The sequence below is a fragment of the Vulpes lagopus genome, chromosome X (genome assembly GCF_018345385.1).
Source record: "Vulpes lagopus strain Blue_001 chromosome X, ASM1834538v1, whole genome shotgun sequence".
NCBI classification, from domain to species: Eukaryota; Metazoa; Chordata; class Mammalia; order Carnivora; family Canidae; genus Vulpes; species Vulpes lagopus.
In genome coordinates, this window is record NC_054848.1 from 37,778,801 (window position 1) to 37,904,668 (window position 125,868).

General features: G+C 42.5%; 1 protein-coding gene and 1 long non-coding RNA gene across 3 annotated transcripts; one reads left to right on the top strand and one right to left on the bottom strand.

The window, feature by feature from the left end:
- Positions 1–41,787: 41,787 nt before the first annotated feature.
- On the top strand, positions 41,788–110,342 carry MAOA (monoamine oxidase A). The gene is made up of 15 exons (XM_041741091.1): positions 41,788–42,292; positions 61,030–61,124; positions 72,542–72,679; positions 88,395–88,499; positions 89,264–89,355; positions 94,524–94,665; positions 95,322–95,471; positions 95,756–95,915; positions 96,833–96,929; positions 99,993–100,046; positions 104,093–104,150; positions 105,253–105,350; positions 107,017–107,128; positions 107,334–107,396; positions 107,590–110,342. The coding sequence occupies exons 1-15, from the start codon at positions 41,917–41,919 to the stop codon at positions 107,734–107,736; spliced, it is 1,887 nt and encodes a 628-aa protein (XP_041597025.1). The 5' UTR covers positions 41,788–41,916; the 3' UTR covers positions 107,737–110,342.
- A 6,520-nt stretch (positions 110,343–116,862) lies between these two features.
- Positions 116,863–119,646, bottom strand: LOC121483193. 2 transcript variants are annotated; one of them, XR_005985700.1, is made up of 4 exons: positions 119,096–119,646; positions 118,079–118,195; positions 117,364–117,542; positions 116,863–117,077 (listed from the first exon to the last, which is right to left on the bottom strand). It is a non-coding gene; the product is annotated as an uncharacterized LOC121483193 (long non-coding RNA). The 2 variants fall into 2 exon arrangements; XR_005985699.1 differs by having other exon boundaries at positions 117,364–117,619.
- Between the last annotated feature and the right edge of the window lie 6,222 nt (positions 119,647–125,868).

The following is a 125,868-nucleotide window of genomic DNA, read 5'->3' on the forward strand; positions in this document are numbered from 1 at the left end:
CTGCATGGAGGCTGCTTCTCCCTCTGCCTGCGTCTCTGCCTGTGTGTGTGTGTGTGTGTGTGTGTGTGTGTCTCCCATGAATAAATAAAATCTTGAAAATATACTTTTTTAAGATTTTATTTAGGGACGCCTGGGTGGCTCAGTGGCTGAGCGTCTACCTTTGGCTCTGGTCATGATCCTAGGGTCCTGGGATCAAGTCCCGCATCAGGCTCCCCGCACAAAGCCTGCTTCTCCCTCTGCGTATCTCTCTGCCTCTCTCTCTGTGTCTCTCATGAATAAATTAATGAAATCCTTTTTTAAAAAAGATTTTATTTATTTATTTTATCAGAGAGAGAACACATGAGCATGAATGGGGAGGAGGGCAGAGAGAGAGAGAATTTCAAGTAGACTCCACACTAACCATGGAGCCCAACTCAGGGCTCAATCCCACGACCCACGAGATCATGACCTGAGCCAAAACCAGCATTGGACACTCAACCAATTGAGCCACCCAGGTGCCCTGAAAAAAAAACCCCAAAATATAAATAAATAAAACCATAATAGACAGCCACCAGCAGGTTTCATCACTGAAACAAGTAGATGATTTACTTTCATTCTGCAAATATTCTAGGGCTTGAACACCTGCAACTTGCTATAGTGAGAGATTTTGCTTAGTGGTAGCCATAGCAACCAATTATATTCTGGCAAGACTAGTTTTCTGCCAACTATGCAATAAAAAATTCTTTAACAACATATACAATATTCCCTTTTTGCTTTAAAAAAATCCTGACTTTTGCTCCCTTAGTGGGACACTATATAGGTTACTACCCAAATCTCTGTAACTCGAATTGCAATTCTTTGATCCCAAATAAACATTCTTGATAAATTATAGCCTCCTGACAACTTTAGATTGATAAGTTCATGCACTCATGAACCTTACATTGTACAGAAGGATATAGGTAATTAAATAAATGGCTGTATCAAATCGTGTGCATGCCATTACTGAAAAAAAATTAAAGAAATACATGGTAGGGAGATCTAAACTAGAAAAGACAATCAAGGAAGGCTTCTTGAAGGAAGTGATTTTTCAGCCTGGTAAAAGATGCTGTAGATCAAGATAATAAAGGAGAAGGGGCAGTTATGGTGGGGGAAAAAAGGACAATTTTATTCTAGACCTCTTCAGTGAACTTCTAGGACCTACACATAAGTGATAACATTTTGGTGACAATCGGATGACTCTTGTCTGGAGAGCACATAGAAAGATCTGAACTTGGGAGTCTTCACCCTGTGTTTGGTAAAGGAAGCCAGATGAGAAAATCAGCTCATGCACTCAGAGGACACATAGTAAGAATAAAAGATGCCAAGAGCAATCTCATGAAAGATAAGAAACAGCCAGAAACAGGTAGAAGAAAAGGAGTCAGAAAGAGAGCTGCCAGAAAAGCAGGTAGAAATCCAAGAGTGTGGTGCCCCAGAAGCAAAAGGGAGACAGGCAACAATGACTGCTGTTGAAAGCCACAGAAAATGAGAGAACAAGGAAATGGGAAAGAAATGAATAAGCAAGAGGTGAAGCAGGACAAGACTAAAAGAGTTTTTTTTTTTTTTTTTGCTATTGCTTTGGTCACCACAAAATGAACAAACCTCTTAGGATCTCTAAAACTAACAGAGTTTTATTGGAGCCTAAGTTAGGACAGCTGCTCAGGAAGCATGCTGCTGCGGAGATGGAACAGTTACAGGCTTACATGCTTTTTTTCATCTCGTAAAAGCTCGGGAGACTATAGATTGACATACGGGCAGGACTCAGAGGAGTTTTTAACATCATGGAATGCGGAGAGTAGGGGCATTGATGGATATCTCAAGGACAAGATGGTTTTCCTTAGGCTATTCAGTCACAAAGCTGGTGCGCAAGGTATGCGTGGTGGGCCATATATCAGGCTTTTGGTTTAAACAAATTTTATGTACAGTCATGCTGACTTAGATCTATGGGCCACCTGGGTGGCTCAGTGGGTTAAGCGCCTGCCTGGGCTCAGGTCATGATACAGGCAGGGGTCCTGGGACAGCATCAGGCTCCCTGCTCAGCGGGGAATCTGCTTCTCCCTCTCCCTCTGCCCCTCCTCCTATTCCTGCTTTCTTTCTCTCTCTCTCATATAAATGAATAAAACCTTTAAAAAAGAAAAAGAAGGAAATCTAAAATGGCTTCCCTCCTATCTCAGGCCATCAGTTTTTTTTTCCGCATTCATTCTTTAACAGGAGAACCTCTTGCCTCACTCTTTGACGGGAGAAATTTTGATGGAGAGCATTAAAAGGAGTTAAAAATACTGGGGAGGGAATGCAGAAATGGAGAGGAAGAGAATAAAAATACCCAGAAATAATAGTAATTTAAAAAGAAACACGCCTAACCTGGACCGATTAAAAAAAAAAAAAAAAAGTCATTTGCCTCCCAAGACAGCAAACCAAGACTGTATTTCAGCTTTAACCTCTCCCAAGAATGACACCTTGTGACAGTGGATCTGAAATTCCCAGATCAGCACTAGGGAGGTATAATCTGCCAGTTAAAACCCGGTTTCCTTAAAAAAAAAAAAACTGTTTCCTGCCCCATCCCATCCCCACCCCCAAAAGCAGCCGCCCAGGACTGAAACAATCCTTTCTTTTCTTTTGCTAATAACTTCCTTGTCTCGCCCTCCAGCCTATAAAAACCTTCCATTCTGTACACCTCCTCAGAGCATATTTCCACTTGTAGGATGGGGTGCTGCCAGAGTTCTGAACAGTTTAATAAAGCCAAGTCAATCTCCCAGGTTTATTTGGTTGAGTTTTATTGTTCCACAATACTAAAGGAGATAGGATCCAGGCTACAGGTTCTACTAGAACAAGAAGGAAGGAGGGGTGCCTGGCTGGCTCAGATGGGAGAGCATGTAACTCTTGATCTTGGAGTTATGAGTTTGAGTGCCACATGGGGCATAAAGATTACTTAAAAATGAAACTTAAAAGAAAGAAAAAACCACAGGTGCCTGGGTGGCTCAGTTGCCTAAGCATCTGCCTTTGGCTCAAGGCATTCAGGGTCCTGGGATAGAGCCCCCTCCCCCCAATCAGGTTCTCTGCTCAGCAGGGAATCTGCTTCTCCCTCTCTCTCAAATAAATAAATAAGATATTTTAAGAGAAAAAAAAAGAACGAACGAACTGGAAGGAATGAGAAGACTGGAGGAATGCTGATAAAGATTTGTAGATTTAATCACAGGGAGTTGACAGGACTTGTTACCTCAGTCCAGGCCTCACAAGATTAAAAACAAGAAATTTGAAAGTGTGGACTTTGGGGCAAGTTCACTGACTGTAAAAGTAACAGTGAACCTTAGGGGATGCCTGGCTGGCTCGGTCTGAGGAGTGTGCAATCCTTGATCTCAAAGTGTGAGTTCGAGTCCAACCTTGGGTGTAGAGATTACTTAAAAATAAATAAACTTTTTAAAAAGAATATTTGTTTATTTATTCATTAAAGACACACAGAGAGGGGCAAAGACATAGGCAGAGGGAAAAGTAGACTCCTCACTGAGCTGCACTCAATCCCAGGACCCTGGGATCACACCCTGAGCCAAAGGCAGACGCTCAACCACTGAGCCACCCAGGCATTCTAAATAAATAAGTTTTTTAAAGAAAGTAACAGTAGATCTTAGATGATCTTCAATTGATTTATTTAACAAACATTCACCTAGTACTAGAGTAGCTTTTATGAGGATACGTCAGTGAAAAACATACTGCCTTAATCTTATGAACAAATGAAAAAAAAAAGAGCTTCTCCCCTCTTCAGTAAATGGTAGCTCTACTGTTCCACCATTGATCTAGTTGCTCCTAGGAGAAACCAGGAGCCAACCTGAACTCCTGCCTTTCCCTCAGCTAGCCTCTGCCTCCTGCCTCCCCTCTGCGTGCACATATGCACCTGTGCACCTGTGCACGTAGACACACGAATACACACACGCACACCACAGCCAACTCACTGGGAAGGGCTGTCAATTCTAATTCCAAAACAAGTCTGGAATGTGCTATTTCCAACTCCACTGCCTCAACCTTGATCCCAGCCATTAGCACTTTCCTTTTTTTTTTTTTTTTCCATTAGCACTTTCCACATGCACTACAGCCATAGCCTCTGTTAAAGAATTTATTTTTTTTTAAGATTTTATTTATTTATTCCTGAGAGACACACAGAGAGAGGCAGAGACACAGGCAGAGGGAGAAGCAGGCTCCATGTAGGAAGCCCAATATGGGACTCGATCCAGGGGCTCCAGGATCACGCCCTGAGCCAAAGGCAGCCGCTCAACCGTTGAGCCACCCAGACATTCCTCAGTTAAAGAATTTCAAAAAAAAAAAAAAATCAACTGAGTAAATGTTAAAGGACTTATTGGCTTTATGCAGCTATTCATGAATCAGGCAGCATCCAGTCTAGATAACAGAAAGTTCTAAAGAACTCTACAGGCAAGAGATTTTACAAGCAGAAGGAGCAGGAACAAGGAAATTATACTAGGCAAAAGTCAGATTGGTTATTGAAAGACTACTTTCCTTACAGGGGATGGTAGGGATTTATCAAGCTGATTACCTAACTCATGTTGGTCAGGCAATTCCTGGTTAGCTGGTCTAAGATTCCATCTCGGGGACAGGAAAAACTCTCCGTTTCAGTTTGGTGACACAGGGTTTAAGAATGAGCAACTCCATTCCTGCTGTGTAGTCTTTAACATCCCCTAACTTGTCTTCTCTTCATATGCGTTCCTAGCTCTTTCCATCCGCTCTCCACACAGGGACTAGAACATAGATCACATCACTTTTATGACCCTACATACAATTTTGTAATCGCTTCCAACTGCTCAGAAAATAAAATCCAAAATCCTCACCATGCCCTGAAAGACTCAACATGACTCTTCTGTTCACCTTTCCAAATTCATCTTAGTACATTTTTCCCTTCTTCAAAACATCTCCTCCACATGGGCCCCGTCTAAGTTTCTAGAATATGCTAAACTCTATATCAACTCCGAGCCTCTGAGCTTCCTGTTCCTCTGCATAGAGCATATTTCCCCTGGCTTTTTGCCTGACTGCCTCTTATTTAATTTCTGACTCCTGAAAAACACGTTTGTGCGACTCCATCAACAGTGTCTCACTTTGGGGCCACTGGGTGGCTCAGTGGTTGAGCATCTGCTTTTGGCTCAGGGCATGATCCCGGGGTCCTGGGATGGCTCAGGGTGTGATCCTGGGGTCCTAGGATCGAGTCTGGAACCAGAATCCCTGCAGGGAGCCTGCTTCTCCCTCTGCGTGTGTCTCTGCCTCTCTCTCTCTGTGTATCTCATTAATAAATGAGTAAAATCTTAAAAAAAAAAAAGTCTCACTTTACTCCTTAGGGGCACCTGACTGGTAGAGTATGCAACTCTTGATCTGGGGATTGTGAGTTTGAGCCCCATGTTGGGTGTAGAGATGACTTAAACATTTTTTAAAGATTTAGGAGTGCCTAGCTGGCTCAGTAGGAGGAACATGCAACTCTTGATCTCAGGGTCGTGAGTTTGAGCCCCATGTGGGATGTAAAGATTATTTAAATAAATAAAACTTTTAAAAAGTAAAATTGAAAAATAAATTTAACTGTCTCACTTTAATCCCTCTCTTCATTTTAAAGATTCCTATCCTAAACCCTAGGACAATCTGTAGTACTTTCATGTGTTTACTTTTGTTGTCTGTCTTCCCCATGTAAATTCCATGAGGGCAAGTACTATATGTGTCTTGTCCTCAGTTCTTAGAACAGTGCCTGGAATACAGCAAGTACTAAAAAAATGTAGCTTGAATAAATGAATTGATGAAAAACAATTAGCCAATGAACAGAGCAGGGTCAAAATGGACTGAATTATGTAAAAGTTGTGAGAGAGTAAGAAGAGATAATAAATTCTCCTTGTCAAATAAAAATAATTATGGGGCGCCTTGGTGGTTCAGTCAATTAACCGTCTGCCTTTGGCTCAGGTCATGATCTAGGGGTCCTGGGATCAAGCCCCACATCAGGCTCCCTGCTCAGCAGGGAGTCTGCTTCTCCCTCTCCCTTTGCCCTTCTCCCTGCTTGTGGTTCCTCTCTTTTTCTCTCAAATAAATAAAATCTTAAAAAATAATAATAAATAATTATAATGAGGTAACATTTAAGGCAAAACTCATCTATGTTACCAGAAGTCAGGATGATGGTTTCTCTTAGGGGAGGGTATGTAATGACTATAAGGGAGCATGAGTCAGCCTTCTGGAGTGATGTTAATGTCTGTTTCTTTATTTGAACACACCTGGTTGTGTTCAGTTTGTGCAATTTTCTGGATGCACAGTGTATTTCAACAGAAAGTTAAAATGGAGAAAAAACACAGTTTATATGGAGCACATGATATCAAAGTACAATGGTGGATATTCACAATGGTGCCTAAGTCACCAAAAAGATTGTTTATTGTGAACTACTTTCAAAAACTTCCATGTATTATGTATCGTGTACAATAAAATGTATAATGTAGTTTCTAAAAGATTTCCACTCAAAATAGGTTACATTAGGCAATATAGTAGATGGTTCTGTTACCTGAAAAACTGACTCAAGTGGAACACCTTGTGCTTTAATGATATTCAAGAACTAAGATATTAAAAAAAAACTAAGATATTAATACACTGAAACCATTAGAACAATCGCAAGAACCAGGCTAGGATACTGCTCCCATTTTACAGAAGAAAACACTAAGGTTCAAGGACATTACCTGATTTCTTTACAGTTGCACATGGAAAAAGTCCAGTCAAGTTCCTCCAACTCCAGGAGCAATGCAGTATGCTTCTTACTATTCTTGGTGTGAGTCCATGGAATTCTGGAAGAGAAGAGGTAGAGTCAGTAGGGTTGGGCCATCTCAGGGAGAAAGGTCTGTTAAGATGCTTTGTAGGTGGCCCTCATCTTCAACACTTGCCTTAACATCTTCCATGACTCCAACTCCCACTTACCTCCTATGAGTGGCACTTGGCATACTTTTGAACAATAAATAGGATCCTTCAACAGGCATTCACTGAGTCTTACCATAGATAGAGCTAAGCTCTCAGAAGAACCATCTTTTATTTCTAGGAACCTCTGGTATATCTATCTGTTCCCTGGTTGTAAATAGTAACAAATACAAACAGAAAGGACCTTGCAAAATGACTACCTTCTGTTGGGGCCTAGAAATTTCACCCAAAGCTGACAGAAACATTTAAGCCAATGCTTGGGTAGCAACTCCTTCAAATTCCAAGTCCAAGACTGATAGATTTATGATCTGATCAAAAACTATCAGGTCTAGGTTAAGGGAAGATGTGGGATGTCAGAGGAAAAGGAAGATGTGAGGCCCACTTTGGTATATAGAGGTCCTGGGAAGATCAGTTTTCCCAGGATCCTATCAGATCTGGATGGCTTCGGGATCCCTGGGTGGCGCAGCGGTTTGGCGCCTGTCTTTGGCCCAGGGCGCGATCCTGGAGACCCGGGATCGAATCCCACATCGGGCTCCCGGTGCATGGAGCCTGCTTCTCCCTCTGCCTGTGTCTCTGCCTCTCTCTCTCTCTCTCTCTGTGACTATCATAAATTTAAAAAAAAAAAAAAAAAGGGAAAAAAAAAAACACACATCCTATTAAAAAAAAAAAAAAGATCTGGATGGCTTGGTGCAGACCTCTTCTCGGGGCAATGAGATGGGTATGTATAGTTCACATAAAACATAGCCACAGAATCTCAACATGAGCTTCAGAAATTGTGATCCTAAGTCCCAGGAAGAACCTGAACTCCATCCAAAGTTCTAAGGTAAAGCACTGGATAGGACCCAGAATGCAAAGAAGACCTGAGAGCAGATTAGGTTTAACAAAGCCACAGTCCACCCCTCTCAGGCCTGTGGAAGACCATATACTGCAGAGAAGAAGTTCCTTGTTCCTCCCCAAAACTGTGAGTCTCGCCAGCGTTTTCAAGCCTGTTATGATCCATCATCCCAGATTCCACCTTGAGGACTGAGACATTTATTATCCCAGCTTCCAGGAACATTGGTGGCTGGTATATCTCAGTTGAGGTCTGCCCAGGAGTTGCCAAAAGCCAAAAAGAATCAACTGCCTCAAGGTCATGCTCCTTTTCTTGGAGTGGACCTCAACCACTGACTGGACAAGGTTAGAGTGGAAAGCCTGGTCCCCTCATCTCAGGGTCAGTAGCAGCTCCAAAGGGACATTCCAGCTTCAGAGCTCCCTGGGGGATGAGCTGAGTCCTTTGCTCTTTCTCTAGCACAGTTCACCTCCACCAAGCCTTCCTCCTTCACTTCCTCAGATGTGGATCCCAAGAACGATCCTGAATACACTTCATATACACTAAGACATACACTAAGCTCTGGCTCAGGATCAACTTTCTGGGGACAGGGCTTCTGACCTCACACAAGCCCTTACAAAATGTAAAAAGTATTTTAAGTTGGGGGAACAGAAAGGGCATGGGTGCAAATAGCTAAAATATGAATGCAGTAAGGGCACCTGGGTGGATCAGTGGTTGAACGTGTGCCTTTGGCTCAGGGTGTGATCCGGGGATCCTGGGATCAAGTCCCGCATTGGGCTCCTTGCACGGAGCCTGCTTCTCCCTCTGCCTATGTCTCTGCCTCTCTCTCTCTGTGTCTCATGGATAAATTTAAAAAATGTTCTTAAAAAAATGAATGCAGCAGAAGGTATCTTCCTTAGAACATTGTTTTTAGGAGTGGTAATGTGAGAAACTGAAAAGTGGTCAATAGGATGCTGCAATTTACAAAATAATGTAGCTTCAACTTAGTTTTAGTTTTAGGTTTGTTTCAGCCTAGGGTTATTTTAGAACTGGAGTCCCAGGCAGAAGTGCTGAGTTTCCATTTGTGGCAAATTTTTCATGGGTAGACCAAGGGTTGATATTTTTAATGTCTAAGAAGCTCATATACATCAATAAATAAAAGCATGGATACTTCAAAAGATATAAATGTTTAATGGCATGAGTAGATAACTCAAAAGCAAGCAAATATTAAGAATGAATCACCTCGGGATGCCTGGGTGGCTCAGGAGCTGAGTGTCTGCTTTTGGCTTAAGGCGTGATCCCAAAATCCGGGGATCGAGTCCCACATCCAGTTCCCTGCAAGAAGCCTGCTTCTCCCTCTATGTCTCTGTGTCTCTCATGAATAAATAAAATCTTTAAAAAAAAAAAGACTGAATCACCTCTAGTAATATAAAATGCAATTAAAACAAAACAATGGGGATGCCTGAGTGGCTCAGCAGTTGAGTGTCTGCCTTCGTCTCAGGGTGTGATCCCGGGATCTGGGATTGAGTCCCGCATCAGGATCCCTGCAAGGAGCCTGCTTTTTCCCTCTGCCTATGTCCCTGCCGATCTCTCTCTCTCTCTCTCTCTCTCTCTCTCTCATGAATAAATAAATCTCTAAAAATAAAAAATAATAAATAAAACAATGTTTTATCTATTAAACTAGCATATGTGAAAAAATTATAAAACACCTAACCCTAGTGAGGTTTCAATGCAACACATTCTTACCATCAGTGTGGTACAAATTGGCACAGTTTTTTTGGACGAGTACTATAACATTGGATACTATTAAAACTAAGAGATTGATATCCTTTATGTTAAGGTAATTCCGTTTTTTGGAATCACTCTTAAAAAGAAACAATTCCAAATACTAGAATAGGTTTGGTCTACACATTGTTTCATTACAACATTAATTCAAATTGCAAAGACATGAAAACAAATGTGAAACATGTAAAATAAGTCAATATATGCATCTGATGGGCTGTTATGCAATCACAAAGTGATTACGAAGAACTCACAAAATATGATTAAATCTTCTCTAACTTCATGCTAAGCAAAAGAACAAAGATACATTCTGTATTTCCTTTCTGTTATTGAGTATAAAAGATCTCTTCCACCTAAAATCACTTTTAAACAATTATATACTGCATTTAAAGTATTTTTCTTCCAGCAATGCCTGGCTTGTTCAGTTGATGGAGTGTGTGACTCTTTTATCTCAGGGTGGTGAGTTTGAGCCCACATTGGATATAGAGATGACTTAAAAAAAAAATCTCTAATTTTTTTTTCTGAAGCACTTGGGTGGCTCAGTCAGTTAGGCATCCAACTCTTGAATTCTGCTCAGGTCAAGATCTTGGAGTCAAGAGATCAAGCCCCATGTGGGGCTTCATGCTCAGCAGGGAGTCTGCTTATCCCTCTCCCTCTGCTCCTCCCCCCACACGTTCACTCACTTTCTCTCTCAAGTAAATAAATAAAATCTTTAAAAAATATTCTTCTCACAATAAGGTAAAATACTGAAAAGATTTTTTTGTCTATATTGTTTTTTCTTAATTTTAAGATGTTGCATATCATGTTGGGCATGATCCATTCACATCAGAGTTCTGTAAGGAACTGGGCTGAAGGGTTTATTGAAACTGGAACATAGTACAATAGAGGAGTCAGACACTATCCCACTGTTGAATGACATCCAAGACTTTTAGGGCTTTTAAACAGCCCAAAGCCCTGGAAGGTCATAAGGTCATTGTCCTAACTCTACTTGCTCTAGCAAATGCAGTAAAAAGACTTTATTTACTGACCTACCAAAGAGATTTTGTCTCAAGATTACTCGACCTGGAAAGCCATCAACAGTAAAGCCCAAGAACCCAAGGACATTCTGGAAGGGAGACTGGTGTTAGCTACATTTCATCATTCATCAGTTAGCCCTCATGTTATCTGAGCAACATACAACCGGATGTGAAGGTGCTAGCTTTGTTTTGTACAAACGTTCCAAGGTAAAATCCACAGTGAGGTACCAGAGACACAGAAATGCTTCTGCTATATTTCTCTGTACTTTCTGAACAATGATCCTAGAGCAAAGAAATGCTCATGAAATAGCTTGGTCTGTGACTTATTTCCTTAGCCTCACTGCCCCAGGTGAGTTTGACACATAGAAAAGTCTGTTTCCTTTTCTCCAAAGAAGACATACACATGGCCAACAAGCACATGAAAAAATGCTCCACATCACTTGCCATCAGGAAAATACAAATCAAAATCACAATGAGATACCACCTCACACCAGTGAGAATGGCTGTAATTAACAAGACAGGAAACAACAAATATTGGAAAAGATGTGGAGAAAGGGAAACCCTCTTGCACTGTTGGTGGAAGTGCAAACTGGTACAGCCACTCTGGAAAGCTGTGTGGAGGTTCCTCAAAGAGTTAAAAATAGAGCGACCCTACAACTCAGCAATTGCACTACTGGGTATTTACTCCAAAGATACAGATGTAGTGAAACACTGGGACCCCTGCACCCCAATGTTCATAGCAGCAACGTCCACAATAGCCAAACTGTGGAAGGAGCCATGATGTCCTTCAACAGATGAATGGATAAAGAAGATATGGTGTAGATATGTGTATATATATATACACACACACACACACACACACACACACACACACACAATGGAATATTACACAGCCATCAGAAAAGACGAATACCTACCATTTGCTTCAATGTGGATGGAACTGGAAGGTATTATGCTGAGTGAGGTAAGTCAATTGGAGAAGCACAATCATCATATGGTTTCACTCATATGTGGAATATAAGAAATAGTGAAAGGGACCATAAAGGAAAGGAGGGAAACTGAGTGGGGGAAAATTAGAGAGGGAGACAAACCATGAGAGACTCTAAACTCTGGGAAACAAACAAAGAGTTGCAGAAGGGGAGGTGGGTAGGGATAGGGTACATGTGTGACGGGCACTAAGGAGGGCACTTGATGAGTTGAGCACTGGGTGTTATATGTTTATTCATTTTTACATTTCAAACCAAAAACTGTGGTGATAAATTTACCATCTTATCTGTCCTCTTGTCAGGCAAGTCTTCAAAAATCATTCCTAATATGTGTTAAAATACCTTAGCTATTTAAATATGAAATGAAAGGTTTCATTTTCTTTCTTTCTTTTTAAGGTAATTTATACCCCCAATACAGGGCTCAAAACCACATCCCCAAGATCGAGCATCTATCAACTGAGCCAGCCAGGTGCCCTGATGGTTTCATCTTTTACACTCGAACTTTACCGTCTTATTTTATTTCAATGTGGGATATGGTTTTCTTTAAAGCGTAAGAGGAATTTGGATTTTAAGAACAGGTAACATTTGTTAGAACATTATTATTTGTCTCAAACACACATGTACTATAGTACTCCTATACAAAAAAAAAAAAAAGCTTTCTCTTTATTATAGTAATCACACCAAGGACATTTTGCCAAGATTGACACTCTTAATATTCAATAGAATATATGTTTTAAGATTTTTATGTATTTATTCATGAGAGACACAGCAAGAGAGAGAGGCAGAGACACAGGCCGAGGGAGAAGCAGGCTCCCTGCAAGGAGCCTGATGTGGGACTCGATCCTGGATCCTGGGATCACGCCCTGGGCCAAAGGCAGACACTCAACCACTGAGCCACTCAGGTGTCCCAATAGAATATTACAAAAATATGGAAGCACTAGAGCCCTTGTATATTGCTGGCAGGATGTAGAATAGTACTACCACTTGGAAAAAAGTTTGACAGTTTCTTAAAGAACTGAAACATGGAACGCCAGGGTGGCTCAGTGGGTTAGGCATCTGCCTTCGGCTCAGGTCATGGTCGTGGGGTTCTGGGATCGAGCCCCACATAGGTTCCCTGCTCATCAGGAAGTCTGCTTCTCCCTCTCCCTCTTCCTGCTGCTCCCCCTGCTTGTCATCTCTCTCTCTCTCTGCCAAATAAATAAATAAAATCTTAAAAAAAAAAAAAGAGTTGAAACATACCACAACTGTAAGATCCAGGTATTCCACTTGCAAACATTACTCAAGAGAAATGAAAGCACAAGTCCATACAAAGACTTGTATGCAGATGTTCACAGCAGCTCTGTTTGTAATAATCAAAGCTATAATCAACCCACAATTCAAAAGCTGAATGGATAAACAAATTGTAGATCTATAATTGCCCAATATCAACAAATACCCAACATCAGTAATAAAATGGAATAAGGGATGCCTAGGTGGCTCAGTCGGCTGAGCATCTGCCTTTGGCTCAGATCATGATCTCAAGGTCCTGGGATGAGCCCCCATCAGGCTCCCTGCTGAGCAGGGGAGCCTTCTTCTCCCTCTTGCCTCAGTCCCTCCCTCCTGCTCATGCTCTCTCTCTTTCTCTCAAATAAATAAATAAAATCTTTTCTAAAAATACAAAAATAAACAGAATCAGCTGAGATACATACAACAACATGTATGAACTTCAAAATAATAAGCTGAGAAAAGAAGCCAGATTAAGAAAAAACAATATATTCTGTTTGAAGTCAGTGTATACAACATTCTAAAAAAAGCAAACCAATTTAGAGTGACAGAAAGCAATATCAGTGGCTGCCTGGGAGTTACATGTGGGAGGGATGATGAAGCCCATCAAGGAAACTTTGGAGCTGATGGAGATGTTCATTTTCTTAACCATGGTGATGATTTTTGCATGCATACATATGCTAGAACACATCAAATTATACTCTTGGTTGTGTGTGTTTTATGTCAATTACACCTCAATAAATCCCTTAAAATCAATAAATATAAATAAGATAGAAGGAATAACATTCCATAGAATGTGGTCATAAAAAAGTAAGAGATTGGGGCACCCAGATGGTTCAGTTGGTAGAGCACACAATTCTCGATCTCGGAGTTGTATGTTGGAGCCCCACGTTGGGTGTAGACATTACTAAAAAATAAAAATCTTCAGGGGCATCTGGGTGGCTCAGCAGTTGAGCATCTGCCTTCAGCTCAGGGCATGATCCCGGGGTCCTGGGATCGAGTCTCACATTGGGCTCCCCGCTGAGAGCCTGCTTCTCCTTCTGCCTACATCTCTGCCTCTCTCTGTGTCTTTCATGAATAAATACATAAAATCTTTAAAAAAAATCTTCAAGAACATAAAAGAGATGGGAGGGAGACATATGAAACAGGTGATGGGGATTAAGGAGTATACTTGTGGTGACACCTGGGTGGTTCAGCGATTGAACGCCTGCCTTCACCCAAGGATGTGATCCCGGAGTGCCGGGATCAAGTCCTCCATCGGGCTCCCTGCATGGAGCCTGCTTCTCCCTCTGCCTGTGTCTCTGCCTCTCCCTCTTTCTGTGTCCCTCATGAATAAATAAATAAAATATTTTTTAAAAGGGAGTTCTAAAAAGAGCTTTATACATCCTAAATTTTCAAGAAGTGCTTGGGGAGCTACATAAGGAATAGTGATAGAGATGAAGAATCCTGTGGAAGGGACAGTCACTAAGTGACTTTCTATTCACTAGGTCACCAGCTCCGTAATGCCCCTGGGAGAGACCAAGGCTGTTGAAATTTCAACCACGACACAATAATCAAAGGACACAATGATCTAAAATTTGGGAAGAGCCAAGTAAAATACCAAGCACATATGATCCTGCTTCAAATATAATCTAAAGTTCATCCATCCAAGAGAGAGGCATATGAAAAATCAAGAGGCTCCTAGACAACCTAGTGGGAAGTCATCTGACAAATCACGGCCTATTATGTAGGCAAGGAAAGGTGGCGAGGAAGTACATGTGAGGGCCCATAACATCCTGTGGAATCTGTCCTTTTAATGTAACCACACCTGTGGACAATTTTCCCAAGCATCCATTAATATTTTAAACTTAAACCTAATTGAAAGATTTTTAGTGTTTCACTTTGGTACAAGCCAAGGAGAGTGAGCAAGAAAGAGAGAGAGAGAGAGATAGCAAAGAAATGTGAGAGGCCTGGGGGCATGCTGTCTCTGATTCAATGCACCAGTCACGGAAGCAGATAGCCTAAACTAGTTAGGAAGATTGGATCTGCCTCCCTCCTCAATGCAAAGGATTAATCCTACTCAATGTATCCTCCTTCTGAGGCTGCTCTGAAACTGCTGTTTCACATCTTCTCTGGATGCTCTTGGCAAATGGCTTGGAGATGACATAATGAAAATAAGCTTTGGGACGCCTGGATGGCTCAGTGGTTGAGCATCTGCCTTTGGCTCAGGGCATTGATCCCGGGGTCCTGGGATCAGGTTCTGTATGGGGTTCCCTGCAGGGAGCCTGCTTCTCCCTCTGCCTATGTCTCTGCCTCTCTCTGTGTCTCTCATGAATGAATAAACAAAATCTTTTTAAAAAAAGAAAATGAGCTTTGGGTCTTGTTAAATGATGTTCACACACACAGGAAGAATAGGCTCACATCTGTAAATTCTGACTCAGCCAGTGGCAAATGTGAGAAGTAACACAATTGTGCAACAGGCAAGATGAGAAGGGTGAAGGGGACAAGAAGAGAGGAGAGAAGACCTTTATTTGAGCGTAGGAGAAGGAAAGGAAACTGGATGGCCTATAATGGCAGACCCTTAAAACAACTGGGACCCTGCATTTATTGGAAGATATAGCTTCATAAGGAGATAATGATTAATTTAGCCTAGATTAATAGAGACCATCCAGGCAGAAGTTCATATAGAGAATTAAGCCTAGCCTGCAGCACAAATAAAGGGATGACCTCATGAACGTGCACAGAGGCAGCAGGCAGGAGGGCAGGCAGAGAGGGCCAAGCCAGGAAACTGACATTGGATATACAATTAAACTAGACTACAGCTCTGTTACTCAGATTTTTTTTGACGATTTTATTTTTGTATTCAGGAGAGACACAGATAGAGAGGCAGAGACACAGGCAGAGGGAGAAACAGGCTCCCTGCGGGGAAGCCCAATGTGGGACTTGATCCTAGGATTCCAGGATCATGACCTGAGCCGAAGGCAGACACTCAACCACCAAGCCACCTAGGCATTCCTCTGTTACTCAGGTTTTACCAAATAATGATGCTTTAAAATTGAAGTGTTAGGGATGCCTGGGTGGCTCAGTCAGTTATGCATCTGCCTTCGGCTCAGGTCATGATCCTGGGGTCCTGGGATGGAGCCCTACTTCAGGCTCCCTGCTCAGTGGGGAGCCTGCTTCTCCCCCTCCCTCTGCCTGTGGCTTCCCCTGCTTGTACTTTCTCTCCCTCTGCCAAATAAATAAATAAAATCTTTTTAAAAAATAAAATTGAAGTGTTAGCATTTCTTTTTTTCTTTTTTTAAAGATTTATCTATTTATTTTAGAAAGAAGAGTGAGGAGAAGCAGAGAAAGAGAGAGAGCAAGAGAGAAGTGGAGTCCCTGCTGAGCATGGTGCATGACACAGGCTCAATCTTACAACCCTGAGATCACAACCTGAGCCAAAATCAAGAGTTGGACACTCAACTCACTGAGCCATCCAGACATCCCTGAAGTGTTAGCATTTCAGGAGTGTTATGTGTATATAAGTATGACTACCAATGAGGCTTCTGTAGACCATCCTTCAGAAATAATGCAGTGGTGCTGGTGAACATGTACCAACCTACAACATAAGAACATTTCCTGGTATAAGATACAGATAGCGCCTGTGACATAGAAGTTTGCAATCAAATTGGGAAGCTGAACAATGTAAATAGAGATGAATAAAGTTGTTAATGTAAGTTCAAGGCAGAAGTCATCTTGTTGGAACAACTGGACACTTGCCTGCAGTGGTAACTCTGTGTAACCCAAAAATAATAGGGCAGGGAAATATTAGCCGAAGTGTTGGAAGGGCTATCTATGCCATTTCTGCTGGGACAGCAAGTATTTATAAGCAAACCATGACTATTAAATATAGCAGTTTTGTCCTTTGCTCCTCAATTGTGAGCAAGAGAGGCTTCCAAAATGGTGTAGAAGAACCAATTTTTTCCTCTACCCATCTTGGGTTCTCAACAAGTGAAAAACAAGCAGAAGTATGTTAACATATGCATCATGCATACACCTGGGAGAACTCAGTGACAAGTAACTCAAAAAAGTTGTTAGAACTTGGGCTTAAGCAGCATCTTCACAAAGAGCAATCTATTCATAGAGATGTGAAAAGATGAAAGAAAAGGATTTTAAGCTTCCAAGCAGAGCAAACTGGGAAGGTCAATAGATGGTGAAAATTAATGGAAGGTTCTCTGTGGAGGTCCATTTTGGTGCTGACTTTCCATCTTCGTGGCCATAAATCCTACCTAGGGGAAGGGATTTATAGCAGTCCTCATTCCCAGAAGTTTCTGCTTTACTCAGATAAGGAAAGCTCCAGGAAGACTTCATTTTGCACCTATGAATTCTCATTTGCCTCTAGCTCAAAATAATCTCATACCAATATGGCATATTTTGATTGCAGCATATTCTGCTGACTTTCAGTGGAAACAGGAAAAGTAATGGAGAATGGACTCCTCTCTCTGTCCCTGGGGGACAGTGTTCCTAGGAAGACTTTCCATGGTAGGTACTCTCTCCTGGACTCAACAGAAGCCAAATATCTATTCCAATCATTCAAGATGTAATGACTGTGGGGACCTGAGTGGCTCGGTTGGTTGAGACTCCAGCTCTTGGTTTCGCCTCAGGTCATGATCTGGGTGTCAGGCTCTGCGTTCAGTGGGGAGTCAACTTGAGACTCTCTCCTTCTCCCTCTGTCCCTCCCCACTCTCTTGCTCGGAAATGCACTTTCATGCTCTTGCGCTCTCTCAAATAAATCAATCTTTAAAAGCTAATGACTGAAGTTGTCATTGAGACCTAGAAATCAATGGACTAGAAAACTTTCAATGATTTTCTAAGTCAGAGCTGGTTGTCTAAGGGCAGATCTTTGTGCCATGGACCCTTCTGAAGTCTGGATAATACTGTTTCTAAATTAATAAAGGAAAAGACCTAAGATTACAAAGGAAACAACTACATTGAAACACAGTTACCAGAGTATTAAAATTTTATAATACAATAATATGTGTGATTCTTCTTTTTGAGATTCTTTATTAGTGTATTAAATAGCAAGATCTAGCAGAGCTTTATGACTAATTTTGAATTACTGTGATGAGTATAAAGAACTTTTGAGATAGCTACAAAAAGTGTGTAATAGAACAATGCATGCCTATGATTCTTATTGGTGACAAAGTCCCAGGAACTGCTACTACTACCGTGGTTTGTTACCTACTTGCATAATTCAAGGAAATGCTAATCTTAGCTAGAGGTTAGTAAAAATGCAAATGAACGTTTTTTTTCCCTTTTTGAGATCACAGATCCTCCTGAACTCTATGAGTTGACCTTAAGTTAAGAACCCTTAGTCTTGGGACCCCTGGGTGGCTCAACGGTTGAGCATCTGCCTTCCACTCAGGCCAGGACATGATGCTGGAGTTCTGGGATGGAGTCTTGCCTTGGGCTCCTGCATGGAGCCTGCTTCTCCTCCCTTTGCCTATGTCTCTGCCTCTCTCTTTCTTTGTCTTTCATGAATAAATAAATAAAATCTTTTTTTTAAAAAAAAGAACCCTTAATCTAAAAACCTGTGGTCTTAATATACACACAAACACACACACACACTGGGTCTGTTGGTGTGTCCTGAGAAAGTACCCATTATATACCAAACTACACTCTCAGAGACAATAGCCAGTCTTTCTAGACTTCTTCCCTCCTCAAATCATGGAGAACGGCTCAAGAGACAATGCAATGCCTGGCAATCCTGCTACCTGCACTGTAGGTCTATTCATGTCTATTCATGTCTTTTTATCTATAACTCTCTCTGCTTGCCCTGTGTCCAACACCTTCAGATTATTCTCATCTTTTCAAAAAAAAATTTATTGCAGAAACACTTGGCTGGCTTACTTGGTAGAGTATGCAACTCTCTCTCTCTCTCTCTCTCTCTCTCTCTCTCTCTCTTTTTTAAACTAATCTCTGCCCCCAAAATGGGGCTCGAACTCATGACCTAGAGATCAAGAGTCAGAGGCTCTACCAATTGAACCAGACATGTGCCCCATGCATGGGACTCTTGATCTTGGGATAGTGAGTTAAAGCCTCAAGCTGGGCATAAAGCTTACTTAAAATAATTTTTTTGCAATAATCATTTCAGATTTTAGTTCCCTCTGGGGAAATCTTTAATCGTAATATATCAGCTATAAACTAGAAGGATTTTTGCAAACACAGGTTCTCTACACTTAAACCAAGAGCTGTGAACTCCAAGTTTTTTATTCAGAACATGAAGCAATTGAAAATAATGAGGCTGACTCATGCTCACACCTACCAATCTAAACTTCTAAAGAACTTTCACCTTCACGCAAAAGATCATGGTGACTGATAAGAGAAATCAAGTCACTTCTTTTTAAACATTCTTTCTCCAGCTGAGCTGATTTAGAATGGCATATTTACTGTGCATATATACTGTGATTACTGCCTCATTTTTTGAAATATTTTTTTAAGTTGTATGTGGAGCCCAATGCAGGGCTTAAATTAAGGATCCTGAGGTCTGAGATCAAGAGTCAGACACTTAACCGACTGAGCCATACAGGTGCCCCATCACTTTTGAAGTATTTTTAAGGGACTCGTTTTTAAAAAATATTTTATTTATTTATTTGACAGAGAGAGAGAGCAGGGGCAGGAGGAGCAGTAAAGGGAGATGCAGGCTCCCCACTAAGAAGGGAGCTGGATATGAGGCTCGATCCCAGGACCCTGAGATCATGACCTGAGCCCAAGGCAGACACTTAACCACCTGAGCTACCCAGGCGCCCCGGGACTCATTTAAAAATAGAACACAGAGGGACCCCTGGCGGGCTCAGTCCATAGGGCATGTGATTCTTGATTTGGGGGTTATAAGTCTGAGCCCCACCTTGAGTGTAGAGATTATTTTTAAATATTTTTTAAAAATTAAGAATCAAAAATAAAGGGCTGCCTGGGTGGTTAAGTCAGTGAAGCATCTGCCACTGGCTCACATCATGATCCCAGGGTCCAGGGATCCAGTCTTGCCTCGGGCTGCCTGCTCTGAGGGGAATCTGCCTCTCCCACACACATTCTCTTTCTCCATCTCTCTCACTCGCTGGCTCTCTCAAATAAACAGAGAAAATATTAAAAAAAAAAAAAGAATCAAAAATAAAAATTAGGGACTCCTGGGTGGCTCAGCAGTTGAGCGTCAGCCTTCGGCTCAGGGTGTGATCCTAGATTCTGGGATCGAGTCCCACATCGGGATCCCTGCATGGAGCCTGCTTCTCCGTCTGCCTGTGTCTCTGCCTCTCTCTTTCTGCGTCTCTCATGAATAAATAAATAAAATCTTTAAAAAAAATAAATAAAAATTAGACTGTGGAAAGTAAACACAGCTCCAAAGTCTTTCCCTATCAGCAGTTGACCATTAATCAGGGTCCTGATAAGAAACAGGACAAACTCAGTTGGCATCCTTAAATGGACTTTTTCAGAAGGGAGTGTTTGCAAAGGCATGTGCTGGGTTAAGGAAACCGACAAGGGATGCTGGAGCCTTCAAAGAGACTCGCAGGGTGGGAAGCCGGCCATTGCTCAGGGAGGATATGGTGTTAAGGGAACCCGACGGAGAGCTGGAGCAGCAGCACAGAAGGAGAGAAGTGATTATGACCATGACCTCATCTAAGTGGAGGATGGGAAGAAATAGTGATGCTGATGGTGATGCAATGCACCCCGACCTTTCTCACCAGCCCCTTGACCTCTTGCTAACCCCCACCCCTAATGGCCCAACCCAAGCAGAAGCTAAAAGGTAGGGTGTCCAGGCCATGCCTTCCAGGGGGGTTAGAGCAGGGCAGAGTTAAGTGGAAAATCAGTGTGCAAGAGGGAGAAAGGCAGAGGAGCCAGCACATGCACTCAGCCCTTTTCAAGTGTTTATACAAAAACAATTTGAGAAAATTAATGGCAGTTATCTGGTTTATAATTCAAGTCCCTCTTGAGATGATGCTTTTAAGGAAGGTCTTGTTTGCCTGGCGTTCCAGTTCCATATTGATCAAATTGTGTAGATAATTGTTTGTTTACCTGACCATTTCACTTGGCCTCCCTGGTCCCAGTCAGTGGGAATGCCTGGAGCTGCATTTCTTAAGTGATGTCCATTTGAGCTTAATTGTTTATCCACTCGAAAGGGAGCCCTGGCTGGGTGGGTTGTTGTTTTTTGCTTTTTTTTTTTTTTTTAATCACTCTTGTTCAAATTCTGTCTCGAAATATTGAAAGTTAAAGGGATGATTTAAGGAAGAGCCTGGACTTTCCATTGCCTACAGCCACATGATTCAGAGGGTTCTTCCAACTATTGTCTATTTAGGCGAAAGAAAGAGTAAACACGTTTATAAATGTCAGACGTGGCCCCCGTAGGGGCGATTGATGCAGACAGCCAGAGCCAGCATTTAAAAAATTATCCAGAGGGCTTGATTCAATATCATGGCTGGCCAGAAGTCTGGCAAAGAACTGATCCTGATGTGCTTGGAAAGCCTTACCTTTCCCCGATCCCCTGTCACAGGGCATAAGAATCTTTAAAGGAACCAGCAGCTCTGGTGGTCTGAGTAGCGAAACTTCAGTGTCAACCATGGAGCAGCTGGGAAAATGTGATTCCCACCATCCTGCTCTACCACCCAGGGCCTCACTCTGAACTGAAGTCACCTGTCACGTTTTAAGAAACTCATTCACATACCTTTACATTTCTTCTCGTATCTGGGAGACTACTCCGAGACTTTTGTTAAGTCTACATAGAGCCTATCTCAGGGATAGCCCCATGGTCACCAGTGTGGCTCCTTCCCAGAACAGGGCTGTGTTTCAAAATATTATTTCTAGTTGTAATCTGTTTTTTTCCTGTACCTCTGTACTCCCATGGGTGCTCTAAGGGCTGATTCCACTCTTCCAGTCTACACTGAAGGTGAAGTTAAGGTACATATTAAAAACCATCAAAGAAACTTCTAACTTGGGATGCCTGGGTGGCTCAGTGGTTGAGCATCTGCCTTCAGCTCAGGTAGTGATCCTGGGGTCCTGGGATCGAGTCCCACATCGGCCTCCCGCCATGGAGACTATTTCTCCTCCCTCTGCCTGTGTTTCTGCCTCTCTCTCTCTCTCTCTCATGAATAAATAAATAAAATCTTTTTTAAAAAATTTAAAAATAAAAATGTTTTTTAAAAAATTGAAAGAAGTCTTTCATGTTGCAAACCACCTCAGAACTCCTCTCTACTAGATGGGGTGTTGCCTGAATCATGAGTTATTTAATAAAACCAATAAGATTTTCAAGTTTACTTGGATGGATTTTGTCTTTTGAGCACACATGAACATCAGCTGGGGCATTTCTCCGATACTCAGGCTTAGTCCTTTCCAAGCAGCCTCAATTTTGATGACAGCAACTTTAGAAGGTAAGAGAGCTGCAGTAAGAAGATTGTTTACCTGTTGGCCTTTTTTGATTGTGATCCCAGAGGACATACAACATTTTAGAATAGTAACTCGAATTACAGTGATGACATTCTACCAGGATGTATCAGATTTTGAGGAGTTTCATGTAATTTCTAGAACAGGTATATACCTATACAAATACAACATACAGCTTAGTATTACTTCTATTTTGACAATGCTTCCCATGTAATTTAACATATCAAATAAGCCTAAGTGTTGCCAGAAAGGTCTGGAAAAATGCTGAAGTTTCTTCCTGGCCAAAAAGGCTTCATTTAGAATTTGCCTTGGGAAGAGGCAACCTGGGTGGCTCAGGTGGTAAAGCATGTGACTCTTGGTCTCAGGGTCATGAGTTCAAGCCCCACCTTGGGCGTGGAGCTTGCTTTCAAGAAAAGGTTGGGTGGATTTGCTTTGGGAATATTTGTCAAAAATACCAAAAAAGCTTTTAAAGCCATTATCTAAATGGGATCACAGATTATTATAAAACTTAATAATAATTACCTATTAACAAAACGTCACTCTCTTAATGTTAAGACTCGGTTTTCCTAAGTATTCAAAGATCTGATAAGGAGAGCAAACATAGGAAATTATTTTGATAAAATGCAGAATCTTTGTTTTCTAGGAAGAGCACTGTAAAAGTAAAGGAACTTTCACAATCTGTTATCAAAAGTAGGCCAAAAGCCAAAAACAATTTATCCTTTTAACAGAGAAAACCAAATTCTAATTTTGCACCAGCTTACTTTTGCAGCCAGGGCCTAGTGGTGTAAGAGCATCTGGCTCCTGGGATCCCAAACAGAACAGGTTCAGCCACTGGCCGCTCACAAAACCTGAAGGCAGAGAAAGGAGTGGAAGTCAAATAAGAAAGTAATTTATTTTGGTGAGGTCACCACAGGGCAGACAGCAGACTACTGACTCAAAATACTGTCTCCAAAGTGCTGAAACTTCTCAGTTTCTGTAAGGAAAAAGCGGCACAAAGGTCAGGGGTACGTGCAGGTGGCCAGCGCATCATTATCACAGGTGGAGTCTTGTTGGCTCAAGATGGTCCTTATTGCTTGTAAGAGACAAGGTTCTGGGTAGTTCCTGTTCCCATCAGGGGGGTACTTTGCCCATAGGGTCTTATACCTGAGTTAAGAGATAGGCTGGAAGGAACTTAATTAGAAAGTTTGAGGTCAAAATGGAGGTAGTTGAAGTCCTCTTTCACTTTTGATATTAAAATATATTCAAATAAAAGATAAATAAATATATGGGAGGCCTGGGTGGCTCACTGGTTGAGCTTCTGCCTTTGGCTCAGGGCATGATACCAGGGGTCCTGGAATCGAGTCCCACACTGGGCTCCTTGTGGGGAGCCTGCTTCTCCCTCTGCCTATATCTCTGCCTCTCTGTGTCTCTCATCAATAAATAAATAAAATCATAAATAAATAAATAAATAAATAAATAAATAAATAAATCTTCATTTCAACCTTAGTCCTGAACCCACATAAAATTCCTTTCCAAAGATTCCTTCTTCACAAACTTTCCACTTTCTTTTTCCTCATAAAATGCATCTCCATTCTGCATATCTTCTTTTCCCGAAAATATAGCTTATTTCCTTTGCATTTCAAGATTCTCCCCTTATTATTTCTAGTAGCTTTAATTACATATATGAATGAGAATTCTTAAGCCTTAGAAACCTTAATTTCTAGTGAAAAGTAAGAAGTAAATGATTATGAATGATATTAGCATTCTGTGGTTTGACAGACTCATAAATACTTTTTATAATTTCTGGAAGCATATGCTTTCTCATGGTAAATGTCTCAGTGTGGCACAAAGTGTGTTTACTAACAGACAAAAAAATCTTTAGCTTCTCTGTAATATGCTAAATGTGGATAAACCTATGTTCAGTAATGAATTTCTCCATATTTTATACTTAATTTGGAAACGATCTAAATATTCAATAAATTTCCATCACTTAATTTAACTTCACAAAACTGAAATTTCAAGCTACCAAAGAGATTTAAGAAGCTATTTCTAAGTACATATACCATAAAATATATTATTCCTAAAGATTTGATCTATAAGCTCTTTTTCCCCTTACATGGAAATCATTTTCTTCCAACAATTACATTTAAATTACCCATGAAAAACATCGTAAGACATTAGACAAAAATCAACCATCATTCTAAGTTCTTTCTGCTGCCAATTTTCCAAAAGGGATAACATAAATTAAACTAGTAAACTCAGGTAGAATAAAAGCTGTTTACTTGCATTGTATTCAATGTTGATAATAATACTAAAGAAATGTCTGCTTCTATTCCATCAACAAACTTAAACTAGCTTTTATTTACTGGAGATGATCCCCAGATCACGTGAACTGGAAAATCATTTGGGTTAGTTTCTATCTTTCCGAGAGTTTTATAATGTCCAATCCTTACAAGCACTTGCCTTCAAACCAACTGAATAGGGAGGACTCTTTTACAAATTATTTTTAGCAATACCATCCAGAGGTAGAAAAATATCTCGCATTTTAACACATATACAGTAAACACAAACAAACCCAAAGATCTTATAGCTCTTGCCTTTACCAGTTATTTGTGGAGATGTCATAAAAGGCCCAATTTCAAAATACCAGTCTCTTTTTTTTCCTTCCTGAGAAACTTCTCCCTAACGTTTACATTTCAAAGAACGGCCCAGGTCCTTGAGAAAATGGGAATACAAAATTTCACAAAGGGACACATTAAGTGCAGGACGATTCCATTTCCAATGTCCTGATTTTTTCCAGCAGTTTCAGAATAAGGTTTGGGGAAATTGGCAAAAGGCTAAGTGAATTTCTGAACTAGAGCCATACCTTTGGCTCTGTAAAGAGTCACAAGACAAAGACAGTTGTGTACAATTCTCCAAAGAATTAGGTTGTGACTTGCTTTAGGTACTTTCTAGCTCTTTGTTGTTAAGACTTTTGCAATGAATCACCCAATGAAGCTATTTTGGAACCTGGAATCCTGTTAGAGCCTTCAGCACACTAATTAAAATAGGCAAGAAAACAAAGACAAAACAAAACAAAAACTAGGCATCCCATTCTGTTTCATTTGGAAGCCCTTGCTTTTATTTTTTATTTGGGGTTGGTGATCCCTTGCTTTTCAAGTACACTTTTACTTATTTTTTTCTTAAGTACACTTTTAAAATGATCTTATCTAGGGGTGCCTGGCTGGCTTAGTCAGTAAAGCATACAACTCTTGATCTTGGGGTTGTGAGTTAAAACCCTACCTTAGATGGAGAGATTACTTAAAAAATACAATCTTTAGGGACACCTGGGTGGCTCAGTGGTTGAGCGTCGGCCTTTGCTCAGGTCTGCCTTTGGCTCAGGTTGTGATCCTGGGGTCCTGGGATCCAGTCCTGCCTATGGCTCCACGCAGGGAGCCTGCCTCTCCCTCTGCCTTGTCTCTGCTCTCTCTCTCTGTTGTCTCTCATAAATAAAATCTTTAATAATAAAATAAAATAAACCAAAAGCCTGATTTATGGCCCGCCACACATACCTTTGCACACCTGCTTTGTGACTGAGTAGCCTAATAGAAAACCATCTTGTCCTTGAGATATCCATCAATGCCCCTACTCCCTGCATTCCTTGATGTTAAAAACTCCTGAGTCCTGCCTATATGCCAACCTATAATCTCCCGAGCTTTTACAATATATAAAAAAGTGAATAAGCCTGTTACTGTTCTCCAGAGCACCTTCTTCCCTGTGAAAAGTGTGCTTCCCGGGCAGCTGGACTGGAATAACACTCAAATCAAACCCTCTTTACTTTTAGAGATGCCAAAAGGTTTGTTCATTTTCTGTCAACAGGACAAACCAAAGGGCCAGGGTTTCTTTCTGGCTTCCGTGATACACACGTAGCATTAACTTTATCTACACAAATCAAGACAAACACATTCACCTTCACATATCAGCAGTAACTAAGAGAGCTGCCTCCTGGCCCCAAGAAGGCCCCCTGTGCACAGCCACCAATGCCATGGAATATCAGATTGGGGGAAGGCCTGGACCAGCAGAGCCCAAGGAAAGAAGACTGCAGACCAATTCCAAACAAATGTGCAACTGCAAGCTAAATCATCAGCAGTTGCCAACATGGAATCCAGAAATGGAGCGAGGGCATCGGGTTTTCCACCCGGGGAATTGCAGTCTGAAAGGCTAGAGGCTTGGCTCCACGCAGACCCACCCGGCAGCCAATTGGGCTCCTACTGGAAATGTCTGCCAGGTCAAGCTGACCTGCCCTTTTTAAAGAAAGCCAATTAGATCTGAGCCTGAATGCAAAAAAAAAAAAAAGCCTAGTTGACCAAGAGGCACTTACCATGGCCCTCGGCCTCATTCAAGACAGTGAACCCAAGAGTTCGGGGGGCGCCACGCACGATTCTCCTTGTCCCCAGATGCCAACAGAGGCTAGTTTCTAATCCCGTTGCTGACACCATAGTCGTTAGAAAGCAAAATTCAGCCAAGTAAACTTGAAGATTTCATTGGCATTATTCAGTCATGAAATTCAGAGCAGCACTCCAGCTAGCAAGTAGAGGAATTAAACAAAATGGAAGCCTCTTACAGGAAAAGAGGGAGGGTATGGCAACAAAGTTTAATAACTTTTTAATAACTTTTTTAAAAATAACTTTTCCTTAATAGGAAAGAGAACAAAGGGTTACTTCATCTTTGTGGGAGGAAGACACCCCCCCCACACCCCTGCAGGGTTTCTAACCAATGCAGATTACTTTACTAGAGCCAATCAGAGAATTTCAGCTTGACTGTTTCAAGGTCACATTCCTGGGAGAGTTGACCCTGTAATTAAGTCTTTGGTTTGCCGTGGTGGAGGGCAAATGACTCCATTTTGTGCTTCTTCTTTCTTTTTGAACAATTGAATAGACAATATCCAAGCAAAAATTCGTATAGAGGGAGAATTTAGGTCAAGAAGCAGCACAGTATAAAAAGTAATGAAACATTTGTGTGGCTCTTGCGTAGAACGTGTGTGTGTGTTGGGGAGCTGGGGATGTGGAGTGCAATTAGGAAATTGACAATGCAATTAACTAGATGACAACTCTTACTTGGATTTGACCAAATAGCAAAATTTTATAAATTTAAGTGTTGGTATTTCAACAATGATATGTACATACATGAAGTATATTTGCTAATGGCTTATATGGACTATTATCCAGAAATAACTTCAGTGATGCTGGTGAGCATAGGTAAGTACATTTCCTGGTCTTGATATTGTACTATGGTTTTATAAGTTGTTATTGTTGGGGGAAGCTAGGTGAAGGGTACATGGCACCTTTCTGTGCTGTTTTTGCAACTTTCTGTTACAAAAATCTTAAATTTTTGTATTAATGTTTCAGTGACTCTTTATCCTATATATTCTGCTTTACATAACTGAGAGCACACCCCAGTTAAATTTTTATCATACTTTTTCATTCAATCTTATATCATAATTTTCTCATGCCATGAAAAAAGTCCTTGTAAACATAATTTTGTTTGGCTGCATGATCTTCAATATTTGTAACATATTCCTATCCATTTCCTTATTGTTGCATGTTAAGTTATTCTGAGCTGTAGGTGTTCTTTTTTGGAAAGGGTTATTATAATAAAAATTATTGAAATAAAGTCTTTATACATAAATCTTTTCTCTGTGTTTATATTTTTATGAACAATTCACAGAAGTAGAACAGTTCAATCAGTAGGAGTGAATATTATTAAGGCTTTTGATACATATCAGGAAATTGTTTTTCTAATAAGTTTGTACCAATCCACTTTCCCAAGAGTTAGTTGTGAAAAAACTTTTGGTCACAGCTAGACCCCAAGACCCAAAATTTCTGCTCACCTGCTTGTACCCATAGAACTTTGTCCCATATTTTTCCTTAAGCCCTTCTTTCCAGCTCATCTCTTCAACTAGGGGAAAAGACCCAAGGGGCATAGCATCCCTTGATGGGAATCATACTACCACTCAAGTGACAACAGCTGCCTCTAGGAAGGGCTTTTCTGGCCCAGAACACCCTGACTAGTTTTAGTTAAACTCTCAACTCATGCCTGCTCTGACCCATGGAGTGACTGGCAGTTATCTTTAACTTATTATAATACTAAATCTTGCCCAAGGAGGAACGCAAGCCTCATTTACATCCTACACAAGGTATGGATAAGCATGTTTTTTAAGGAGCATGTGTGACTTTAAGCCAGCCTCTACAGACCATGACAAAGCTCCCCTTTCTAAATATTCATCCTAACCCTAAGTAAAAGGAACCCATCCACCCTTGCTTGGGGAGTCACAGCTTTGGATGTCCTTATTTGCTGCAAATAAAGTTTTCCTTTGTGCAACAACTCCACCTGGTGTAGTTTCTATCTGCGACTTACCAAGGAGCGAACTCATGTGAGTTTGGTTACACTTTCTCCACACTCAAATTGCCATTTCTGAAAGAACACATCAAGTAACACTTCAGGCAGCAGATTCCTGAGACTTTGCTGACCTCCAGTTCTAGAAGACACCACTTGAACACATCTCAAAATTTTTATTTTGCCAACTAAGCCTGTTTAGAGTGGATGAATGGCAAACAAAGACTAGGGTTACTTGCAAGTTAAAATATATTTTTTAAAAGAGCCATAAGGGGAACCTGGCTGGCTCAGTCGGTAGAGCACATGACTCTTGATTTTGGGGTTTTAAATTCAAGCCCCATACTGGGTGTAGAGATTACTTAAAAATCAAATCTTAGGGATCCCTGGGTGGCTCAGCTGTTGAGTGTCTGCCTTCCGCCCAGGGCGTGATCCTGGAGTCCTAGAATCGAGTCCCACATAGGGCTCCCTGCATGGAGCCTGCTTCTCTCTCTGTCTGTGTGTGTCTCTGCCTCTCTCTGTGTGTCTCTCATGAATAATTAAATAAATAAATCTTTTAAAAAATCAAGTTTTAAAACACATTCAATCCTTAAAATGACTTTATAAAATTTTTTTTAACTAAAAGAACCATAAATTTTGTAAACCTGAAACTAATGTAATGCTGTGTGCTAACTATACTTCAATTTAAAAAAAAAAGGCATATACTCTGCATACTAGGCCTTAAAGTGACAAAGATGATGTTTTGTTGTGAAAAAGAAGATATCTCATTCATAGTATTGGTTTCATTGAAGGCTATCTGCGCTGAATACCTTCCGGTTACCCCTCAAGATCTACTTTCCTCTCTTCCACACCACTTTCTGCATTGAAAGCTGTCTCCTTTTCCCACATGCTCTGGCTTCTTGTTGAGTTCATCCAATGGATAGATTATAGAAAAGGGTAAGTTTGGGTTATTTATCCCATCACTCCTTCCCTGTGAGCTCTTCAGGGGCTACTTGTGTACCTCAACCAGTGCTCACTGCTCCTCCTGGGGTAATCCTCTCCCTATGACTTCTTCCTTCCAGATTCCATGTCTTTCTGGCCCTTCCCAGTGGTGATAACAGCTCTGCTATCACTTCCTCAGGGGTACCTCACTGTCCTTCGCAGTCTTCCTATACCCTGCCCACACGTTGGTAAATATTCTAGTTACTAAATCTTCTTCAAATTATCTCTTAATTTGTGCGTGCCTTCTTTTCCAGGTGGGGTCCTCCTTGAAAGAATGACTAGCTGTGGTGGTCTAAGGGAGTGAGGGTACCCTATTACTTTCAGAGATGTGGTGGGTGCTGTGACTGTGGGTGCTGTGCTTCTGTTGGGAGGTATAAGTACCAGCTGGATGACAGTGGGCAGGTGCAAGTCTCTGAGGTAGATTTGACATCTGTCAACCTTGTGCTCAATGTTTTAGGCAGGTAACTACCTCTACAAAAGGACACAAAGATACTGAGTTTGCAAGCCATCAGCTTCCAAATGGTTCTTTTTTTTAATTATTTATTTATTTATTAATGATAGAGAGAGAGAGAGGCAGAGACACAGGAGGAGGGAGAAGCAGGCTCCATGCTGGGACCCCAATGCAGGACTTGATCCCAGGACTCCAGGATTGCACCCTGGGCCAAAGGCAGGCACCAAACCGCTGAACCACCCAGGGATCCCTTCCAAATGGTTCTTATGTCTCATGTAAACACTATGGATAACAGGGGGAGGATCAGTGGAGAAATCTAAGAAGACTGTCCCATGGACCCCAGTGACCTGAACAGAGTGACCCATATGCATCTTCTACTTGCTGAGATGAGCAAAACAATGAACAGCATATGGGGAACACCCTGGAGCAGTGTTGTGCCTAGCAAAAGGAAAACTCAGAATTACTAATCCTGTCTTTATTTAAAATTTGGATATTTTGTTCATGGTTAATTTTGACATTCACAATTATTTAAAAAAAAAACTACACTAAAATACTTATCTTGATTACTCAGTATTTGGCGCCCCCCTAAACTTTGCACCAGAAGAAAGTGCCTCATCTTCCTCACCCTAGTTTGCTAGCCCAGCTATAAGGAGTTAGCTTTGACTCTTCTCTTCCCCCTCAGAGCCTGTACTTGGCTCTCCTTTCCAAATACTTCCAGAATCTGATCACATCTGGCCACCTCCACGTCTACCACCCAGGTGCAAGCCACTGTCATCCTTCACATGGTATTCTGCTTACTATTCATGCATCACACATTACCCCCCAAAAGGTACTAGTATACAATAACCACTTAATTTTGCTCACGGTTTTGTGGGTCAGGACTTCAGGAAGGGCTCAGCCAGGCAGCTCTTGCTTGGAGTTCATTATGCTGTTGTAGCCAGGTGTCAAACTAGGGCTGTAGTCATCTGAAGGCTCAACTGGGTTGGCTGTCCAAGATGGCTCACTCATGGACCTAACAGCTGATGGTGGCTGCCAACTGTGAGAGCTCATCTTGGACTGTTGAATGAGGCACCTAACACACAACCTCTCCAGCATGGGGGTCTCTTAGATGGGGGCCAACTTCCACTGGGGCAAGCATCCTGAGAGAATCAAGGGGAAACTTCATGACATTTTACGACCTAGCCTCAAAGTCACATGTCATCACTTCCACCAAACTCTATTCCTTGAAGTAGTCTTAAGATCACTCAGATTCCAGAACAAGGGCCCTAATTGTCTATCCATCACAAAGTAGCCAGAATTATCCTTCTAAAATGGAAGTCCAATTATTTGACTCTTCTGCTCAAAACTTTGAATGGCTTCCCATCACACAGGAAAAATAACCCAAAATCTTTAGCATAGAGGCACCTTACTGGCTCCATCACCAGAGCATGCAATTCTTGATCTTGGGGTTGTAAGTTCAAGCCCCATGTCAGGTGTAGAGATTACTTAAAAATAAAAAAAAATGTAAAGATTTTATTTATTTGTTCATGAGAGACACAGAGAGAGAGAGAGGCAGAGATATAGGCAGAGGGAGAGGCAGGCTCCCTGTGGGGAGTCCAATGTGGGACTCAATCCCAGGACCCCAGGATCATGACCTGAGCCAAAGGCAGACGTTCTACCACTGAGCCACCCACGTGCCCAAATAAAGTATTTTTTTAAAAAACTCCTTAGCAAAAAAAATTTTTTAATTAAAATTAAAAAACACTCCTTAGCATAGTCTACAAGGTCCTATAAGATCTGTTACCCTTACACCACACAATCTTCCACTATTCCCTGCATTGCACACTCCACTCCAACATTCCTAGTCTCCTAACTGTTCCTCAAACAAGATAAGCATATTTCTAGACTTAGATATTTGTACTTGCTGTTCTTCTGCCTGGAGTGCTCTTTCTCAGATATCTTCTTAGCTTTGCCTCTTAATTTGTTGTCATGGTTAGTTAAACGTCACCAGATGGAAGAATACCTTCCCTGTCCACCTTACACAAAATATTAAACCCTCCCCTATTACTCTCCTTGTCCTTGCTGTGTCTGATTTTTCTTCAGAGCACCTTTACCACCTGCCATCCTATATAGCTAGTTATTTATTTGTTTATTATATCCTCTTCTTTTCCCTTTCTAGCCTCGTTAGAATCTAAGCTCTATGAGGGCAGAGACATTATCTGTTTTGTCCCGATGTGTCCATACCATCTAGACCAGTTCCTAGCACATAACGAGTGCTTGATAAATATTCTTTTTAAAATATTTTATTTATTTATTTATGTGTGTGAGAGAGAGCATGTATGAGCGAGTGGGGGAGTGGCAGAGGGAGAGGGAGAGAAAGAATCCCAAGCAGAATCTCCGATGAGTGTGGAGCCCACCACGAGGCTCCATCCCACCACCCTGAGACCATGACCTGAGCCAAAATCAAGTCAGATGCTTAACAGAGTCACCCAAGTGCCCCAATAAATATTTCTTAATGAATTAATGAAAGGACATAGCTGTGATTACTCCTGAATGGAATAGACTTCATTATCATTAATGGTTATAATCGTCCATTTTATAATCATCCAATTATTTCCTTAGGATAATTCTCTCAAGTAGAATTACTAAATGAGGGATCCCTAGGTGGCGCAGCGGTTTGGCGCCTGCCTTTGGCCCAGGGCGCGATCCTGGAGACCCGGGATCGAATCCCACGTCGGGCTCCCGGTGCATGGAGCCTGCTTCTCCCTCTGCCTGTGTCTCTGCCTCTCTCTCTCTCTCTCTGTGACTATCATAAATAAATAAAAATTTAAAAAAAAAGAATTACTAAGTGAAAGATTATCCAAATTTTTAAGGTTTTTAATACATATTATCCTCAAATATACTGCTGAGATTCACAATTCTATCAGCAGTATACAGGAGTGCTTTTTTCCCACAATCCCCCACAATCCCAGCTCAAGGCACTATTTCTTCATTTGTCTACTTCTGACATTGTATATTGACTTCCCTGTATTTTATTTTTTTTTTTTTGACTTCCCTGTATTTTAGGTGTGAATTTAATTCAGTTACACCACTCCCACATTCTATCCTCACTCTCATTATTGCTTGTTGGCTCATTAAATTAGTTTCTCCTTATATCTTTGAATAAAATACTTAAACCTTTATTTCAGTTTCTACCAATTTTCTATAGTATCTTTTGACACTTGATAAGTATTGTGACACTTCTACACTTTTCTCTACTCCTTTCTTCCCATCATCTGTCAGCTGTTCCTTTATTTTTTATTATCAAGATCGGTAGCATGTTATTTTTTGCCACTGTAACTAAGTGTTCTAAAAGTAGAATAACCAATAAAAGTCTTATAGAATAACATAGTCAATTGTAGAGCTGAATTATGTGGCATAATTATATAGTGTTTTCTTCTCTCTAGTTCCATGGTCATGATCCTCATGTCAAACAAAGGAGAATTTGCATCATGTCAAGATCAAATGGATTTGCTTTTTTAAAATGCAACAAATTGCTCACTAATGCCACCTTTTTGTTTGTTTCTTTGTCTTTCCTTAATTGAGAGGATAATAAAAGGTTTTCATTACAATACTCCTAATATGTTCCAATTTATTCATTTCATATCTCCTTTGAGACTATAGTCTTCTTAGAGCTCACTGAATTCTTATTTGGTCCATTTGCTTTCTAGACTACCAACCTACGGTCACTGATATTTAACTGGATTTCCAGTTGGTTCCTTGCCATTGGATAGCCCTCTTTCTTCGTTTTCAGCCTTATTTTTCTGGAGTACACACTAAAAAAATGTACTTTCAGAAAGAGAGGTAAACTTTTTTTTGCTTATTTGATGAATTTCTTCTGCCTTCATAATGATTAATAACTTACCTCAGTAAAGAATTTTGGGCTCAAAATAATTTTTCTTCAAAACGATTTTCTTCCCAACACTTAATATTGAAAAATTTTCAAACTTACATAAAATTTAAAAGAATATTTTCATCAACAGGGTGCCTGGGTGACCCAGTCAAACATCATACTCACTTTTGGCTCTAGTCATGTCCTCAGAGTCCTGAGATGAAGCTCTGCCTCGGGATCTGTGGAGCCTGCTTAAGATTCTCTCACACCCTATCCTTCTGACCTCCCCTCCGCTTGTGGGAACACACTCTGTGTGCGCTATCTCTCTCTAATAAAAAAAAAAAGAATATTTTAATCAACACTAATACATGCTTCACTAGATCCACCAATTGTTGTGCATATCACCACACTTTAACACATTTTCAGTAGTTTTTTCTAAATTATTTGAAAAGAAATTGAAACACTCATAATATTCACCTCGAAGAACTTCTGCCTGCATCTCCTAAGAGTAAGAAAGTTCTAGAAAACCACAGTACCATGATCACATCCAAGACCACACTAATGAATAACATCATCAAATAGCCTATATTTGAATCTTCTCAATTGTCACCATGTCTATAGATTTTTTATTTTCCTATACAGAATCCAATCAGATTTCTCACAGTGTTCAGTCTTTGTCTTTTTATTCTCTTCGTCTTCAATAGTGCAATACTTTCTTTTAGTTTCTAACAAAGACTTTTAAAAAATATTTTATTTATTTATTCCTGAGAGACACACAGAGAGAGGCAGAGAAACAGGCAGAAAGAGAAGCAGGCTCCATACAAGGAGCCCGATGCGGGACTCAGTCCCGGGACTCCAGGATCACGCCCTGAGTCAAGGGCAGATACTCAAGGAGTCCTGTAACAAAGACTTTAAAAAAAAAAAAAGATCCAGGCCAGTTGTTTTGTAAAATATCCTTTGTCTGGATTTGTGTTATTGTTTCTTCATGATTGGATTCAAGTTAGACATTTTTGGTAAGAATATTGCACATATGATGGGGCACCCGGGTGGCTCAGTGATTGAGTCCTGGGGTCCTGGGGTCGAGTCCCGCATCAGGCTCCCCCCTGCAGGGAGCCTGTTTCCCTCTCTGCCTCTCTCTGTGTGTCTCTCAAGAATAAATAAATAAATAAAATCTTTTTTAAAAGGAATATTGTGCATATGAGATTGTGTACTTACTATATCACATCAAAGGACATTTTCTATTAGATTCTTTTTTGAGTGAGTGAGCTCTACACCCAATGTGGGGCTGAAACTCATGACCCTGGGATCAAGAGTTGCATGCCTTGGGGTGCCTGGGTAGCTCAACGGTTGAGTGTCTGCCTTCAGTTCAGGTCATGATCCCAGGGTTCTGGGATCGAGTACTACATCAGGCTCCCCACAGGGAGCCTGCTTCTCTCCCTGTCTATGTCTCTGCCTTTCGCTCTGTGTCTCTCATGAATAAATAAATAAAATCTTTAAAAAAAAAGAGTAGCATGCCTTACTGACTGAGCCAGCCAGGCACCCCTATATTAGATTATAACTGGTGATTTTAGGTTTGATCACTTGGTTAAGGTGATAACTACTGGATCTCTTAACCACAAAATAATGTTTTTCCTTTAGAGTTAATAAAATAATCTGTGGAATACTACTTGGAAACCATGTAAATATACTCTTTCCTAATAATCTTTCACTCAAGATTTTTAACATCTGCTGAGATCCTTGCTTGAACCAATTATCACAAGAGTTGAAATGGTGTTATTACAAATAAATATTTTCTGGATTTACAGCCTGATAGTTTCTTTAAAGAGTAACTTTACTTTTTAAAACTTCTTTCTCCCAATATTTTATTAATTTATGTTGTCATAATGCAATGGACTAATGCATTTTGATTAATCTTTTATTAACATCAAAGTACTTTTGATGTTCTAACTGTTCCAGTTTGATTAGGCAACATTACTTATGGCAAAGCTAAGTGCCCTCTGGTCAGTAAATAGCATGGGGACTGATAGAAACTATGAATGAACTCTAAATACTGGATGTAAATACCATAATTTGGGGTTTCCCTAAATGTGGTGACTGTTGCAGTTGGGTATGTCCCATGTGAGGAACCCTGGATATTATGCCTGTGAGTGAGTAAGTTATTGGCTCCTATGGGGCTTAAGGCTGTTACTCCAGGCTAGGTTCTGTACTGGAACTGGAGGGGTATCATTAGGGTGAATTCCTAGAAATAAGAATTCAGTGTCAAAGGGTAAATACATACATGATTTTGTTAGGCATCATCAAATTCCTCTCTCTCCACAGGAGTTGTAGTATTTTGTGCATGAGCTAGCAATAATTGAGAGTGCACTTGTAGTCTGCAAAGAAGAGCATTTTCAGACTCAGTTGATGTTGTCTTCAGACAACGCATAAAACTAGGTCTCTGTGAAATAAAATTAGGAAGTCCTAAGAAGATACAATGAGGGCTGCCTGGGTGGCTCAGTGGTTGAGCATCTGCCTTTGGCTCAGGTTGTGATTCGAGCGTCCTAGGATCGAGTCCCACATCAGGCTCCGAGGAGGGAACCTGCTTCTCCCTCTGCCTGTGGTCTCTGCCTCTCTGTGTGTTTCTCATGAATAAATAAATAAAATCTTTAAACAAAGAAGATAAATACAAGCACAAAAACTTTAAATTTCTGCTTATCTAAAATGCCATAAATAATACCAAAATATACATTGGAATAAACTATCAGCAGTGAAAATACCAAACACAAGGTTAATATTTTAAGATACAAATCACTTACAGAAACCAACTACAAAAAGGCATGAACTAATCATTCACAGCAGAAGAAATTGAAATGGATAATAAATATCTGAAGAAAGCATTTGATCAGTAATCAAAGAAATGCCATTGCAAATAGCAATGCCATGCTGATTTTTCTCCTTTCAAGTTAAGAAAGGTTAACAATGGCTTAATGTGAGAAAGGGGGCGGTGAGAACCTAGGCACTTTTCTTTTTTTTTTTTTTTTTTTTGTGAAGGAGCATTGAGAGCTTTGTTCAGACTCCAGGAAACTAGACAGCCATTCTTAGACATTATTGATGAAGTATAAATTTGTAGGATCTCTTGGGCAAGTGATTTGGCAACTTCAAAGAGCTTCAGGGATGCCTGGGTGGCTCAGTGGTTGAGCGTCCGCCTTCAGCTCATGGTGCATCCCGGGGTCCTGGGATTAAGTCCCACATTGGGCTCCAGAGGGATCCTGCTTCTCCCTCTATGTCTCTGCCTCTCTCTCTGCTTCTCATGAATAAATAAATGAAATATTTTTTAAGAGCTTTAGAAAAGCTCCTATTCTTACACCATACTTTTAATTTTAGGACTCGATCTCAAGGAAATTCTTAAAAAGTATGTACAACATGTCATGCACAAAAAGATCCATCCCTTGGGACACCGGGGTAGCTCAGCGGTTGAGCGTCTGCCTTTGGCTCAGGGTGTGATCCCGGGGTCCTGGGATGGAGCCCCATATCGGGATCCCTGCATGGAGCCTGCTTCTCCCTCTGCCTGTGTCTCTGCCTCTCTCTGTCTCTCATGAATAAATAAATAAAATCTTTAAAAAACAATCTCTTTTAAAAAAATCCATCCCCATGCTATCTATTATATTTAAAAATTAGAAAGTATTACATGCATAATGTTAGAGGATACCAGTTCAGTACAGTCCATGACATGAATATAACATAGCTTTTAGAAATTAAAATGTGAGTATGTATTGAGTAGTTATCTAAGTATTTTGCATTTGCTCACTGAATTCTCGCTATAAGGATACTGTATATATCCTCCTTTGGCGCTTCCAGTGCACCCACCACTCTTCTCTAGCTTCTAACTGGTAAGGGCTGCATCAACAGGATCCCTTGCCTTCAAGCTTCTGGTTGGGATAGGTCAATGGAGAGGTGGGGACGTAGGCAAGGAAGCTTGGGTATTATTTGTTCTGGCTCCCTCTCTCGGAGTTTCCTGTGGGCTGAAAGCCTCCTTGAACTAAATGCTGAGACTTGTGTCAGGCAGCCCCTACCAAACACCACTGTCATCAAGTTCTGATAACTGCTCTCTCCCTTTACCTCTTCACAGTCATGCCTTCTTGCTGTCACCAGCCTGGAGGTACTGCATGATTCCTTGTGTTTTCTCTTCATCTTGCCCACATCTCTTAAAAAATTTCCTTTATGATAATCTCTTCAAATGATCTAATTAGTTTGCTGTTTCCTAGTGGAACCCTGACAGATACAATGCCTTGGGAGATTCTGTATTTGAGGAGACAGGCACAGAGAAGTTAAGTAATTTGCCCAAGGTCACACAAGGGAGGAAATAATAATTTGTACATAATACAAACAAATAAAATGAAGAAAATACCCGTATTTCCACTCATCTAACCCATCCATTATTTATTTAATAAGACTCCCACATTTTTTTGGCCAGCCAAACTCCTACTTCTGATCTTGGGCTTTATGTTCAATTGTCTCCTCTATAAACTTCATCTGGATGTCTCAAAGGCACATGAAACTGAATATGTCCAAAAATAGGCTCATGACCTTCCAAATTCTAGCCACAACCAAGTTCTGTCAATTTTACATGTAAATGTCTCTCATGTGTCCACAGCTCTCCAGCTGCCTTAGTCCAAGGCACCATTGCCTTCTTTCTTTGAAGAATTCCAAGCTTTGGTCTCCCTGTACCTATCTACTCTTGTGTCCTTCAACCCATTATTTATGCAGCAGGCAGACAGAAGGTTTCAAAACGCAATCTAGTTGTATTGCCCCTTGCTTAAAATCTTGCAGTGGCTCCCACTGCTTCAGAATACAGACCAAGAGTTTTCCTTTGGCTCAGCTAACCTCAGCAGTTTTGCCTCCCCATGCTCTTTTCCTTCTCTTGCTTAACTCCACTGTCTCTGGCTTTCACCTTCGCCAAGGAACCACCCTTCTCTCTAACACAGGGCCTTTGCCTACATTGTTCCCTCTTGCTGGGACAGTTTTACACACCTTCTCAAAGTTAACCTCCGGAGTGGTCAAAACACCGAAACACTTTCTTATCACTAGGAACTTTCCAACCTAACATTTATCAGAGCTTACTCGAACACCTCAAGAATGTGGTTGCCAATCTCCTTTACTAGCTCCTCTAGCAGACCATACAATGAAGGTCTTTGGCTGTCTTGTGTTGTCTGCACATCCCTAGTACTTTGCTCTGTGTCCAACACATAATATGAAATCAAATATTTGAATGAAAAGAAATAAATGCAACAGGGATAAGGAAAAGTTGGAGGAATCATATTAGAAAGGTCTGACTTCTTTATATCTATTATTTCCTCTTTCTTTGCTTCAAAGTCTTACAAGATAAAAATGATACTGATTTAGTCATAAGTCTCAACTACTTTTCTAGAAAGTAAAAGTTACTAAAACTGGATAAAGAAGGGTACTTGTGTAGTTCAGTGGGCTAAGCATCTGCCTTCAGTTCAGGACAAGATCTCAGGGTCCTGGGATAGAGCCTGCCTGGGCTCCCTGCTCAGTGGGGGAGCCTGCTTCTCCCTCTCCCTCTGCACCCCTCCCCACAAGCTCTCTCTCAAATAAATTATTTAAAAAACTTTAGAACTGAATAAAGAAAATACTCTATTCCCTTAGTTTCTTTTTTTTTAAAGAGATTTTATTTATTTATTCAGTTAAGACACAGAGAGGCAGATACAGAGGCAGAGGGAGGAGAGCAGGCTCCATGCAACCCTTATAGTTTCAACAAGATTGTTTGATACAGAATTGGGGGGGGGGTGCCGGGAGAAATCTTTATAGGTGGGCATGGGTTCTTTTATTTCTTTATTTATTTGAGAGAGAGAGAATACAAACAGGGAGGAGGGGCAGAGGGCCAGGGAGAAGCAGACCACCGCCCCCCCAACAGAGAGAGCTGAGAAAGGGGAACAATGTGGCTAGACCCCAAGAGCCAGCAAACATGACCTTAGCCGGAGGCACTTAACTGAGCTGCTCAGGTGGCACAGATTCTACTTAACTTCCTGCAGGTCTCATCACTTACTCTAGATGTTATATCTATTTTGAGGGCTCTAGTGATGACAAAAACAGCTCTAGGAAGACAAAGTGGAAACGTAAAGGGATAAAGCTAGTAAAAGGCTGGTTACACAGTAAGATATGTACACTAAATATCTCCCTTTTTGGTAGGGTGGGGAAACACGGTTTTTTTCTTTTGTTTCTGTACCTTCACCCTCACTTTTCAAGTGCAGGTCCCACTTAATCCGTGATAACTGAGAAGTTTTTTCGTTTTTTTCTTTTTTGTTTTTAAGATTTTATTTGAGAGAGAGAGCACGAACGGGGAGAGACAGAAGGCGGGAGAAGCAGGCTGAGCACGGACCCTGACGAGGGGAGCTGGGTCCCAAGCCCTGAGGATCCTGAACAGAGCCCAAGGCAGAAGCTTAACCCACTGAGGGGCCCAGGAGCCCCTAATATCTGAGTTCTTGATTTTCTCGCCTACTTGCTGCGTTTGGGTCAAGCACCTCAGCTCGGACAACCCCACAGAGGATCAATAATGGCCAAGTAGGCCCCAAGTGGCGGTCCCCACTTCACCCCGCCCCCTCCCCAGGGAGGGGGTCCGCGGCTGCGCAGACCTCTCCCGGCCCCTCGTGACGTCACAAAGGAGCCTACCGTTGTGTGTGGCGTGGCCCTGTGACCCTGCCGGCCGGTCCCTTCAATACCCGCTTCCTAGGCCACCTGGCTCAGTCCTCCGTTAGTTAAGGCATGGGCACGAAAGCCCTGGGCTGAAACCCCCACGCGGCCGCCACTCGGGGTAGGCGAAGTAGGCGGAGCCAGGCTGCGGTCAGCCGGGGCTCCCGGGGGCGGTTGGGAGCGCGCTGGGCCCCGACCCGGTGAGGCTGGCGAAGCGCGCGCCGCTGGGGGAGGGGCGGACGTAGGACGTCACCTGACGCCCCCCGCGCTGGAGAACTATGAGCTCACACAGCTCGGCCCCCGCCCCGGGCAGTGGCCGCGGGAAGGGCGGCGAGGCGGAGCTTGCCCCTGGAGCTGGGGGCACAGCTTCCCGGATCTCGGACCCGCACTCCAACTTGGGCGCGGCCACATTCTCCGCGTCCGGGTCCAGCATCCATTCAGAGTGGCGCACCTTGTCCAGTCCGTTTTCCAGCTTCCAGTCAAATGCATCCGTAGAGGACTCGGAACACCAGAAGAGCTCCAGCGTGCCGGCCCAACTCGGCTACATTCCCGACCCAAGGACTAACACAGACTCTAAGATCGGCCTTTGGGGCTTTGGCGCCCCACCTGGCCTGAACCACCAGATCTCCATGTCTGCCACCCGCCCGCCCACCGCGGAGGGGGCCGCTCCAGCCTCCAACCCGGACGCCGACCTCCCCGGGGTCCCGGTACAAGGATCTGTCCCACCCTCAGGCTCCCCCCGAGTGTCGACAGCTGACTCCACCCCATCCGCAGGGCTCGAGTACCCCCGAGTATCAGTACCAGGACGTCCTACAACCACCAACTCTTCCGGAGAGTCAGCGCAAGGGTCTGGCCCGCCCACGGTGCCCGACTTCCTCCGGGTATCGATGCCAGCACCACCTCCACCCAGTAACACTTCCCAGTTGTCAGCACACGGGTTCGCCGTGCTCTCAGTGATCGGCTCCCCCCCGAGCTCGGTGCAAGGACCACCTACACCCAATAACTCCCCCCTAGTGTCATTGCAGGGGTCCCGGCAGTTCTCAGTACCCGGCTCCCCCCGACTATCAGTGCACGGATCGGCACTGCCCTCGGACTCCTCCGGAGTGTCGATACCAGGGTCCGCCCCGCCCTCAGTGCTCAGCTCCGCCCGGAGTTCGCTGTCAGGATCTGCACCTTCCTCAGAGTACTCCCGAGTGTCCATACAAGGGTCCGCCCCGCCCTCCGTGCTCAGCTCCCCCGGGAGTTCGCTGTCAGGACCTGCACCTTCCTCAGAGTACTCCCAAGTGTGGGTGCAAGGGTCCGCCGAGCCCTCAGAGCTCAGCTCCCCCCAAGGTTCGCCTCAAGGATCGGTCCTGCTCTCAAGCTCCTCCGGAGCGTCGGGAAAAGGGTCCATCCTGCCCTCAATGTCCGGCTTCCCCTGGGATTCGGTACAAAAATATCTTACGCTTCTGAACTCACAAGAGTCCACCCAGCCCTCAGTGCCAGGTACCCTCCGAACATCCGTGGAAGGATCGGCTCCGCCCCCGGGCTCCCCTGGAGAAGCAGTACCAGGGACCGCCCCGCCCTCCGTCCGGGGCTCCGCCAGGGTGTCGGCGGAAGAATCAGCTCCGCCCCCGGACTCCCCCCCAGAGTCTGTAGAAGGGTCCGCCCCGCCCTTGGCCGCCTCCACTCCTGTACCTACGCCCAGCGAGAGTCTCTACCAGACCATGGCGAGTAGAGAGAAGACGAGTATCGAGGGCCACATGTTTGACGTAGTCGTGATAGGAGGCGGCATCTCAGGTCAGTGTGGACCGTAGTGGTAACCTGGGGGCCCTGGCCGGCCCGGGGTGGGGAGCTTGCAGTAGCGCCGCGGCATTTGGGGGTCTGTCGTGCGTGCTGGAGTGCAACAGTACCCGGCCCCGGATCCTGCAAGACGACAGTGGGGGGTTGGGCCAGTTTTGCTGGTGGTGGGAACTGGGGGGAGGTAGATCAATAATTTTACTACTACTATTAAATACTAGCATTTAATTAGCTCTCGCTGTGCAGTTATATTCAGTGCTTTACTTGCATTTTCTCAGTCCTCTGCAGTCCTGTGAGATGGGTATTATATTTGCTCCCACTTTACAAAACCAAGTAACTGAGGTCTAGAGACTTTCAATAACTTTCCAGAGGTCAAACCATTTATCCAGAAAGTGGCTGAACGATTTTTTTCCATTTAAGACCTTCACTTCTAATCCCTAAGGTGGCTGCTTTGGCTCACTGACTTCGTGTTTCTTTGCCCTAAACAGAACATCAGTGTTGGGATTTTTGTAGTGTCGAGGTAGTAATAGTGTTATTCTGGTCCTGCTTTTCTCCAAGCACTTTTCCTTAGAAAATTTGGTAAGTGAAGACAAAGTAAGAATCGTTTAGTAAAAGATTTTTTTTAAAAGGAGAGAGGGGGGCTCTCATTTTTAACCTATGCCTCCTGTGTTTTAGAACTTGCAGGAATGTGTAGGCATTTATTGCCCAAAGCGAATCACTTTTGAAGCAGAGGTCCATAGCCCCTCAGAGAATGCCCTGCTGTGTCCTTTCATAAGAGCTCCCTGGGACCAAATCCTGTCCTGTGTGGAGCTGGTGAGCCTGAGTTCTCCTGGCCCCTGTCTTAGGCTTGCAGCTGACCAAGTGTGTGAGGCTTGCCACTATCTTCCTGGAAACCTTATTAATTATGATTGATATAGTAAATCAATCATGATTGATATATTAAATTGTCACTTAGGCTGTCATAACTGCTAAACTTTCAAATTTAGGAATGGTGTTTCAGCCCTAGCTAGAATCCCACATGAATCTGCCCAAGACCTGGGAGGGTGTTAATTTCTGAAATATATCTGCAGGATCTGATTTAGAAAGAGGGAGAAAGAACGCGGAAGGGATGAAGTAGGATGGCCCCACAATAGCCATTTGTATAATGTATAATTTGGTGGTGGTGGGACTCTGATAATGCTTAAAAATTAATTTTGAGTGGAGATAGCTTTTGACTTAGTCTTTTGAGGATCAACAGTCTGAATCACCAGAGAAGAGGTTGGCCTGAGCTGTTACTTTGAAACTCCAGCCAGTGCCAGCAAAGACATACATGTATGTCGGAGCATCGGACGAGAGCAGATCCTGGCGGAGAGTAAGAAAAAGAAGTATATTTCTATTGTTTCCATTCATTCATTCATCCATTCATTCAACAAACACTTGCTGAGTACCTGCAATGAAGAGAATTGGTGTTTCCCAAAACCTAATCCTCCCATGCAAGCCTCCTAGAAGGAATGTGATTGTGGATCACTGGGAAATAAATGTTCCCATAGCGTAATATAAATAAATAGATTAGTTCTCTCTCTTCCTCCCATCTCCATACCATCCATACTTCACAATTTGGGGTTCTTTCTGGGATTTTGTCTTTTTCTGTTCTTGTTCTGTGCTCCAGTATTCCTTAAGGAGCGTTTTGTCTTTTATTTTCCCTCTGCCTGATTACCTGCTCTTTCTCCCTTTCCAAACCTTATTCCCAGTGGTTGGTGGTGAGCAGAGGTGGATTTACTGTGTAGCTTGCAACCCTCATGCTTTATGGCTTACAGTTGCAGGTGCCTTCTGCTTCTCATTCTGAATAAATAGCTTTATACTCTGTCCTGTATTGGTAATTTTGCATTCTTTTTTCTTAAGGAAGGCACCCAGATTATATTATCTTCAGACCCCTTGAAACCTGGATCTATTATCACTATGAATTATTAATTTATTTGTTTCATTTGGGGAGAAGTAGAAGGCCTTTCTTGCACAGTAGTTCACATATCTGTTCCAGCAACCAGCTTCCAGTCTCTTAGTGACAGTGGATCTTCCTCTAAAATCATCTCTATCACTCAGATTTGAGAGATTTTAACACCAAAACTGACCAAAACAGTGCATTTTGGCTATGGTGCTTTCCCAGACAGTTCACAACTAAAATTAAAAGTAGATGCAAGTCTGGCTCAGGATAAACGCTGCACAAAACTGGGTATTTCATGAGGTGAGAGGCATTACTTCTCAAGGGTTCTTGAGGACCAGAAACACATTATCTTTGCATGTGCTCATCAAAGTGCCATGAGCTACTTAATCTCTATATCAGTTTTAAATGCTTTAGGGTATTTCTTATAACTTTTGTTGCAACTTGCACACCTTACTATACTATCCAAACACTTTTAATATATGGCCAATATCCAACATCTGCAGGGTCATTCCTTTTATATGACAAAGTAGCTCCTAGAAGAGTACAAATTCCAAATAGTATTCCTCAAGATCAATCCATAGTAACAGAAATGTCTTTCATTTTTGATAACTATCTTGGCTGCACAGAAAATGGCAGCATCTTAATATACTTCCCTCTTGTCGTTAAAAAAACCCATAGAGATGCCTGGGTGGCTCAGCACTTGAGCGTCTGCTTCAGCTCAGGCCGGGATCCTGGTCTGGGGATCGAGTCCGGCATCGGGCTCCCTGCGAGGAGCCTGCTTCTCTCTCTGCCTATGTCTCTGCCTCTTTCTGTGTCTCTCGTGAATAAATAAAATCTTAACCAAAAAAACAAAACAACCCAAAACCCCTCTAAAACAGGGGCACCTGGGTACCTCAGGGGGTTATGCATCTGACTCTTAGTTTTGGCTCAGGTCATAATTTCACAGGTCCTGAGATCAAGTCCTGAGTGGGGCATCATCCTCAGTGGGGAGTCTGCCTAAACCTTTCCCTCTGCCCCTCCTCCAATCGTGCACACACCCGTGTGCGCTCTTGATCTCTTTCTCCAAAATAAATCTTAAAAAAAAACCATAAAACAGAGCCACAAACCCCCCTTTTCTGTTCACTAGTCAATTACATAATTGTATATACTGTGTCGGTGGAGAGGGGGAAACCCCCTGCTCATTTTTAAGTAATATAATGATATCTTTAACATGCTCTGGTTCTTAACCTGTCATCCATCATCTATCACCAAGTCCTTCTTGAAACTGCTTTTTTTTTCTTTAAGAGTTATTTATTTATTTATTCATGATAGACATAGAGAGAGAGAGTCAGAGAAACAGGAGGAGGGAGAAGCAGGCTCCATGCCAGGAGCCCAATGTGGGACTCGATCCCGGGACTCCAGGATCGCACCCTGGGCCAAAGGCGGGCACTTAACCGCTGAGCCACCCAGGGATCCCCGAAACTGCTTTTTTTTAAAAAAAAAAACTTTTATTTATTTGTTCATGAGAGAACAGAGAGAGGTAGAGACATAGGCAGAGGACTCGATGCAGGACTCGATCCCAAGACCCCGGGATCACGACCTGAGCCAAAGGCAGACACTCAACCACTGAGCCACCCAGGTGCCCCTTGAAACTCCTTCCATTCTGTGACAGTTGGATCCTGAATCTTTATTCCACACTGATGGCTCCTTTTCTGTTCCTTTCATTGTGCCCATATTCTTGTGAACTTCGAGGTTTCAAATGGCCTCGAGGTTCAGTTGTTGATCACTGTTGTGCTCTTAGACGCTTTTCCCCCTCTTTTTCTCATTCTGGGACTTCAGATTTCCTTTATCAATAGAAAGTTCTTAAGTTTCGAGTTTGGATCTCAGAGTTTCTTTCTCCGAGATGCTGTTCTATAGCTTCTCTGCTCCTGGATATTTCACACTTTAGCGTTCTGTTCTTTGTATTCACCATGTCCAAAAGCTTCGTTGCCCTCCAACCCACCTTGTTTTCCTTACTTCCTTGGCTCCATTATTGGCACCACCATCCTTTATATCCAGTCAACAGATCCTTGTAATTCCTCGTTTGGGCTCTTTTTCTTCTCCATTCCCAGTGACTCCTCCATCCCCAGGATAGACCCCGGGCCCCTTTGGCTCACCAAGTTATGACCGCCTTTCCAGTGGCCTCCCTTTACTTTGGGTTCTCCCTTCATGTCCATCCTGCAGTGTTCTCTAGAGCCGATTTTTTTTTTCAATTTGAGCATAGTTGACACATAATGTTACCTTCGTTTCAGATAAACAATGCAGTGATTGGATAAGTCTGTATGTTATTCTGTGCTCACCACAAGGGTAGCTACCATGTGTCCTGTTATGCTGCTATCACAGTAGTATTGATTATATATTCCATATGCTGTACCTTTCATCCCTGTGGCTTATTCATCCCATAACCAGACTTGATTTTTTTAAAGATTTTATTTATTCATGAGAGACACATAGAGAGAGGCAGAGACACAGGCAGAGGGAGAAGCAGGCTCCTCGCAGGGAGCCTGATGCGGGACTTGGTCCCAGGACCCTGGGAACACACCCTGAGCAGAAGGCAGATGCTTAACCACTGAGCAACCCAGGGAGGTGCCCCAAGACTTGATTTTTTAAAACACTTATTTCATCACCATCTTCTTCTGCCCAAGACCTTCCTTCACTGGTCTGTTAGCAGCCCCTTGAGCTTCCGTCCATACCCCCAATTATCTAGCCCTACTCTGTTGGACGAGTAGTGTCCCCCACTCCCCCCAGCTTGGAGTCACACTGCTGTCTTGTCATCAGTGCCACACCATGTTTATTTTGTCCCTTCACTTCTTCCTTGTTTTCGTCTGTCTTAACATGGGAGTGTTTCTCTCTGACCGTTTGTTTACATTTTATCCATTCTTCAACACCTGATTAATTATCTTTTTAAAAAAGATTTTATTTATTCATTTGGGAGAGAGAGAGCACACATGAGCTGGGGTGGGGGGGTGGGACGTGAAGAGTGGGGAGTGGGACGGAGTGGCAGAGGGAGAGGGAGAAGCAGACTCCCTTTCTGAGCAGGGAGCCCAACGTGGGACTCAATCCCAGGACCCCGACACCATGACCTGAGCCGAATGTAGATGCCTTATGATCTGAGCCACCCAGGTGCCCCTGATGACCCTTTCCTTAATCACTCAGGCTACCCTTGATTTTTCTGTTAGTTCTTATCATCTCTATCTAGCGATCCACACTTTCTGTGTCTAATTCTTGATGTTATATTAAAACTATAGCAATTCAATCATTGACCATAGATGCTGACAAAGATATAACAAATGACAGAAACCCAATGGCATACGATTTTAAAATCTGCCCTGAACCAAGAATTTCAAAATTGGCTCTCTCTAGGGGGAGGAAAAAAAGGAAAAGAAAAGTAAAGGGAAAAAAAAGCACACCTCAGGGGGAAATGTATACTTCAGGGTCTTTGGGCCAAAGGGGTTTTTGCAAGGCAGTCCCATCCAGTCACCTAAGATTTTAATCCTCTCACCGGCATCTCCTTGGTGAAGATCTGGCTGTAACTTTGAAAACACCTAAGAAAGCGGAATGCTCTGCCTCTCAAAGCAACTCATTATGAGCAGAGATGGCTCTGGTACCTGGACTCATTCAAGACCTTTGAGAGCCTCTACCATATGCCAGGCAGTAGCTATATCATGGGGAAAAAGGCATGATGAGTAAGTCGTTTCCCTGCCCATAAGGTACCCCATCCTCTTGGAAGAAGTAATCAACTAAGAGAATAATTGATATTCATACCGTGAGAGAAATATTATTGTTATGAATGTGAATGAAGTGCTGGGACCTTGTAAGATAAGCTTCTAAGTGAAAACAGTTCAATCATAATACTGGATAGTCCTGGGGAGTAAGAGCATTTTTCCATCGTTTTTGCAATTTTTAAGTGCCATGTGGAAAGAGATACTTCTAACTAGTGTCTAGGTAGCGGAACTCCCCATATTTTTATCCACAAGCTAAGCTCTACTGAAAGAACTGAGAGCACCAGCCACTCAGACTTGGTGCTGTATAAAATCAGTGGAGATTGAATCCTTTTCATCCTCTGAGACAGAAAAGCTATTTTGCAAGAAGATTGACTAATGTTCTGAATTCCAACAATTGAGTTCACAACATACCACAATTTCCCTTTTTGCCTGAAGATTCATTTCTGCTGAAAGCATTTTTGGCATTTTAACCCAGAACTTGGCGGCACACACTTTGTGGTTCTGTAATGATAAAGAAAAACATTTTAAAAATGCTGCTTATTTTTGGCGCCTTAGTTATTTAGGTATTCTGAGGTTCAGTGAAGAAGAGGCATTAATGTTCTGCTTTTTAGGACACTTCTTTGCCTCTGTTCTGTATTTTCTCTCTCTCTCTCTCTTTTTTTAGATTTTATTAATTCCTGAGAGAGAGAGATAGGCAGAGACACAGACAGAGGGAGAAGCAGGCTCTATGCAGGGAGCCCAAGGCGGGACTTGATCCCGGGTCTCTGGGATCACGCCCTGAGCCAAAGACAGACGCTCAACCGCTGAGCCACCCAGGCATCCCTGTGTTTTTTTTCTCAAACCAGGATGCCTTCACTTTAGAAACCTTTTTGATGTTGAACAAAGACAACAAGAATATTTGGGTTCTGATTTTTTTGGTATCTTCATGGTTGAATGATATTTGGGCTTTAGCTGACATTTAATGGGCCATTTTCACATTTAGCCAATACTAATTAATTTGACTCAATACATAATTCTCAGCTAGTGTGAAAAATATATTTAACAACAGGTCAAAGTACAGTCTAATTATGTAAGTATAGTATGACTATAGTATAATTGTACCACAGAGACTCATAATGGAGAAAGAGAAAGGTAGAAGCTTGTTATTGGCGTATATGGGTCATACAATCTTTGTGCAGGTGTGACATACACTTATTTTATATATAAGCAATCTTGCCAGTATTTGGATTCAGGTGTACCCAGAAAGACTGAGGTTCTGTTGTAGCTTTACAGCACACACAGGGGTTTGCAAAAGTATAGCTATCCAGTCAGCACTTGTTTGAGGACTATGCTTGCATGTACGAGATGGGTAGATTTTGTAATGACAGCTCCTTTCTGTTAGGTTTGAGTGATCAGAACTGCACAAAATAAGCCAAAAGAAGTTTAGTCACATTTTTCACTATCATAAGGTCTGAGACAAGTTGATTGTTAGGACTTTTTTTGCCTCTATGGTAAAAAATATTTTATAGTTTTGCCAGGGATTTGTATTCTCTTCTGGATGATCTGTTCCTTATTATGTTGTCATTTGGCATTATGAATTAGGGCAGTTTAAAATATTTTTTTAAATATTGAAACAAATTTTTTAAAGTAATTTCTACACCCATTGTGGCACTCGAACTCATGACCCCAAGGTCAAGAGTTGCATGCTCCACTGACAACCAGCCAGGCTTCCCCAGGGCAGCTTAAAATCTCTAAACTATGGTTTTGTCATCTATAAAATCAGAGATTGGGTACGTTGGATTATGTTCTCTGTGATGTGTCTTCCAGCATCTCTTTCAGTAATTAGTAGTCTTCCTGCTGTCTGTCCTTTCAGCTTTCTCTCTTGGGACCCTCCCCCCAACATGTTTTTCCTTCCATTTTGTATTCTGGAAATGGTTTGCGTGATGTCTCATATTGACATCCTACATTAATTTAAGTCAGAGTCTGCGGCTTTCTTACATAAGTTCATTCGCCTTGCCCGTGAATTCTCTGAGCCTTCATTTAAAAGCCCTTTGGTATGGGATCCCTGAGTGGCTCAGCGGTTTAGCGCCTGCCTTCGGCCCAGGGCATGATCCTGGAGTTCTGGGATCGAGTCCCACATTGGGCTCCCTGAATGGAGCCTGCTTCTCCCTCTGCCTGTGTGTCTGCCTCTCTCTCTCTCTCTCTGTGTGTGTCTCTCATGAATAAATAAACAAAATCCTTTAAAAAAATAAAAGCCCCTTTGTAGTTGTTGCTAAGCCAAAGTAAATAAAACCCCACTTTATAGCAATAATTAATCAATTGATTAGGGAAAAGTGTCAATAAGAACATAAAAATCAGATGATAAGCTTTGAGAGTTGAGTTTATTACATGTTAACCATGTTCAAAGGTCACAGAATTGTAACCTGTAAGGGCTCACAGGGACCAATGCAGAGGCTCAGAAGGATCAAGTGAATTACCAAATGCCACAAAGTTCTTAGCAGCATAGCTTGACTTGGACTCCTACAATGCTGACCACCAGCGCTGCTGCTTCTATACCCTGCTTCACTGGGCTTGCTGTATAGGCTTATTCTTAGAACTGCAGTAAACTTTATTTTTGCTTTACTTTGACACTTGATGCTCTAAAACCTAGTGACTATTTTTCACAGTAATTCATATTCTAGAATATGTTACACAACATGTTACTGCTTCATGGACATTCATACTTAAAAATATGGGACACTCCATTAAGGCCAGATGACTTTCATATGAAGAATTTATTTCCTTTTTTGATAAGTCCATACCTGGTGTGTTTAGGATAATGTGTAGCAATTGTTTGAGTAGTCCATCAGCAGTTCTTAACCTTTTAGATCATATGTCCCTTTGAATATATGTTGAAAGCTATTGAACCTTTCCACCAAAAAAAAAAAAAATGCATATTTTTACTCACAGAATTTTTCCCCTTGCCCCGGGCCAGCATCAGATGTTATGGAAACGTCTTCAGTGTTATTGTCTCTGTAGTATAAATATTTGGGGCTGAGACTGAAGCTTCATAGAAATGGCAACAAATAAGAATTCAAAGGATTCACTAGGTCACTAGACAGTTACAAGTAATGAATATGTAAACAGACAATGATAAAAACAGTCAAGACATCTAGGCTGAAAAATAAGGCACATGCATCTCCTGTATTAAGTGCATGATAAATAAATTGTGCAAGGAACCTGACATGTTTTGGAAAGAGAGAATTCAGGTAGACAACACAGGTGAAGAAAATGGAAGGCTGTGGTGGTTGATATGATTTTTTTAAAATAATTTTCCAAGATTGGTATTTACAGATTTTAGGTATTGGAATGAAGACACTGATATTAAATATACATTTGTCATGGTTTACAATTCTTGGTCATTGAAGGCATTTGACAAAATTTGGACCCAAGTACAAGAGTTAAATTCTCTAGTTTCTCTGAGAGTCCACTTGTCTCTCCAGTGACCCTATGAGGCCCAGGAACCTTCCGTGCCATTCCTACTAGAAATCTCCAATGCTTTTGGTATTTGAGGTTGGTTGGGGGGGGTGTTCAGTGGTGGCTTGACAAAGAAAACAGGAAATGACAGACAAACAAAGGATTTCAGGAGGAAGTAATACTTGACAGAAGTACTGTGGGTTTTGGATAGATTCTAAAATGCAATTTTAAAAAAAAGCTTGCTTTCTTTCTCCCTTCACCAGTAAATCATTTCTTTTGTTTTTAAATTAGCAACATTTTTTAATTGAAGTATAGTAGACATATCAAAGATGACCTTGAAATTTCCAGATTAAATGGGTTTGCTTTGAGCCATGTCTTAAATTCCAGACCTTTTTCCCACATGCCTGCTTGTACTTGTTCATTCATTCGTTCATTCATTCATTCATTTGATAAATATCCATTGATTGAGAGCTCACTGTGTGGTTTGAGCACAATTGGTGTTTTCCTGCTTTGGGAACGTAGCTTCTAAACCTTCAGTATGAGCTGTTGTTTGACTATACTTTTTATTGTCCTCGGAGTCTGGAGTCCAAGAGTCCAGACGTGCAGTTATGCAAGAACTCTGTTGACCAGAGATCACATTGCTGAATAATCGAAAGTTAACTTGAAAAACTTAATATGTGATGCACACTCGATACATTCCTAGGTGGTGGTAAATGCCAAAGTTGAAGAAAAATGTCACTTTTAGGAATTAAGAGGAAGTACTAGGAGAGCCAGCCGAGAATAAGCTGTAGCTGCACTACAGTTGTGCTTCAGAACTCTTATCTTGTGCTCTAAGCATTGTTCACCTGGGTCCCTGCCCAGGAGAGTTTATTACTGTCAATATTTGATCAATCTTAGAAGAGATGAAACCAGCTTTTCCAAAGTGTGTTTTGAGGAGTAGTTTTTCTGAAAAGGCAAAAGGTGGAGAAATGCTGAGTTGAACAGGTCTCTTCACTACAGGACTTAGAAGGATCCTTTAATATGCCAGTGTGTGCCATACATTTCCCAGAAGAAATGGCATTTGTCACAACGGCCATGAACACCAACACTTTCCCTATGGGCATCTTGAATACTAGTATTCCCTAAAACATTTTGGAATTTATTGCTTTAAACCACACTGCATCCTAGTGTGCAGAATCTAGGGCCAGCAGTGTGGAGGGCCCTTGGTGTATTTTTAAAAATTTTTATTAATTTATTTGAGAGAGAAAGCATGAGCGAGGAGAGGGAGAAGCAGACTCCCCACAGAGCAGGGATCCTGATGCGGAACTCAATCCCAGGACCTGGGGATCATGACCTGAGCCAAAGGTAGACGCTTAACCAACTGAGCTACCCAGGAGCTCCGCTCCCCCACCCTCCTTGGTGTATTTTTAAAGTTTCAGTGAAAGAATGGGGAGGATCATGAATTAAGGAGTAATTGCATTCCCCAACTTGGGTGAGATCCATTTATCTAAAGTGAAGATGAATGCTGAACTATAATCAAATAAATTAGGACTGTCTAGACAACCAGTCTGTCGAATTCAGGGCAAATTGAAGTTAATTGTTAGCTTTCATCTGTTTGTCATTTGAGACAGCACTGTTTTTTTAGCTTATCAAAGGGATTAGAAAATTTGGCATTTGTAAAAGCAGAAAATTATTTCTTTGAAAGGAAGCACAAAATACAGATGGATATAGGGATGGATAGATAGATATGAATGGTTCTATGTATCAGGGACAAGTTTGTGTGTATTGATACTCTCTGTTCTCTTTTGCTAAAAAGTACAATATTGGATCAGAGACCAGAGAAAAATGTACTAGTAGTGCAGACACTGCTGACTTAGGTAGCCATAAAGGTTAAAACGGTTAAAGGTTTTAGGTTAAAGCCATAAAGGTTAAAAGGCAGTGCCTTTTCCCTATCAGTTTTTCTTAGTTGCTCAAGATAAATATAATCTAAGCATTAGAAACTTCCCTGTTGCCCTCATCCAGGTGAGAATGGTTTTGTTTTCTCAGTATTTGGTTATTCTATTCATTGCAACAAGCATTTAAGCACCCACAACATGGCAGGACCTGTTCTAGGGATGCAAATATGTACAACACTTTTCTGTTCTCAAGAAGGTCATAACACACTAGTTAAGAGTCAGCTCTCTGGGCAAGGGGTCATGGTGCCTTGGACGAGCGCAAAAGGCCGCTATGGCTTGGACAAGAGTGGCTGTCGTGGCAGGGGGAAGCAGGAAGATTCAGAACAAATTCTGAGGCTACAGCTAAGAGGACTTGCTACTTGAAGGGATGAGGTATATGACAACGGAGAAGAGTCAGAAACGGCTTCAAGAGTTTTGACCTGAGCATCTGACTGAATGGTGGTGCCATTTACTAAGGTGCAAAGGGCCGGGGGGAGGAATGAGTTGTGGGGAAGTATCAAGTGTCCTGTTTTAGATGTATTGAGTTTGAGATGCATCAAGTCAATGACCCCACTTTCTTGAGGGCTTCCTTCTAGTGCAGGTAACATAAACGTTGTATGTCTGGTGCCAGGTGGTGCTGAGTGCTAAGAAGAAAAATCGAACAGGCTGACAGGGACAGGGTGGGACAGAAAATTAAAACACTTCCCTGTATTTATTGAACGCTGGGGTCACTGGAAATTTTTCATGAGGAATATGCTACGTTTCAAGGTGTGTTCTGGAGTGGAGATACCACATCACTTGTCGTAGAAGGAAAATCAGAAATCGAACTGGAAAGGGTAGCTCGAGTCAAATGGATGGATTTCTTTTTTTCCTAAAATAGAAGAATATGAATGTACTTGAAGAAGTGTGAGAAGGGCCCTTGGCGAGGTCGAGGAGGCAGGGGTAAGCGTGAAGCTAGGTGTCGCAGTAACAAGTGAAGGATCATTTCTTCGAAGGCTTCACTGCGGAGATTATTAATTCCTTCTCCAGGTGCGCTATGTGGGTTAAATCATTCCCTGTACTGTTTCAATGGGGAGGTTAGCCATCTCAGGACATTGGAAGCAGTGCAGATTCCGTGGGAACCCAGTTTCCAGGGGCAGTGGCTTTAAGAAGCTGGAGCTTGGTTTGAGGTTGCCATAGCAGCACCGCTGCTGCCTGCATACATCATTCATCCAGGCCCTCCTGATCTAATAACCAGCATTAACAAAAAGAAGAAAAGAAAAGATGAGCCAAGTATTTTGCTTCTATTTTCTGTATAGTATTTCAGATTGAACGTGATTTCTTAGTAGCATTATATAAAAAACAAACAAAAGAAACCAATTGCCTGAACTCTCAAATGAGGTGAGCCTTTAGCAGACTTGCTTGCTTTTTTTTAAAGCCTAATACATCCTTTAACCTATTTTAGTTTAGTTTATGTGAAACCTAAATGATGGAAGAAAAATCAGAAAAGGAATTGTATTGTTTTAAAATCATTCTTATTTAAAATATTTAATTGTGAAGTGATGAAAGATTTGCTTGTGCCCTGATCCTCTGATTTTCCTGTTTTTCAGATTTTTTTCTTTTTCTTTTTTTCTTTTTTTTTGCATTTTGCAAATCATTGGATCCTTTGGATCCTTATTTACACAGTAAGTCCTTATCAAACTCTTTGCCAGTGTAGCTTCTCCGGGCTCTCTACTCTCATAGAAAACCACAGGACATTTGGGAGTCCTGAGTTCTTTTCCTTCTAAGGAGTTGGATTTGCCATGATTTGGGAGAGGAACAGCTCTCCGTGCAGATGCAAGGAATGGTAGATTTTGCCAGTGCTCACTTAGACCTCTTCCCTTAAATGGATCCATGGGAGAACCGTAGACTTTAGACACAAGGACACCTGAGAGTCTAGGACACCTTTCCAGGGCTGTCCTTCATTCCTTACAAGCCAATGAATCTCATACACTTGCTGATTTATTTTTTTTTATTTTTATTTTTATTTTATTTTTTTCACCTGCTGATTGAATACACACTCTTGCCTCCCTGACTTTATCACTCTCGTCACAGATCTGAGGCCAAGAGTTTATACTTCTAACAGTGCATATGGGAGCTTGCTTCTACTGGCTGGAAAGGCCTCTTTCCAATTCCACATTCAATGATACCTCATTGGTAGCTTGAAATAAGTAGTTTGAAATCAGATATTACTGGAATGTCTATACACCACAGAAACCAAAATGGTACAAATCAGATGCCCTCCCCACAGCCCAGAGATGATCATTAACCATTTAGCAGCATACCACTATATCAAGCCCTTTCCTTATTTTGCAGGGGAATGGTGCATACCAGGGGGGGCTGTGTGGGGGGCAGGTGTCTTCTATCACTCAAAATTCCACGTGGCAATGAAATGATGGAAAATGAATAAAAGGAAGAGCTATAGTGTACACTTCTCTATGTTTTGGCTAATCTATATTTCTTTGGACAAAAATAACTAGATTTAATATGAGATTTTCTCTTTTCATAACAAATAGGAAAATAAAAATATTTGCTTATAAATTATTTTCATGGAAGGAATAAGTCACAGAGATGATAAGTCCAGAGTAGGGATTATAGTCAATGGTATTGTAATAGTGGTATATGTGACAGACAGTAGCTACCCTTTGGTGAGCACTATACTTCGACTAAAAATAATAAAATAAATAAAATAAAACCCATTTTGTAGTACCTACATTTTATTTTGTGGCTTGCCTTTAGACTTAAAAGCTTTTTCTTTTCTAATAATTTTATCCCATTTACCAAAAAAAAGTACTAAATAAATATTTTGAAAGATAAAGGCAGAAGCCCTTAAGGTAATTTGTGGAGTTGACAATTGAGATTTGATCTTTTTCTGCAAATGATTATTGAGTTTTGTGGTGATGAGAAGAGGGTAGAATGCATAGTGATACACAGAATAAGAATAAAATAGGAGTTAAGGAGTGTAATCTAAGGCTTAAATCTTGAAGCAGACATTGTCTTCATTTGTTTCATTCAAATCAACAGCCACATTTGTTGAAAAACTTCCTGGACTGTAAGTATTTGCCTGTGCTTTACTTTCAACTTACTTACTTATTTATTCAAAATTAGTTATTATTATTCAAAAATAAATTTTTGGGGTGCCTGGGTGGCTTAGTCGGTTAAGCATCTGACTTGATTTCAGTTCAGGTCATGATCTCAGAGTTGTGGGATCGAACCCTGCATGGGGCTCCATACTTGGCAGGAGTCTATTGGAGATTCTCCTTCCTCTGCTCCTCCCCACATACTCTCTCTTTAAAATAAATAAATCTTTAAATAACTTTTTCAAAAAATGGCACTTTGCTTTTTTTTCCATATTTGGTATTTTCTAGTCTTCCAGTTATTGTGGAAGTTCCTTACGAGTTTTGTTCACAATAAACACACAAACTGAAACATTGGAACCCTATTTACTCAGTATTGTAAAAAAAATAGTTTTCCTAAATAGCTTATATCTTCCCTCCTCAAATTCCAAGATCTTTTTAAAGATTTTATTTATTTATTTGAGAGAGAGAGCCAGTGTGGAAGTGTGCTGGAGTCAGGGGTGGGGTTGGGGGGACAGAGGGAGAGAATCCCAAGCAGGCTCCATGTTGAGCATGGAGCCCTACCCTGGTGTGATCTCAGGACCCCAAGATCATGACCTGAGCTGAAATCAAGAGTTGGATGCCCAACTGACTGAGCCAGCCAGGCCTCCAAGACCTTTTTAAAACCATTTTTTTGAAATCCTAAATGTTTTAAACATATTCCTTATTTATTAAACTAAGAGTTGAAACTGTCCTTGCTGAGATAGGGCCAATCATTTTCCTGGAATGTAGAAACAACCCTTGTGGTCCAGTTTTTAATTTTGTTTATATCCTTCAATATCCAGTTGCAAAATGACCTTTGTTACTGGTGTGATCATTTTCTGGACCCAGCTCGCCCTGTTCCCCACCCCTACTCGCCAGCTCTTAAGTGGTACTTATTCATTATTGGCACTGAATGCCATTCCCTAAACTTGTTTAGAGTTACACATTAAATTTGATTTTGTACAGGCTCAAAGCGAGGGTGTGGGAAGTCAAATCCTTCACTTTTCAAGAGACTTTGTTGTGGTCATTTTGGGTGCTTTGCTTTCTCATCTGGAATATGGGGATAATGAAATCGACTCCACGGGATGATTGTGAGAGGTAACAGGAAAGGCACATAAACCTGATCTGTATATGTAGCTCCAAACCAACTGCTAAGTTGCCTCAGGGGAGCCAAGGGGGAGCCAGGAGCCGATGCTGTGGGACTCACTGCTGCTGGAGGTCAGAGCCACCTCTGCTTCTTCATAGGCAGCATGCAGAGGGTGACTCTCTCCTCCTTTAGAAGAGGAGCTACCAATTAATTCTTGTAAACTGTTGGCTGTATTTTTCTAATCGGTTTATAGTTCTATTGATTAAGGTGAACTGGGAAAAACGTAACCTTTTTGTATCTGAGTGTCTCTGCTTTTATATACTTTGACATAAGAACAAAGATTTGTGCATAAGTATGCTTTTAATAACAAGTTCGTCCTTTTTTTTAATGACCCTCAGCAGTGAGTAGCCTTTGGCTCTGTCCCAGAGAACACATTGCACCAAGGTTTCCAGACATTGGCTTGAATTTATTTAAATGTCATGGGATGAATGCTTTCTTTGTGAGCAGATTCCAAAGATTTGTTGCATACCTACATCTTTGATGAATGTCAGCCACAGAAGGGTACACTGTACACAAATTAGCAGATAGCAGTACTGGATATTATGGTTTAGCCTCCTCGCATTCTAGATCTTCTGGACCCGAATTCATCCTTGATTCTTTATAGGAACAAAATGCTGTGTTGGTCTGGGTCCTCTGAGAGCAGACATCAAGACATAACTAGCCATGTGAGAGATTTAGTGTAGGAAAAGCCTGCAAAGGATAAAGAGGAGAGAGAATGGGAGCAGGCAAGTTGTTAAAAATGAAAACCAAAACCAGGGTAGTCCTGTATGATTTCATACGATCTGGATTTTGTTGATCGAATGCCAGTAGTACCATTTAAACATGTTCCTCTGACCCTGAGTATAAGCTCTAGAGGCTTGATCACATCAGAATTTAGTGTTTGCTCCTTGTCTCCCTCCCCTTCCTTCCGCCCTAACTACTTCACAGGTGCTGGTGTATTCTTCCATTGGGAGGCAGATAGCATCTGGTTATCTCTCTGTGTGTGATGTTAGCAGATGTTGATGCCTCTTACACTAGGTCCATCAATTTATTAGGCATTGCAACATTCTGATATTCTAATTTTATCTATCCTCACTTACTCACTAGCATACTTTTACACAGCAGAACCTCCCTCCCCTTGTGTTAGTTCTTTGGTTGTTTTGAGGTTCACTGCAAATAGGAAAGGTAGGATGAAGGCCAGATCCTTTTCGTTTCCTTTAGTCATTTTCAAAATGGTAAGGTGGTTCCTTAGCGTTCTCCAGAGAACCTATGAGGGTTTTATGTTTAGTATGATTATGAATTCATGGAATTAAGCCATTGCTGCTGTTATTTTGCACTCCCCCGCCCCCCGCCCCATCTCCCTCTTGCAGTTGTTATTTTGATTTGATACTTAAACTTCCATCTTTGGCCAGTGGGAGTTTCTATAGGTAGGGTTCCTGAGCCTCTTGGTCACAGTCTCTGAAAGCCTTCTTGCTTTGTGGTATGACCTGATGTTCATACTTTTTTTGTAATGGGAGTTTAAAGATAACTAGGTATAAGATAGCACTAACAGTACAAATAAAAGTAGATTTAAAAATAAATGTGTGCACACATATATTTCCTTATTCTGTGAGCTGAGAGATCCCAGAAGCAATGACACCCCAGTAGCAAGGAGCACACCTACTGCCCAGATCTTGGTTTCTTTCTTTTTTTAAAAAAAAAAAAAACGATTTTATTCTTATTTATGTATTTGAGAGAGAGAGACAGAGCATGAGTGGGAGAGAAGAGGGAGAGGGAGAAGCAGATTCCCCGCTGAACAGGGAGCCCGAGGCAAGGCTCAATCCCAGGACCTCGGGATCTGACCTGAGCCGAATGCAGATGCTTAACTGACTGAGCCACCCAGGCACCCCCAGATCTTGGTTTCTAATACTGTTCTTCAGGGCCACTTGGGGTGCACAGTTGGTTAAGTGTTTCTCCTCAGGTTGTGATCTCAGGGTCCTTAGATGAGCCCCATGTTGGACTCTGCACTTAATGTAGGTCTGCTTGTCTCTCTCCTTCCCCCTCTGCCTCTCCTCCTGTGCACTCTCTCTCTCTCTCAAATAAGTAGATCTTAAAAAAAAATACTGTTCTCCAATAAAGGAGCCAAGGCTCATTGGAGACATGGCTGATTCTAGGCTTGAACAGTGAAAGACAAAGTGAGCCTGAAACATCTTGTAATACCAGAAAGTAAGGAATTGGCCGAAGCACACGCGCATGCGCATGTGCGCACACACGCACACACACACAATGATTGGGATGCGTCAGAAGGACACAGAAGCCAACTGAAAGAACTCCCAGTGACCAAAGTTGGAACAGTTTGAGCAAAAAAGCAAATAACATAATATCAGATTATAACCCCAAGCATAAAACCACTATTTATGGGTCCATAGTGATACAAATAAATGATTGAATAAGGAAATAAACAGAGGAGAAGAGAGAAATCTCCTTTTGGAAGGATTCCTAATAATTTATGTAGATAGTTCACCCTCAAGGAAGCAGAACATAACTTCCTGTTCCTTGAGTGTGGGCTGTGCATAGACTTCCTTCCAAAGCATATAGGAGGGAAAGGGAGAAGAGAAAGTAGCTTTATCGTGAAGAAACCTGGCAAGCACCTCTTCAACCAGATGATCAGGATTAACATCAGTGAAACTCCACATCGATAGCATGCATTCTTGATGTAATGGTAATCCACAACATTTTCTCTACTTTTCCAATATTACTTTACTGGGTTTTAAATCTATCTTTTGTGATAGTTTTTATTTACATTTAAAAACCTGCTCTAGGCTTTGAGCCAACTCAAATAAAGTGTGATGCATGGTTCCTACCTTTGGTAACTTTGAATCTAGTGGGGAAAACAACATCTAGCAAGAATATAAGTCATAGGATGTGATTTATAAGGGCTTTGTTTTAAGTAGGCTTCACGCCCAACGTGAAGCCCAACATGGGGCTTGAACCCACCTGAGCTGAACTCAAGAGTCAGGCGCTTAGCTGACCAAGCCACCCAGATGGCCCTGTGAGGGGTTTTTCAGTTGAGAAAAGTACTGAGGGCTGGTGTAGCCAGGACAAGTTTCCAGGAAAACATACTCTTCTGTTTATGCAATCAGGTTTTCTGGAAGAAGGGCACAATAAGGGTGGATTTAGGGGTTCAACACATTCTCTTAAATAGGATTTCATTACCACTATATATATATACATATATATATATATTTAAAATAATTACAGTTTGTCAACCAACCTTACGATAGTGGAATGATTATAATGTAATATAGGATGAGTTACAAAATTGGTGCCTTAATTAATCACAGTGTGGTCAGACTTTATTAGAAAGATAGCAAAATCAGTGGATTATGTATAAGGTCCTGCGTTCATTTGATGTGTAGATCTGGCTAAGTCTTGGATGTCTCATGTTTGGTTCTTAATATGGCCCTTGATTTTGTGTTTGTTTGTTTGTTTGTTTCCTTACAGGATTGTCTGCTGCCAAACTCTTAGCGGAACATGAAGTTGATGTCTTAGTTTTAGAGGCACGAGATAGAGTTGGAGGAAGAACATACACCGTGAGGGTAAGTGATTTTAATACTTACATATAATCTCTCACTCAAACTAGAAATGGGGACGCTGGAAGTCACAGAGCTAGAGGTGATCTCAAGAGCTCATGCAGTTAAGCCATTTGTCCTGCAGAGCCCTAAACTGCTCCAACAAACACTCTTTTCAACAAACACTCACTGAAGAGTGACAGCCCCTGACCTTCAATAACTTGTATTCTAGTGATGAAAACAAGCGTGAACAAATAACTTCAGTGCACTGTCAGAATTTCCATACTAGAGACCTAACTAGAGTATGCAACGTCTCAGGTGTGGTTACAGTTTGGCTGGACTTGAAGTGACTATACATCTATGGCATGTGTGCACATGTGCACGTGTGTGCACGCACAGTATAGGTTTCTTGTTTATTTGTCCAAGGATGCACAACTTAAAAGTGGGGCTACAGTAAGCAGAAGCAAATATAGCATTTTTTGTGCAATTTGTCCTTAGTCTTTGTTCCCTAAGAGGAATGCTGCTGCCAGAGACACTCTTCACGTTGGCTGGACATGAGGAGGGTGGTCAGTTCTTGGTGCATCAACTGTGTTTTTATTCTTTGGCTAATGTCACCATTCTAGAAAAATGCGTGCTAACTATTGTTTACTGTTATTCAAGGACATGGTCGCAGGCAGTCAAGACTGTGGGAGCTGTTGAGAGTGTACAGGGAGATGACATGGGGTGGGGAGGATAGGGCCAAACATGGAGGCTTGGGTAGCACAGAGCTTTAATGAGGGCAGCAGCAGAGGAGCCAGAAAAAAGCAGCAGAGGCAGAACAGTGCCATGCAGATCAGTGGAGGAAAGAGAAAGGGAGGATGAATAGAGCCAGCTGCCAAGGGCATTTGACATAGGATGAGGGCTGAAAAGAGGTCCCTGTGCTTGGCAGTTAGATCATGAATGAGGGCCTTTTCTAGAGCACACAAATGGAGTGTTTTAAAGGCTGGGGACTGAAAGGACAAAACTAAACAGTTGCAGTGATTGGAAAGAGAGGAAGCCATCTATCTAATTAGAAGATGAATCAGACTTATGGCAAAATGTTTATATGGTGCTCATTACAACGGCTTGAGCAATACAGACATTCAGTTGTTTTGCATTAAGAAGTCTGGTATTTCTGGTATTGGGGAGCTCAGGCTGGTGCAGGGGCTCAACTTTGTCGTCAAGGCTCTAGTCTCTTTTTGTCTTTCCTGCCTAGCCATTCTTTGCATGTTGGCTTACTGCCTAGTGGTAACCAGATGGCTGCCATGACTCTAAGCACTGAGTCCTCATTTAAGATAAGAAAGAGCATGAAGAGGCAACCCCAGTTTTCCTTTTACATTTTTATTTAAATTCCTTAGTTAACATGCAGTGTAGTATCAGTTTCCGATGTACAATACAGTGATTCAACACTTCGTACAACACGCAGTGCTCCTCACAACAAGCGCCCTCCTGAATCCCCATCCCCTGTTTCCCCCATCCCGCCCCCACCTCCCCTCTGGTAACCATCTGTTCTCTAGAGTTAAGAATCTGGTTCTTGGTGAGGCGGCCCCAGCTTTCTCTGCAGCAAAACGTTCCCTGTACCAGAAGATCCCGGCAGACATCCGCTAGTCTCCTTGGCCAGAGTTGGGGCAGAGAGCTACCCTCAGCTGCTAGGGAGCCTGGCAAAGCAAGTATTTAACATTTCCAGGCTGCATCATAGAAGCAGGCATGGGCAAGGCCGTATGAACAGAAATGGAATAGCCAACCAACATCTGAACTAGAATGTTGTACAAGCTTTCACTGATACCACACTACGTTCCCCCTGTCATTTGCTTCCTACCTTTTTAGATGTATAGGGATGTACCATAGATCTGTTTTCACTTTGCTCTAGCCTTGCGACTCAAAGTGTGGTCCATGGCCCAGCAGCCTCAGAGTCACCCAGGAACTTGACAGGGAACTTGACAGAAATGCAGGTTTTTTTTTTTTAAAGATTTTTTTTTAATTCATGAGACACAGAGGGAGAGGCAGAGACACAGGTAGAGGGAGAAGTAGGCCCCTCACAGGGAGCCCGATGCAGCATTTGATTCCAGGACCCCAGGATCACACCCTGAGCCGAAGGCAGATGCTCAACCAGTGAGCCACCCAGGCGTCCCAGAAATGCAGAGTCTTAAGCCTTGTCCCAGACCCACTGCATCCAAATCTGCATTTCACCAAGTTCCCCAGGGGATGTTACAGAAGTGTTGCTCTATGGTGTATGTTTGCTTGCTTGCTTGAAATTAATGTAAATGCAGATAAATTGTATCTAGTGAATTTCCAAGTACTTCTTCAGACATAGTCCACTGGGAAGCTGCTGGTCTGGAAGTGAGGAGACAGGATTCTGGCCCCTGTACTGTCTGACACTCTTCCCTTGGGGAAAGTCCTGTTGGCTCTTTGCATTTCCATTTTCCCATTTGGGCAGTGAGATACAGTCCACATGTACTCGAAGCTCCCTTGCAACTTCAAGTTCTAGTTGAAGACAGTGTATTGTAGAGCAAAGGAGGATTGCGTATCACACATGTCTGACTTAATTAGATAAAATTCTCCTGTCATTTTCTGAAAATTATTTCTTCACTTTGGAGATTGTTATTAAATGATTCCTTAGCCCCATGTTTCTTATCTCTCAAATCTTGTGGATATTAAATAGGAGCATCAGTCATGTTGCAGTTTCTCAGTTAAGAACAGGTTTCTTGCTATAAGGGAAATGAGAATTTCAGCATGCCTGTCCCCATCTGTGTTATTGCCCCAGGCTGATTTTCCATGCTGCATCATTTATATATGTTAGCACCATACAGACACTATTGTGTATTTAGCATGATATTGTAACTCATCAGGTATATGAGAAAGGAACTTTGAAATACTTACAAACTAGACTTACCTTTTATAAGGTTTCCAGTGAATAAAGGAGAAAAAAAGGGCTTTGCGAAAAAGGGACAAAAATACTATTTAATAAGAAACTGAATTGAATATTGTTAGAATTCCTTCTAAGAGTATAGTCAATTAGGATAATTTGGAGTGGAGATGCCCTAAGAGTTCCTCTTTAAGTTCTGATCTTTAAGTTTAGATCTTTAAATTCCGAAATGTTAAATTTGGTATTGTACTTGACAGCTATTCAGATAGATCTCCTATGAGCTCAGAACTTCCCAATTTTTCAGGGTGCCTGGTTGGCTCGGTTGGTGGAGTGTGTGACTCTTGATCTCTGGGTTGTAGGTGTGAGCCCTACGTTGGGTGTAAAGATTGCTTAATAATAAAATCTTTAGGGGCACCTGGGTGGCTCAGTCAGTTAAGCATCTGCCTTTGGCTCAGGTCATGATTCCAGGGTCCTGGTATCAAGCCCTGCATTGGGCTCTCTGCTCAGTGGGGAGCCTGCTTCTCCCTCTCCCTCTGCCCCTCCTCCTGCTCTCTCTTAAAAAAAAATAAAATATTTTTTAAAAAAGAGAGAGGTAGAGAGAGAGAAAGATGCAGAGACACAGGCTGAGGGAGAAGCAGGCTCCCTGCAAGGAGCCCGGTGTGGGACTTGATCTCGAATCCTGAGATCACACCATTGGCCAAAGGTAGATGCTCAACCGCTGAGCCACTCAGGCATCCCTAAATAAAATCTTTTAAAAAAATAAAATCTTGGGATCCCTGGGTGGCGCAGCGGTTTGGCGCCTGCCTTTGGCCCAGGGTGCGATCCTGGAGACCCGGGATCGAGTCCCACGTCAGGCTCCCGCTGCGTGGAGCCTGCTTCTCCCTCTCCTTGTGTCTCCGCCTCTCTCTCTCTCACTGTGTGCCTATCATAAATAAAAAAAAATAAAAATAAAAAAAATAATAAAATAAAATCTTTAGGGGTGCCTGGCTGGCTCAATTGATAGAACATGTGACTTTTGATCTTAGGGTTGTGAGTTCAAGTACCATGTTGGGTGTGGAGCTTACCTAAAATAAATTTAGAAAGAAAGAAAGAACTCCCCAATTTTTTCTTAGTGCAGTTCCTTTATAATTCTTCAGGACCATATTTATGAAGTCGAAATGCCTGCATGGCTATCATAGGGATGGTGTATTTGTTTCTATCTAGTTGCATGTTTGTGCCCTCTTCAGAGTCTGAGACATAAGATCAAAAGCAAGACCCTCAAGGTGGAGGTACAACAGAGCAGAATATGGTAATACAGTTCTGATATCTTCATGCTGAACCTGATGCACCTCCTTTAGAGTCTTTCACCTTTGTAAAGAAACATTCTGTAAAAGAAAACAAATGAACACAAAGACAACAAACAAACCAGAAGCCAACTAAGTATAGAGAACAAACTAGTGGTTGCTAGAGGGGTGGTACCTGGGTGGGGAGGGGGTGGACGAAATAGGTAAAGTGGATTAAGAGGTACAAACTTCCAGTTATAAAATAAGTAAGAGAACTTTTCCCAGGGTTGAAAAGTACAGCATAGGGAGTATAGTTGATAATATTGTAATAGGTTATATGGTAAAAATAGGAGTATTCCGTAAAATGCCTCACACGTTTTACTACTTCACTTAGGATTATTTGCTTTAAAGATAGTTTCAGTACTCTAAAGGCATCATGTGTGGAAGTTCCCATGAGTCCTCTTGCTGTCTTTATTAAAGCCTAGAAATTTATTGGAGTAGTGACTCCAGTTTTGTTTTATATTTAAAAGGGGTGCTGGAGATGAGAGAAGGTTTAGAGAACAGTACCAGGAGTTAGTAAAAGACAATGTAAGGATTATTTAAGGGACAGGTGAAAGAAGTCAAAAGCACATGTCATTTCTGGTATTATGACAGAATGGAAGCCCTGATTAACTGCCTCCATTGAAATAAGTAGAATGCTGAATAAAATATACTCTGCCGCCTTGACATGGAAATCAGAAATTTGCAGACCTCCTGGATGTTGAACGGACATCTCAAATTTCACACACCCTACCTGAACTTCTGATCTTCTCCATCAAGAACTCCATTCCAGCAGCCTTCCTTGTATCAAAGGATGGCAACTCCAAAAAACTCGAGAGTCACACTCAAAACTCTCAGGCCTCACATTCACTCTGTTGACTCTGCCTTCAGATATATCCAGAATTCACTGCTTTGCACCACTTCCATGGCTACCACCTGGTGGGAGCCACCATCATCTCTACACCAGATTGCTGAAATGATCTCCTAACTGATTTCCCTGCTTTCACCCTTGCCTCCTAGAATCTATTCTTAGTGCAGCAGCCAGAGTGAGCCTGTCAAACCTAAGTCAGATCTTTGGCACATCTCTGCTCAAAAGCTTCCAAAGGCTTTCCTTCGCACTCAGAGGCCAACTGGTGTCCTTACAATGCCCTGTGAGGCTTTCCATGACCTGCCCCCTAATAACCTCTCTAACCTCATGTCACATTCTCTTTTCTTTTTTTTTTTTTGAGAGGAGAGAAGAGTAGAGGGAGAGAGAGGGAAAGAGAATCTCCCAAGAAGGTTCCACATCAGCACAGAGCCTGACGTGAAGTTTGATCTCACAACCCTGAGATCATGACCTGACCTGAAATCAAGAGTTGGACTCTTAACCGACTGAGCCACCTGGGTGCCCCTCCAGTTCTCTTTTCCTTGCTCACTCTGTTCTAGCCAACTGGCCTCCTCTTTCTTGAACAGGCTAGTCACCCTTCCACCTTAGAATCTGCACTGGTTGTACTTTCTGCCAGGAATGCTCTTCTCTTGGCATACGGACAATTCCTTCATTTCCTTCAAGTCTTTATGTAAATATTCCCTCTTCAAGGAGGCCTACATATGCATTGTATGTTAAATTGGAATCTTTCCTCTGCAGTTTCAGTCCCCCTGTCCTATTGTTATTCTTTGTCTTTTCTTGTTCTTGTCAACCTGAGATAGTTATTATGTTTGGGGTTCACTCCCAATGGGTCTCTTCCCACTTAGTGTAAGTTCCTTCAGAGGAGGAATCTTTGCTTTGTTTGCTGATGCAACAGAAGCTCTTTGAAGAGTACCTGGCACCTTGTAGGAGAGCATGATCTATTTGTGGAATAAACAAGTGCATCCCCAAAGCAGAAGTAGACTCAAATCCTTTACACCCAGGCCTCAGATTATTTACACAGGGAAAGTTCCAAAGAAAATAAGTAACTCATAGTTAAAAATGAGAAAGCACACAAGGAAACAAGGCACCACAGAAGGATAAGCATAAAAAAATGATCCAGAAAGATTTTGTAACAGTCAAATAAGACAGAGTAAAAAATTACTGTTCAGCATGGTTTTGTTTTATTTATTTATTTATTTATTTATTTATTTACTTACTTACTTACTTACTTATTTATTTGGTATTGTTTTATTTTTAAATTTGTAAATTAATTTATTTTTTAACCTTTGGTTTTTCTGTTTGGCATGTTTTAAAGAAGAGAAGTACTTAGGGGCCAGGCCCCTGGGTGGCTCAGTCAGTTGGTTGGGTGTCTGCCTTCAGCTTGGGTCATGATCTCAGGGTCAGGGGATCAAGCCTCCAGACTCTGCTCAGCAAGGGTCACTTCTCCTTCTGCCTTTGCCTGCTGCTCCCCCTGCTTGTGCTCTCCCTCTCTCTGTCAAATAAATAAATAAATAAATTTTTTAAAGAAAAGAAGTGCTTAAAACTAGGAGCAGGGTAAAGAAACTAAAAAAATGATCAAGTAAATTAAAAAATAATTTCTAGAAATGAAAATATACTAATTAAAATGAAAAAATTCAGCAGGCATATTTAATAGTATATTAGGCACAGCTGAAGACAGTGAATGAACCGCTAGAACTGAAAGAATTATCTAGCATGCAGCTCAGAAGCAAAGATTGGAAAATATGTTTTCAGGGGTGGCAGGCAGCTAAGACACGAAAGATAGAATTATCATGGTATAAAGAAATAATAGCTGATGATTCTCAGCATTGTTGAAAGACACGAGGAAACCTATCAGGTCCGACACATGATAAACAAAAAGAAATTCTCACTCAGGCACAGAGAAGCTGTAGTATACCAAAGAAATAGATCTCACAAGCAATTATTTTTTAAAAGACAAAAAAGATAAATCATACATACTCTTAAAAAATCAACAATTAGATTTATAAGTGACCCTTGGAACAACAAAAACAGATGCCAGAAGATATCTTCCGTGTTCTGAGATAGAGAGAAAGAGGAACTAAACTGAATTCATTACCTGCTTGAACTGTCTTTTTGCCAGAGTGACAAAAACAGAGACTTTAGGAACCAGTTTGGAGGAAATTATAAAGAAAAATGTATTTCAAGCAGAGGGAAAACAATTACAAGCAAAAGGTCTGAGATTCAATAGGGGACAGTGAGCAAAGATGTTGGTAAATATTTAAATAAAATTCAGCAGCATCAAAAGCATAAAACAAAGTAATGTCAATTTTTTTGGAGACAAACCCAAACCAAAGTACTTTTATAGCTTACAGATTGGAAAAAGGATGATAACAATTGAAGTATAAAGATTTTTGTATTTTTCAGTAGGAAGATAATCTACTGATAAACTTTAGACTATATTAAGTATGCATGTTAATATTGTTAGGAAAATGTCTAAAATAGGCCTGTCTGTATAACTTCCAAACAAGTGCAAGAAAAAACTAAGAGAAAAAGAAGAGAGCCTTCAATCCAAAAGACAGAAAGAAATCAGGGCAAAAACTATTTGAAAAAACATAATAAAATAAGTAAGTTAAGACATTTAAAAAGGAATAATAATAAATATAAATGCTAAATTCATCAATTAAAGGAAAACAATAGTCAGATTTAAACTCTAACTGAAAGACAGAGAAAGAGATAGACAAAGGGACTCCTGGATGGCTCAGTGGTTGAGTGTCTGCCTTTGACTTGTGATCCAGGGTCTTGGGATGGAGTCCCACATTGGGCTCCCTGTGAGGAGCCTGCATCTCCCTCTGCCTATGTCTCTGCCTCTCTCTGTGTGTCTCTCATGAATAAATAAATAAAATCTTAAGAAAAAGAGATAGTATTAACTCTATTAATATCAGACAAAGTAAACTTTGAGCAAAAGCATGTCATTGAAGTAAGTGTCTGTACATAATAATAAAAGACCCAGAAAATCAAACAATTCTGAACTTGTATACAGTGAATAATGTGCCCCAAAATATAAAGCAAAAATTAACAGGAATCAAAGATAAATGCCCAATGAAGTAGGGGATTTTTTTTTACATAATTTTCTAAGTTAATGATAGATTAAGCAAATGAAAAAGCTCATTTTTTAAGCTTATTCTAATGGACATATATGAACTATGCATATCACTTTTAGAGACTATATTGTTTTTTTTCGGGCAAATATGAAAAGTCTTTGAAAATTGATCATGTATGAGGGCATAACATGAGCCTCAAGAATTGTCATAAAATCCACATTCTTTGAGTACACTGCAGTTATGACAAAAAGATTAAAAAAAATCCCAGCTGTAGACGTTAAAACCCACCAAAGTTTATAGAAACATGAATCTAAAGAGAAATTGTAATGGAATTGCGAAAACACTTAAAACTGTACAAAGGAAATATTAAACTAAAGTTGTGTATATAGCTAAAGCAGTATTTAGAGGAAGATTTATAGTCTGAATTCTTCCATTGGGAAAGAAAAAAGGCTCAGTATGAATGAACTAAGCATAAAAGGAGTTAGAAAATTAAGAATATAATAAATCTAAAAGAGACAGTGAAATTGCATAAATCAGTGATACAGAAAATAAACATTCAGTAAAGAGGATCAATGAAACAAAGGTTGATTCTTTGAAGAGACTAAAAATAAAGAAGTGTCTGGTAAGATTTTTCAAGAAAAAGAAAAAAGGGACATCTCAAATAAACAGTAAAAGGGATGAAAATGTAAATCTAACTACTGATTCAGTAAAGAGTAAATGAAAAATTGATGTCATGAACTTTAAACCAACAGTTTTGAAACATACATGAAATGTATAAGGAAAAATATGCCTATCAAAATTAACACTGATTTAAAAAGAAACAGAAAATATGGGTCCTACTTTAGCCTCGAAGTAAATTGAATCTCATAGTTTAAGATTTTCCCAAAATTGGGCAGCCCCGGTGGCTTAGCGGTTTAGCGCCGCCTTCAGCCCAGGGCGTGATCCTGGAGACCCTGGATGAGTTCCACGTCGGGCTCTCTGCATGGAGCCTGCTTCTCCCTCTGCCTTGTGTCTCTGCCTGCCCTCCCCCCTCTAACAAATAAATAAAATCTTACAAAAAAAGATTTTCCCAAAATGAAAACGGCATGCCTGGATAGCTCTAGAGGTATGTTCTACCTAATGTTCAAAGAATAAATCATTCTATTTATATACAGACCCTTCAAAAGGATAGAAGAAAATATGATCATTGATTTATGAGATTGGCAATACTGTAATGCAAAAGACAGATGAGGATGAGGTAGAAGAGAGGAGAATCTCAATTTCACTCATGCCTTTGGCTATAAAAATCCTAAATAAAATGTTAGCAAAGCTTATCCTGCAATGGAAAGATAATATCAGGTTGGGTTTCACCAGGAAGGCAAGGCTGAATAATCTGGAAATAACACTTGAGGTGAATTGTCCCAATTCTGAATACACAGAGATTGGACAAATTGCACTGTACACACACCCACAGATCTCTGAAGCATCAGAGAACTAAGAATGTGGTAAAGAATCACTGGGCCATCATCTGGAAAGGATTGACCTACTTTTCTCCTGGAGGTGGGGAGTGGGGAGTGGGAGTTTACTGACCACCGAAGAAGCAAATGAGAGGCTGAGTAGTACTTTCAGAAGTCATCCAAAGCTAGAGCAACTGAAGGTCAAGTCCAGAACCCACCAAAGTGGGTGCATATGGAGGGAGGTATTGGTAAAGTCCTCATACTTTGGGTTGGCCTGTGTCCTTGGACTAAGGGTGAACTTTAAGAAGAATAGAGCAGGTGTGCATTGCGGCCCAGCTTCAAATCGTCTCAGGCACAGGAAATGCAATAAAGTTACCTGGTATCATAAGGGTCCCCAGGTGCTAGGCAGAAACAGACAAATCCTCTCTGAGAAAGATGATCATCCTCCTAGGATTCAGATTCTTTCCGTATTTTTTCAAATTCAATGAGTGGCATGCCATAGAAAATCATCAGGCAAACAAGAAACAAACGCAACATGGATAAGAACGGGTATAAACAACAAAATAAAAACAGACCCAGAAGTTATTACAAACACAGGGAGGGGGTGGAAGTCACCAGTATGTCAGTCTATTGATTAAATTACCAGGAAATGTGTTAATAAAAAAAGCTGGGGAAAATAGGGAACTGCACACAAGAAGAGAAAGTAAATTTTAGTTTATGAAGGAAGGATGGTGCTATTTATAAAAAATAATTTGTTAGGTATATGAATCTTTTTATACCTTTGTGTACCTTTTTCTGTGATATATTTTTCCCAGCTAGTATTTTTTTTTTTTAAGATTTATTTATTCGACAGAGAGAAGAGAGTATGTGATCATGAGCAGGAGAGAGCATGAGCAGGGAGAGGGGCGGAGGTGGAGAAGCAGACTCCCTGCTGAGCAGGTAGCCCAACGTGGGACTCGATCCCAGGACCCCAGGATCATAACCTGAGCCAAAGGCAGACACTTAACCAACCGAGCCACCCAGGAGCCTCATTCTGTTTTTTTTTTCTTTTTCTTTTTATTATTATTATTTTTAAAGATTTTATTTATTCATGAGAGAGACACACAGAGAGAGAGAGAGAGGCAGAGACACAGGCAGAGGGAGAATCAGGCTCCATGCAGGGAGCCCGACGTGGGACTCCATCCCAGGTCTCCAGGATCACACCCTGGACTGAAGGCAGCGCTAAACCGCTGAGCCACCCAGGCTGCCCGATTTTATTTATTTGACAACGAACACGAATGGAGTGAGGAAGGGCAGGAGAGAAGCTGACTTCCCACTGAGCAGGGAGCCTGATGCGGGGCTCCATCCCAGGACCCCGGGATCATGACCTAGGCGAAGGCAGATGCTTAACCAACTGAGCAATCCAGGCGCGCCCCACCCTCCCGCTCCAGCTGGTATTTTAAAATAAGCTCAAGAGCCCATCACTGTGGGCTGATTTAAAACTTCATCTGTTGGAAATCGGAGAATTAGGCCTATACCAACAACCGCAGAGAAAAGCATAGATAAAAACTTTAATGCTTTGAAAAAGATCTAGATTGGCACAATGTACGATAGCATTCTTTATGTGTAATGCATGTTATTGTCGAATTGCCTCACTAGTAGCTGTACAAATGGGATTGCTTAGTGATGAGTGTCATACAGGGTTCTGTCCCAAATCCTTGGGTGGAGGAGAAAGACTTGCTGCTTTCATAGGAGAAAGTGAGATATTCGTTAGTTGTAAAGAATAAATGTTTTTGTCTTTAAGACCTAGAAACCTTTTTTTTTTTTTTTTCCTGAGTTTTAACTAAAGTCTCCTGGTCACTTTTTCTCTTTCTACAGAATGAACATGTCGATTACGTAGATGTTGGTGGGGCTTATGTAGGACCAACTCAGAACAGAATCTTACGACTATCTAAGGAGCTGGGTCTAGAGACTTACAAAGTGAACGTAAATGAGCGTCTTGTACAGTATGTCAAGGTAAGTCTGACATTTTACTCAACCTGTGGGAGAGCATCGTATTTGAGAAAACATTTTTTTAAGATTTTATTTATTTATTCATGAGAGACAGAGAGAGAAAGAGGCAGAGACACAGGCTCTCCGCAGGAGCCCGATGTGGGACTCAATCCCAGAGCCCCGGATCATGCCCTGAGTCAAAGACAGATACTCAACTGCTGAGCCACCCAGGCGTCCCTGGTTTTGTTTTTAATTGTTTTTTCCTCAAAACAACTGTACCAATAGGCTCTCAACTTTACAGCAATTATTCCACCTTTTCTTTTTCTTTTCCTTTAAAAAAGAATCCTTGTGGACTCTGGGAATCACTGCCCCGGGTCAGGCCTCAGCTTGGTTCTCCTCTACATCATCCACTGTTGCCCTTGGAGGCTGCACTCTCACCCCCAGTCCAACTTGAGTGGGGGTAGGAGGCTCTCAGCTGTTTTTCTGCTTCATCCTTGATGGGGAATAGTGGGGGGCAGGAGTCACCTGTTGCAGACACCCACAGACACAGAGCCCCAGGCAGCCCCTGAAGCACCTATGAGGCGATTCTAAGGCCCTAAGGACCACTTCTTAAGACTGAACACATATTCATTCTCATTCTTACCTGACATTTTTTTTTAAGATTTTATTTATTTATTAATGAAAGAGAGAGAGAAGCACAGACACAGGCAGAAGCAGGCTCCACGCAGGGAGCCCGACGCAGGACTCGATCCCGGGTCTCCAGGATCACACCCTGGGCTGAAGGCGGTGCTAAACCACTGAGCCACCCAGGCTGTCCTTACCTGACATTTCTTTGCACACTTTGATAATTTCCTCTGTATTGGGCCTGGACTCTTGGGAGGTCTAGCTGGGTTGTGTAGTTTCATGCTGTTGAAATGAGACTGTTTAAACTCTGCTGTTATCCATGCAAGAAACAGCAGCTGTTGCCAGTGTTTTTCTGTCTTACTGAAGCCAAACATGGAGCAGCTGGGGTCTGGAAATGTGCCTTGGGAGGTCAAGTTCTGTGATCTGCCCCTGAGGCCCACTTCCTGGAACTAGCATCATGAAGGCAGGCATAATTGACTAATTTTTTTGAAGATTTATGTATTTATTAGAGAGAGCACATGGGAGGAAGGGGCATAGGGAGAGAGAATCTTAAGCAGACTCCACACTGAATGGGGAGCCTGACACAGGGCTTGATCCCATGACCTTGAGATCACCACCTGAGCCAAAACCAAGAGTTGGGCACTTAACTGAGCCACTCAGGTGCCCCTCATTTACTCATTCTAATGCCAGGATTGCCACACCAGTAACCGCATCATTTCTCAGCAGCTCTACCCCAGGCAATCACGTGGGTCTGGAGCCTCCAGGGACTTTTGGGCTTCAAGTTAAGGGTACTTGTGATGTATGCACACTGACACACAATCAGGGGATTGTGGGAAATTCTGATAGCTGGTTTGGGATGATTCGGGATGCTTAGGGGAAGTGTCTGGCCAAATTAGGTTCAGAGGTCAAGGGAGGAATGAAGAAAGTATAAAAGTATAAAAAATTATACAAAGTGTTGATGAACACTGGCTTCCATAGGCTTCACAATCAAAAAGAGAAAAATCCCTTTGCTTCCCCACTATATCTTTTCTGCACGGTATGGTGTTTCCCTGGACTAGTCAATAATAACAACAGTGAGAATGATAGCAACTAACATTTACTGAACACTTTTATGTGAATTAGCATATTTAATGTATTCACACTCAACTACTCGTTAAACGGTCATGCAAATTCACTGTCCAGTCCAACTGGAAAGCAAGCGAGTCTGATGATTGTTCTGGAATCCGAGCAGACTCATGCTTATAATCTCTTCCTCTCTAACATTCAGGTGCTGAGAGATTTTTATTTTCCCTGGAGGCTCACAGTAAACAAGGAAGTGCTTTTTTGTTCTTGAACTCATGACATCCACCTTTTTAGGCAGGCACAGTTACCCGCATTTTACAGAGGAGAAAGTTGAGGTTCAAGAAGTAAAGCCAATTGATAAGTAATGCTCTACCTACCCTGTGAGCTTATACTGTTAATGAATTTTAAGACTGACAAGGTAAACTAAAGATCACACTTTTTATTTAAGACATAATCTCATTTAAAGAAAAGATGGTCTTTAGAAATACTATTAAACTATCCTCTCACATACTTTAACCTGCCAAAGAACACATACTTCCCCCCCAAGTTAGACAGCAATGTGAAGATAAAACAAATAGTGGGTCAGTTAGAGGTTAACTTATTTTATCTGAAAGAGTGCCTTTCTGCTAGTGTTTCTAATAAATCATATCATTTCTGCAATGAGAAATAATCAGTGTAGTAGATGTTTTTATAATGACTAGGGAGCCATAAAGTGAGGAGGCCAGATTAGGGAAATTTTATATTCCATGTAAGATTATTAATAAACCATGTAACAAAACATAATTCTACTTCTTTAAAAATATCTCAGCTCTCACTGTTCCATCCACTTTTGGGGAGACACATGGACTTTTCCCCATCACCGTAGTGTATCGGGTTAATATTCCAAATTATCTTTGTGGCACTCTCTGTATCAGCTCTCATGACAACCTCAGCTTCTATAATCTACCACAGTGCATTCTTTTCAGTAAGTAATACCAAAGTGGTGGTGGGTGAATCACCAGAAGATTGCGATTGTGTAGTTAAAACTGAGCCATATTCTTTGTGGCTCAGATTGCTTCAGCTTTTAAATTTTCCCAGTATGCAGCCTTAGAGAATGCCTCGATTATTTCTTCTGTCAGCAGACTGACATTCCTCCAGTTTCAGTTTATTCCAGGATGATTTTTAGTATTCACCAAAGAATTATTCTTGACCTTTGGTAGATTGCATTTACAGTGCAAATTCTGACTTGACAATGTGGAGTTTCAAGCCTGAGCCTCTGAGCTGAGCAATGGGGATAAACGTTCAGTGGTATTTTGCACCCTGTAGCCCTTCCCAGGGAGTCTATTTACTTCATGCATAGAAGGTTCACATCGTTATTGCCAAATTCATTCATTGGTTCAATAAATAGTTACTAGATAGTCTCTTCTGTATAAGACATTGTTCCAGGCTGGAAATACAGTGGTAGACAGACAGTCAAAGTTTCTGCTTGCATGGAGCTTACCATTAGCTAACATTTCTGCCTGTATCCTTGGATCTTATGAATAGAATACATATTCTAATTCTAGTTTGGTAGATCCTGATGCTTTTTTCTTTTTTAAGTTTGTTTCTGCTTGGTTGGCTTTAGTAATCTCTACACCTGATGTGGGGCTTGAACCCACAACCCCAGGATCGAGAGTCACATGCTTTACTGACTGAGCTGGTCAGGTGTCCTAGTAGATCCTGATTCTTATACAAAAGGTTCTTGAACAGGTTTTTTAATGTAGTAAATTTGATATGGGTCTATTTAGGAGACTCTGATTTGTGAAATTAAATCAACCATGTTGTCTTTAACTTAAAAGGTGGATTTGAAGTGGCATCAGCTAGGTGTGTTTAAAACATTCTCTTTAGGGCACCTGGGTGGCTCAGTTGGTTAAACGTCTGCCTTTGGCTCAGGTCATGATCCCAGAGTTCCAGGACTGAGCCCCTGGTCAGGCTCCCTGATCAGTGGGGAGTCTGCTTCTCCCTTTCGCTCTGCTCCCCGCTCCCTCCAGAGGTACTCTTTCGCACGCTCTCCCTCTCAAGTAAATAAATAAAATCTTTAAAAAAGATTCTTAAAAATTCTCCTTATTTCTTCTTTTCCTTTGAATGATATAAGGGAAGCAGGTGGATTTGAATGCTTCTTGGATTGATTGATCCATAACTTGCATTAGTAAATTAGATGCACCATTATGATTATTTTATGAGTAAGTTTCATTGAGTTGCGGAGACTTTTTGTTAAGTTTTGCAGTGCTAAGTCTTGGAGAGGAAGGAAGAAACGCTTGATTTCTTTTTTTTTTCTTTTAATGGGATCTTCCAGATCTTAATAATGTAGGTAGGTAGAGAGGGCGAACACTGCCTCCAGAGATGGAGCAAGGCATTTTGCAGGCACTGCTTTGAAGGAGAAATCAGCACATTTCTGCATTCCCACTTTCTCCTAGCTTTCACACCCTAAATGAAAATCGAGACTATAAATATATACCACACATTTCTTTTTAGAGAATAGTGTGATGAAGATTTATTTGAAACAACACAGGCTTTCCTGATAGTAACAGCTCACCAAGCAAGTTTTCCTAGTATTGTTTCTGTTCTTCCCACAGCCATTTACTTCAGGTTTCTATGCCAACAACTGAAATCAGAGGCTTTGCAGAATGTGTGTGCTCTGGAATACTAAGTAAAAATTTTTCTGTCGTTGCTAAGAGGTGAACTTTGTTTTAGCCAGTAGGCCATGCTGAAAGCAGAGGATTTATTTTTTCATAGTTTGTCTTAATGCTCGCCAGAAATAGCTGAGTCTTTGACCCCTTGATTTATAACAGAGTGTTTCTTTTGGATTAGGGACATGTATTTTTAAGCTGCTTTCAACACTTTTCCATACTAACTCACAGAAGGTGTATCTTTTGTGTTCAAAGAAAGTTATGCTTTCACTTTCAACTCTGCTCGGTAGGAACAGCAAGAAACCAAAGGCATTAGGCTTCTTGTGGGGATGTTACTTGTTGTGTTTTGGTCTCCTTTCTTTTAATCACGTAAATCCATCCCTCCTCACCCCGTGCATAGGTATTGCCTTCCATCTGTAATGTGCCTATACTTGTGTCACCTCGTTTGAGTTGCCGAGTGATCCTATGAGGTAATAAGCATTTCCTCCCATCTTACAGATAAGAAAACTGAGGCTCAGAAATCTTAGGTGTGCCAGAGTAAGGCTTTCTAGGTCTTGAGCCCAGGGTTCTACGGATCACATCACATCATTCCTTATCCCACAGGCATAAAGTCAACTTGTAAATCCTTTTAATAAACTACTGTGAGGTATGACAAAAATCACCTTACCCTAGAGGGTTCTGAAGTCCTAACATGCAACTCAGGTGGGAGGGGCTCCTGCGGACCTGGCCTCCTGTGGACACAGGCACATCCTGGGGAAGTGCCGGGGAGCCATATGTGATGCCATTCACCAGGGTGGCTTCTTCTCTTGCATCCTGAGCCATAAATCTGGAGTCCCTCTGGCCTTCAGTGAGCAACTGACTCCTGAGCAACCCCCAGGCCATCCCAGTCAGGCACAGCAGGCTGAGGACTACAGATGAGTTCTATTACTGTGTTAAAATACGAAGTCCAGAAGTCTAGGGCATGGTTTGGAATTGTTGGTTATGTATTCTTTTTGCTAAGTGATTTATGTGAACTCATTAGTCAAAGTATGATGGAGATAAGAGTATTTTATTTTATGTCATTATATCCTGCTTGATTTAAAAAGAAAAAATAATAAAAAGAAAAAAAGGTAGGGTGCCTGGGTAGCTCAGTCGGTTGAGTGTCTGACTCTTGATTTTGGCTCAGGTAATGATCTCATGAGTTGTGGCAGGAGCCCTGCATCGGGCTCCATGCTCAGTGAGGAATCTACTTGAAGATCCTCTCTTTCCATCTCCCTCTGCCCTTTCCCCCCCCTCTAAAAATAAATAAACAAGTCTTTTACAAAAAAGAGAAAGAGAGGATTTAAAATAATATATAAAAGTCAGGGTAGAGATGAAAAAAAAGCCATTTAGGTAAGAACAGGCACATGGTGATGAGAAGGTACTCATGATAAGAAATTCTGTTTGATCATAGAAATGAAGTAATATAAGAGGGATTATTTGCTTTCTTCTCTAAATTACAGTTATATATGGGTTCTTAAAAGCAAAGAATAACCATGTTCATATATTTTCACTTTGATCTATCATTTAGTACAAAGATATATGGATGTCACTTGTAAAAAATAGTTTTTAGTAACTTCTTTTCCACCCTCCATTTTAAAAAGACTTCATTTCTTTCTTTTTTTAAATTTATTTCTTGTGTTTACAGGAGAGTGTAGACAGAAATTACTCTTAAAGCCTTATACTGTTTAGAAAACTAGGTCAGGATCACCTGTGTGGCTCAGTTGGTTAAGCATCTGCCCTTCTCATGTCATGATCCCAGAGTCACAGGATAAAGCCCTGCATTATACACCTAATGGTTAAGATAAATTTTTATGTTATGTGCATTTTAACACAAGTTTTTTTTTGTGAGAGAGAGAGCCTGTACATGTGGGGTGGGGAGGGGCAGAGAGAAAGAGAGAGGGAGAATCTTAAGCAGGCTCCATGGTCAGTGTGGAGTCTGAGATCCCATGACCCAAGATCATGACCTGAGCTGAAAAAAGTTGGATGATTGACCAACTGAGCCACTGAGGTACCCCTACAATTCTTTTAAAAAAGGGAAAAAAACAGAAGGAAAAAAACCATAGCAACTAACCTGACTTTTCTATATATTGGGATGTCACTTCAACCACGTAGAAGCTTTATGCTCTACAAACTAAATCAGAGATTTCTCCCTGAAAATTTATAGGAAAAAAGGAGAGGCTTTGAGAGAAAGTGGCTAATGTTGACCTAGCTCTCTTTTTTTATTTTTAAGATTTTTAATGTATTTATTTGAGAGAGAGAGCGAGAGCACACGTGTGCATAAGCAAGGTGTATAATTCAGTGACATTAGATATATTCACACGATTGTGCACCCATCATCCGTTCACAGAACTCTTTTCATCTTCTTGCTATTCATTTTTATTTTTTATTTATTTATTTATTTATTTATTTATTTATTTATTTATTTGAGAGAGAGAGCACGAACAGAAGGTGGGGAGAGGGAGAAGCAGACTCTCCACTGAGCTGGGAGCCCAATGTGGGGCTGGATCCCAGGATCATGGGATCATGATCTGAGCCGAAGGCAAAGGCTTAACTGACTGACCAACCCAGGGACCCCTTGCTATTCATTTTTAATAGTTCATCACAGCAATCCTTTTCTAACCATTCCTTGAGAAGTAGTCTAGAGTCACCCTCTGTGACTCAGCGAACTGGCTTTCAGTGGCAGCACAGAAAGGGCATTCGGTCAGACACAAAGGATTTCTCTTAAGGCTGTGGAGCTTTGCAGTCACCTCCTCAAGTGGGGCCTGGGCATTGTGGTTAATGGCAAAAAGAACCTTATTGGTGGAATGAAACATCACATAAGCAGCTTCCTTAAGAGAAATTGCTCTAGGCTCCATGATAACCCAACTGCTGGAGGTTCTGAGTTTTCAGATTATAATGTAGTTGCCAGTTTGAGATCACAATCTCCTTTTTCCTCCCCCTATATTCTACTCCCTCCCTAGTCCGACTTTCTCCCTATTTGCCCCCTCTGCAGCCCCTACCTTGCCCCCACAGTACACACCCACTATCCCAGCCCAAAGACTTAATCATTGGTCTTGAAGTTTCAAACTTTTGTAGAATAGCCTTCTAACAGTTGAAACCTGAAACACCCTTGAATGTCTTTTTTTAAAGATTTTATTTATTTATTCATGAGAGAAACAGAGAGAGAGAGAAAGAGAGGCAGAGACACAGGCAGAGGGAGAAGCAGGCTCCATGTAGGGAGCCTGACATGAGACTCAATCCTGGGTCTCCAGGATCACGCCCTGGGCCAAAGGTGGCACTAAACCGCTTAGCCACCCAGGCTGCCCTAAACGTCTTTATAAATCCCATACCTGGTCCATTCTGGGCACTTCCTGAAGAAGGGAAGTTCCGGTGTCCCAGGAGCACACATTGACCCAGCCAGAAAGTCTTTGGTGTCCTTGCCTTGTCCTGCCATTTAATGGGATTGATGCTGCCATATGTAGCCCTTCATTTCAGGCCTGGACTTTAATAAGCTTTTTCACTTCTATGTCAAGTTCATTGAACGAATACCTTTTGAAGACGGGGTGGACTGCAGAGTTTTAGTAAGTGGCAGTTTCCCCTACTTTAGAGGTAGAAGAATGCCATAAGAATGCACATATTTGGTTCAAGGTCCTACAGAAGTGAGTGAGAGAGACAGACAGACAGATATGGAAGTGGAATTGATAACTAAATTTAGCACACATAGAACTTGAATCTGAAGGGACAGATAATGATCACAATGTGGATACCTTCTATTTGAGCAGTCTAGTATTGTTTGCATAACACTTCATTTTGCTGTTTGCTTTGTGTTTGGATTTTATGCTACCAGAAGAAGAAAATTCTGGGTGGAGTCACAGAAAATGTGAGTGTTAATTATAGTTAATTGTAATGATCACTTTGATCCCGAAAACTGTTGAACTGAGTCCTTTTCATATAAAGGACTTTACTCATGGCAGGCTCTCCAAGCAGAGGGATCGATTCCTGGACTCCTAGTCCATTACCTTTCATTCTGACAGCGCTTGTGTCATTTGTCAGACTCAAATGATACGCTGGAAACCTCAGGCTGAGATTTAATTTTGTGTGTTTGCCAAAGTACCCAATGGCCTAGTTTCCACAGCCAGATCCAACAGATAAATGTCTCTGTAAAAAACCTCAGGCTTCCGACACGATGGGAAGAAATCACCACTGGCCCACATTTGGTGCCCAGGGGGAGTCATAAAAGTGGACTCTGAAGCACAGATATGGGCACAGTTGCTCATTTACATAATTATTTGGGCCAAAAAAGCCCTGAGTGTCCCTGACTTTTCCCAACTTGTAGATTTTTAAAAACTCCTCTGATGTTCAAATGTAGGAAAGATTGTGCTGAGGATTTAATCGCTCCTGGTCCCCTCCCCCTCCCACATCTCCACCGTCGTGATCACAGGAGCCACTGCTGAAGCAATTCCATGCAGTAGAGTGGCAGGGCTGCATCTGCCCAATCACTGGGCGATGCAAGGTGAATGCACTCAGTTCATAGCCAATCTGGCAAGAAGCTCTGCTTTGACCTTGACCCTCTCTACTTGCTCTGACGTACTTTCTCGTTGTACTGCCTGGTTTCCAGGGGCAGAGTCCCAGCCTCGATACTCAGCACAGAGCACTTGCAATTTTAGCTCGACATACAAGCAATTTCATTTGATTTCTCCTGTTTGACTCAGTGTTGTGGGATGACATACATTCTTGTTCAGGAGACGTTCACATGAGACTGTATTCCCATTAGGGTCCTTTGGAAACTAAGTCCTTTGGTTATCAGGACTCCTCTTTCTAGTCCCTGTTCTTTGTGTTCCCTCAGGACCCTGCGAGCATCAGCCAGAATAGGAAGAAAGCATACCTAAGGGAATATTTTCTAAGCAGCACTAATCCCAAAAGTGTTTTGCCAAAGAGGGAGTTTCCTGGTCAGATGTATTCTGGAAATGCTCCATGTTCTGCCCCTATCGTTGAGTGCCAAGATGTCTGTTAGCATATTAGGAGTCCTATGAGAACTGGCAGAAGAAAATTAAACAGAAAGACTTTAACTATAAGCTGAGATGTCCTAGATCCATGACCATGGAGCCCATTTTCGGGGGTTCATCCGTAAAGAGTAAAGTGAGAAATACTCACACAGGAAATGGTTTTTGAGATTTTCATCTTTTTCTCTTCCCTTCAACACCTGACACATAAGGAGTTCGAGTAAATTTGATGGTAGTATTGATGATGGCTGTTTTAGAAAAGGTATGTATGTGGAGTTGATCGTTAAAAATCAGTGCTAAATTGGTATTCATTAGAAGATCTTGTCTGAGGTGGGAAAAGAGGGTGTCATTTTGCATAGAAAGAGGCTGGACCCTTTCTGGAACCTGGAGGAGCTAGATGTGATAGGAGATGGGCTCTACATGCAAGGCTTGTATCCCCCCCTTTTTAAAAAAAAGGCTTTTATTTATCCATTTGAGGGAGAGAGCAAGAGAGAGCACAAGCAGGGAGCAGGGCAGAGGGAGAAGCAGACTCCCTGCTGAGGGGGGAGCCCGATGAGGGGCTCCATCCCAGGACCTTGGGATCATGACATAGCTGAAGGCAGATGCTCAGCTGACTGAGCCATCCAGGTACCTCTATATTTCCCCCTTGTATTCCTCCATTTAACGAGTATTTCTTGGAACACTGGTATATACAGGGAGTGTAGGAGATACAAATATGTGTGAGGCATAGCCCTTGTCGGGTGCATTGAAACTAGTTGGGTAAGTTCTTACATAAGTCAGTTTAATAGTATAGAAAATAGTGAGGTGCTATGAGCAACAAACAAAGTGCTCTAGTGTGTCAGAGGCAGCAGAAGTCATTTCCAGCTTCGGCAGCTAGGTAGGATCTTTGGGACCATGTTTCTCCCAGAGCTATATTTACTCATGCCAACAACCTCCAGACCTAGAAAGCACATCCTCTTTTTTAAAAATTTTATTTATTAATTCCTGAGAGACACAGAATGAGGCAGAGACACAGGCAGAGGGAGAAGCAAGCTCCATGCAGGGAGCCCGATGTGGGACTTGATCTCCGGCCCTCAGGATCACGTCCTGGGCTGAAGGCAGTGCTAAACCGCTGAGCCACCCAGGCTGCCCCTAGAAAGCACATCCTAATAGGCTCCCAATGAAGGATTCAGCTCAGGGTCACTGCAGGTCCAATCTTCCTAACATGTTAATAAAGCTGTTCTGGAAAAACAGCCACTCATCCTCACAGTATAACATGTTCATCTTTTTTTCTAGCCGCCTGTTTCTCCTGAGTTAATGGCATTTGTGAAAGAGGAAAATGCTCTGTCAATGATCTTTGCTTACCCAAGAGCCTCCAGAAAAGCTCATATTGTTGCTATCCCAACTGCTTTGTTTATAATGTCTGGATAGAACTAGAATCCCTTTGGAAAGGTGGCATGAATATTCATTTGAAACCTTGCATTCTTGATACCATGGCATCATTTGCACCTGAGCTAATTTTTAAAAAATATTTTATTTATTTATTCATGAGAGACATAGAGACAGAGGCAGAGACATAGGCAGAGGGAGAAGCAGGCTCCCTGCAGGGAGTCTGATGTGGGACTTGATACCAGGACCCTGGGATCATGCCCTGATCCAAAGGCAGATGCTCAGCCACTGAGCCACCCAGGGGCCCCAGTACCTGAGCTTATTCGTTGTCTTTTTCCTGAGATGAGACTGTACAGCTCCAGTGCTGCTGCACTGACGGATAGCCATGCTGGTCCTGAGAGAGGAACTGATAATAAGATGAAGTACCAGGTCCTGAGCAAACACCCAGGAATGTGCTGCCAGCCCTTGAAAGTTGTGTGAGAAGTTGTACATAGCAGTTTGGAAGTTCTCTTCAATACAGAGGAAGCAGAGGCATGAAAAATGCAAACCATAACACTGTGCACATAGAAGAACAAACCCAGATATTGGCTGAGTTCCCCAGGGAAGCGGGTGGGCAGAGGAAAAGGCTGAAGATCGGACCCTGGGGAGTCAGTGGATGGAGGAAAGGAGGATTTTGCAAATAAAGCTGGACACTAGTTGGAGACTTGGCGCAAGCCGTGCGGTATGATGGGATAGATGTTTCCGTATCAGTTAGGATGGCTTGTATTCGGTAGAGTGTAATGATTTAGGTTTGAAGAGAGCTTGGCTACCTGCATTTGGAAAGAGGAAGAAAATGAGTTTTTCAAACTATGAATACGACATAGTACCACCATCCTATTGAATGGGTGTCTTTTTTGATAATATCTTTATTTAAAGCATCATATGTACTGTAGAAAAGAAACCACCAAAAGATTTCTCTTAGAGACTTGTCAAAACAGTGAGACAAGGATGCCAAGGTATTCATATGAGTTGGGTAGACTTGTTCCTAAACCAGTCTAGAACATATCTGTTTATCTTCAAGATGATTAAAAAATATTTGGCAGCTCTCCTCGATGGCCTTTGATACTCTTTAATAACACACACTTCCTTTTGTTTAACTAAAACAGAAAAGTACAGAGAGATGAAGCTCTCCAACATGCCGGTCAGTAAATGTTACTAGCTTACTCAATACTTGGTATATTTTATTGGACCAACAAGAAAGAATGATGTGGGAGCTGTAAACTCTCAACTCCTGGCAATAGTCTCTTGTTATTACGAACTTCAGTACGTTGAGGATGTGGTTTCTCAAAGAGATTTAAGTATTTTGGGCACAGTTCCAGGGACATTGTGTTCTACTCGACCTCAACCATTCCTACTGTGTCAGAGACACTATGCTTTAGAGATTAAAGGCCACTTTGGAAGGCTTGGAAGGCTTCAAAGTATAGGTACAAAATGAACTTGACCTTTACCCAAGATTTTGTTCCTTTTATTTTTCAAGAGCAGTAGCCATTTGGAAATATTGAGGAAGTCCTGACTCTTTTGTGAGAAAATGATACAATCATATTTAAGAGATTGAGAAGGTCTGGGTTTGCAGGCTGTTCTCACTCCATCAGGAGGCAGCTCCAGGCCCTGCTACTACACTAATTTAGGGATTCACACACATAAAAAGTAGTCTTGAGTTCTCTAGTTTAGAAGCAGGCCACGGAGGAAATAAATCTCCAGGGGTTTCTGAGAAAGGAAGAGGTGACATATAGGTGCTGCCTATTTCCACATATATCCATTTCTTTAGCAAACTTAAGTTTTCTTCTTTTTTTTTAAGATTTATTTATTCATTTTAGAGACAGAAGGATCACGAGTGGGAGGGGCAGAGGGGGAGAGGGAGAGAGAATCTCAAGCAGACTCTTCACCAAGTGTGGAACCCGGCATGGGGCTCAATCTCACTACTAAGATCATGACCTGAGCTGAAACCAAGAGTCAGATGCTTAACCAAGTATGCCACCAGGGATCCCAGATTTAAGTTTTCTATGGAATGAGAGCAGAGAACCTGAACATGAAGAGTGAAACTAATTAATGAAATCCCTTTATCAACTTGATACCTCTGTCAATAGGATAAAAATTAATGTCCTAATGGGTCTTTATGATCATCTTTTAGAATTTCCATGGCTCCTGTTTGTAAAATGATTGCCAGGCTGGACTCCTCTCTCCTTGAATTGTTTACTTTTCCTGCCACCTCTTTGTTTATCAAGGCTCAGATCATGGGGCCTTTAGGCCATGTGTGAAATAAGACTCTGGTTGGCATCATCCTGAGGAGAACTTGATTAGAAATGTGGGACACAGGATCCCTGGGTGGCGCAGCGGTTTAGCACCTGCCTTTGGCCCAGGGCGCAATCCGGGAGACCCAGGATCGAATCCCACGTCAGGCTCCCTGCATGGAGCCTGCTTCTCCCTCTGCCTATGTCTCTGCCTCTCTCTCTCTCTGTGATGACTATCATAAATAAATAAAATAAAATAAAGAAATGTGGGACACATTTGTTGAATTATATTTAAGATACTTAATGCCCCCAGATGATTGAGCATGTTTGGTTTTATAAAAAAAATACTTTTTTTTTTCAAAGCAAAGATCGATTTTGTATGAGACTATTCCTTGAGGATGAACATATTTTACAGAGGAAAATGTAGATTTCCCCCGATTTCAATTAAGGGAAGAACTGTAACAAGAACCAGCTGCTCTGAAGGCTGCCCATGAGCTGTTAACCCCAGTTGGCCTCCTCTCCAAAGCTAGCATAGCCTTCTGGGTAAAATGTCTGCCCATTTTTCTCCAGACATGCTTCCTCATTTTCCTTGGTTGACCCTGTTTTCTCAACTTACAGCTTATACCCCAGAGCTTCTTCGTCTCCATTTTTATTCCTTTTAAACATAAAAGATTTGTGTGGAAGATTTCTACATTTCACATTTCCACACTCTGCTTTATCCAGTTGGGAAGGTTCAGATATCTCTAGAACAAACCTATCTCTACATTCTATCAACCCTATAGGAGGGACAGAAAGCTTAATGTTTATGAGCAAAGGCTTTGGGAACAGGAAAATTTCCGTTCTATTGTTTTCCAGCTAATACCCCTGGGCTTTAGTTTCCTCCTTTATAGGATGGAAATATTAATAGTGCTTGCCTCCACAGGGTTGGGGGGAGAGAATGCGTATGGAGAGCTTAGCCAGGGCCAGGCATGGAGAAAGATCTCAATAAATGTTAGTAATAATGGTAGTGATAGTGGTGGTGGTGATGATAAAGGTTTGGAGTCTCAGATAGTCCTATTGCAGCATTACAACATCACATTTTTCAAATAAGAAATCAGATCACATAATCTGCCAAGGTTATTTGAATTTGCTACTGTGGCAGGCAAAATTAGTTGTCACTTAATGGCTGCCGTATAGCGTTACTCAGTTGAAGAGTGCATGGGCGCACGCATGCGTGTGTAAGTGTGTGCACATGAATGCAAATACTTTTAGGTCTTATGTCCCTACCTTGATGGTCAGGAGTTTTGCTTTAGCTCTCCTCCCACGTTTTTTTTTTAATCTGACACAGTAGTTAATATTGTGTAGTGCACACAGTAGGCTTTCTGCAAATATTGAGTATGTTTTTATTTGATAGAAAATAACAGTCTTGTGCAAAATTGAATAATTAGACAATATTTTGATCTTATGAATGTTCTATTTTTAGAGGAACTACATTAGGAATAAAACCCTAGAAAATACCTAGACCTGGTCTTCTCAAGGATTCACTTCCTCCTCACTCTGGTGTTTGCATAGCACAAGACTTGTCCCACAATGGAAATGAAGTCAATGGTGGCAAATAATTAGCCATCTTTATGTTAGATGTCTCGGTACCAAGCAATAGAAAGCCAACCTTGGCTGACGAGAGATTTATTTTTTTTTTAATTTTTAAAAAAGATTTTATTTATTTATTCATGAAAGACACAGAGAGGCAGAGACCTAGGCAGAGGGAGAAGCAAGCTCCCTGTGGGACCCTGATGTGGGACTCGATCCCAGGACACAGGGATCACAATCTGAGCCAAAGGCAGGTGTCCCTAACAAGAGGGATATAGTGAACGGTTGTCAAAGAGCCCAGAGAATCAACAGGAGACTGGAGGGCCACGTTTAGGAATAGGCAGTAATCAGGGGAGCTTTGGCAAGTTAGGGGCAGGAACCACAACATGGTCTTTAGAGCTGGAAGCATCGTGCAGCATGCTGCCATGGGGAAGGAGAACCCAGAGTTAGCTTTCTTCTGTTGTTGGGTGACTCATTCGAGGATTAGAAGTCAGAGGGGTAGAGAAAGGATCTAGCCCATCACCTTCAATAATGGGAGATGATACCCAGGACCCTCCTCCCTATACATCTATCCACAAAGGAGGAGAGACAGTTCCCCAAAAAGAAACCAGGATAATAATTGGGAAAGAAACATGGATGCTGGGCAACCAAAAAATGTCAAGTGCCCATTATTCTCTTTCTCATATGTTGAGTCATGATGTTAGGCATGGTCGGTTGTCCAGCCGATCTTTAGTGTGAACCCTAAAACACAGTCTGAGATGTTCTGCTTTGTTGTTCCAGTCTTCTGGGTGGTTCAAGGATAGTCTTCCATGTCATCATCCTGCTCTCATCTGAGTGGGAAGCATCCCTTCCAAAGAGATTAGATAGGAACTTGAGGGTTGAGAATATTGTGGCATCAGCATTAGATATTAGGATGAACTACCTTTATTTATTTTCTCTATATAAGTAGGAGTAAGTTCACAGCTATTTTTTACTGTTAATCAAATACAGGTAACACAAACACAGGGGACTTTTTGCTAATCTAACTGAAGTTTGGGGCCTATATAAGTAAAATATATTTACTTTCTATCAAAGGTGATGCTTTTGCAACAGGAGAGGATGCTGCTAGTTTGAAAATGGCCCTTATGTTGGCTGGGTTTTGTTTTTTAGAATGCCATTCTCATTTAAGGTATTATCCTTTGCTTCTATGTTGTAGGGGAAAACTTATCCATTCCGAGGAGCCTTTCCTCCGGTATGGAATCCTATCGCGTATTTGGATTACAACAACCTGTGGCGGACATTGGATAACATGGGGAAGGAGGTAAAGTGTGTGTTCAGCTTACATGTGACCTGTTACTAAGAACAACAGCAACTGTTTAACATCCTTCAGTTCAGGGAACATTGCTCTGGACCTTAACACACATCATTTCCAATGCACCCAGATCCTCTGCGAAGTCGATAGTATTTCCCCTTACGAGGAAAATGGGTGCAATGAGGATTATAGGGAAATTTCCCCAACACCACACAGCAAGGGAATCAGGATTCAAACCCACATCTCTCTGATTGTAATGCCTATGTGCTTTCAACTTTATGCCACTGAGAATTTGTGTGGTGTATTTTTGCCAGGTATCCTACTCATAGTTGCCTTATCCATGTGTGATGCTCCTTTAGATAGTAAAATAAAGAGGATTGTTCCCCCACAGTTTTTGTACCTAGTGCCAGGCTCCATAAGATCACTCTCACACACTTAAATTGGGGACTTAAAATGGGCATTCGCTTTCAATAATAATGATCATCATCATCATCATCATTACATATTAATTTACATACACATTTATTCCCCCCCTTTTGCATGACCATCATAATAATTATTATCATCATTATTATTATGGAAACACCATTAAGGCATAGAATCCAGAGATATATCCATCCCAAACCCATCACTATCTATATTAGAAATCTGTGCCAATCACACATTCCAACACAGACACAGAGACTGCTTTTCAGAGTTTGTTCTGAAGGCCTCTTGGCAAGATAGTGGGCAGTAACCATTACACCTGAATGTGGGCCCTTCTTCCTCCACAGATTCCAGCAGATGCACCATGGGAGGCCCCACATGCTGAGGAATGGGACAAGATGACTATGAAAGATCTTATCGATAAAATCTGCTGGACAAAGTAATCTTGACTATTTAAAGTTGACTTACTATCTTTCCTTTGGATCTTTCTGTCCTATCTTGAACTACAATGGGGTTTTTCTCTTTTCTTTTTTTTAAGATTTTTATTTTTAAAGTATTCTCTACATCTGACACAGGGCTTGAACTCACAGCCCCAAGATCAGGAGTTGCATGCTCCACCTACTGAGCCAGCTAGGCACCCCTGCAGTGTTTTTTTTCAGTAAGTTATAGGAAAGAAGGTTAGAGGAAACCTAATGATCAGTCAGTAGCAACTTTGAGGTAACTTTAGACACTTCAGAGTGGGTTTGAACATAGAATGAATCTAAAACATAAGAAAAAGAGGAGGTGAATTAAGTGGAATTTTTTAATGAAAGCACTGTATGATTTGCAGTAAAACAAGTAATTGTGTATTCAAATTATATAGCAGTCAGCTACAGAAGCAATTTGAGAAGATATTAAAGTAATTCCATACAGATGTAGAAAAATGTGGAACAGAAGGCAAGCTAGTCTATTTTAATGAAAAATATAAATTTTATGATGTTTTCAATGAGAACCTGTGTAATGAGTTGAGTTACTTATAGATTGTTTAGTCAGCTTTCTGGGGCTGCTATGTGAAAGCATTGTACCAGTCAGTGAGGAATGGTGGTGAAAGCGTTAGGCGTGGCCTCTAAACTCATGGAGTTAATATTATTCTAGCAGGAGAGACTGACATTATCCACATAATTCCATAATGTTACCAGAGTGATTGTAACAGGGCTTTTGATCTGAGGGGCAGGAAGAGATTCTTGGATACAGCAATCTTTAAACATAAACCAAGGACTTAGTGCATCAACTAAAAATTAATCACAGAAGATGGGAGGAGATAGGAAAGGTTGGACAGTGTGGAGGACATGGTATTTTCCAGGAATACCATATAGTGGATGAGAGAGAGAGAGAGAGCAGAAAGATGATGGTGTGGAGGGAAATGTCTTCTAGAAACGAGCCATAATATTTGGGTACAGACAAGAAGGGAAGATGATGTGGGAATATCAAATCTACAAGGAATGTGCCACAGTGGATGAGGGGAGACCAGATGTATAGATAGTATGGAGATGACATGTTCCAGGAGTGAGCCTTAGCAGAAAGGAAGAGTGGATGGTGTGGGGGAATGGTATCTTCAAGGAATGAGCCACAGTGGAAGGGGTGAAAAATGAAAGTTGGATGATGTATGCATGCAGATGGTATCATCCATGAATGAGCCACAGTGTATGCTGGTAGACAAAAAAGCTGGATGTTGTATAGGGAGAAGTTATCTTTCAAGAATGATCCAATTGATGGGGTAGAGAATAAGGATGAAATGTATGAAGGGATGGTATTTTCTAGGTATGAAACCAAGTGGATTGGGGAAGGCAAGAATGGATATTTGGTGGGATGTATCTTCCATGAATGAGCTTAATCATGGAGAGAGACAGGAAAGTTTGACCATGTGGGGGAATGCTACCTTCCAGGAATGAGCCACCGATGGGGGAGACAAGAAGAATGGAATGTGTGAGAGGATTGTATCTTCCAGGAATGAGCTACAGTGGATGGGGGTAGAGGAAAGATGGATGATGTGAATAGATTTTATCTTCCAAGAATGAGCCACTTGGATGGGGGAGTGGGATATAGGAAAGCTGGATATGTGGGGGTGATGGTATCTTCCAGGAAGGAACCAAATGGATGAGGGGGACAAAGGAAGAGAGGATGGTGTAGGAGAATGGTTTCTCCCAAGAATGAACCATAATTGACGGGGGAAATAGGAAGGCTGGATGATGTGAGGCAATGGTAACTTCCAGGAATGAGCCACATGAATAAGGGGAGCCAGGAAAGCTGGATGGTGTAGAAAGATGGTTTCTTCCAGGAATGAGCTACACAGATGGGAGGAGAGAGGAAGGATGGATGGTGTGGGTAGATTTTATCTTCCAGGAATGAGCAACATGGATGAGGGGTGGATAGAAAAGGAAGATGGTATCTTCATGGATAGAAAAGGTGACAGTATCTTCCTGGAAGGGGATAGACTGGAAGAGTTGATGGTGTGACCAGATGGAATGAGCCCTGATGGATAGGGGAGGAAGAAAGGATGGTACCTTCCAGGAATAGGCCATGGTGGACAGGGTGGGGGAAAGATAGTAAGGATGAATGGTGGGATGGCTTCTTCCTGGAATAGCAGTTTATGGAGGTAGACAAGAAGAGTGGATGGTGTTGAGGGGATGGTATCTTCCAGGAATGAGCCACAGTGGACGGGGGGAGATAAGGAAGGGAGGATGGTATGAAAAGATGGTATCATCAAGGAAAAAGCTACAGTGACTCTGGGTGGGGGACAGGAAGGGTAGACGATATGGAAACAAGGTATCTTCCAAGAATGAGCCAGTTGGCGAGACTGAAAGGATGGTTGATGTGGTGGATAGTATCTTTGAGGAATGCATCAATTGATGGGAGACATAGGAAGAGTAGAAATAGTTGAGGGGATAGTATCTTCCAGAAATGCACCACTGTAGGGGGACAGAGGAAGGGTGGATGGCTGGAGGGGAAATTTATTTTTCAGGAAAGAATAATAGTGATGGAGGTAGGGGCAGAGGACTGGGAGACTGGATGATGTAGTCCAGCTATCCCCTTAGAAACAACGCAGTGGACGTAGGAGGGAAGATGGAGGTTGGGAGATGGTATCTTCCAGGAATGAGCCACAGGCTATAGGGGGACATGTGAGGGTTGTACTGGAGAGAGGGGAATGGTATCTTCTAGAAATGAGCCATATAGATGAGGGAGATAGGAAGACTGGGTAGTGAGGGTAGATGGTATATGTTAGGAATGAACTACATGGATGGGGGGGTGAGACAAGAAGACTGGGTAATGAGGGTGGATGGTATCCTCTAGGAATGAACCACACGGATAGGGGAGTCAGCAAAGACTGATGTGGTGGGAAATGTTACCTTCCAGGAATGAGCCATAATCCATGGAGGTAGACAGGAAGGATGTGGAGGTGGGGGGGCTGGCGGGCAATGATATCTTCCAGGAATGAGCCACAGTAAATCGGGAAGACGGGAAAGCTGGATGGTATGGAGAAATGGTATCACTCAGGAATGAGCTACAGTGACTGTGAGGGGAGGTAGGAAGGGTAGATCAAGTAGGAACATAGTATCTTCCAGAAATGAGCCTCAGTGGATAGGAAAGACAGGAAGGATGGATGGTATGGGGAGATGATACATTCTAGAAGTACACAGTAATGGTTGGCAGGGGAGAGGATGAGTAGATAGTGTGGTGGAATGGTATCTTCTGGGAATGAGCCACTGTGGATGGGGGAGGCAGGAAAGTTGGAAAGTGTGGGAAGATGGTATGTTCCAGGAATGAGCCGTTGTAGAATGGGAGGAGACTGGAGGTGTGGTTGGAGTGTTGGGAAGGTTTCTTGCAGAAATGAGCTACAGTGTTGAGGGTGGATGGGGAAAGGGAGATGGTGTGGGTTGGTAGTCTCTTCCAAGAATGAACCACAGTGCATGAGGGAAGACAGTAAGGATTTGTGGCTTGGTAGGATGGTATCTTCCAGGAATGAGCCATAGTAGATGTTGGGGAATAGGAAGGGTGGATGGCCTGTTGCGAGTTGGTATCTTCCCGGAAGGAACCACAGTGACTCAGGTATTGGGATGAGTTGGGGGGGAGATAACAGCTACAGGAAGGATGCATGGTTTAGGGGATGGTATTTTCTGGTCGTGAACTACAGTGACTGTGGATGGCAGACCAGAATACAGATGATGTTTGGACCCAGTATCTTCCAGGAATGAGCCATAGTGAATGGAGGAGACAGGAAAAGAGAATGGTGTGAGGGGATGATACTATCCAGGAATGAGCCACAGTGACTGAGGGAGGAAACTGGAAGGGTGAATGATATGGCAGGTAACTTCCAGGAATGAGGTGTAGTAGATGAGTGTAGACAGTATAGAGGAGTGATGCTGGGGGATGGTATCACAGGAATGAGCCAGGCATAGGGGAGATATAAAGTGAATGTTGTTAGGGGAATGGTACCTTCCGGTAACGAACCCCTGAGGATAAGGAGGTCGGAGGGGCGAATGGTGTGATGGGTGGTATCTTTCAGGAATGAACCACTGTGGGTGGGGGAGGCCGGAGGGGCAAATGGTGTGATGGATGGTATCTTCCAGGAACGAACCACTGGATGGGGGAGGCTGGAGGCGCGAATAGTGTGATTGGTGGTATCTTCCAGGAATGAACCTTTGTGAATGGTGGGAGATAGAAAGAGTGGATGGTGTGGGAGATGGCATTTTCCACATAGAGAGAACAGAAAACAGCTCTTGAAGGCCTTGAGATGGGGAAATTGATATGTTTTTGTTATGATATGACAGTATGCCTGGACTCTTAAGGATATCATGAGAAAGTAATGTAATTAGCTGGCGGAGAGTTGGTTGAGAGGCTGATGGTGGAAGATAGAACAGCCACATTCAAGATTTTTGCGTATTGCCATGAATGCCATTGAAGGGTTTTGTGGCAAGTGGTTTTTGTTTTGTTTTGCATTGTCAAGACTTCATTGGCTGTAAATGGCAAAGAATGAAAAGGGGCTGTAGTCATAATAAACCAGATAGGGATTTACCAGGAGGAGCCATCACTTTTATAACTCAGGTAAGGAACGTTAGACTAGACCAGGGTGAGGACAGTTGTTCAAATAAATGAGAACTGTATCCTTAACGATCCCTCATAAGCATATTGACTGTTTTTAGACTGTACCAAAATTAATATATTTGGAGCTAACCTGTAACTGCCTCAAAGCAGAGGAAAAGTTTATTTTCACCAGGAGTTAAAATATGTGTTCCTTCAGAGATTTGTTTTTTTTCCCCCAGATGCAGTACACATGCTGTTTAACCACACTAAATTGTGTTTTAAAAACATGCTGTCCGGGGCGCGTGGGTGGCTCAGTCAGTTAAGCATCTGCCTTCCGCTCAGGTCATGATCCCAAGGTTCTGGGATCCAGCCCCGCTTTGGGCTTCCTGCTCACTGGGGAGCCTGCCTCTCCCTCTCCTGCTGCTGCTCCTCCTGTTTGGGCTATCTCTGTGTCAAATAAATAAAATCTTTAAAAGACAAAAAAGATGCTGTTCTGGGCAGCATGTCTGTATTTACACCTGACTGCCACTTTTGTTGTGTGACCAGGACTGCTAGGAGGTTTGCATCCCTCTTTGTGAATATCAATGTGACCTCTGAGCCCCACGAGGTGTCTGCGCTCTGGTTCTTGTGGTATGTGAAGCAGTGCGGAGGTACCACTCGGATATTTTCGGTGACCAACGGGGGCCAGGTATGGAGTGTTTGTTTGCGCCCTCTAACTTCATTTGTGGTTTTGCCCTCACCCAATGTGCCATCTTAATAACCACTCCTGTGTTTGGAAACGTGAGTGAATTTGAACCGTGAATTTTTGAAATAGTGTCAACCGACTTGTCTGAAACCAGAAGTTCTTTCCTTTTTCTCGTTCCTGGAGATGAGTTCACAGCTAAAGAATGTTTCGTTTTGAAATAATTAGGTTTCGGGAATTGGGTTCCTTCCTTTTGTGGGGAGGTGGGTAAAATTAGTCTAGCTCTGTGGGAGGAGCTTAGTGACTCCGACCAACTGATTTTCAAAAACTTCCAGAACCAGTAAAATCACTGTACTTAAAGTCGGCTCTGGTCCAGACAGGCTCTTGTCCCAAAGTGCAAGGTGTAGAGTCTTTCTTCACTAAGTGAATAATTCCTCTCCTCAGGAGGTCTCCAGAACTCCCTAAATTCTTGTGGCCACAAGAGTTATTGGCCATTTAACCCTTAGCTTTAGCCAGTGTGGACCAGTTGCATCTTGGAAGTGTGTTTATACTTAGAAATTCCCCATTGCTTCTTTTGACCTGTGTTTTGCTTTCTGACCTATTGACGACCAATATTTGGTGATTTGGTGTTTCTAGTCCTCATTGCCTCCCTTCTTCTATAGGAACGGAAGTTTGTGGGAGGATCCGGTCAAGTGAGTGAACGGATAATGGAGCGCCTTGGGGACAGAGTCAAGCTGAAGCGCCCTGTCACCTATGTTGACCAGTCAGATGACAACATCATCATAGAGACACTGAATCATGAACTTTATGAGGTAATTCAGCCTAGTCAGAAGGAGCACATACTAGGTAGGCCTCATGTCTTCGGCGGCTTCTAACCAAATATAATCCAAGCAGTGGTATAATTTGTGCTGGTAGGTTTTCAGCTCCGTCTTCCAAAATACCATTTATGATTCGCCTGCCCTGTCTGTGAGTGTGGCCTCAGTTTGTATTGTGGTTACTGCTCAGGGTCATTCTAAATGATCACCATGATGTTTCTCACCATCTGTACAGACTGGGACTCACAGGTCTGAGGTGGTATTCCATGTCTGTTTTTCAGTGCAAATACGTGATTAGTGCCATCCCTCCAACTTTGACCGCCAAGATCCACTTCAGACCAGAGCTTCCATCAGAGAGAAATCAGTTAATTCAGCGTCTTCCAATGGGAGCTATCATCAAGTGTATGATGTATTACAAGGAGGCCTTTTGGAAGAAGAAGGGTAGGCTGTGCTTCCTCCTGTTTAAATTGCGTTAAGTGAAGGGACCCCACTCTTTTTAGGGACCCTCAATTCTAGTAGACATTGATAGTAGACATTGAACAGGAAAAAAGACTACAAAGATAAGTATTTTTAAATTTGTAGAGAAAGTGCCAGAAATCTCAGTCTGTCCATCTCTTCACAGCCCCAGGCTATGAATGACCTCAAGAGCACTTACTGTCAATGAAAGGGAGGGAAGGAAAAGATCCTACCAAGTGGCGGAGGCACCATTGCCCTGCTTCCTGGCATATGTCCTGCCACTTACTCTAAGTGAGCAGAGTGACTCAAAGGGGTACTGTGGGAAGAGTACCCACACTCTTGGGCTTCACTTGCTTACTTAGCTGAGTGGCCTTGGGTGTGATACTGCCTCTCAGTGTCAGTCTTCTTGTGTAGAATAGTAACAGCAAGACCTGCTGTCGGGAAGTTGCGAGAATTAGCTGAGGCAGGGCCTGGGTGGATATGGTGGCTCTTGTTGGTAAACCTGCTCCTATTCAAAGGATTCCTTCTCCCACCTTCTTCCATGGGTTCCTAAGGGTGATTCCCTCCGATGCAGACCTCTATTTCCTGTGTATTCTGGGTCTCCGGGGCCACATTACAACTTGAGCCCTGCATTGGTCATACAATGACTTTTATCTAAAAGTCATTGGGATGGGTCATTTTCTACGTCTCTGGGTCAACAGACATCCTTGTATAGTTAATGTGTGTATTTAGTAAGGAAATATCTTCTAGAGTTGGGGCAAATATTTGAAATTTGCCTTCCTTTTAGCAAAAGAGTTTATGTTTGGGTATGTATATGTGTGTATATGAATATATACACAATTTTTTCCCTAAATTTTTCTTGAGGTCAGTTTTAATCTCCTATGGATTTTCTCCTTATTAAGATTACTGTGGCTGTATGATCATTGAAGACGAGGAAGCTCCAATTTCAATAACCCTGGATGACACCAAGCCAGATGGATCGCTGCCCGCTATCATGGGGTAAGTTAGAGCTGGATGCTTTGCGTTTTCTAAATTGTGTTGGTGTCTTGGTGTGGATGCTGGCAGAGCATATGGAATTGAGCTCAAGTGATCATAAATAACACGACAGAAATATATCATTTCCATGTTTTAAAATATTAATGTTTTGTATGCAGCACAAAACACTGGGGAAATTTTACAAAAACTGACACTATTTTGAACTCGTGCTCATTTCTTTCTTTCCCCCATGAAGCTATTGAGGACAGAGCGAAGGAAGCAGCTAGACAGGTGGTATGGTAGACAGCCCCGCCCAGAGGCAGAATGTCCACAGTCATCTAGAATGAGAATTGACTATTTTACTGTGTAAAACCTTTCAAAGTTTGGGTTTCTGGGCTATAGCCTTTTCTGCACTCCAGACATCGTTACACAGCAAACGTTAGTATGTTAATTGTTACCCAGGGATATGATACTGATGAGTAGTGAAGAAATGCAGTTTGAGGAAGAGCCAGGCCTTGAGTGGGTGTCACTCTTTGTGATAGGTCACTCCACAGCTGTCCGTCACTAGGGATCGTCCAGGGTTTGGTTCTGTGTCTGGAAGAGGAGAGCTTTCCCCTTCTCTGCCCAGCACCCCTCCCCACCTGCTCCGCTCTTGGGGGGCTGGGAGTCCAGAGAATGAAGCAGTGTTTTCACAAAGGAATTGGCTAAGGAGTCCTCCGCCTTCCCCGCTGTCCTGCCTTTGACCCTTCCTCAGAGCTCCACATATAAAAGAGCTGTTTATTCTAGCACATTACAACGGAAGAGCTCAGCTTCTATAGCAGCCAAGTGACTTCCAGAGACCAGCGCTTTTCCCCTTCACCCTTGGGAGAGTCGAACTCATGCACATTGCATCACTGCAGGGAAATTACAAAACCAGAAGGCGACCCATGACCCCAGCCAGACTTAGCAGGCTCTGCTCCTGGACTGCCCACAAGACATTTTTTTTCCACAAGACATTTTGTAACCACTTCTCTGGCTGCAAAATACCAGAACTAGCACCAGCCTCCCTGGGAAGGGCGGGTGCCCACAACCTAATAATCAGAGGAACAGCACATGCTCTTCAACTCTAACCCCACTGGACAAGAAAGGATACAGGCTGTGGGCAGGTTGCCATCACCTTCTGTGTGCCAGAAGAAAACTGAGGGTTGATGTAATGGATTCAGGAGACACTCAGGACCAATCCAACTGTGGATGATGGAAGGACATGGATGTTCTTCTTGCCCTGAGAGTTAGATATTGTGGCATCTGCCTTCCTGGGCTGTCTTCAGCTTTTTTAAGCCAGAACATGTATGGCAGCAGCTTTCCAGATAATAATGGGGTTATTTAGGCAGTTCCTAAAAAGTGATACTCTAATCTTTTTTTTATCTAGACAGTTGCCTATGCCCTGCTCTTACCTTGACACTGCATTGTCTCCACCCTGCTCTTTGCTCTGGGCAATGAAACCCTTAACTACCGGGTGGTAATTGTCCAGTGCTGTGTTTGTGATACTAGTACCTTTTAGCAACTAGAAAGGACCTTGTACTTTCAAGCCGTGAAATGTCCCCAGCCCAAAGCCAGTATGTTTAATTTCCTCAATAAAACCTCACTCACCGGAATGGCCAACACTAACTGCCCTTTAGAAAAGGAGTTTTAAGAAGCACCCAGGATCTAAAAAGGTTTTCAGGGAAATCATTTAATGTTTCATCTGATACTGATGGTTTTCACTCAAGTCCTGTGTAATCCTCAAATGACTGATTCTTACATAAACTTAAAATTTAACCAGAATCATTACTAGCAAGCCATAACATAAGTGTTAAATCAAGCAAAATTATGACTATGTCCCATAAAGTTCATTAGTTCAAATGTCTCAAGTAGTCCACAGATTCCTCTGAAATGCTGTTCTCTAGATTAATGCAAATACATTTTGTAATCTTTGCTTCCTGTAATGATCTCAGATAACAGCTCCGAAGGAATTGCCAATCAAATTTTGGAGCAGTTTAATTTGAGGGTGAGGGAGAAGTCGAAGTATCTGTTTTTGGCTCTTGCATTCTCAGTCCTTATCTACTTGTCTTTTTTGGTCTAGAACAAAAGAAACCAAAGTGTAGTACTTGTTTTTAAATGCAAAAGTAATTTCCTTGTCCTTTAGCTCATTTGGATTTTTGAGCGCTTTCTACTAATAGCGTATGGAAGGACTTCTGGTCATAATTCAGGTCTTTAAAACATACATGTGATTTAGTAATATCAGTATTTGTAGATAAATTATAACTGAGTTTTACTGAGTTACTGAATTTGGGGACTGGGCTAGGTCAGTTTCCCAGAAGCCAACTTGGAGATGGAGATTTGGGTACAAGGGGTTCCCCAGTGTGCTCTGGGGTTGCTCCCTGTGGGGAAAGGGAATGAATCAGGATCGTGCAGAGGGAGAGTTTGGGCTCCAGTGTTGTCCCCAGCAGAAGGTCTCAGCCATCACACGAGGAGCTCTAGAACTGTGATGGCCCTTCAGAGATGTCATGCACTGAGTGGACTTTCATACCCACTGCACTCCAGAGCCTATCACCCTGGGGAGGAGTGGGACCTTGAGCCAGGCAGCCCTCTGCTACAGAATGCAGTGGATGGGGGAAGGGTCTAGCCCTGAGCTGAGGGTAATGAGTGTTTGGTCATAAAGAGGGATCTGGGGGGCCCACCATGGCATCTACTACAACTGCTTTTTTAGATTTGGCTTTGCAGCTTTTATCAAGTATTTGGCAGAAGGCAGCAGTCAATTACCAGGATATCATTTAACACAACATTAATTCAACTAACATTTGATTTCCAACTATATACCAAGAACCACACTGAACTTTGGGGGTAAAACATTGAGTGGGAGGTGACCAGTTACTTAGGAGCCCACAGTTTAGAGGGGTTTTGGAGCAAGGCAGATGGAAGACAGTCTGGCATTTGCTCTAATAGAGGGAAATAATGGGAGTGCGTGGGAGAGTTCATCAATGCTGAGTAGGCGGAGGCAGGAACATTTTAAAAAGAGGAGGCAATTCTCCTGTCACCTAATCGTTCAAATGTACCCTCTCTCTCCAGCTTCATACTTGCCCGAAAAGCTGACCGACTTGCCAAGCTCCATAAAGAAATAAGGTAAGAAGTGACATCTGAAACATACGTAAAAGCTTAGCTTTATATTGGGCTTGTGCACCAACAAGTAAGATGGCATCAATGAAAACACCACAATTCACCAATAGGCTTAAAATCCCAAAATATCAACCTTTTTGTCACCTTAGCAACCTTTTTGTGACAGTCCCCTGGACTCAGTGCTGGCCCATAGGGGCTAATTAATTTAGTTTTACATATTTGTGTTTATTTTACAGGGGTTGAGAGGTAGGGTTTTCCTGTAGGGTAGATGGAGAAAAGTTATAGGAAACAGTTGTTCAAAAAGCTTTAGAGGCTGAAACCTGATCACCCTGCAAGACCATTATCCCTTTTCCAAGGTTCTCTGAGTGTACTTTTTCTGAAAAGCAAATCCATGCATGTGGGTCAACTTGTATACATAAAATGATCCCCCTTTGATTATCTAGGATACAGCTCTGATGTTCCCTTCTCCTACTAGCTTCCTCGTATGAAACCATCATTTTAGAGGACAGTGGCTTTTTTTCTTCCTTTCTCCCTTTCTCTTTCTGGCTTGTTGTATTTGTTATGTTTTGCCTTGGGATCCTTTCCTTTGTTCAGATAAAATCTTACTGGGAACTCTTATCTGGAAACAGTCATTTTGCTGTTGGGGGAGTTGGAGGGTTGCCTCTAGAATTTCTGGGCTTCCTTTCTTGAGGGTAGCCCTAAATCCTTTGTAGAGGACCAGGACGCGCACACGCCTGCACACACACACACACACACACACACACACACACAAAATTAAGCAGGAAATCCCCAAGCAGCCCTTGGTTTGAGAGTTACTCTGATGACTTTGGGATGCAGGCTGCAGAAGTTCTCCCATTTGCACACGAATTTGTTCACTTGAGCTACTGTGAGGTCTGATTTCAGGAAGGGAACCACTAGCTCAAAAGAGGAAGAATGGGGCTCCAGCAATAGGGAATGGTTTGTCCAAGTTTCTCAAGCTAGCTTGTGACAAAGGCAGGCCTAGGCTCCAATGCATACTTTTTTCCATTATGCCGCCCTAGCTTGACATTTTCTTTTGGATTTCCTGCTTTCCCTCTTTATTAATAGTAAAATAAATAACAGCCTGGATGTAGACGTTTGGTTATGATTCCACATGGTGGCTGAACTTCTCGAAAGTTTTTGTAAGGCAAAAAACGCTTAGAACTCTGAATGTGTCTTTGACTGGAGCAAGATTCCCAGAACTGACTGTGTCAAAAATCTGCCAGAGAATGTTTGTAAAATACATTTTTTTCTGAGGCTGATAGATTATTTGGTAGGTTAGGGGTGGGGCCTGAGTATTTTGTATTTTTTAACAAGCTTTTCAAATGATTATGACGAGCAGCCAGGTTTAGAAACCAGTGCGTAAATACAGCTATAAGAAATTTGCACAGTGACATCTTTTGGCCATCATTTAAAATATGTTCTATTATTTTTAGAGCCGAACTAACAGATCAGCAGGCTCTAACATTTTTGACTTATATTACCTTCCCCAAAATTTTACATTTTAATGGGAAGAAGGGATGGAGAAGATAATTTCCTGATGGATTTATATGAACTCATCCTTGACTCATCTAATACTGTGAAATACAGTAAATAATGACTTCATTTCTATTATAAGTGGTTTACTGTCCATGAGTGAAAAATTAACTGCAAGGTAGGTTATTAGATTTTAGATTTCATTCTGTTTATTTTATCTATTTATTTTTTTAAGTTTTATTTATTTATTTATTTATTTATTTGAGAGACAGAGAATCAGCAGAGAGAGTGACAGAGGGAGAGGGAGAGGCAGACTCCCCACTGAGCAGGGAGCCTGATGTGGGATTCAGTACCAGGACCTCAGGATCACGACCTGAGCGGAAGGCAGACCTTCAACTGACTGAGCCACCCAGGCACCCCATTCTGTTGGGATTTTTTTTTTTGAAGATTTTATTTATTTGAGGGAGAACAGGCACGAGCAGGGTGGGGAAGCGCAGAAGCGCCACTCAGGCTCCCCCTCATTCAGCTTTTTTTTTTAAAAAAAGATTTTATTTATCTATTCATGAGAGACAGAGAGAGAGAGAGTGGCAGAGACACAGGCAGAGGGAGAAGCAGGCTCCATGCAGGGAGCCTGGCATAGGACTCGATCCTGGGACTCCAGATCACGTCCTGGGCTGAAAGCAGGCACTACACCGCTGAGCCACCCAGGCGTCCCCTTAAAAATGTTTTCTAATGAAATTGGCGACATAAAATTGTCATTTAAAAAAATTCCTGTTTCTTTTGTTACTAGTAAGCATATAACCTTCTCTCCCCTCCTTTTCCCCTCCTCTCATTTTTGGCCATTTTTCTCTTCAGCTTTCAGTACTTGTCTTTCAGATTTGAGTTAAACTCTTGGCCACATTTTGTAGCAAATTTTTTTCCAGTTGTTTATTAGTGCATAACAAGTATTTTGGACTAGTTTCAATGTTTAAACTCTATAAAGACTAAAGAAAGTAAATACCAAAGCATATAACTGGTTCAATGTGAACCTGTTCAAACAAATCCTGAAATTGAACCATTCATTTCTAAAAGGAGTGATTTTAGTAAATTAGCACTTTTTAATTTCACCAAGAGTGATTGTGACTTTAAAAATATATGTTTCAAGAGGTGCTTAGATCATTTAAGTTACTGATTTTTAAAAATTTTAATTTATTTATTCATGAGAGACACACACACACACACAGAGGCAGAGACACAGGCAGAGGGAGAGGCAGGCTTCATGCAAGGAGCCTGACGTGGCCCAGGGCATGAGCCCCAGGATCATGCCCTGGGCCGAAGGCGGCGCCAAACCGCTGAGCCACCTGGGCTGCCCTAAGCTACTGATTTTTAAGACCTACCGCATATCATGTTCTGTGAGAATCATTTATATAATGAATTATGAAGGCAGCCAAAGACTGTCTGAAGTAGCATCATGTAGCACATCATGCCACTCCTGGATACCCCTGTACACAGACCATTATGTCAAGTTACCGACGATGACTGCAGTAGAACGATGATAGGCCTCTCATGGTTTAGCATATTTTTATTTATTATTATTATTTTTTAATTATTTGAGAAAGAGTGTGTGTGCGCACAGAAGTGGGAGGAGGGGCAGAGGGAGAGTTCTGAAAAAGCAGGCTCAGCAGGGAGCCTGCAGTCCGACACCGGACTTAATCCCCAGGACCAGAGAGCATGACCTGAGCTGAAATCAGACACTTAACGGACTGAGCCACCCAGGCAACCCTATTTTATTTTTAAAGATTTATTTATTTATTTATTTATTTATTTATTTATTTATTTAAGAGAGATTGCAAGAGGATGCTCATAGATCTTAAAACATAAATAGAGGATAGTTAAAAAACACTGTCCTAAACATTATATGGTCTCATTCATTTGGGGAATATAAAAAATAGTGAAAGGGAATAAAAAAGGGGAAAGGAGAAAAAATGAGTGGGAAATATCAGAAAGGGAGACAGAACATGAGAGACTCCTAACTCTGGGAAACGAACTAGGGGTGGTAGAAGGGGAGGTGGGCGGGGGGTGGGGGTGACTGGGTGACGGACACTGAGGGGGGCACTTGATGGGATGAGCACTGGGTGTTATTCTATATGTTGGCAAATTGAACACCAATAAAAATATAAATTTATAAGAAAACACTGTCCTATGGACTATAGACATAACAGGGAATATTCTAGAATTCTACATATTCTAGGAAAGTGATTTAACATCATTTCCTGCACTTAATCTAATCTTACTTTCCCCATTTGAATCTTGAACATATATGATATTGGGCAGTAAAAGAGGAAAAAAATGTAAAAGGAAAATTCTGATGCATTTTCAAGTCAAATGACTATATTGAGGCATAGAAGGTTAATCTGAGTGCAAAGATTCATGGAACTGTTCGTGTTGTATAGTTACCAGTGATTTTAGTTTCCCCTTAATACATCTGGTTCATTGGTGAAAGCCCTGAAACTCACTGTGTTTATTCTATACTCCTCAGTTATTACTTCCTTAACTTTTTAAAAAATTCTTCTTTATAGGAAGAGGAAAATCTGTGAGCTCTATGCCAAAGTGCTAGGATCCCAAGAAGCTTTACAAGTAAGAAACTTCAGCTTTAATCCCTAGAAGGTTCTGCTCTGTTTGCTCTAAGTGGTAAAGCAAAGCAGAGTCTGGTTTCCTGACAGTCTTATGAAGAGAGTCTTATGAAGGGATATGCTTACTGGAGGATTAACTTCAGTCACAAAAAGGCCAATGAAGGCTGCTGCCGTCAGGTGCATGCAATTTCTGATGCAGCAGTTCTTGGGCTGTTTCACTATTCCCTGGATAACTGGTAGCCAATTGCAATCAGGGCCTGGAGTCACAGGTATTATCTCTGGAGTGAGTGAGATCAGTTCCCAGAACAGAGTTCCTGCCCTTCTGTCAAAACCAACTGACTGCTTTGAGGTAAAATCCTAAATACATCCTCATTTGTTGGTGAGGGTGCACTAGTGTATACTTGACAGGATGGGTGTAATCTAGACTCTCTCAGGTCAAAGCCACACTAATTGATTTTTCCATCTGTAGACTCAATTCGCAGCTCATGTAGGGATTTTGGTGCTTTCAATCTGCCACTGAAAGTGATGATGGGAATGAAATTCTGTCTGAAGATCCTATTAGCTAGCTGGAGGCTCTTTCAGGGGATTATCTCTGAACTGTTCAAATAATAAACTTGCAGACTCTGTTAAGGAAAACTCAGAGAAAGTTCTCCCATGTCTCTTGGAAACTATTGCTCATCTTTAATTGTCTTCATTTTAGCAGGATTCCCATCATTCACTTTCCTGAACCTGATTGGTTTTTTTTTGTTTTTATTTTTTTTCCGAACTTGATTGTTGAGGGGGTTTCCCCCAAAGACTTAGTCTAAAGATTTCAGAGTCTGCACGGCAACACCCTGTCTCCCAGATATTGAAATATTCCATGTCTCCCCTCGTCAAGAGGTTGAAAAAGTCAAAGTACACATGTTTTGTCACTTGCTATCTTACCACAGGCCATTTACTTGGTCCTGTCAGGTTTCCCCTTAAATGAAACAGAAAGAACCAGGGGCACCTTTTTTTTTTTTTTAAACATAAACTTGTTAAAGTAAAATATACGAGAGCCTTCGTGGTTGGCTGGTAGCATTTCAACTTTGTCTTCCCTTTGGAATTCTCTCCCCCACTGAATGCAGCCCGTACACTATGAAGAGAAGAACTGGTGCGAGGAGCAGTACTCTGGGGGCTGCTATACCGCCTACTTCCCCCCTGGGATCATGACTCACTACGGAAGGTACTGGCCAGACACTGTCCCCATTCATCAAAGCCATGCACTGACCTTAAACCCATAAGCGGAATTGGATGGGAATTTTAGAAACAGTAGCATTCTGACTGTGAGTGCCCCGGGTAGTTAGTATGTGTATTTCTGGATATCTGTACATAGAATAATTGCTGTCAGTGCCCAGAACGGTAGCAGAACACCTGTGAGGAATTCAGGTGTCAATGCTCTGTGTGAGAACAGCAAGCTGCAGTTGCTTGAGCTCAATTAGACATTCAGTTTCACACGAGTCCCCTGGGCTTCTGGGTAGCAGCTATACCTAAGGACGTTGGGCTAAAGACATCTTGCTGCAGCCACTCCTCTTCGAGGGGGTGGGGGGCATCCCTGGCGTGGACAGCTAAAATGTGAGCAGGAGGTGATCCTGGCATAGATTACAGGAAACCCACCTTGGCTTCGAAGCCCCTGCCCCAGAGGAGCCACTGTCTCTTGTAACAGCCTCATCGGTACGGTGTCTGTCCAGGAACATGCCTGGCTGCACAAGGCAGGACACTCAGGGAAGCCCAAAACGGAGAGCCTCCTGCTGGGTATTTGCAATGCAAGACACTCTTCCTGGCCCAGATGCAATTACCAGTGTGGCAGGAGGCATTTTGGCATAACTAGTGTCTCCTGGTACCCTCCCTGGCATGATACCTTCCGTCAGGTTCTCAGGGGAACCGAGCTAGAAAGTTAACTCCAGGTAACACATGTCCACAGAGAAAGAGGGCCTTCTTAACCCTTTCCTTACGTGAGCTTTTTCTTTGTGTTTATTTCATGAAATCAAATAGTCTTTGTCAGTGATAAGAGGGATTGATTAACTGGGGTAGTTCTGAGGGCAAAGTAGAAGCCTAGAAGTAGAAACCAGGGTCAGGAACAGATGAAACCAAAGATGCCTGAGTTGGAAAAAGGTGTGGAGGCCTTTGAGGGTGGAAGGTGTGCCACTCAGGAGACTGTATGAAAGTGGTTGCAGATACGGTAGGGGGTCAAAGCCGACAAGCTGGGAGGGGACATTTGCCCATTCAGCTCAGCCCTTCTGTGGCTTTCTTTGCCGAGACCCCTTTATAAGAGAAGGCCCGTTTCCCTGTCCTCAGATAAATCCACAGAAGCTGTGTCCAGAGGTGGTTATTTTGAGACAGACGTATAATCCCTTGGCTCCATCCTTTGCTAGAAAGCAGTTCATCTCTGTCTTCCCACTTGCCACTGTGGTTCCTCCTGATACCCTGGGAGTGCCCGCATGGCTGGTGTCTGCTGCCAGATAACCTCTTGTGAAGAATGCACCCCTTTGAAAAGATGGTGTAGGGAGCAGGATCGACCACAGATAGGAAGCCTAGTACAGAGAAATCCGATTGTGGGTTTCATGCATGTGCTTGTAGTCTAATCCTGGCTGGCTCGGAAAAGGCCAGCATCACCTTTAGTGATTGATGATCTGACAGCCTGATTCTCTCTGGCTTGAAAGTTCAGATCCTTGGGCACAGGCCCAGGGAACAGGGAAGAGCCTTTCTCCTTTGGCAGAGCCAAATGGGAGTTTTGGGAATGATTGGGGCTGGGCTCTGTTCTCTGGGATTAATGAGGGCAGCAGCGATGGGCTCATTTACCCTCGCTGCCTTCCCAGGTAACTCTCCATGACCTCTCTGTTCTCTCAAAGGGTGATCCGCCAGCCATTTGGCAGGATTTACTTTGCTGGCACTGAGACGGCAACACACTGGAGCGGTTATATGGAAGGAGCTGTAGAGGCTGGGGAACGGACAGCTAGAGAGGTAAGGGAGGGAGCCACGTCACCCTCCAGTGGTGTTTTTGGCATCTGGATCTTTCTGCATCTTGACACTGATCAATTTGTACATCCACTTCGCAGCTCACTAAACTCCTGGGTGTGGGGGCTCCTCTATGGCTAGCAGGGACCTTGGCATCCCTCGGAACTATAGAAGCTCACTTCATAATCATACCATGGCCACTTTCTTGCAGGTCTTAAATGCTCTCGGGAGGGTGGCAGAGAAAGATCTGAAGACCCAGGAACCTGAATCAAAGGTGAGTTTAGTGGCTTCTTCTCCATGGATTGGTAACTGAATGTAAAAGTCTTGACTCTCACCTTCTCGCCTATGAGGTCATTGTCGATGCCACCCTAGGGCAGGCGCGTGCACTGACATGGCAGACGTGTTCTCCCCACCCTTGTCAGTACAAGTAAGAATGCTCTGCTAACGATCTCTGCTCATCCATCCAGGATGTTCCAGCTATGGAAATCACCCACACCTTCTGGGAGAGGAACCTGCCATCGGTGACAGGCCTGCTGAAGCTCATTGGATTTACCACATCAGTAACTGCCCTGTGGATTGTGGCGTACAAATTCAGGCTGCTGAGGCGATCCTGAGTCTTCAGCCCCACACTCTCTGCTTACTCTTCCCCAGCACCACCATCAAAAGCAAAATGTCGACAAAGGCTGTGTCATTGGACCATCTTTAAATGCACTGATTTAAGTTTAGTCTCAGTCAGTGTCATAAGTAAAATCAACCCAAAGAATCACCTCATTAATTTCAATAAGATCAAGCTCCATCATGTTATTTGCCTGGGTAGACTAACTTGTATTGGTTGGTAGAATAAAACCTGTGATTAAGTCCTTGATTTCAAGATGTCTAATTGAAGTGCTGATCAGAAACCATTTCTGTGTCCTGTTTGTCTCCTCTTTAACACGAAATGCCTGGTTGATAGCAGAAATGAAGCATTTCGCTTTCTGTGTATAGCGGTTGAGTAGGTGAAGGCCTAGACTGTGGCTGTCCTTTCCAGTCCTTAGGAAATAGAGAAGTGTAGGTCCAGGGCCCAGGGGCTCGCAGCTTCCTGGGGGTGAGCAGCTCCCCCTTTGGCTAAGGAGTACTACTTTAAAGCAGTGGAGGTGTAGGCCATTGAGGGATGTCTTACGGACTGCGCCTCAGGGGTCTCTTGGCCACTTCTAAGTCCTGTGAAGTTTCTAGACAGCTAATCCAATGTTTCGTTTGACTTGCTGTGATTTGTGTGTAGCTCTCCAGGGGAGCAGAGTAAATTAGTGGCAGGACTATTTGCGAGGAGGCCTCCTGATGAGCTCCACATGACACCAACTGCAAGAGGCATCTTCTCCTCCTCCTGGAGGATGGCTAGACATGCCTTCTCTCGCTATCGTCGATAACCTTCTCTGCCAATTTCAAGAAAGCACTTTCCTCCTTTCAGGTAGACCTTGGCTGTCTGAAGGCCCCTAGTGGCATATTTTTTTTTTCTTTTTCCTTAGGACCAGAGTAGAATTAGGCAGATCTGTTAACTAAAATGACAGGGTTACCTTTGAGTAAATATTAGCATGCTGATCTCTCTCAAATAGGAACTGAAATACACATGATGAATTTCTGATTGCTATTTGTTGAGATTATCAAATAGAGAAAGGAAAGTGGGGCTTTATATTATAACCTCACTGGCTTCAATTAAGTTTGTAACAGACATGAAATTGAGTGATTTTAATATGAAGACTGAGTTCTCTATTTGAGGAATAAAGCAGGCCCAGAACAGTGCCCGCATCTTTCTGGCCTCTCCCATTTTAAAAACTCAGATTTTTTAAAGCTCCTTCCAGAGGTTCCAGCCATAAAAGACTACTTTTTTTTTTTTTTCATATAAGCGTCTGGGAGAAAACACCAATGTGATCAAATAAAGCAGTTGATAAGATTCAGTGGATCTGGGTACACAGGTGGATAGTAGTAACACCCTATCCCACATCACAGATGAATGAGGCATTTCATTTTAGATAGCTATACTAAAAATTGTAAATAAAAATTTTGATGGGCATACATCCACACATTCAACAAGCTACATTCAGATTCACCTTTTTAAAATCATCAGGTCAATACTTATGTGTCTTGATTATTTTATGTTTTATAAGAAAGTAATACCATTGTGTTTGCCTCTCTGCTGAATGTCATATGATTGTTTTATAGCTGATGAATTTGTTTCTCTTATACTGCTCCCATATTCAAATTTTTATTTCATACCCTTATTATCTCCTAATGCCTCTTAACCTAATCTGTCTTCTGTTGAATGGGAATGATAGATTGCCAGAGAAGATCAACCCAAGTTATTAATGAGGGCTTAAGGTATTTCAGTTTTGCCTATCCTAAGAGCAAAGAGCATGATTTTTCTGCCACTGTTTACTTTTTAATTGAAAAGCGTTTAGCTAACATAGGAGTTTGGGCAATGTCTTGGATATGCTCCAGTCCATAAGGAGTTGCCACATATTATATCAAACTGCTCAGAGAAATCACATCCCTGATCTATGTCAGTTGTTTCTGTTCACTTACTGATTAACTTGTTTCTGACACACCTTTTGGGAAATGCTGATTTAAACTTTTTAACTGGCAACAGTTTTAACAGTAAGGAGGTTGTTAACAGATCTAAGTCTCTAATGTTGAAGGACTCTTGATTTACCCTCTTCTCAAACTTTTTTGGAAAACCAATTAATTTACCCTAATGAGATCAGCCCTGTTAAACTATAGATTAAGCTTAAAAATGGATGTTAGTTTGGGTGTGCCTAGATAGGAAATCAGAACTGAGAACTCCCACCATTTTATTTGTCCAGCACCAAGATAATCCCATAGGTCTTTTTTTCCCACCCTAAGAAACTAAAGGCAGTTGAAGCAGCTGAGAGAACCTGGCACCTCCTTCACAGTCCTGAAAGCAGCATTGGCCTCACTCCATGGGAAGGTCAAGAATTAGACTTAAAAAGGTAATCTTTTTGTCACAACTGTTTGATGAGGACCTGAACCACCCTGAAGAGAAAATACCGAAGGATTGTAAACTGTGTTTAGTTTGATTGTGAACTTGGTGCTGGATGTTCTGTCTGAAATGTGCCCAAATGCTACATGTGGGAGTACACATCTGTGTGTGTGTTGCCATTGAAGTGATGATTTTTCCTGTATGGTACTGTTTTATTTGTTAATAAAGTGCACTACCATCCCTGATTCAGACCTGGCTCCTCTTTTGAGTCAATGTGGGGGAGGTGAGCTTAAAAGGCCGCTTTGTACTGACTCCCCAAGTTCCCCCGGTTCCCTTGGACTCATGTTCCATCACGGTTTCCTGGGAGCTGATTAACTGCTAGTGTATTGTGTTCCTGACTGGGTCACAATCAGTGTGGAGTCCAATGGAAGCTTTCTCTAGTAAGCTTATGATACCTTGAGCAGATCCCTGTGGTTCTCTGCTTCAGTCTCTCCATTTGGAAGAGAGTGGGTTGCACTTGAAGGCTTCTAAGAATTCTTTTCATGGCTGCACAATGGAATTTATACATTTGCCGCCAGCACTCCTGTCTATTTTGCCCTCTATTGGTATGGCGGGGGCAAGTCACTCAGCCTTCCTGTATCTTGCTTCATTCCTGGTCTTAGGTTGGATTCCCTGGAAACAAACAGATGTAGAATCGGGGCAGAAATTTTTCTGGGGACGGCTCTCAAGAAGCACAAGGCAGGAGTGGGCAGGAGTTGACCTACAAAGGAACTGCAGCTGAGGCCTCAGCAGATCCTAAAGGGGAGCTGGGAAGGCCCTTCAGAATTGATTTCCATTAAAACAAGGGATCTGGCTTCTCTGCCTTCATTAGCTGCCTTCTGGGAGGGAGTATTACCTTGGGTTGGGTGAGGCAGGTCCAAGAACCGTTTCTAGTGAGGAACTGTAGTGAACTGAGCTAGCCTGCGTTCCCAGTAGCTGGTGGATCCAGAGAGAGGCACCCAGAGTATCCACTTTACACCCCACGAGAATACAGTTGCCCTTTGTCTTGCAGATGTTGTGAACTTGAGCTTTGGTTTTACAGATAGAATGGTGCTATCTGTGAGCCTATCCCTGTTAGATAAAGAAATTACTTTTAGAAGGTTGTACCTCTGTACTAGTTATGTAGAAGAAAAAACTCATAAGTGGAAGAAACTCTGGAAGTGAGTCAACCTCTATCTCAATGAAGAAACCCCGTCAGCAGGTTACTAACAGATCAAATGCAGGGGTGAGAGAGGGATGTGCATTTATAAGCAGGGGACCAAAATCTGATGTTTTGGGGAGTTAGGCAGCTGAAAATGAACTGTAGCAGGTATGATGTATTAGGGAGTAGTAGGGATTGTGGCTGACCTGGTGAGTATCTGCCTCTCTCAACAGTATCTATATTCAAATTCCTAAGAGATTGTTAACCAATGAAAAGCATTTGAAAGCTTTGCTCACACATCACAATTGTTCCGAAGTCTCTGATAAGTAAAACAAGCTTTGGTCTTTTAATCTGGTCATTTTAAAAAATTACAGATTCTTTTAGGGCGCCTTTGATTTTCTGTGAAATGGCACCAAGACCAGCAACCATTTTGTATAACTATTTAGAACAGGTAAGAGAGGCCTGTGTTGGAAGGGCAAAAAGACCAGGGTGGGGAAAGAACCCCTTCCAAGCCCCTCTTAGACCAGAAATCTCCCTAAAGAACTAACCCCCCAGCCCAGCCCGGGCAATGCTTATCTGCCACCATGTCAATGTCATGGTTGACAAGACCAGTGCCAAACTCTATCGGAACAAACTCATCCTCTTAGTGGGATTGAACTCACAGCTCTTTTGTCAGTGTTCAATCTGTGCTGACTACAGTGTAATTCTAGTAAACAGGGCATCAACATTGGATGGATTTTTAAATCTATGAAGCTACTATCTGCTTTATACCAAGGTGGTGGTAAAATGCAAGGTATGTCCCTTAGCCTGAAGGGGCTGGCTGGGACATTGGAAGAACAGACAGTCATTCAACACACGCTTACTGAGCACTGACTATGTGCTGTTAGGCACCATGCTGGGATTCAGCAGTGAACAAGGTAGAGCCCAACCTCGTGGTGCACAAGGTCTAGTGTAGACGCCAAGTAACACATTCACTGTGGCTCTGGTCAGTGCCATGACAGAAAAGCATAGCATAGATGAATGCAGGGGAAGTGCTCGGGGTGTGTGGGGGGGAACATGAGATTTAATGGGAAGTTTCTAGTTTGTCTTCAAGCCTCCATGAGCATCACCATGTGGCAAATCAGTGAGACTACTTCATTGGGTAGAGAAAGGAAGTTACAAAATAGCAGGATATCTTAGTCTGATGGGGCTGTTAACAAAATGGGGTAAACTGGGTGGCTTATATACAGCAGAAATTTGTCTCACAGTTCTGGAGGCTAGAAGTCCAGGATCAAGTCCAAGGACTCCACTGAGCATTGTTTGCCTTTAAGTCTTTTTACTGTTCTCCACTGGGCCCTCTTCTGGGCCCTCTTCTGCGCCTGGAGATCTGTATCGCCAAAGACTATCTTCCAGCCCCCTGTATGGAGGAGCCGCCTAAATTTGTTTTAAAAGAGTGCCATCTTCTGGCCAAATACTGCTGATTCAATGGAAAGCCTAAAGTATCCAAAAGTCGTTCTTGGGGGAAACTAACAGGTGTCACCTCCAACCAGAATTTCCTCCAAACACATGTCTGTTCTCTCTTACTTCCCATTTGCTGCATGGATCAAAAACATTTAATGTTTAATATCCACAGCCTTTCCTCTGCCCAAATTCCCCAGGAAGAATTTTTTGTTGTTGTTAGAAAAAAAAAGCTGGGCTTGGTTGCTCAGCTTCTATTGTGTCCATCTGGATCCTGGGAGAGGAAAATTGGTGGAAGGTGCGAGAAGTGGAAGGGATTGCTTTTACCTTAGATAGGGCAGGGAACTAATCCAGGAAAAGCAGGAGAGAGGGGCTAGGGGGGAGAGAAAGTTCTAGAAAACCAACTTGGGGCTATGGAGTGCAGCTGGAGAGAAGGGAAGTTTGCAAAAGCTGCCTTGACCACCTAGGAACACAGGAAGTGAGGAGGGCTTTTAGGAAGTCTGGCTAAGAGTCCTGTGGTGCAGTAAGGATCTACATTAGCCATTATACCTTGAAGGTCTAAATTGTGTTTCTTTTAGATAATGTGTTGCACTGGGACCACTTCAGAGGCCCCCCAAACAGCCTATGTTATTCTGGGCTATATAAATTCAGAAAGCATATGGTTAATAGTGCCCGGCATCCTGAAGTGTGTCTATGAGTCCTGTGGGTTCAGTTAATGGGATCTCAGATGAACTAAACAGAAGACCTCAGCAAATGTGCCCTGGAAAGACATCTAAGCTGGTAAACTGTGCACCCCAGACTGGATAGACATGAAATAGGTCTCACAATGAATTAGATTTATATTAAGGAAAATGAGATCTTCTTGCCCATAATGTGTTCTCAACTGACTCCCATGGAACATTATATTGGCATCAACCAGTAAAGGTGGGACGGGCAGATGTGGGGCCCCTGTGTGGGCATAAAGAGGCTGTCAGTGTCCAATGGGCTTTGTATTTAGACAGCGCAGAGCAGGCTGGAGTGTGCATCCTAAAGACAAGTTGGGTGTTGGAGTCCATTGAGACAGGCTAAAGGCAGATGAGCTTTTCCAACACACCAACCACCAACGGCCATTTTAACTCTATGGGCTGTATTGGTTTCCTATTGGTCCTATCCCAAATGACCACAAACTCAGCGGCTTAAAACAACACGAACTTAATATCTTACAGTTCCGGAGCTCAAAAGTTTGAAATGAGTCTTCCAGGGTTAAAATCAAGGTGTCAACAGAGCCAGTTCTTCCTGGAAGCCCCAAGGGAGAATCCATTCCTTACCTCTTCCAACTTCTAGAGGTTGCCAATATCTTTGGCTGGTGCCATATCACTCCACTCTCTTGCTACCATGGACACATCACCTCCTCCTCCTGACTCCTTTCTATGAGGAGACCCATGTTAATAATTGTGCCCACCCCAACAATCCTGGGTAATCGCCCTATTTTACAACCCTTAATCCTATCTGCAAAGTCCCTTTGCCATGCAAGGTAATATATTCATAGTTCTGGGGTTAGGACGTGAACATCTTTGTTAGGGTCAATATTCAACCCACTCCCTGGGCCATAATGCTCTTGAAAGCCAAGGATTAAAAGCCAGCATTGGTCTGTCCTCAAATTCCTGCTATTTCAGGCACCTGAATCTGGAGCAGCAAGCAGAACATTTAATGACTTAAAAGCAGATGAGCTCGCTCCCACTTCCACAAATGCCGCCCCTCCCTGCTCCACCACACACACATCTGAATATAGCCATTTCTTGCTTTTGTCCTCTAGATAGAAAAACGCTGGAATCTGTGATCCTCAGAAGCAAACGTATTTGTTCTACATAAGCACAGAACCAGACTCCAGTTTTGTACCTTCCATAAATGAGAGAACAGAAATTTTTATTCTAACCCAACTTCCTTCAGCCTTTGCTCATGACTGAGTGCTGTGCTCTTATAGGAACCTTCTCGGTCCTCCCTTCAAGTAGCAGAGCCTCAAAGTAAAAGTACCCTACCAGGCACCTGTCAACAAGCGCTGATCACCCAAGAGATGAGGCAACATGCTGATTGAGCAAAGCTAAGTTTATTAGACTCGCTGTGGTGAAGAATATCCCATTGGCAGTGTTAGCAGTGTCTCAAAGTGGAGAAATCAGGGCAGAGTTTTTAGGTTTGTAGGGTTTTCGACTTGGGCTCTGTGATTTGCAAGGCTGATCTTGCAAAGCAGAAAACTGGTTGGGGTTGGCAGAGTCTATGACATAGTCATTCAGGATTGCTAGGCACAGTGCGGGTGGGGTCTTTGAAGTGAGCCTCAGTAGGTAAGCCATTTTTGGCAGTTCGAAGTTTCGTGTGCCAGGAACGAGTATGTCCTGGGACAAGTAGCCAAGTTATTTTGACTGGTTCCTGTATTGTTCAGCTCAGGGACAGGAAAGCAAGTTGGTTTCAGTTCTTAGAACTGAGAATACTTAGGATTGTGACATGCACATTTTAATTTTTTAAAAGATTTTATTCACGAGAGACACAGGCTTCCTGGGGGGAGCCCCATATGGGACTCGATCCAGGGACTCTAGGATCATGCCCTGAGCCGAAGGCAGACGCTCAACCGCTGAGCCACTCAGGTGCCCTGCAGGTTTTGCTTTCTTAGCCTTAAGAACTCTTTAGGAACAGATTCCTTGAGGCACCTGTGTGGCTGTCAGTTAAGTGTCTGCCTTCGGCTCAGGTCATGATCCTGGGGTGCTGGGATGGAGCCCCACATTGGGCTCCCTGCTCAGCAGGGGGGTCAGCTTCTCCTTCTCCCTCTCTCCCTTCCCCTGCTCATGTTCTCTCTTAGATAAATAAATAAAATCCCAAAACAACAACAACAGAATCCTTGTAAAGTCATCTTCCTTTGCAGATAAGCATATGTGCTAAGAGCTTGGGTTTCTAGAGGCAGCTGGGCCTGGGTTTGAATCTTGATATCGAGCATGCTTTTTCTCATCTGCTAAATGGAGCTCGTCAGTTATTCTGAGAATTCAGTGGGATGATGCCGGTGAAAGCTGTTAGTAACGATAAATGTTAGCCTTAAGAAAAAAAAAGAAAAAGAAGGTTTGGGATCACAGTTTGTGGTCTCTTATGACTCCTACTTCTCAAATACACCTAGAATGACTTCTTTCCTCTGCTATCATCTGTCTGGTCATCTCCTGCCCAAATGTCTGGGTGTCTCTTTTACCATACCACCGGAGTAGCCTGAGTGATCTTTTTAAAAATGCAAGTCTGGTCCTGTCAACTGGGGCTCAAGGCCCTCCGTAGCTGCTGGTTGCACTTTGGGTAAGAGCCTGTCTGGCGGCTTGGAAGGCCTTGTCTGCTCTGTTCCCTGCCTGCTTCCCTAACCATGCCTCAAGCCACTCTTCTATCTCTCAGAATATTCTGGCCATCTAGATCTGCTTATAAATCCTCAGACATATCCAGATCTTTTCTGTCTTCAGCTACCTTCTCTTTAGAAGGTTCTTTTCCCTATTCTTCACTTGGCTAAACCCTTTGGGGCGCTGATGATATATCATTTCCTCAGTGATGCCTTTCCTGATAATGCCTTTCCCACAATTAATTCTCCATTATAATCTCTTATTATTGTCTCCGCTTTTCCTCCCTAAAGCTTTGAAGTTGCCCGTTTATTTAAATGATGTTTAAAAAAATATTAAAAAATAAATGACATTTAATCGCTCCCCAACTGGTAGCTCCCACCATGAATGGGGTGCATGTGTGCAGAGATCTGGGGGCCACCAGACCTCCGGGCAGAGGGACAGGGTCTTGGGTGGCCAGAGCCCGCAAGCTGATCATTTCCCGGCATGAGGTGACCTTGGCCATTTACCCGATATGCCATACAAATAGAATCATTTTTCCCCCTGTGTCATTTGTGAAAAGCACTGACTTCGGCCAGTATTTTTGGCACACATCAAGATATAAGCAAATAAGGATCAAGAAACATCATTAATATTCACATTTTCCTAAGCAATATCACTTGCAAGAGGAAAAAAAAAACACCAAAAAACCTAAAACCTACTGTCATTTTCCTGAACCCACAATTTCATATGGTTCCTGGCATCGTAATGGTAATGACATAGCTTCAAACGTACCCAGCCACAAATTTAAGTTTGCTGCTCTTTAATTATTTTACTTCCATTGCAACATGTCCTCAAAAGAAGGAATTTAAATGAGCCAATTAGTTACCGGAGGTCAGTCTGGAAGAAATAATTGACAGGAGTAGTCCTCAGATCTCACCAGGGCTCCTTGGATTTAAATTGGAATCTGAGAGAGAGGCATTTATTCATTATTTATTTCGCTCGATCATTTATGACATGCCTGGTCTTGGGGGGAAGCTGGGTATCTGGCTGAAATACAAAATTAACAAATTAAAACTAACAAGCACAGAGAGGAACGAATCCAGTCTCACCCCCGCTCACTTCAAGGGCTGGGACTGACCCTGGGTGCAGCCAGGAAGGGTGCCCCTGGCTTCTTAAAATTTGGCCAACCTTCTCTTCTGGGTGCCCCCCACACAGCTGCCCCCCACACCCCCCCTGCACTCCCAACTCCCAGCAACATGCAAGAATCTGTCCATGGTGGAAATTTCTGGTCAGGTAAAGAAGACAGTATTGGGACAATATGAGGGTTGTTTACCATTAGGCGAGTGCTTTCAAGCATTCTGCAGAGAACAATCCTCAGGATTGTTGGATGAACATCTAGGAAAACTGGCTCTGCATGGCCAGTCCCTCTGAGACAGCAAGGAGCCCATACCCGGTGCAACGTCATGTCCTCGTGGACTGGCCAGGATGAGCAAAGAGCAGCGGCCTTGATGGCTGGGGAATGTTCAGAGAGAAAGGTGGGCTTTCCAAGCAAGTGTCCAGCCATTCTCAGTCCAGGTTTCCAGGGTGTCCTGGGAGGTTGGCAGAAGGCACCAGTAGGAAATCGGAATCCAGAGCCAGGCATGCTTTGGAGCTCAGGCAGGAGGGCCCCACATACATAAAGCAACAGAGACCCGTCCTCTCGCAGAATTCCCAGGGGGCTGCTGGTGGTTACAGGACACAGAGCTTCAGTCCTGGTCCCTGAGGCAGACCCATCTTTGCCAGAGGATGGGGTCTGGACCCAGTCTTAGGCCAGCGGTCTGCACCAAGCACTTTAATTTCCCTGTTCTCACCACATCCCCCTATGAGGCAGGGGTGTAGCTGGAACCCCCATGCTTCCAATCTCCCACCCTAGTCTCCCAGCTCTGTATGACTCTTCATCCCCTTGCTAAGGGCTGGACCTCTGAGTCCACCTGCCCTAGTCTCCAGGGACCTTGACTCACCCCCCTGCCAGCACCCACCCCGGGATCCTGCCGTTCCACTCTGCTCACCTGTCCAGGTGACTCTCCCAAAGCAGGGGTACTGTGTGATGGCCGCTGCAAGCCTCCATGGGTTGGGATGGGGGCTACAGCCTCACTGGCCCAGCCGACTCTCCTGCCCCTGGCTTCCTGAAGGAGGACATTGTGGAGTCAAGCAACTGAAGACAAAAAGTAGGAGTCCTCCAGGCTGACAACAGGGGAGGCAGCCCAAGACAGGGGAAATAGTACTGTCTGCAGGTAGAAGTCCCAAGGAACGGTTCTCAGGCCACAGTCTGCTGGGTAGACAAAAGGCCTGCTTTTTCACTGAGCTCATTCATTCTTTCTCTTTTTCTTTCTTTATTTCCTTTTCTCTCTCTTTTTTAGAACATTTTATTTATTTATTTATTTACTCATGAGAGGCACAGAGGAAGAGAGAGGCAGAGACACAGGCAGAGGGAGAAGCAGGCTCCATGCAGGGAGCCCCATGCAGAACTTGATCCCAGAACTCTGGGATCACGACCTGAGCCGAAGGCAAATGCTCAACTGCTGAGCCACCCAGGTGTCCCTCTTTCTTTCTTTCTTTTAAAGATTTATTCATTTAATTTAGAGAGAGAAAGAGAAAGCCAGGGGGAGAGGCAGAGGGAGAGGCAGAGAGAATCCCAAGCCGACTTTGCACTGAGCACAGAGCTCAATGTGGGCCTGATCCTATGACCCAAGATCATGACCTGAACCAAAACCAAGATTCAGACGCTCAACTGACTGAGCCATCCAGGCACCTCTCACTGAGCTCTTTCAAACAGGGAACATAGGTCCAAGGTCAAGCCATGAAAAGTATCTTTCAGCATCCCCCTCCTGACCCCTGAGAAGCATGGGGCACATTTGGGGCCCTCCTTGCTCTGTCAGCAGGATCCTGGAGAAGAAGGGGGTGGCCCACTGGAAGCACACCAGGAGGAAGCCAGGCAGGGGCTGGGGGAAAGGGTCATGACTTTCAAGGAGGAGCCTAGGAAGTGAGGGGGAGGGAGAGATCACGGGCCTCTCGACATCACTCACCTCGTGCGGACGCTGCTCAGAAGACCCCTGTTCAGAGTGGATTTTATTTCTAGGTTGACCACAGCAGGATGACGCTTATTCACACCAGGGTAAGATGGCCAGAATCCACTTGCTGGGCTGGATGTGCAGTTCGAGAGACCTCCTCTCCACGAGGCTGTCTGATGTAATATTTCAGACGGTGTGAAAAAATAAAATAGGGACCCTTCAGGCCTTGGTCACTGTGTCCCCGCTGGACTCCCTCAGATTCCTCACCCGGACAGTCCTTGCCCTTCCCTTCCCCATGTCCAAATACTTGTCTACGATCTCCTCCATCCTCTGCTTACCTGCCATCATTTTTTTGGGGGGGGGCAGGGGACACAGGTCTTGATTTTCCATTTTGTTTTATTGACTTGATATTTACACATATAGCTGTATGTTGCCTCAAATCCTTTGGGAAGTAACAGACAACAAGCAAATACATAAATAACAGGAGCGGATTGTCTAGCCAGGTTTCTGGACACCGGAAATCTGGAACAGAAATGTTTTCAGGAGACTTTAAGAAATAACTACTCACCTTTTAACACCAGGTTATTACCATCATTGAAAAGCTATAACAATGTAGCTTATAGTGGATGATCAGAGTGGAGTCACAGTGGTCCCTTTGAGCACACCAGATATGTTTCTTTTTTAAAAAAAAAAAGATTTTATTTATTTATTAATGAGAGACAGAGAGAGAGAGAGAGAGAGACAGAGACAGAGACACAGAGGGAGAAGCAGGGAGTCCAACGTGGGACTCAATCCCAGGTCTCCAGGATCACGCCCTGGGCCGAAGGCGGCGCTAAACCACTGAGCCACCCAGGGATCCCACCAGATATGTTTCTTATAGGGATCACAGCTATTTGTAATGAGGAAATACGTATGGAACGTGTACACAAAATGTTTGCATGTCTCAGGGTTCATCCTCAGACATTTCTCTATCTGTACTCAATCCTGCCCCCCCACAAATTATATCAACAGCCCCAATCTCTCCCCTTAACTCTAACAAGTATGGTCAACAGTCTACCTGATGTCCTGCTTGGATGTTCACGGATACGTAATAGATCTCTCCAGTGTATCTCAAGCGGCCCAGAGTCTCTGGCTTGGACAAAGCCGCCCCGGCCTCCTAACTAGCCTCCTGCTCCCACTCGTACAGCATGATAGCCTGCTTTCCACATTGCAAAGTGAGTCACAGGCTGAAGTCCCCAGGAAGCTGACTCCAGGTTGGAGATTTGCGTGCAGGGAGTATTCTGGAGGATGCCCTGGGGATCCATACCTGTGAGGGAGCGAGGGAAACAGGATTGAGCAGAAGGTGAGGTTCAACTATGCCCAGCTTGCTGGAGAGCTGTCTGCTGATCCCATGAGAGCTCTGGAGCTGGGATAGTCTTCTGTCCCCACTCCATGCCCAGTCATTAGATGTGGGCTACTCCTAGGAAGGGGCAGATCTTTGGGCCAGGGTGTTTCCTCAGCCTACAGAAATGGGCACAGCCACGAGCTATCAGCTTCCCAACTTCCAGGGAGACTGGGTGCCCTCAGTCCCAGAGGAGGGACCTGGGTGGCACAGCACAGTCTTCACTACCAAGCAATTCTTGTAAACATTTGCCAACCCCCCTACAAGAAACCCTTCAGTGGATGATCTTCACACTTGAAATAAAAACCAGAGCCTTACTATGGCCTAAGACTTCCTACGTGATCTGGCTCCCATCAAACTCTCCCATATTACTTCCTACTGCTAATTTCCTGTGACTATTGCTCCTGCCTCACGGGCCCCCCTGCCCTTCCTTAGATGTTCCAATCACATTCTCACCTTTGGGCCTTGCCCTTGCTGTTTCTCCTGCCTGGAATGCTCTTCCCCCAGAGAGCAGAATGCTCCCTTTCTTTATTTAGGACTCCGTCTAAACATCACTTTCTCAGTGAGGCCTAAGCTGACCACCCAGTGTACTATAGTCACCCTCTCCCCACATCACAACATTTTCCTTGCCTCTGCTTACACTTTCTTGATGACATTTCTCTCCACTGACAGTGCATCACAGTGTTGGTTGATGGATCATCTACCCATTAGCAGTTAAGTTCCATGAAGAGAGGGTCTTCCTCAGTTTTGTTCACAACTATGCTCCCAGAACCTAGGAAAAGACCTGGGATAGACAGTATTTGACATATGTCTGCTCACTTAGAGTTGAATGGTGATCATTCCTTAATCCGTCTAATGCAATGGGCAAAGAATACATCAGGAAGATGTTGGGGTTAGACTGAGCAGTAAGGGAGCAAGCACAAAAGAAGCTGTCTAAGCTTTGGAAATACCAGCAACTCAGAACGATCAGGCCCTTGGTGTTCTGGATAACTTCTTATAAGGCTGGCTCAAGGAGTCAAGAGAATACTCAGAGGTTTGGAACAACTTCCAGGTGGGTTTGTAACTGATTTTTTTAAAAGGATTTTTAAAATTTATTTATTTATTTATTTATTTATTTATTTATTTATTTATTTAAAAGAGAGATTGGGAGAGAGAACACAGAGGGAGAGGGAAAAGCAGGCTCCCCCACTGAGCAGGGGCCCTACTATGGGGCTCGATCCCAGGACCCTGAGATCACGACCTGAGCTGAGCCACCCAGGTGCCCCTCCCAGGTGGGTTTGAAACCCATGGCCACCTCTTACTGATTCTAGACCTTTGCTTTGTAGCATCTTTGAGACTCAGACTCCTCATCTGTAAAATGAAGATGATGGGGACGATTTCAGGATTAAAAGAGATGATGTACAGTGTCTTGTAAATAATACATGTTTAAAGGAAGTAGCTGTTATTATAATACAATTAATAATAAGCATGATTATTATCCAAAGACAATCTTATAAGAAGTTCTTAAATTATGTCAAGTTGGGTGGGTCTTTTAGGATGCTTTGGACTGTAAGTACCAGAAAACACATATTCAAACTTGTTGAACTTATTTCTCATATGGGCCAGCCATCCTGAGACAGGACCGACTGTAAGTAGGTGCATCAGGGATGCAACTCTGTACCTCTGTGACTATTTTGGCCCTGATCTGTTCTGTGTATGGGACTCATCCTTGGCTTGAAAGCCAGATAGCTATAGAGATGATAACTATCTCATCCAGACACTTGCAATGTCCACAGGAAGGATGGCATGGGGCTTTTTATTTCATGGGTCTGTTTTTTTCTAGATTTTATTTACTTATTAGAGACACAGAGAGGCAGAGACATGGGCGGAGACATAGGCAGAGACACAGGCAGAGGGAGAAGCAGGTTCTCTGTGGGGAGCCCAGTGTGGGACTTGATCCCAGGACCCCGAGTTCACATCCTGAGCTGAAGGCATATGCTTAGCCACTGAGGCACCAAGGCACTCCTCATGGGTCTGTTTTTAAAAGTGAGGGACCCTGGGGTGCCTGACTGGTTCAGCCAGTAGAGCATGTGACTTAAGATTGTAAGCTTGTGCCCCATGTTGGGTGTAAAGATTACTTAAAAACAAAATCTTAAAAAAATAACCTCAGTTTCCTAGAGGCTCCAGCCTACCCACCCTCCACCCCCCCACACACCCAAGAAGACTGCTTTTGTTCCATTAGAGTTGCACAACATAGTCAGGCTTAAGTCAAACATTGACAAAGGAAACAGGCCCACCACCATTGGTGTAGACTAAACAATACCCACACCTTGGGGCTGAAGATGTGGCCAGCTTACCCATCCCACAGCATAGCAGTGGGTGAATAGCTGAACAAAATCAAGATTAGGAAGAGAGTGGAAGGATGCATATTGAGTAAGCCTAATACCCAACATTCCCCCTACCTTGTGGCTCAAAAACATGGCCATTGCCAATGGACATGGCCTGTAAATCCAGAGCCCCCTCTTTGAACCCTGTTCCTATATTGCTCTTTTCTATGGCAGGTTTCATCGCCTATACTGCCCTTTGCTTAAGTGGCAACTTTGACTTTGGGTGCCTAAAATAAAGGGGGCTCGAGGATGCAGGGAGTTGGCAGGAAGGCTCTTATATTACTTAAGGACACAATTTACTTTCTGATTTTAACATTCTAAACAGCTTTCAGAAAAATGTTACTTTGAAGAAAATCCTGCCCTCGCAGTGCTTCTAAAACATAGAAATGCATAGGCCAATATCACCAGTGAGCCTCGGGCTCCAGAGGGAGTTATATTTATCTAAACCCAGCCTTGACCAGTGGACTGGAGCCTGAGCATTTGGCAGCGCTGGAGGTTATGCAGCAGAAGAGAAGAAGAGCAGATGGAGGACAACAGGAGGTCAGAGAAGAGGAATGGGTCATGGGGATGAGGGGCTTGTGGCTCAAGCCAGCTCTCAACCTCTCCTGAAACACCTGCTGGTCTTTTCCCCACTACCCTCAACCCTCCGCCATAACTTCAGGACTTTCTCCATGCTTTTCTATAACCCAGGGAAGATTCTAGTATTGAAAAGCACTTGACAGCAAGTTAGGGAAAAGAAAATATAATACAATGAAATGGCCCAGAGGGAAGATAGTTGGATATGTCAAACTCAAGTGCAAAAGCTCAGTGCCACTCAGCATTGTGCCTTGCAGGGAAGTAGATTTTCAAAGAGAATAAATTGAGCCAGAATGCTTAAGGAAGAAATGGTTGGGGATTAGAGAGGTAAATAAAGGTGAAAGAAGAGGTCAAAAGGGGTCATGGATGGGGGCTAGAGGCTGAAATGTCATTCTGCTGGAGTGCCATATGATATTTCAGTGACCCATTGCATGGTCTCAGCAGAAATGACAAGAGCAATCACATCAGAAAGGAGCAGCCCAGAGTAAGGGCAGGGTCTGATTAGATCAGTTATTTCTAATACCGGAGCTGGGCTTGTAGTGTCCACAGACTGAAATGTCATTAAGATCACTCTCCAGGAGAATTTCTAGCTCATATGAGTCTTTCTCATCACTTAAAAAACCAAACCAACAGGAAACAAACAACAAGAGCAAACCCATCGGGAACCCTGGGTGGCACAGCGGTTTAGCGCCTGCCTTTGGCCTAGGGCGCGATCCTGGAGACCCGGGATCGAATCCCACGTCAGGCTCCCGGTGCATGGAGCCTGCTTCTCCCTCTGCCTGTGTCTCTGCCTCTCTCTCTCTCTCTCTCTGTGACTATCATAAATAAAAAATTTTAAAAAAAAGAGCAAACCCATCACATCACATCAGATTGTCTACACAGTCCCCTAGAGTCCAGAACATTCTAGACTATTTAGTTTGGTTTACAAGGTTTAATCCCTTGGGGATTTCGTTTTGTTTTTTTTAAACATTTTATTTATTTATTTATTTATTTGAGAGAGAGAGAGAGAGAGAGAGAGAGCACACACACGAGCAAGGGGAGGGGCAGAGGGAGAAGGAAGAGCAAACTCCCCACTGAGCAGGGAGCCTGATGTGTGGTTATTACCATCTATTCTTTCCAGCAGAGACTGTGTTTCTGTTCATTTTTTCATCCTCTGTATCTTGTATGGTGTGTGGGCCACCATGGTATCTCAAAAAATAAATGGACTCCTATAATTTTCATTATAGTTCTGTTATTTGTAATTGTGACAATCTTGTTACATCTGTTTACTCTTTGTAAAGCAGATGTTCCTATGCCTTCTTTTGCAGAGAGTTAATTCTAATTTTTTCTCCTACTGATTTTGAAAGTATTGTCTTCTTGACTATATGTTAGTTGATGTAGCACTGCTAACTGTTTGAATCCAGTTTCCTTTTTGGATAGATTGAGTCTACAGCCATGATTCTCACCTGAGGGTGCACAGCAGAATTATTGGAGTGCTTTGGAAAGAACCGCATGCCTAAACTTTACACGGAGAGTTTAATGTAGTAGGTTGGGTAGAAGGCAAGTGTCTTCATAGACCTTCTCTGTGAAGGTCTGAAACTGAGACTTTCTCATAGGACTGCTGCTCTGCCTTCATTCTCTTTTAGCTAGTCAGCTATACCCGGGTGAAAAGAAGATGCTTATAAAACACTTGGAATAAAAATAAACAGCATTGATCCCTGAAAGATAAGCATGGATCCAACAAGTTAAAGAGTAAGACATGTTTCTGGAATCATGGGAACTACTTGACTTAAGAAAGGCTATCTTTGGTTGGGAAGCATGGTTGTCTTCAGCTGGGTCCTCCCCCAGAAGCAGAGCCTGAAGCACTGACTTTGATGCAGACAGTTCACTCCAGGAAGTGACCTTAGGGAGGAGAAGTGGGACAGGAAAGAGTGATACAGGGAAGGAAGGAATGCCAGTCCCCAGGGTGCAATATCTGGGGCTTGGTCCTGCTGGGGAGCCTCTGAGGAGCCATGCAGAACGCACCTAGGAAGAGATCACCTGAGGGAACCAAAGAAAGGAGTATTCATCTACCGTCAGTCAGAGTTTTCCCTTACACTTCCAGGGTTGCCCATGGATCCGACTGGCTGCTGGGGATGGTGCTGTCAGTAACTTGTACCTCTGGTCACTGGGTGCTACAGCAATGGCTGGAGTCAAAACACAGCCTGAGAGGACATGGTGGTGCCCAAGAGGTGTCCTATACACAGCGGCCAATATACAACTTAGAAGCTAAGAGAGGCACAGTATGGCTTTTTTTTTTTTTTTTTTTTTTTTTTTTTTGTCCACAGCTGAATGGCATGTGGTTCTTTCCAAAGCACTCTTTCTCTTCCACTGTTCATTTAAAGCTGCATGGTGAGAGACTTTCCTTCCCTTCTTGTGTTCAAACACGCTGGCAGGCCTATGGTTCTACTAACCACTCTTAAATTAGAGGCAATCCGAAGGTTTCT

Bases quoted from the DNA above. Each gene is read 5' to 3' on its own strand.
- MAOA (XM_041741091.1), top strand. From the start codon at position 41,917: ATGTCCGGCTTCCCCTGGGATTCGGTACAAAAATATCTTACGCTTCTG. The intron at 72,680-88,394 runs GTAAGTCTGACA...TCTATGTTGTAG, and splicing joins GTCTTGTACAGTATGTCAAG to GGGAAAACTTATCCATTCCG. The intron at 94,666-95,321 runs GTATGGAGTGTT...CTTCTTCTATAG, and splicing joins CGGTGACCAACGGGGGCCAG to GAACGGAAGTTTGTGGGAGG.